This window comes from Zonotrichia leucophrys, chromosome 4 (assembly GCF_028769735.1).
Source record: "Zonotrichia leucophrys gambelii isolate GWCS_2022_RI chromosome 4, RI_Zleu_2.0, whole genome shotgun sequence".
NCBI classification, from domain to species: Eukaryota; Metazoa; Chordata; class Aves; order Passeriformes; family Passerellidae; genus Zonotrichia; species Zonotrichia leucophrys.
Window position 1 is genome coordinate 17,206,758 of NC_088173.1, and position 141,121 is coordinate 17,347,878.

Here is a 141,121-nt window from a genome sequence, read left to right on the forward strand (position 1 = left end):
GACAACAATATCTTGGCAGAATGGCCCTGTCTTGGAGCTAATCAGTTAAGGGTAATAGTACAAGCTTTTCCATAAACAAATAGATCCAACTCAAAATGGGTAGTTTGTTGTTTGTTTCACTATCTGGAAAGCAAATTATGTCAGATGAGGCATATCAATCACTACTGGTCATAAATTACTGTTGACTTTGACAAGCTGTCAGTGAAAAAAGAAAACGTCATATTTCAAAATTATTGTCTTAAGACAAAGAAAAATTCCTTCCCCCTAGCAGTAAACACAAACCCTTCAGAAGCCTCAGACAAGCATCTACATCTGAAAATGGCCAGGATGAGACCCAGTCCCACACAAATCTTGTAAAAGATGTCTATTCCATAGGAGTAAAAACAGCCCAGGTTGGAAGGGACCTTGATAGATCATCTGGTCCAAACTGCCATGGGAAAGGAAGCCTAGATGAGATTATTTAGCCATGTCCAATTACATCCTGAAAATCTTCAGTTATGAGGACAGATGATGATCACATCCCTGATAAGGCTGCCCCCAGTATCCAAGCATTTTATGAGGCATTTGTAGCATTCTGAAACTCCTCCCATTTGCCTTCATTCAATAAAAGTAGATTTAAAAACAATTCACATTTTGTAACACATTAACACACAATAGTTGTGCCTTAAAACTTTTCTGAATGCTAAGAGGAAAACTGGGGTACACTAAGCCATCTTCCTTATTGCATTCTAATGTTTATTGAGATAAGCTCCTTGCACTTAACTCATTTTTGGAGAAAATGTTTCAATGAACTGAATTTTGCCTTTCTTGTAGCTGGAAAGAAATTCTGGTTCACTGTAATGCCAGGCTCCAAACATCTCATGGTTGCCCATGTGTTTCCTGCCCACTGGTTTTGCAAGATGCTTGCACTGTATTTAGAAATTCAGAAATTCATTTTATGATAAGGTGTGCAACCTTATCATAAAGGATATTATGCCTCACAACTGCCAATATGCATGAAATAGCATTGTTATTAGCTCTGGCAACTCAACAGTTTTTCCATTTTACATTTGTTTCACCTAATGGCCTTCACTTATTCAAAGTGATTCCCACTGGTATTCAGGCATTCATAATAATGAAAAAACATTTTTCTGAAGTAATAGTCCATAATATACTACCTTTAAGAAAAAGCACTGTGAAAGAAGGGTCATGCTGGTTATACTGAAGTTTTTTTCAAAGCATACTCCTTAATCTCAGTTTTAAATACAACCATTAAATGAAACATAACCATAAAACATAACTGCTGAGATAAGTCTAAATACATTTCTAAACCCTTCCTCATCATGCTCCATGGACTACATCATTGTAATAAAAATAATCTGTCTCATTTGAATATTGAAAGAAAAATAAACACCATAGTTGAAGTCTGGACTCTTGATAAACACTGCTCAGATATTTGAAACACAATGTTCTATCTTTTTTTTACTGACATCAGGGTTCACTCCTTTCACTGCTACTGCTAATCTTTGTGAAATACTGAAACAGATTGTGAAACAAGTAAACAATTACTATTGCCTGAGCAAATAAAGATGCTTTCAAGAATCAATATGAATTAGCTTGCATTTCCTTTATACAGATTTTGTATTACTGCTTTTTCATGAATGCAGGACATAGCTTGGGGTTTTTTAGTGCAAACAGAGCTTCTGAACTATATAAAAATTTGTCTGTTACTATTGTTGCTGAATCCCATTCAAACTAAGTGGAGGTGGCAGTCATGTTTTTCCTCAGTGTGTTTTGATTTGTTGACTTATGTGTTGTCAAGGATGTCATAAAAGCTTCAACCCTTCCACCTCTATTAAAAGCTTTTGATGAACAAGATATTTTTGTGAAGACATTTTTATACAGCAAAAATATTTTGAACTTTCCTCTGGCTGAAGTATCTTGATACTAATGAAAAAAAATAGTAATAATTCCAGCAGATCAGGTCTGCTTGAAAATCCTATATATTAGTAACATCTCAGACATGGGATTTCTTTTTTGCCTCCATCATCAGGGTGGTACTCAATGAGCTGGATGGACCTCACATCTACATTCAGCTATGCCAGGAAGCAGATAAGAAAGAATTTTTACTCCCATTTTAGAGTTTGGAAAGCAAGCTATTTGGAAAAATAGGAATACTATGGATCAGATTTTGAAAATAACCATGCACATTCTCAAGGTCAGACAACATTACAATCTCCAAAGCATTTGGAGACACTTCAGTTTGTCAGAGAGTTAAAAACACAGTTCTGTATTCTTAAAACTGGTATAAGGCAGGGCCACAGAGACAAGAACAGAACTGTTGACAGCATCAGTTTCTCTCTGTAGTCCTGAAGACTGCATCCTAACCCTACTGAGGCCCAGAAAATGCACAGCAGCTTAATTTGCTTTTTGCCATTACTGCATTCCTCCTCCCTTGGTAATAGGCCTCATATTGTTAGATATCCTAATTGCTGAACTGACACACTGCATTTATAATGCAAGGCTATTTCCATTTGTATTGCAGTTTTTCATCCAACTTCCTTTCTTCCAAGGAAGAGGTCGCAAAAATTCACTATATGATTACTCATCAGCCAGAGACAATTTGAGTTTTGCACATTTATGTCTCCAGATTGAAAGTATGAATCACTCTTCTACATCATTTCTGCATATAGACCCCAGCTCTCTATCAGGAAATATGAATGAATTTAAATTTGATCCACCAGGGCCTCATCTGTTCAAAAATTTCACACTCAATATAACTGGCATATTTTTCTTCTGTGTCCCATCTCCTTAGCTGACATACAGGACCATTTCTTTAAAAAAAAATTCAAAACATAGTTTGATAACAATTCCAGCAATAAGCACCCTTACTGAGAATTAAGAATGAAAAACATAATTTATACACATTTGAAATGGCGATGATAAATTTGCCTTGTTTATTCTTCCCGTATTTCTGGAGTTGTTCAGGGTTCAAACTGAAACTTTAGTATTAAATACATACTAAGAGTACATGGCACATTCACCACAGTTTTATGATTTTAGGTGAATCTGAATTTTCTTGTCTACATCTGTGACTGAAATAGACTTGCTTCAAGTTCTGCCTCTCCTCAAGAAAAAAAAACTGAAGTGCAAAAATATACAAGAAGCATCATTCAGAATGAAGAAACTTGATACTCCAAGTTCGATTGCAAGATAACATATAAGCAGAACCAAGACATTTTTCAATGCAAGAAACTTCTTAATTCAGCAAAAACCCTCCTTTATTAATGACTCAAAGGAACACAAAGCTAGTTTGCTGATGATACTAAACTGGGAGGAGCTGTCACCTCCCTTGAAGCCAGAGAGGCCCTGCAGAGGGACCTCAAAAAATTGGAGGGCTGAGCAATCACCAATCGTATGTTTAACAAGGGAAAGTGCCCTTGGGTTGGGGCAGCCCTGGATGTACAGACAGACAGGAGAATGAGAGGCTGGAAAGCAGCGCCATGGAAAGGGACATGGGAGTCTGGGTTGACAGAAAGTTGAACCTGAGTCAGCAGTGCCCCAGCAGTCAGGAGCGTGTGACTCTCGAGGTGTCCTGTGCAGGACCAGGAGTTGGAGTTGCTGATCCTGATGGGTCCCTTCCAACACAGAGTATTCTACAATTCTGTGATTGCCAGTCTTCAATAAGGCCAAAGCTGTGAAATGCATGGGAACTTGCCATCCTGCCAACAAACACAGAACTCCACTGGTATTGTTTTTTAAATGGTAAAGGATTTTTCCTAGGAAGGTTTTTTAACTAGGCTTTTTGATGCTACAAGTACTGCAACCTGAGCATGGAAAGATACAGATTTCCACTTCCTTTTATCCCCTTATCTTCATGTCTCAAAGCATCCTCAAGGATATTGTGATTCAGAAATTTACCAAAATTAGAAATGTTTAGAAACTCTTATCTTTCAATCCATTAGCTAAATCATTAAAGCTACAGTGAAATGTAGCCTATGCAATCCCACTATTGTAACTGTGCTTTGTAAAAGCATCCTCTGAAATATGACTCAGAAAGAACAAACACCTGTTTGCTTACAGAGCAGGATGCATTTTTTTTCTCCATGGGGCAGGGCCACAGGGTCCTTCATGTGTCTGTGTCTTGCAAGCACCCACTTAAGGGCAAAGCAGATAATTTCTGAGTGCACAACACATGCATGATCTAAGTGACTGGGAGTCTCTGAGTAGAGTACCTCTTCCATTTTCCAACAGCTATCCTCTTCAAGTGCTTACATTAAGTCCCCAAAATAGTTTTCTGCACCTACTAATGGAAAACCTGTATGAGGACAATGCCTTTCTTCTCATTAAGAAAACATTTGTTTAAGTAAATCCTTGAAATAAAAATCTCAATTCTTCTGCAAGTTTATATTGCTTGACGACTTTACTACAAGTGAGGAAAGAAATGCATGTCTGTAAATTTTGTTTGCAGAGCCTGCTCTTTTCTGAAATTCTTTATCTTAGTTCATATGTTTTCTTTATTAATAAATAAAATAAAGCCTTAAGTTCCATATCAACTTTATAGCTTCACCTGAAGTAAAATTTATCTTATATTGAACTAAAAATGCAACCAAGGATGTTACATTTAATATGTGAAACATATATATGACTAAAACAGAATGGTTTTATGATTCATTATTACTTTATACTTCTCAAGAGTCTTCAGTTTTTGATTATGTTAGTTTGTGGTTGTGTCCTAGTTATGTCAAAGAAGGCACTTAAAATTCTAACATTGTCTCCACTCAATGATAACATAACACAGATAATAAAAAATAAATATTTGAAATTAAGGTACAAACATTGCCCATCATTAATTCAAGATAAGGCTTCAATATTTCTTTTGAACCATATTTAAGACAAAACCTAGTGTTGTGTTATATTTAAGCATATGCTGTACTGTATTTATGCATGTGCACACAAGTCACAAATACACATGTGATTCAGACCATGTAATAGTTAATAAAACAGAAAAGAAACAAAACACTATCTACAGCTAAGTAGTACAAGTGTCCCCTACCTACAACTTGACAATAACCAGAGCAGCATAGTCACTCCAGCCTCCTTTAAGTGTCTGGCCATCACTGTAACCTCCCACTGTTGAAGCATCTAGGAGTGTAAAGTTAGGAATTTCTGTAATTGGATCATCCAGGAACAAAATAATTGCCATGCTGGACCAGAAAGCTGGCAAAAATAAGCTGAAATAAAAACAAGCTTGCTGTTTCAGACTTTCATTATTCATTTAAATAATGTTACAAGTCAGTTCAATGTGATTCAGTTTGTTATAGACACTTTAAAGGTAAGATGCATCATGTGAATGATCAGCACATACATTTAGAAAATACTGAGCATTGAACAAAGATTTTAAAACAAAAGTTAGTAGATATAGATTAACATTTATTTCATAAAAATGAAGAATACACTGGGAACTCAATGAGTAGCTCCGAGGCAAAACCCTTTGATTGCAGTACATTTGGAGAGGAAAAGTTTCTGTAGCACTTTATATTCCAGCACATACAAGTTATAGAAGCAGCAGTTAACATTTAAATCTGAGATTTTTTTGAGACCAATTAAAAGCAAAAAAAGTATCTTTAATAGTGTTTTTGGTTAACAGCCTAACCTACAACAGCTAAAACTCCTACCAGAAAGAATATGTATGAAGCCACATCTTAAAGGGTTAAACAACATGTATTTAATAAGTGCTACTTTGCAGTCAATATCTGATAGAGCTATTACTGAAATAACTTGTTCACTGTGACACTAACATATTCTGTCTTTAAAAAAAAATCCACCTTTCTTTCCTCTGACCTTCCTCTTAAAGGATTACAATGAAGTGTATATCTGATGAAACCAAAGATGAGTTATGGGATATGGATACTTGAAGACAGATTGGCACAGATATTGGATTCACAGATCAGGTCAGGACAATCATCATCACAGCTCTACAAAGACAGCTGTTGACTTCAAACCATATCCAGTTGCATAGTTTTTGTCAGTAGATAAGAGGATTTTGAATTCAATATGTACATGCAAATGATCACTTGCACACCACATTTAATTTAAATTCCACATTTTATATAAGTCATTATAAATACATGCTCAACCAAGTTGAAACTCTAAGTATTTCATAGCATCATTTAGAGCAAAATCACCTTTAAGAATCTGACCACAAGCCAGTACTGACACCACTGAACCACTTGTGTACCCACAAGTGCACAACTTTTCACATCTACACAACTTTTAAATACCTGCAGGGATGGTGTCTTCACCATCCCTGTTCCAATGCTTGACAACCCTTTCAGAGGTGAAATTTTTTCCAAATATCCAAGCTAAAACTCCCCTAACACAATTTGAAGCCATTTCCTCTTGTCCTGTCAATAGTTACTTGGGTGAAGAGACTGACCTCCACCTTGCCACTAGTGGGATATTGAGAGAGAGAAGGTCCCCCTGAATCTCCTTTTCCCCAGACTAAACACCCCCCTCTCTTTCAGCCAGTCCTCATCAGACCTGTTCTCTCAACCTTCACCAGCTTTGCTGCCCTTTTGTGGACAGCACCTCCACGTCTTTCTTGTAGTGAGGGGCCCAGAACTGAACACAGGATTTGAGCTGTGGCCTCACCGGTGCCATGTGCAGGGGGAAAATCACTGCCACACCATCTAGTGCAATCCAGTGTATAATATTCTCAAAATGATGTTCCATATGCATTTTTCTTTAAAGCACACATGCTGAAGAACAGCCCTGCAAGTTGCACGTGCCATTTCTACAGAAGTGAGCCTCAAAAGGCAGGCAGACTTTTCCTAAAACTTAAGTTAAACAGGGTACCTAGAGAATTAAATAATTTTCATTTGTTCCCATTTTCTGATATTGAAGAACTCTCTGGGTGCAAAGTGCCTGGCACAGCTTTATCATTACTGAAACTTTATGCTTTCAACTTGCATGATATTTTCAAACTACATCCCTTTAAGTTATGAATACATGATCGACTCACCCCTTCCTCCTTTCCAGAAGAATGAGGCTAAGAAAAAAAAACTCACTAAAAGGATGTCCAAACAGTTGCATGAAGTGAATCAATAAAACAGGAGTATCTGTTTAGAATTAGTCTCTCAAAGTTTTCTAGACCCTTCCCCATATAAAGAAATTTGCCATACACAAATAAAAGCTGGACAGTGAGTTGAGAGTAGCACACCTTCAAAAAAAACCCAGTGGTCAATTATTGAAACCATCTTCTCCCACTGTCAAGGTACTGATAGGCAAAAAATTAGAGCACATCTCTGCACAGTCCATAGCTTTAGTTGTACAGTCAAATTTTAAAGGACATTATGAGTGCTTATGGAAACGTTTTTGCACTTGGCTTAGAACTAGAGTTATCAAATCAGCTTTCATCTAGAGCAAAAATCAGAAAGAAAGAAAATGCCAAACAGCTCCTAGAAATAAATCCAAAATATAGGCACAAATCCATTACTGACTTAGGAAATACTATACTAATATCAACTGATAGTCATGCTACAAGCCCTTCCCATATGGACTTCCTCTCACATCTGTGTTTCAGTGATGAACAGCACTACCTAGAGATGTATAAGTAGGAGCATTAGATTAGAGCAAAACCAAACACTATCAGTTTGTTTCAGGGGAAAAAATTCAAATGATTAAACATGATCCTTTTTGAAGGCATGACAGATACTGAAAACACGAAATAAGGAACAGGATAGTATGTTAGGAGGCAGATTGATTTGAGAATTAATCGAATGCAAATGAAACAAACAGCAATATAATAGCAACATGAGAAGTCCAATAAACATCTGTCTTTTCCCTAATAGTAGGCATTATCACACCTCAATCCAAATGATACAGTGATCCAAGCCCTTATGAACAAGTCAAAATATGTTATCAAGCACTCATTCCATATAAAAAGAAATGAATGTAAAACCAATGTAATGTAATTGATTATCATAAAAATAATATATTTTACAGTAAATTAATTAGCTGGAATAATAGGTCAATAGATGTAAAAAAAATTGTTTAAGAAAAGCTACTGAGGAAAAAGTGGGAAAAAATAGTTTGGTTTTCATTCACAACTCTGAGAATCAGTTTTGAGTAACAATGTTTATAAAGAAACAGCCAGCTACTAAACTGAACTTGTCCAGGTCTTACATTTTGGAATCACTTTCCAGATCTCCTGGAAAGAAGGATCTTCTGCAATTTATTTATGTCATACAGGAATCCAAAGGTTATTGAATGTTTACACAGCTCATAATATCCTTACCAGATTTGTGTTCTTTCTTTATCCTTATGATGCATGTGTTCTGTACAGTCAGTAGAAAGGAGCTGAACACAAACCACAGCAAGAGGAAGAGAACAATCACTGGGAGATTTTCCACTGTTTTATGTCTTTAGTATTTACTCTGTCCCTAAGTTCATATTTGTGTTTCTTACTCCCAGGACATACTGCAAAATCTGTGTACCCTCAAGATGAACAAGGAAAATGCTGTAAAGTAGGGCAGGATAAGAAAATCTGAGTATTCAGCTTCCATTCCTCTCTTTTTATGTACACTTGCTGTCACTATGGCTTTGCTGCATCTCTTCATGGCCACTGAGAAGTGCTTTCTGAAAGTAGTTTGGTTTGGGGTTTTGGTAGAGTTTTTTTACATTTTAATTTATTATACTTCAATAGAAAAAAAGGTAGTTCAGCCCAAACAGATTTCAAAAATATCTATCTAAACCCCTTCTTTAAGCACAAAAATCAACACAACCTGAAATATAAAGCATTGAGACATCCTCATTATAAGTCTACTCACCAAAGACTCACAGATTTTCAACTATATTAAAAAATAGTCTCAATAGTAAAACCCCTACTATGTTTCACACATGCAAGGAATCATATTGCTAGCATCAAAATCCATGGGAGTTAATTTGCACAGGTACAATATGCTTCTCTGTTATTTTTTTGCATGCAAAACTATCCCATGGGTGAATTCAAAAAAGCTCCACTCAAACAAAAAGAAGCAACTGAAAGTTTCACACTGGGAAAATGGCAGGCTCTGGATATTTAAGAATTGTTCTAATTTGATTACATGGAGTAATTAAATTTTAAAAAAAGAGCACTCACTAACAAGCAGGAATGGTCTCCCTTGGGGCTTGAGCCAGCAAAACACTCACAGGGCAGCTGACTCCAGCAGAACAGCTCACTTGCTTTGAGCTAAGCAGAGTTAAACGGATTGAACCCTTGATTAATTAATGGAGCATTTTATACAAAGTATGAAATTAACTTGGAAATCTTTCTGCTTTTGATTGAACTGTGAACACAGTGGTTCATAGGCATCTCTACCCTCTTTATAGACTGTTCTGATATCTGAGAGAAAATACTAAGTTCCCACTGATTCTTATTTTCTAAGAGAAATTATAAGCACATAAAGAGAAGATCAGATCTTGCTCCAAGGCAGTCAATACACCACAGACAACAGATCAGCTGCACCTCAGAGCTTCATTTCAGTGATGACTACTTTTGGAGTACAAACTTATACTGCATTTATATCCTTTCTTAGTTGTCTTCCTATAAAGTGAATATATACAGACACTTTTTGTAACTCTTTGTAAATTACTAATATTTAACAATAATTTTATATTTCGATATCAGAAAACTTGGTGGAATTTTTATGTTTATACCTGTTATTTACAGGATGAGGAGTGTTTTCATGTGACATATTATTACTCTGAAATAAAATTTACATATTACACTGAAATAACTCTTAGCATTGACTGAGATCTTACATTAAGAGTAAAACATAGACCATTTATCTGCATTTTAATTTCTGCTACTACCATAACACACCTCTCCAGATACTGGTGTCTCATATAGATTAGCACAGATCTAAAGATCATGATGGATAAAACTGCTGCCACTGGAAGTCAGAAAATCCATCTGACTTATGAGAATTAAAGTTAAAGGTAGAATGTGTTTGAGAAGAAAAAATATCTGAAGAAAAATACATGCTATCTGGTGTTTCACAATTTGATAAAAGATTGAAAGTTTATTCAACCATGAATTAGAAACAATTTATTTGTATGCACCCCAAAATTAAATGCAATGGCCAAAAATCCTATTTATTTTAATTATCCCAAGTCTTGCTTTTGAGGCAATACATTTTCAGAATGCTGTTTCAGCCTTGTGGTGAACACACACACATTTAATTTTTTAGAGAAAACTGTCTGGAAAATGCTTTCATACAGACTCCACTTTGCTTTTAGAGAGTGAAATACATTTCTAAGCCTTTCCTTGCTTGTTGAGCTACATTGAACAACTACATTTTTCTTTTTAGTGAAGTTACTCTCATATTTTAAAAATGGCCCTTCTATTTTAGGACTGTGTTCATTGAAAAACATATATATTCTATTTGTAGTTTTGTGTTTAGTAATAGGTCAAAGCCTCTGGGGTTTCACACTTGAATGAATTACATCCTGGGGAATCCTGTGTACTGAGAAAGCCAGAGTAATTAACATAATCAAACATGTCTCAGTAAAACCAGTATCTAAAACTACAGTGATGTCATATCCCATCACAACACCCTCTTTAAATGCTAGAATGTACAAACTGGCAATGTTAGTGTGGTAAGGAATACATACTTGAGGTCTTTGCTCCTTACCATTATGATATGTGTGGTTTTCAGCTGTTAGTTTGGAAGCCAGCCTTATAAGAAAGTAATGAACTCTAACTCCGTAGCTGAATATATCATTATAAAGCATTTGGGGTTTATAGGTTCACATGTTTTAGTATTGGAGCCATGGCTGACTTGAACTGAATCTCAAGGGCATCAGACTTTACCCAGTGGCTTCTGGACCAAACCCAGAATATACAACTGACCAAGCTCTAAAGACTTCATCATCTTTCAAGAAAGGTGATCAGTTTTGCTCCCTTTTTAGGTATTTCAATAATTTAATTGCTTCAAAGTAAGATTATTATTCTTCTATTCTGTATTCATCTTTTATCTGGTTCCAGACTTGCCAATTTACTACCTCTAATTATTTCAGATTTTAAATTTTTTCCTTGACTTCACAATTTCATTTGCTTCATGCAGGTGTCTGAAGACCTTTCAGTTTTTTACAAGATGAAGTTTAATCTTATATTAAAAAAGTATTCCAAGCTGTAACATTCTTGTAGTTCTTTTCATAAACATTTGAATTTTGTTGGTAGCCTTTTTACAGGATGATTAAACATACTGAACCATATTGTGTTTATGATTGGGCATACTAAAATGATAATAATAACTTCTCATGCCTACAGCTATGATTAAATTGTCTTAACAATCCAGAATAATGCTATCACACCAAAAAGCACATTAATTATTCCTTCTACCCATATATGCACTTCAGTTCCTCTGTGCCAATAACTTGAAGTAGCTACATTATCTTGCATTCAGTTGTATAAATTGTGTGTTAATAAACAGAGGTAGACTATAATATTGACCCATCCTATTTCTTGTTGTCCTAATATACAAAGTTTTTCAAGCAACCCCATTTTTGGAACAACAACAATAAAAAATATTTTAATGATTCTCATTAGGAGCATCTTCTTCCAGCAGTCTTAAACCACTTTTGCCTCACAGGCTACTGTGAACACTTGAAGTTCATTCCTGGTGAACACTTCTCAAGCTTATAAACACAAGTGATTTACTTTCATATGTACCTAAATCATGGTTGAACCAGGGATATAGTAGCTATCCAGCCTGCTGGTTAAGAGGAGAATTAGATATTGACTTTAGAATATTTTGGTAAAAACTTTTTTTCAACATACTGATGTTTTCCATTTGTAAAGAATGTACTTCAATTCACTTCTAATACTACTGAAAATAAATGAAGCAGCTCATTTACTTTTTAGTAAATATGCTGAGTTTTGTATGCGTGTGACACACTCCAGCTACCATGTTTTGAATTATGAGAAATATTACTTGATTTTTTTAATATAAATAAACAACATTAATATTTGAGATAGAAGTTCTGATTTCTGGATTCTGGTTTTAAAATAGATGTTCAAACAAATCTCATTTTTCAATCTACTGTAACTGCCAGAAGTATCAAAAGATACCATAACGATCTTCTAAAGATGGGACGCAGCCATTAGTTTAGCTTTATATAATAAGGAGGTAAGTCTACCAGTAATGATATGGAAAGACTAAAAAGGTGGCAATTAAAACAATATAGTAAAATTAAAAGAATAGGAAATATTTTATCAAAGTTTGAAGTCTACAGTAGTGTTTTGTTGAATTGGAACCTTTTATATATCAAGGTGCATTGTTTTAATTCACTCAGAAGAAAATATTTTAATATTCAACACTACCAGCAGAAAAGTTTGAAAACAGTCTCACTTAGCAGAATAAAATATTGCAACAATAAACTGGCTACCTAAAGCATAAGCAAGCATATATATTTCCCACAAGGATTTTGAGAAGCTTGAACTCTGCATATCTAAAGTATAGCCTGCATTTATAATTAATAGAACTGTTCCTATTGGAGACATGGAGAGTTCGTGATGGCAGTTTCAACTAATAGCACCTTGAAAAAATGCATATGCCTCAGTGCAAATAAATTAAATTAGAACAATTCACTGTTGAAGTACATAATGCACAAAGATAAATAGCTCCTGGAGAAGCAGCCTCACTGCATACTCATTTTGAGAGAAAAGAGAGGAATCAACTCTTCTAAATACAGAAAGAAAGTACTCCACTGGTTCTGCAGAGCACCTGCATTGACAGACTGTCCCTGAGCAAATAGAGGGATTTGTTAGTTTGCTTGCCATTGTGTTTTCAGTTGAAGGAGTAAACAAGTTTCTTTCATTATCATTGTTGACATTTAGGGCTACAGAGAGAAAAAAAACCCAAAAGGATCAACTTTTTGCAAAGTGGACCTAGAAACCTAGAGTATCCCTTCTTTTATGTAACCCCTACTAATTAAAAAAGTTCAGGGAATGGAGGAAAATTTGTTAGTGATGTTCTGGTGCATTCTTTGCCATACTCGTGATAGGTATCAACAAAGAAATCCCAACTGGCTCTAAAATGTGGGGTAGGCATTAATATTTAGTGATGCCTGCTTGTAACAACCTTGAAGAGGAGCTAAAAAAAAGAACAGCAATATTGTAAAAGTGGACAATATAAAGTAAGAACTGTGGTGAAAGTCACATGTGGGATATTTTTTGAAATAAAAAAAAAAAAAGACAATATACCTGCAGGTGGAACATGTGATTGCTTTTAAGGTTTCTAATGAAATGCCTTCTTTCTAACTCACACCTATCTTTGGATATAAGGAATGCATAAAATCCCTGTTTCATATTTCTTTCCTTCATCTCCTCTACCTGATGACCTTATAATTGGGGTTTTTTCTGTGTTAAAAGTTTTTCTCTATTTCACTTTCTCTCTTTCAATCTTCCTTTTTCTGTAATGAATGTATTATACTTCCCTCAAATTTCAGTTTCTTTCTGTTTGCTTCATGTTCTTTATTTTGTTGAACCTTTGCCTTTTTCCACATCTGCTTCCATCTTTGGCCTTCAAGTTTTCTATGGCTTTTTAATAGTTTTAATAAGAGTCTGGCATGAGATAACCCTGTGGGCTGTGCATTTGTTGGAGCTGCACAAGTATTGGGGCTGCCATCTGACTGTTAGTGTTTCCTGTTTAGTGGCTACACGGAAAAACAGCAGGCACATCATACTGAGGCAGTCGAGGAGAGGGTGATAGGCCCAGTCAGATGCTGTTCAGAAATGCAGAGCTGTGTCCTGAACTGGTCCTCCCAGATTTCTCTTTCCACTGGGTCTCCCTGGCATGACGTGGCTGTTCAAAGGACATTGTCTTTTAGATTCACAGACCAGCCCTACTTTACAATCTCATACATATTCTCCCCTTCTGCCTTTCTCCAGGTGTAGTCCTTCATGACAAATCCTTCATATTACTTTGTTGACAAACCATACAGATTACTAAAATAATTTCTCAAACAATATTTCTCAATATCAACTCATAAAGCCTTCCCCTTGCTAAGGAAAGCTGAACCTGGTTTGCCTGAAATGTTTGGCTTCTCAGACAATAAATGTAATCATGTCACTTCCCTACTGCCACCTGTACTCATAACATGGTTCTCTGTCCCCCCTGTTCTCATTAATAACTTTCTGGTTTCCCTATTAAGATGTTCTTTGCCATAATCCCTTCCACTCTCCTTCCCAGTCAAACTTTCAGACTCTTTGGGTTTCCCTATTAGCCGACCCTATAGTTCTAGATCTTCTCTCTTTTCTGAAAAGTCAAATAGAACAGGATATACTTTTTCTGTGTCAATCAGCGCTGTATTTTAAAAGAGGCTGAAATACAGAGATGGGTTTTTCACACCCCCTCAGCCATTTCCTAAGTAAAATCCTACCCCCAGACCTACAGGCAAAGCAGAAGCGCCCCTCTTTGCCCAGTCTTTTCCGAAACCCGAGGTTCAGTGAGTTCACCCGGCCTGTCTGACGGCAGCTACCCCGTGTAGGCATCGACTCGGCGGCCCGGGACCCGCGGCAGGGACGGCGCTGGGGCAGGAGTCGTTCTGAGCCCCGCCAGCCCCGGCGGAGCGTCCCCTGAGCCCGGTCCCGCCCCGCGCCCCCGCGCCGGCCGCGCTCTCGGGGGCGGCCTCAGCCGGCCCGGCCCAGCCTCCCGCCCGCCCCGCCGCCGGCCGCGCCGCGCCCCGTGCCCGGGATGCGTCCGGCGGCCGAGAGCCGGCTGCTGCCAGGAGCCGGGGGCAGCCGGGCGGGCACGGGGGCTCCCGCCGCCCCGGCGGCTGGGATCAGCTCCCGCTGGGCTGCGATGCGCAGCGGCGGGGCGGGCGCGGCGGGGCCCAGCGGGAGGGCGCCCCGGCGCTGAGGCGGGCGGCGGGCGAAGAGCGGCCGGAGCTCTCCAGGGTGCTGGGCTGCTGCCCGCCCGCGGAGCCCCTCCGATGCCTCCGACGCCGCCGCTCCCGGGCTCCGCCGCCTCTGCGAGCAGCATGGCCCGGATTCGGTACCTCCGCGCCGCTGTCTCGGGGTTTTATCTGTGGGAAGCTGCGGTCCTGCTCAGGTGAGTTGCTTTCTTTGGGGACCTAGAGGTGTCCCCCTTCCCGGGTGTCGGGCAGCTGAAGTGCCTGGGACGGGTGTGGACAGCATCCGCGGTCACCGCCTTTCCTCCCCACGAACGCCCGGCTGCCTTCGGCAGCCAGGCTGTGGGCACAGAAACTAAATGCGTGAGCTCCACGCTTCTTGAACGGCTTCATAACACTGCACTGTCCCGAATCCCATTTTGAATTTTACAAGCAGGAGGTTGTGTACTTCCTTCACTTGCTCGCAGATAGTTTCCCTCTAAGATCTGTGAATTTTATAATTGCTTTTAGCAGGAATTGTAACATCATCAATATTGAAAATTCTTAAGGTGCAAAGTGTCTATATGTAAAAGTTACGGAAGATGATCTGAGTTGGGAATATAGAGACTTCTTTATTACTGTCAGTTCTTTTCAGCAAAATGAAAATCACAGATTGCCTAAGGTCACAAGTCTTGTGCAGAAACACTAGCTGAGTGTTTCTGAGAGGATATGGTCTACAGAAGTTCCCTTAAGAGGGAAAGCATTTGCTGTGCTACTGACAGTCTACGATTTGTATTATGAAAGATGGCAACATATCCATAAATTATGACCTGAGTAGAAGACTGAGGTTCGTACGGCTTTCTCAGCCCAGCACACTCTTTTTAGGTAATATGATGTTACTGTATCAATGTAAGCTTTCTTTTAATACATAGCTCTGGAAGTGTGGTGATACCAGGCTAAAATGAACGTAGAAAGTTCATTTTAGAACTGGTATCACCACACTTCCAGAGAAAGAGACTTCACTGTCTTTTATTCACTGCTGATGCAGTTAGTCATGCTTGTTATCAACAAACATTCTAGCCCTGTATCACAATAAACAAACTATGGCATATAACATGACAGTGCCAGACTATTTTAAGAATCACATTGTTATTTAACAGACAAAAATCGAAACTTAAATTTGAAAAGAGAGTTTGGGGATTATACATGTAAGGGATTTCTAACCATGAAGTTAAGCCAGCAGCATGTATTCCCCACAATGATGGCACACTTCACAAGTGCTCACAGGTATATAGCAAATCTTTCCATTTTGAAGTTAATTTAATGTCAACATAAGTAACATAAATATTTCATAATGCAATTTTATTGTAATTGTGCCAAAAGAAAGAGATTTTAAGAAACTTGATCACATGGTATGAGATTGATACTTATGAGGAAAGAGTCAATGCATGTATATTACACTTTAAATCTTGCAGTGAGTATTTAATGTTCAGTGTAGGTGACCAAACACTTGTGTAGTGTATGCAATAAAAGCAGTACTATGCTATTTTTATTCTATTTCAATGTACTCATGGAACTTATTTCTCCTCTGCATATCATTCCATGCAAATGGTTGAATTGTTCATCCTTTATTTTAACAACGTAAAAACATTTATTCCAAAGGGGAAAAAAGCTATAAAGTCAGTTATGAAAGTCATAGAGGTATTTTTCATCACATAAATCTGTACCAATACTGAATTGTTTCCAAACATATGCAGATATCTTATGTAGCATAAATTCAAACTATTCTCTTCAACATCCGGATAACTGTGGTATTGTAATAACATTTTGCTTATAAATAGTCACTTTATGATAATGAGCATGGTTACTGTGCACATGGACTATATAGTTGGAGAAAGAGTTCAGAAAGCTGCTCGAAGTCCATGTTTATCTTCCATATCAATCTCCAGATAGAGACTGCTGGTGACTTTAGGTCTAGAAATAACACATGGGAAATCTGAGCCAGTTCAAAACACATAGGAGTCTTCTCCAAACTTTGAAAATGGAAAAAAAAGTGAAAAAAAAAATGTAAAATGTGAAAATATGTAAAATTCTCAGCTTTGCTTTCCTAGAGCCATTAATTCTATTTATTTTCCAACTTAAGCCTTGTGAAATGATTCCCATTGGAGCAAAGGGAGCAGGGAATAGTAGAATGCTGCTCCTACTCTCTGTTAGACACAGACTCCAGCCTTAGAACCTGTATAACACTTGATGGGAAGGTGGGTGTGCTATGGATTTCTAGGAGCAGTCAAAGAGGTTTATTTACTCACACACTTTGGAAGAAATGATGTTATCTTCTTTTACATTGTGCAACTTTGAAACTTTTCTGCTCTTCATTAGGAAACTAAAGGCTGTGTGAGAAAACTGAATGAAACTAACAAGAAAAGCCTTCATTACTTGTCCAACAGCCCTGAGGCTATTTAATGTTTAAATTACATGCCTGTGAAGATAGGAAGAAAAGATGGTTTTCAGTGTAAATTTGGACTGGCTATTTTAATGAGCAAAGTCTCAAGATGCATGCTTAACAAGAAGAAACTTCACCTGATTTATTTTTTTTTTAATAACTCATTCTTCATTCCACATCAAAAGATACTTCAAAGTGCAATGACTGAAACAAGATGCATATTGGTCATTATTTGGTCTAATTATTTGGTCTCTGAAAGATGTAGGAAAAAAATTAAAAGAGCAATGAAGGTGGGAAAGGGTCTAGAGAGCAAGTCTTGTGAGGAACGTCTGAGAGAGTGGGGTTATTTAATCTAGAGAAAAGGAGGCTCAGGGGGGACCTTACTGCTCTCCACAACTCCCAGAAAGGAGGGTGCAGCCAGGTAGGGATCAGCCCGTTCCCCCAGGTAACAACTGACAGGACAGGGGGAAATGGCCTCAAGCTGTGCCAGGGAAGATCCACATTGGATATCAGGAAGAATTTGTTCATGGAGAGAGTGGTCAAGCACTGGAATGGGCTGCCCAGGTGGGTGGTGGAGCCACCATCCCTGTAGGTGCTCAAGAAATGACTGGATGTGGCACTTAGAGCTGTGGTTAAGTTGAGAAGGTGGTGTTCAGTCAAAGGTTGTACTTCGTGATCTTGAGTTCTTTTCCAACCTTAATGATTTCATGATTATCCATAGTCTTTCATAGTCCTGTGCATGTTTGTACTGTTGTATCATGCAGTACAAACATGTATGATACAGTACAATACAGTGCATACACACACATATTGGTAATGTATTAATATATTTTAAACCTGAAAAACAATGGTTAAAGCACATTCGTGTGCTTTAACACAATGGTTAAAGCATTCTTCTTTATGCAATATATTTGAGGATAGAGAGAAAATCTATTATCAGACCCAAAATAAAAAAAACCTCTTACTTATTAATATTACTGCCAGTCTGAGCCTGAGTGTGATACTAAGAGAGTCCTGGTGTAAAAAAGAGGCAAAATCTAGGGAAAATAATGTAATATAGCCTTGAAATAATTGCAGTTTACTACCAAAGAAAGAAAAAAATTCTGAGATATAGTTTGAAGTTATAATAATATCTAAGACTGAGTATTCTCCTCAGTTTTCAATAAAGTAATAGTGGTAACAAAAATTCCTCTGGATTTGCCTGAATTCCAAAAGGTCATGATGAAAGCAAGACCATATTTGTAGAGTAAATGCAAAGATCAGATTTGTGAGTCAAAAACATTTACATAACAGCTCAGGAACTTTCATGGACACCAGCACTGACCTATTAGAGCTATGCTGTCGGGGACTTGAAGGTATTTGCTTTCTTTTTGGAGGATGTAATGTATCTATTTTATATGTAGACCTGTGTATGAGGAAAGAACAGGATGAAAAGGTAGATTGCATTGGGGAAATGCAAAATAGATTCTCCCTATGTGGTATTTCTTTATTTATCTACATTAGCATAGATTAAGAATCATGTTACAATTAGACTCTTGCCTCTTTCCTTGTTCTTTTCAGTACTCCATTGAACTTACATTAAAGAAAACAGTATCATAGACACAGATAATTGCTCTTAAAAAACAGATTTTTGTGGGAAAAAACCTCCATGCAACCTAACTTTGGGGCATATCTGAGTTTAAGGTTAACTGATTTTGAAATTGTTCTTGCATTTCATTGCAAATTGATTTCAGGTGAATAGCTATAAGAGGCAGAAGTCACTATCCTTTAGGCCAGTATTAGTTCCTTCAAATAATGAAAAAGAAAAAATACAACAGCTAAAAACTATTAATTCTGACATAGCATCACAAACATCTTTGAAAATTAAGATTTTCAGGTGCTTTAATGAAGCTTCAGTAGCTTATTAATATGTTAATAATTAGACCTACAATGCTACTCAAGAAATAAAAGTGTCCAAATCAAGATGTGAATAAAAGTTTGTAAAAGAAAATCTACTAAAGCAAGATGACAGCACTGAGGCACAATGCCTTTCCTTGGCAGCCCAGACTTAATATGAAAGTTAGTTTCTGTGGAATAAATCAGGTGACAGACTCCAGGTCCCATGAAAAGCACTTAGCACATCTCAGGGAGTAGCAAAGGAAGGGTAGACGAGCTGGGAGCTCAGACTTACAGCAACGCAGGAAGGAACAGGATTCTGCCATAAAAGTTTGCAGTCCCACAGCACTTGAGCAGGAGAACAGTTCAAAAGTTCAAATTGATGGGCAAAGGTGGTACTGAAGAGGTATGCCCAAGGTCAAAGCCAAAGGGTCAGGTCAGCAGGTCAGGCTCACGATGGAAATGATGAAGGTACGAGACTGGGTGAAAGCATGCTTGCACACTAGCTCGTGCAGAGACCACAAGAATCTCCCCAGCACTTCTGAGGGTGAAAAAAAAGGAAAAGCAAACACAAGTCCTCAGAGAAGAGAGGTGAAGCCCTGCTGAGGGTTCTACAAAACAAACCTCTCTGTTTCAAAGCTGTTACCAGAGCTCACACTGACTGAGCCCAGTCCAATTCCTGTGATGAAGGATCCTTCCAAAATCTAGAAGAGCATCAGTACTGTTAGGGAAGCATTGCATTTTCCTAAACTCAGACAAAAGTGACAAAAGGGGGTTTTGTGACCCCTTATTTGAATATGTAATTCAAATGCTCTTGTATATCAGCTCTACCAATTTCTCTTCTATTTCAACCATACCACTGAAGACACTGAGATCCTTTTGTACCCAACAGGTACAATTTTTACTTTACATGAGTAAAAATTTGGTTAATGCTTTAGCTATCCATTCTTTATTTCTATAAAAACGTGATGATTTTTCTAAGTGATTATCATCTTTATAATTTCAGGAAAGGATAATATATTTATATATTATGTATATATTTTTGTGTTTACAGTACTATAACCTTTAAGAAAATTAAATAATACAGAAATTTCAGTTAAAACCATGAATTTTTCAATTCTTACAGTGCTAGTGACATTTTCTTACTTTTCAACTTCTTTTAATTCATTCCTAGCCAACTGATGGTAATAACAACAGAAAGCAAGTAATATTGTGAGATAAGTGCTGTGCTTCTGTATGATGATAAATGTAATAGCTCCTCTATAATATTAGTTTTGTCCAGACATCCTAGAAATCATGACAATCAGAGAAAATAAAAATTTTTACAAGATTAGAGCTTCTTATTTTAACAGATTCAGAATACAGGCTTCAAATGACCTTACTCAGTATTATGTAATAATATGTAATAATACCTATAGGGAATTATTCCTGCAAATCAGCTTTTCTCAAGTAATGAATGATGAAGAGCCCTTTTCTGTGGTGTTGCTTCTTGTCCTCTTTACTGCTTTTCCTAATAAAGTTCATGATGTTTAGTGAAAGAATCAGTGAAGGAAGATAGGAAATAGAAGATATCACTTTCACTGATAAATAGGCATCATGAATAGGTCACGTAAAAGGCACCCTTTTGAGGATATCAACTACCAGCAAAAAGGGAACATCTCAGAGAGCAGGAAAATACACTGCAAAAAACTATGTTTAACAAGGATGCAGGACCAAAACCGAAGAATGAGAAGAGTATCAGAAAGCAGAGTAGTTTGCACCGTAAAGTCAAGAAAAAAGGAAGAGAATCTTAAAGACTATACTTTTTTCCTAGCATAATCTGTTCTTTTTTATGGCTTTTGAAGCAATATTATCCTTTCTGGCTGTCCTTTCTGCCTTTAGATAGTATGACAATGGAAGTGTAAGAAGTGACAATAAAAAGAAAGAATGAGAAAAAAACATAGATGGTATATATTTATATAGAAAAATTAATTTCATTATTATATTTCCAGTCAGATGTCTAATGAATTACTCCAACACATTATTGAATACAACAGCAAACAGGGTAACAACACCCGATCTACACTTAACTGGACTTTTCACATAATGAACAACATCAAAGAATCACAGAACCATAGAATCACAGATCACAGCATCACAGAATTAGGATGGAAAATACCTCTAAGATCATCACATCCTTTGAATGAACATCCCCATGTCAACTAGACCATGTCATTAAGTTCCACATCCAGTCTTTCATTAAACATCTGCAGGGACAGTGACTCCACAATCCAAATTTTTATACAATTTTTCCATACCAAATACCACCCTGTTACTTCTCTGGGCTTACCTCTGATGTACAAAATGAGTGGGGACAGCAGGGAGAGTAAGGGCTATTTCCAGGTAGGAACTTCCCTAAGGAAGATCAGTCCTCTTCAATATCATTATTACCAAAATTTCTTTCTGGTGACACAAAATACCAGCAAAATGCAGTTTTCAAGGGAAACAGTTTAGGAACACAGAAAAGGTAGAAAATTTCAAGAATACTCTGGTCTGACATGATCATGGTCACTAATGGGGCATTGAAATAGCTGAGCTGCACAAGTAGTGGGGTTACTGACTAATACAAATCAATGGTTAGAGGAGAAAGAATGGCAGCAGGTTATCCCGAGGCTCTTCTGGTGAAACAATAGAGTAGAACACAGGAGTACTAAATTTTCGCAAACAGCTCCTTAGGCTCAGTTAATTGCTATTAACCTGCATGGGATATTCTTACAATTAAAACTAATTAGGAAAAGCATCATAAGCAAAATCAAAACAGGTATAAAATTTAAAAAAACAAACTTTTTTTCCTCTAATAAAATTCAAGCTGTAGTTACAACTACATCACCTACTGTCTTAATATTTTTCTCTTTTTTGCATTCTCTCTTTGATATAAGATAGATATATAAAAACATTTAATCTAAAAAAGGTTATGCTGCCCATCACAGCATTGCTCAAGGCTTCATATACTATGTACAGTTTACATTAAGACTCCACTATGTCTAGAGTTCAAGTTCCTTAGAAAAAACATTCCAAATACCTTCTCCCTTTCTGAATTTTGAAAGGTAAAACGTGAACCTAATGTAATCCTAGTATCTCTGAAGATCCACAAGTACCAGAACATGCAATTTTACAGATGATTTTCTATAAAATTTGCTGTGAACAATTTTGTATGATTTTTACCAACGCTTAACTTTAATTAATTTTAATTTCACAAGTAACCACTCAGCAGCAATACCTGGCTAATGCAATTATACCAGCATGGTTCTCATAGGTTTCTTTTCTTTTCTTTTCTTTTCTTTTCTTTTCTTTTCTTTTCTTTTCTTTTCTTTTCTTTTCTTTTCTTTTCTTTTCTTTTCTTTTCTTTTCTTTTCTTTTCTTTTCTTTTCTTTTCTTTTCTTTTCTTTTCTTTTCTTTTCTTTTCTTTTCTTTTCTTTTCTTTTCTTTTCTTTTCTTTTCTTTTCTTTTCTTTTCTTTTCTTTTCTTTTCTTTTCTTTTCTTTTTTCTTTTCTTTTCTTTTCTTTTCTTTACTTTTCTTTTCAAACTATTATGATGTTACATCTTAGTGGGAGACTGCAGTTTAGGACTATTTCAGGACTGAGCTTAGGGACTTTTTTGTGAAAAGTTGGTTTCTAATGTTCTGGCATAGAGTGGGACTCAATTTCTAAAAGGATCTTGAGTTTTTGTCCTGCTAAGTCTTGTAGTTTCATAAAGGGTTCAAAACTGCACTGTCCTTTATGAGATTCAGAAATGCACAGGAGTCCATCGTCTGGGCTAGGTAGGCTAAGACATCTTCAGGGACCAAGTGAACTTGCAGGTGCGTGAGCCATATACGTGCTGAGTAAGAGTGCCCTACTAGATAAAATAAACATCACCAAGCGGTAAATTGCTGGCAAAAATAGAATAAATACCTTGAAATCAATCATGAATAAAGTGTTGACTTCGCACAGCGAAGTTGTGCCTAACTCCTGTGTTTGAGAGTAAATGTCCATTCTGTGCCTAAGTACATACATAGAACTTTTGGGAAGGGATGTGCATCTGTGGGATGTTTTCCCTGATGCTGTTGGGTCAGATCCATTGTCTCTGAGGATGTATTAGAACTAAATTCAAAGTGGCCAGATTTCAGCATCATATCTGGAATATATCACCCAAAAGACTTTTTTTTTTAAATCCATAGTGGATTTATTCCACAGTGCTTTATTCCGCTAGAAGAATTCTTTGTGGATTGTTTCTTTTCTTTCCTTTTTTATCTTTTTTTAATAAGCAGATTTATCAGAGTTTGCTTAAACTCTTAATTTGCAAGACTTAAAGTAGAATAAAATATCTTGTCACTTCCCTGAGTTCTTGTGCACTAAGAACTGATAGTCAAATGTTTTGAGCATAGTATTGCAAGTTTTTACCACACAAAATGAATATGACACGTCCCCACTTGAGACAGTAATATGTGATTACAAAAAGCACAATATAGCGGGGAACTGGAATCAAAAATACTATTTGGAAGTTTCTCCATATATGTGTTAAAATTTTACCTTTTATCTTCAAAATTTATACCCAAATTCTAACACTCTGCAAATGAGCTCTCAGAATATCCCTTTCTCTTTACCTCTTTCTGTTGTTTCTCTACACATATCTTTGGATCCAAAATTTTCACCTGCGATCAAAATGTGAGCACTTGTTCAGATTCCCTAAATAATGGTTAACAGAATGTTCTTTTTCCTCCTTCTCCTCCTCCTTTGGGAGAAAATGGATCTTGCACATAATAAAGCCTTTAACACTGTTTGGGAAGGAGGCAGCATCCTCAATGCTTTCTTGATCCAGGGAAAGGGAGAGGGGGCTCTGTCTGGACCCCTTGCTCATCTGGTGAAGGATTTGTGAGGGCAGTGGGGGATCAGCTCAGGTCATGACCCTTCCTTCCCTCAGCTTATCTGGAAGTTTTTACACAAAGTTCCTAATACTGGGATGATAATTTAAGTGCTGCCATAATGAAGGCTAAAAAAGCAAAGACTAAATGTGTATCTGAAGGGAAGTTTGAATGCCACTTTCTGTGTGTGAAAGAGAATGAGTGTAGTGGACCAGGATAATTTTGGAGGAAGCATGAAAGGCTAGCAGCACTTTTTTTTTAACCTTCACATTATTTTCTCTGACTTATTCCGTAAGGAATATGCTTCAGTGCATGCATTAGGAATACTGGGTTCTGTCATTATGTGGCATGAATTCTGTCACTCTCATCATCACCCTGAAGCTCAACTCTGTTTTTGTTAAAGAAAGTCTTATACTGATTTATTGCAGTGTTGATCCTGGATAGAATTAATAGAAAGGAAAATATTACTTAATCCACATATCTCCTGTAAATTAACACGGTTGGTTAAACATCACCATTACTGTCTCACAAAAAATTCCAAAGCTCTGAAAATATTTTCTCACTTTTTAATGCATTAAAATAAGTCTAAGTTGCAGAAAGCAAGAAAAAAAATCTCCTAATTCTTTGAGGAAGATGTTCAGTCTTTGAAAATTAGAACTTGAGACTCCAACTTCAGTTTCAATTGACATTGGAAAACTGATTGTTACTGACAAAACAGAAAGGGCACTAAACAATACTCCATCCAAGGCTGTCAACATTTCATAAAGCTACATTGAAACATATGTTTCCTTCAAACTGCATTTCATGAAAACAGTATTTTTTCAACTAGAAATATTTTGTCTTATTTGAAAACTCTAAATTATTAGTAAGAACACAGATCTACACTATAATTAGCTGACTAGTCAGAATAAACAATTTCATGAGAAGTACTTTGGGAAAAAAATACTTTATATAGTGAATTTTCAGGCTATATTCAGCTCTTCTCTAACAGAACTTTTATCAAACTTATTTTAGAGAAAAAGTCAAATCTTCAAAACAGCCATCTCATATGTTCACTCAAGATACAGGACTGCTATAACCAGAGATTCCCCAAGGCAAACAGAATATTGTATCATTGAACCGTGGTTCAGTCTTTACAAATCTGGAGTTTTAATTCAAAATCAATTTTTATCTAGTTTTGATAAACCTCAATTGTTTTATTTTAAGGTAAGATTTTCTGAGAAAATTTTTATGCATACAAAAAATTAAGAAGAAGCACAGCAAAGAACCCATGTTCAGTTTTGCTTAAGGTTTACAACCCATAAAAGTCAATTTTTAAAACAAAATATAAAAAAGGATCAGAATACATATGACATTCTAATTGGCCATTAATTATGATTGCAAAAAGATGTCTCTTCTGCAGATGTACACTTCAATGAACACTGTTCTGGTTATACTGTTAAGAGTAGAGCAACCTAATAAATGCAAAGCTGATGGGGCACTCCCATAACAGTAAAAAATCCATTAGAACTGAGAAACTCAGTGATAAACATTTCTACAATTTAAAGGACATTCTGAAATGTATTCTAAATACAGAATCAACAAAGCAGCTATACTCTGTAGAATTTTGTTTGCAGAATTCACAGGTTCTTCCTAGATCTAGGAAGAATTGCCTTGAGAAACAGCAGCTTACAGTCAAAAGTCTCACTTGCATTAATTTGCCTTTCAGCCTTGTGTTGCCTCATTGCCACCAGCTGCATTAGCATCCATTATGGTGGTGAAAGACACCAGTCAGGGGCTGAGCAAGGTCACTTGGTTAGGGGAATCATGCCTTAATCATGACAATAAATGTAATTATTCAAATCTGACAGCTTTTATAGATGAATATCTGGTGTAATAACAGAATATTCAAGAAATTATTTTACTTGGTCATTTTGCAATCTATCCATTATGCCTACAACTTTTCTGCATTATTTATTGAATACACAAATTACTCTTTATAGTGAGATAATAATGCAAGCTCAGACTTCTAGAAATAAGTGGTCTACAGATTACGTAATATTTTTTAAAATATTCCATTCCTTTTAGCCAAGTACAATCTATCAAAAAAACCCAAACCAAACCAAAACAAAGTTAACTGAATTTGAAGAAGATCTAACTATTTTTAATCAACAAATAAAGTTGTCAAAACCTAAACCCATTCTTTAGGTCCTTGGAAGAGTGAGAGATTTGTCAGAATTTGAATATTTGAAATATTCTCTGCTCCTCTTTGAGTTAGCTTTTTCCTCCCCCAAAAGTAGGCTGAATGAAATAAAAAATGGCAAGAAGCTAAGACCTGAGTTTAGATCATTTATAAAAATAGTCTATACAACAGGCTAAAAGAATATTAAATAGGTTCTTCAGGGAAAACAATGAAAAATATTCAGAACAGAGTCCTAATTTATAAAATATATTAATTCAAAAGTTGCATTGCTGAAACTGGCAACAATAAACTTGTCTTATAAAACAAGGCAAAATTGCAAAGACAACCTGCATTTTGTTTTATTCATATTTTAATGAAGATAGAAAGCCTTGCCTGTAGGATTATGAAGAATGCTGATAAATTAGTTTTCTTCTTTTACCCTAAGAGATTATTTTTCCTAAGGAAAGTCTAAAGCATTGTGCTTATATATAAGAACTAAGTCACAAACAAAAAAAATTATATAAATCTAACTTTATCTAGACTATAATATACTTGAATGATGGTCATGACAGAGCAACTTATTCAGAAGACTTTAAATCATGTTATTCTGTTTCTTTTCTCTCTGTTAAGATGAGCTGAAACATTCCACATCAATCTAAAGTTTTTTAAAACTATAGTCCATGATTTATGTACTTCATGTTAACGTGTTAAACATGTGTTTACTTCAACAAGCTGTTTTACTTCCATCACAAACATGACTAGAGGAAGATTGTAGAACTGTATTAATAAATGCAAAAAAATATGGCACCTTAAAGGTATCAGTAACATGAAAAAATGCATGTAACTATTGCCTAAACTACAGGAGCACGAAAATTTAATGTTAATTCTGTAGCTGAAACCGAAAAAAATTCAAATCTAAAAGAAAAATACTTTTCTAATAGTTGCATTGGAATTCAATCCCCTATATATTTAATATGGCTTTTATTTATAGCCACTAAAAAAATAAAGAATAAATATTTAGTAAACTTAAAATAGAAAGGGTTTTTTTGTTGCACGTAAGTATTGTTACTTTGGCTGAAAATGTGTCCTGATGCAACTCTACTTATCTCCGCAGCTGTGAAAAATCAGTAGAAAATCTAAATTTTACACAAAATATTTTAAATTTTCTTGAGGGCTTTTCCTAGAAAATACCTTTTTTAAGTCTTGGTGATACAATGCTTCTGCTCCTCTTAGTTGATGACACTCTGGCAAACATGAGTTAAGAATTCTTTGTTCTGATAAAATTATCATTATCTAAAACATTGCAGGACATGAAAATCTGCATTTTCTTTGCACAAGGAACTGTCAATTTTATGACCTACAACAAGCAAAAGAGATTGCATCTTTAATTAGCAAGAAACACATTATTGTCAGTTTTAGCAGAAGTACAATGAAATGCACTTGCAATCTCAGTCTTTGTTAACACGTTGCAAATTTAATTCTTTCTCTGTCATTTACTATCATTGGCTTTATTATATGCCACCCTCTTCCACTATTCTTTCACCATAGGAAACTTTTTTTGTCCCCCAGAATTAAATTAATTTATTCACCAATAAATCATTATTCAAATAGAGTTATTTTCATAATGGAATACAAAGGAGTTGGAAGAAAATTATCTCCTTGTATTAACCTTGGATGGTAGATAGCAACATTGTCTAATTCAGGCATCTAAACTAAGAGTTCAGTTTCCCTGAGTTCACAATACAGATAATGTAAAGAGCTTGTCTTCCAAGGATAATTCAGAGAAGGAGATGAATTTTGTATTTTGTTTTGTTTCTCAGAAGAAAGTGTTTCTGTGTGAGCTAGAATGGAGCAGCAGTGACAGATTATTTACTATGTGGCTTTCAGCACTTTCAGTACTGGGTCCATGCAGCTGTGACCCCCTGACATAGCTCCTGGCCTTCCAGAATGGCCATGGATTTTCATAAATAAATATTGCTGATGAATGGCCTCCAATCAGAAAAGTCTGTTTGTCTTGTATTTTTTATGAAGCATTTTAATTTATTTAAATTTAAAAAATAATTGCTTAAAAATTTTTATCCTGTCTTCTGAACTCCCACACCACGATATTTGCTAATCTTTAAGGTTTCAAAATTTAAAATTCTTTATTGCAGTAAACCACCGAGATTTGTACTTCTCTCCTGACACAGCTATCTCAGTCAGTTTAAACACGTTACACCTCAAAAGAATATCTGTGTCATGCCACTTAACTGAACAAATGCATTTCGGTGATAACTGATGCAAAAATTTAGAAAAACCTTAGCTTTATCCCAAAAAAGCAAAAAAAATAGTATTGTTTATGCTTTACATTACTGGATTACATTTTTTGGTGTAAAATTGAAAGCAGTTTTTGTCTTTCTAAAAAGAGCAGAGTTTATTTTTGTAGAAACAAGGAAAACACTAATTTGGATCAGCTTGAGGCCTTCAGTAATCATTCCTGTTTTATTTTATTTTTTTATTTTAAGATATCACATGCTGGAACATTCTATTGTCAAAAAGGAATTTTTGTTCAGATTTATGCACCTCTTGACTAATGTGTGCAAATTATGCTTACTATAAACTCTGATCTTGTTAGTCCTTCACCTACTTAATTCGTAGATCAGATAGTTAGAGACATTAACATTACAAAAAAAGCCATATTTTTGTACCATTACAAAAATGCTTCTGACCTCATCAAATTAAAAGCTTACTTTCCCTATTAATTCTACCAAATGTATTTGATGAAGTTCTGTATCATTCAGAAGAGGCTTTGAATGCTTTCTTCATATCACAAAATCTTATTGCTACAGTTTTCAAAATGCAAGACACCATCAGATGATCCAACACCACCAATTAGAGGATCATTTCCTTCCTAGCAGACCTCTTAAATTTCATGGTTACACTGAATATTTTTTGTTTTAAAATCTGATTAATTCTATCACCATTGCTTATAGCTATAGAAGCAAGGACACTAGTCATGAGGTTAATTCTCCTAACCATTGCTGGTGAATCAGTGAATAAGTACCACTAGAATAATTTACTGAAATGTTTTTGTGTAGCAATGTATGTGAGACGCAATTAAATGCATATTGGCTGCAGTTTTTGCTTTCCTTCTAAGGGTGTAATTAATTTCTTTGAACTTCTCTGGGAAGTATTTTCATATAAAGTGCATTAAAACATTCAGACATATCAGCTGGAGAGAATGGACCACAAACACAACATCCAGTTGCTCCAGGGGTTTGGCCACACTTGCTGTCTGAGAGAATAAGTTAAATAATGAAATGAAAGACCTACTGGACCATCACAACACACGTAGTGGCACTGTAGTACGCATTGTAAAATGAAATGCAAAACTTCAACCTCTCTGAATGACTAAAATGGATTGTGTTTGAGAAAAAATTAGTAATTTATGATCAGATGAAATTAATCCCCAGGACAAATGTGACAGTAACTTTGTGTTAATGTGTAAAAACGTTTTTTCAAGAAAAAATTCATCAGTAGTTTACCTATGGAAGGGAGAAAATGAACTTAACATATAATTCAAAGATAATTTGTATCAATTGAGTTCAAAAGTAAGTCTGTGAGACTCTGGAGACTACTCAGAGCTAATTTGGATAAATGAGCAGATTGTCCTAAATTGGACTTGGAAACATCTCTCTAGGAAGTTTCCAGGAAGGTATAATTACATCACACGATATTCTTTCTCTGCCTGTCACCTCCTTGTAGCAGCAGCAAAATGAGAAGACTCAGCAAATGGTGTAAGATGTCATTTCTTCCTTCCCTTTTGTCTATACTGTTCTTATTAAGCCCCTCTGGAGTGACACAATCTTTTTTATAGAAATGCTGATAGTACTCCATCACCATTTTTCTTCAATATTTTCAAACAAATATATGTATTTTTAAGGCTGAAACCACACACTGAAAACAATTTTTAATACCCCACCTTGAAGATGAATGGTTAAATGAAGGAAATCAGTAAAAAACAGCACTTTCTGCAGTACAAGAATGATAAGTCTCAAAGGTAGTAGGCCTGAAATTGCATTTGAAAATATGCCTTTTAAAATAAAGCACTTTCATTTGCAAAGTTTCTTTCCCTTGTTTGTGCTTTTGTAAAAATGTGCAGAGGGTTAGGATAGATAGACACAACTTACAGGTAGAACACAGTAGTTCCTCAGGAAAAAAAGAAGACATGGGAAAGCGATCTGATTATCTGATGTTTTTCAGCCTTAAATATTTTCGAGAAGGAAACATTTGTGGAAATTGTACATGCCCTTTGAAGAGTTTTTTCCTATAGTTTTCTTTTGGAGGAAGAGAAGAGAAAGATGTTGTCTCACAAACATTCCTACTTTAAATAGACAATTCAGGAGCACAGATTCACGGCCCATGCTTTATCTTATCCGTGTCCCATGCTTTATCTTGGTAGCTAAATTGCAAGCTGATAGATGAGAACTCCCATTTAAATTTTGTAGATTTTGGTGCTCTGGCTCTATAACTGTGTTAACCATACTTTTTTCAGACTTCTGTAGCAGCAAATATTTTAAAAACATAAAATAATCAATAATAATGTAAACATATTCTCGGGAGAGGATTAAAAGATAGCTGAATCCCATCACCTGCAATCACAGTCATACATGTCACACTATCCTAAGGCCTAGCTCCATCTTGAAACACACAAGGCTATATATCTCTGCTCAAAGTGTTATACTATTCCATAACTAAAATGTTTCAGTGATTGAAAGTCTTTTAATTTTGATCTAAATTTATTCCTGGCAACTTCACATGCATTTGCTTTCATGATAACGTTGTCATTTAGCTTACAATTCTTTATTCCTTGCGGGTGCATGTCATAGACAGAATATCTGCCTCTCTTTTTCCTAGTTGTGGTCAACCTCTGATTCTTTAAACTGCTTCTTGTTTATGGGCAGCTCAAGTGCACTTTCCATCCCAGAGCTCAAGTTCCTACTGTGCAAGGAGCTGATGCTCATACAACTGCTTGGTAAGTCAAATACCCAGCTGTGAAAGGAATTGAGCAAGATGAGCCAACATTACAGTGGTAACTTTCAGACCTCATTACAGCAACTGCAAGCCTGCAACCCAGCCCTTGTGTAGAAGGACCCTGAGAAGACATCATTTCACACTTGGAACAATGCCCATTGCTTCCCTTCCTTCAATCAAATCAATCAAGTGCCTTTTGACAGTCTGAAGATTTCTGCATGAGATTTGTAATGTTTAATTTGAATTTAGCCTGCTTTTCTATATATCATTCCTTTTCACCAACCTAGCCATATATGAAGAACAATACCTTATATTTTATTAAATTTTTTCATCCAGAAAGCTGTTTTGTCTTAGTTGGTTCAATCTGATCTTCTGTTATTAAATTGTGTGTTCAAATTCCCATTTGAATCTGTCCAACTCTCATTGGTTTTTCTTCTGCTTTTATTCTTTAGATAATTGTCCAGCATTTTCTGCTGTCTTGAGATATTTATACACTTCAATCAAGCTATTTTTTTTCATTCTTCTTTTTTGATAAACAAAGAAGATTAAGCTTCTAAAGTCTCTTACTTGAAGCAAATTTCCCTAGCTCTCAGGTCATGGCTTTTCAGTACCTTTCCAAATGCTTTAATGTCCTTTTAAAACTCAGATGTGGAATTTGATGCAACATCCCAGAACTGGTCTCATTAATATCGTATAAAATAATAAGTGACCTTCATGCTTCTACTCACTCTTTCAATCTTTCCACACCACTGGATAACACAGCAGCACAGTCAGAACTTCACCACAACAGCGCTGAGTTGTTTCAGGAATTCTTCATTGCTTTCTCATGTTCACAGTTCATACATCTCTTAATATCCTCGCTCTAATTGTTTTAAACTCTCCTGCTTAAATGGGCTGACTTCAGGAAAGAGGTTGTTTTCTTCATATCATCATAAGTTATGTCTCTGTCAATTCTTTTTGCATTTCTTAGTTTTAAACCATCGATCGCTTTGCATTTTCTTTTCAGATTGTAGATGGCATTGCTGAACACCATTCTTACAAGTAGCTTGCTTTCTCAAATTTAGGATGCAGCAGCTGAGAAGTTGCATCTAGTCAGGCTGCTTCTTCTCTCTAACATTTATATCCCACTTGAAATATCTTCAGCTTGACCTAACAGTTTCTGATTCAAATATGACTCTTTGTAGGTAAAGCACCTGTGAATTAGGAGAGTTTTCTATGTCAGTGATTGAAATTCCAACTTGACAGACTTCAAGACATTGATGCAAAACTCATCTGTTCTCAGATTTTCGGCAAAAAGAAGGTTAATGGACAGAATAGACCAGAGACAGGAGTAATTATAGTCCTTGTAATTCTCATTTTCTGATCTTGTCTGGTGTTGTGTGACAGCTCATTTGAAACAAAAACTGTAAGTTTTAATGGTGTGAATTTGTCTGGTCAGAAATAATTTTTCAATATATCTTTTGACATTTTCAATTTTTTTCTTGATTCTTTTCCACAACTTCAGTTAGCAAATTTCTTTTCCATTGTTTTTGAAGGCCTAATTTACATTTTAAAGATTTTCAAGAGGCATCCAGGAAACTGAAGACAAGTACTCTTCTAAGTCTGAAATTGGAAAATAGCATAAATTCTTATAACTGATAGTAATATTTGTGAATAGCTCACAGGAACAGCTCAGAATCACTACCAGGGAGACCATTCTTGTTGGGAACTTTTCCTCATAAAATATGAACAGACCAGAAGTCTGTCAGGTTATAATCTCTCTCCAATAAAATACTTTAGCAATGGGAAGCTTCTACCTCCAAAAAAGTGTACAGCTTTGTTTTTCAGTAATTAAAAGCCGCATTATGACTTTATGTTAAACACAAGTCCATTATACATTGCTGATATTAAAATTCTTGCTGATATTAAATTCCTATAATGCTTTCTGTTAGAAAATGCATGTACAAAATCTTTAAAGAACTGTGACAGGTCAGAATGAATTCCCTCTTGAGGCACGCAAAGCCATTCCTGGACTTATGCAATAGTTGTGTATCGAGGACAAAGTTATGTGCATTATTAACACTAAAAGGAGCTCAGTTCTTGGTTCACGAAAGGAGTCTACCCTCCTCTAACCCCTTAGCCAGAGGCCTAGCTTTCAGAGGCACTGTGCAATAAAACTGAAGAGCCCTTACCATGCAGAGTAAATTTTTATATTAATCTGGAAACAGAAAATCCCTTCCTAAAATCCAGTGCTTTACTTAGCTTTTACTACATTATCAAGTCTAGATCTTTTTTAACTGGACGAATATTCCACATGGCAGCTTTGACTGACGAAAGTTTTATTTTTCCAATAGTATTCTTGTAATACATATTTTCAGTAAAAGTTAAATCAAAAGGGCAGAATTCTGCAGAATTCAAACAGCTTTCTCTCATTACACCCCAAGCTTAGTAAAAGGGAAAATATTCCTTGAAGAAATATTTAGCTACAAATTACAAATTACTTTGTAGATAAAACGTGTTTATACAAATTAATTATGCTGAATGTATTCTTTTCATAAGCAGGCATTGAATTATTCAAGGTACTCTGAGACTTAAAACTGACTTATGAAAGCAAAGATTAATGATGCCATCATATGAAACAATAAATGTCACTTTGAGAAAATCCATAGTCACAGCAATTTCTATTTTTCCCAGTTAGAATTAGTTACCCTAATTTCAAATTACTTTATTCCATGGCAAAGCAAGAGCTACAAGTACCACAAAGAAAGGTTTACAAAAATTCCAGTGAAGTAAACAAAGAGCAAAGAAACAAATTCTTCCTTTCCAGCAAATGACATTCAAGCAAACAATGGGCCTTTCTATATTTGAGTTCTGGATAATTTATGTATATTAAGAATGAAAATATAGGATTGTATATCCCATAGTATAGAAATTTCATATACCTAAAGAATAGAAATATAAATTCCTTACAGAGCACTACTAGAAAGAAATCTAAGTGTTTAAGTGTATATTCTAAGGGTATACATGCAGTAACTTGCTTCTCCTGCCTTCCAAGTAGATAACACCCAACAAAGGGTTATCTGACTCTTGTATTTTATTTGCTTTATAGACATTAGTGATGTTTTACAGAAACAGTAATCACTACAAGTTGTAATAATGTGAGGAATCAGGTCCATTCAGAATGATTGATGATGAAAATTGTGGCAATAGGATAATTTCAAACTGAACTACAAAAGGAATATATTGAATACTTACTTTCTCAGAAATGGAAATACATTCTGCAGCTATGGGAAGAAATAAAAAACTAAGTTAGCTATTAAAAGAGAGTAAAGAAACATTTCTTACTGAAAGAGACACCAAAATATTGAAAACCATTTAGAAATATCCAACAGTTTAACAATTTATGAACAATTTAAGAATATACCAATCAACTTACACATAGCATAGAATAAACACTTGCTAAACAATTAACTCAAGGATAAAATTTAAACCTTCTGCTTTAATATTGCAACCAAAAGACTTCATTTCCATTTTTAATTAAAATATGAGCAAACAATAGCATTCTAGAGGTTTCTGTGTTCATACTCTGTGTGCCCAAATTTGTAACTCTCAAGCACTAATATGAAATCTTTTTTCATTTAAGATAATAAATCCAAATTTCAAACTTGAAGACAAAAATGTTAGCAGACTTTCTAAATGGAAGTTTCTATAAAACTGTAACTTTTAACATCCTGGGTAAATGAGTCTTGGAAAGAAAGAAATTACACTCTGTCTGTGCTCCACCTGGCCTATGCATGCACACATACTTGCATGAAATTTTTCCATTTTGATATTCTATCCATTGTTTAGAAGCAAAATTTAGCATGTTTTTTTTATGAGCCAGAAAATTCCTAAAGTCTTTACATTATTCCCTGTGTTTACATCTAAGCAAAAACATATTTAAGTGGTTCTAAAAGAGTGACTTGATATGGAGACAATGAATTGGGTAAGTAAAAGAGGTTTAAGTCCTTCTCTAATGGATTTTTGACTTGAATTCAGCACAAACATGCAAAGTTCTTGATCTTTTTTGAGACTCCAAAAGCCACAAATAGTTTCAATTGCACTGTGTATCAAATATTACTCAAAATTTATGTATTTTCTGACTGTTATTTTTCCAGTGTGTTGGACAGGACTCAAGAGTTGTTCCACAAAACAAATCTTTTCCTTTGGGTCCCATGGCTGATCACAGCACTCTCTTAACATGTGCAGAACACACTTTAGAATGTCAGTGGGAGTTGTGTATGCATATGAAGAGGGAGCAATAGGAGATGACATTTGACATGTGGCCCTGAGAAGAAAAGTTTGCCCTAAAACAGTTTCTTCAGTAAGTTGTTAGGGTTTTGCATTTTTTTTGGGTTTGGTTTTTGGTTTGGGCTTTTTTTTTTGGTTGGTTTGGGTCTTTTTTTGTTTGTTTGTTTGTTTGTTTGAGGTTTTTTGTTGTTTTTTGTTTTTTACCCACTTGAAGACAATGTTAAATACCACCTGCCAAGAGACTGATTTGTCTATCAACACAAAGCAAAAATTGGTGATAGTAGTACTATTCTAATAAATTCCTTAGTACTTTTTTTTCTTCTGATCCAGGCTTCTCTCACAGCACACACAGTTAAAATAGATCAGTCTCAGAATAAGCTCCACAATAGGACATCCTACATATGCTGATGACATTATTTAACTCTGTCATTGATTATTGCTGAGTGAAAGTATTATTAATCTTTAGAAGTTCTGAGGAAGAAATAACCTATAACTGCAGCATAGCAGAATAAAATGCATGTATGAAATGACAGATATAGAAAGAACTTAATGTTTTACTTTCTTTACTACTACTGTTTTTGTAGTACTATCTAGCTTGAAAGACTCTCTTAGCTTTCCTGTTTTCCCATTCTTACAAACATGAACTATGATTGACTAAATAAAATCAAAGTTTTGCTAATAAAACTTCTAACAAATTTTTGTTTGTTTGTTTATTTGTTTTTCCTTGCTGCTAGCTTGGTAGCCACAAAGGAAACAGACAGTGCAAGATCTCGTAGCATGCCAATGTCGCCATCCGATTTCCTGGATAAGCTAATGGGGAGGATGTCAGGCTATGATGCAAGGATCAGACCAAATTTCAAAGGTAATTTCACAGCTAAACTTTCAGGTTTTCAGTATGTCAGTATTACTGCTCACAAAAATGCAATTTCTGAAACAAATATGAAAACTAAGAGGTACATTCACTAAAAAAAAAAATAAATAGTTCCTTCTTTTGCATTTCTTTTGTATATGTGGCAGCTCATTTCAGTAGTAATACACTCTACACCTGCCACTTTCACAGCTGCCCAATTGCAGGCCTTCAGTAACTATACCTTATCCTTAGATTTGAGTTATCTGATATAATTTGCTAGTTTCTTGCATTTCCTGAAATGCTTACTGATGGATTCAGATTCCCGGCTTGGATTGCCATAGCATGAAACACTACAGAAAGCAAACTCTTTGGAAGATTGGCCAAATCTTCATATCTGTCTGGTTCTCAAGTGTGTTAATGACATTGACCATCAAACTGAAGACAGCTTATCTTAGTTACCAATTCTACCACGAAATTATATTCCTCTTTCTTGGGCCCCATTTGTGCCTTGAAATGCCAAAAGGACCATCTTTCCTCTTGTTCTTTTCTCTGTTCCCAGTTCTCCACTGAAATTTTAAGTTCTCAATACATGGAATTTTGTCTTGGCATGTGCCTTTTATGCACTTATCACAAAGGAGATTCAATTAAAACAAAGCAGTTTCAAAGGCTGAAACAGTTTGCAAATGGAATGACTGCACTCTCCTGACAGTCTTAGCATATTATCTAGACCCAGACACATTAGAATATTTAATGAAGGATTACACAAACTATATTTTTATATGAATGTGGAAAGTATCATACATACAAAGGCCATCCATTCTAGTCTGGGAATTCTGGGTTAATTTGACTACCCTTCTTTCTGAAAAAAAAAGGAGATCCAGTGTTATAGTGGAACCATATTTAACTATATTACTGAATTTTTAAACAAGGTATCAGTCTTTGAATTACCCAGAATATAAATAAAGTTTTGAAAGAACAAACCTATTGTGATTAAAAATTTTATTATTCTTACTTTGCTTTAGTTGCTTTTTTCTATGCCTATCTTCTTGAGTCCAAGAGATTCTCTTAGCTCTAACATTTCACATAAGCCCCATATAAGGCTTTACTCCATGTTTACTACAAAAATTTTCCTTCAAGCTGGCCGTGCTTTCTCCTCTAAGTCATCTGTCACTGCCTTTCCATCTTAATTCTTATTCAGCAAGAAATGTTATAATTTTTTGACATCTCCAAGTTCCAGAAACTTAAGTGGTTTTGACTCTAAAGCCACTGCCATGTGCTGGTTTTACCAGAATTTGCTCAGTCTGATTCATAAGGACCATGTAAGAGATTTGTCAGATTACTTCCTCATCAGCAAACCATAAACAGTTGCTTGTGTATATATAAACTTGTTACCCAGGATTTACTGCAGCTGGAAATGCTTTGCTCTTTTGTAAGTTAGTGGTGCTGATATTTCTCAGGAAATTATAAACGTGCACTGGAATTTTAAACACATCTCTATATGATTTGGGGATTGAATTTTATAGTTTGTCATGAACGGCATCCAATCACAATCTTCTGATGGGGCAACAGTGAAGAATAGGCAGATGGTTTAGAGATTACAAAATTAAATGCAGTACTTCTTGAAAGTATAATTCAAAGGATTTAGAGCTTTGTTTTGTAACTATTGAGACTTAAAGAGACAAAACCTAATTTGACGTTGTTCCTTTTCAAAAAGTGCACATTCTAAATCTTCTGGACAGCTATGCAGTTTGAACAGATCTGCCCAGAATGATTCAGACCTATCACTAAGAATAAGTATCTCCTTAAGTGACTTTCCCACTTTTTGGTTACTTTTATTACTCCTACAACAAGTGCTGGGGCTTACTGCCTTTTTAAAGGTTTTAAATTGGTGATATCTTAAAAGAAATAGGGTAAGTACTAAAAAGATAACTCAGACATTAATTTTAAATCATTTTTTGTTCCAGTAAAATTCCTATGCAGACAAGATTTTTAATTACCCCTTTTATTCATAATTAACCTTGGTCAAGAAGACAAAATTTATATTTTGTCTCTGTGGTCTGCTTTTGGATATGGAATACTGCATATGAGTTCTTGTTCAAAAAATATAATAGAGAAGACATGGTGTTTATTCAGCTATGGAATACACCAGGAAATTCAGCATCATTGTAAAAGCTTTGTTCCAGTTACATTTTTTTTTAATGTTACATTAAACCTATAGTAAAGTGATTCTCTTACTCAGTGTCCCATTGCAGATGATATCCATTCCTGCAAATATGGAAAACACTTAATTGCCTTTTAAATTTGAACATAATTATGTATCCTAGATGTAAAAAATTTAAATATCAAAGTAAAAATTTGGGCATTTATATAGGAAAATGCAAAATATTACTTGCTCTGATTGGCAAGATTTTTTCAGCAATCATTAGTTTAGAAGCTTTGAAAACCAGGACTTAATTACAAAAAAAAAAAAAAAATTGTTACATATGGTGTCCTGATCCCTTCTGGAAACTTTTATATATTTGGCCTTTTCATTATCTTCTGGCAATAAAACCTTAGTTTTTTGGAATATTAAACAGAATTTTTTTGTTTGCTTTAAATTTGCTGATTATTTTACTGATTTTATTGCCTTGTGACATACTAAGATATGGAGAAGTATTACTGCCTTTTGATCTTTGCAAAGTTGTGTATTTGCATTTTACTGCCTACTGTGTACCTTTTCCAGTGTTTTCTACTTAAGCTAGTTTTGTGTGGCAGCTTTTCATTGAATTTTTGATCCTTTTTGACTTTTTGACATCTTTCTTCCAAATATATATATATATATTAATTCGTGTGATGTATTTACATATAATAATCATCTGTATCTCTTATTTATAAAATTTCTCATTATTTCTACTAGTTTGGCTGGTACAGAGGTAAGATTTGCAGGGATAAAGTTCATGTCCCCCACCATTGTATCTGAAATCTGGGTGGGGGGTTTGGTTCAAGCTATACTTGCAGAACATGGTAGACATTTCCACTGATTACAAAATTGACACAGGTGACAGCTGACTCACAGTGAATTGTATTTCCACAATTCTGCAAAGATTTTTATAATGTCTGGATTTATATCACCTCAGCCAGTCAGTTTGTTCCTGTTCACTTGGTCTGAAATGTCTTCTACAGTGTTCATACAAAATTCCAGCAGAATGGCTCTAGTATTTGACACAGCCAGCAATTGGAGACAAATGCTGCTACAAAGACTTCATTTGGCTTTTCTGCTCTGACCTTCTTCACTTCCATGGATACTTTTATACCTTAATCATCTTCTTTCAGCTTTCAGATCTTAACAGGATTCTATTTTTAACGCCTTGTGGATAGCGATCATTGTTAGCTTTTCTGTCTCTAGTGAGTTTTAGCTCTATTTCTTTTCTGTCTCTCTTTAATCTATGTTCAACTTGCCTGAATTCCTGCGCTGGAACATGACTTCCAGCTTTTACAACTTCTCATTCGTGATTCTTTGTGACCATATTCTGGGAAGTTAATTTTTACTCTCAGCACAGTGTCTTTGAGTTAGCTCTAAAGCATTTGGAGGCTACTTTTAGCTTCTACTTTTGTGCCCCTTTTAAGTAGCTATTAACTGTTTTATTGTAATTTGAAATTAGGCATCAGCACTGTAGTGATTTAGAGCTTTTTCTTAATAAAAGCAACTATGTTGATAAAAGAAGCATATTTTAAATTATAGGGCTATTTTAAACAAGATAGCATCACATGAAATTTGAAAGGATGGCAGGTACTACAACATGGAAGTGTTTGAAAGAAAAGCTGCCTTGCAAACAAATGACTAATATGGGCAAGAAATACAATTTTCTCCCTGACAGTTTTTAGTGATTGCCTTCATTTATGGTCCCTACTTTTCCTTTTCCCCTTCATTTTTTGCAGGAGTTGAGCATGTAAAGCTTTTACTGAATTCTTAGAAGTACTGGATATACTCCACAACCCTAGATAATTAACTGTGTATCAAAGTGACTGCAAGTGCTACCTCCTTACCTGAGAATTCTGCTCCATAGGTGTAGTCTTGTGTATTGCAAAGACTGAAGTATGTGTTTAAGTGTTTTGTTAGAATTGTTGTACAGGACTTCAAAACAATTTTGCTCTCAGAAAAGAAAGCCGGATGTTCCAAGTTCTGTCCTATTGGGAGAATTTTTAATAGACATTCTGATTCTTCAAGTATTTAATGTGAATTTTATTGGTCATGTTAGATTTTGCTAGTTGCAATCCACCAGTAGTGGCAGAGGAATTTTTTTCTTCAGTGATATTAAGAAAGAGATATTACATAAAAGTTTATAAGACCAGTCTTCATATTCCAGATACAGATCTCTCATTGTTAGACTGCTTACAACTACAAAAAGAATCCAGGTTCTCCCATGCTGAAGTGCTTTATTGATATAAGAATACTGCATTGTAGGAAGGTAACAAAAAAAACCCTGGAGATGGAAAAACCTTGCTTGGTTTGGACACGGACTGAAATTTATAAGGAATAATGGAAAAATTAGCATTTTCCACAATGACATTTTTAAAGTGACTTCTGGAAAATAATTAAAACCCTTTTCCATGAAGAGGCAATTCCTTGTTCAGTTATCATAATGACTGCTCTGCCACTATTGATTCTTCAAAATGCAAGATAAGACAAAACAACAGTTGACTGAGGGCCCATGGTAACAAAGAATTCAGTTATAAATGGACTCAAACATTTTGTGAATTTAAGAGAAATGGGAATAGAATCTAAATGACTTTCCTGTAAGCTGTAGAGATAAGAGCAGCAATAATGCATTTCTTTTCCCAGTGATGACAGATAACATTGAAGGTAGAAGTTGCCTTGAGTGAAGAAAGTCACTTTCCCCTCTAATTGTTGTGAGAAGTGACATGCATTCTCACTGAAATACACATAAAATATTTTGAATATATATTTCAAATGGGATGTTGGTTTTTTATCATTTTTTGTATAGAAGCACGTGTGCAGGTTTATACTGAACTTTGTTTCTGCGGGTTTTTTTAAATTGCTAAACGTGGTCAGATAGGTAGTGTGCCTTTGACAAAAATCAAAAGAAAATTATTAGAAACCGTTCAATTTAATTGTGTGTTAAATTAGTTATGAATGTAGCATTATTTCTTCCAAAGTCAGTAAATATTGTTTACAATGGTTTATATTGAACAAACAATCAATAAGCAATAATTCTGGAACAGGGACTGGTGGGGTTTTTTTTCTCTTTTGCAGGTCCTCCAGTTAATGTCACATGCAACATATTTATAAACAGCTTTGGATCCATTGCAGAGACAACCATGGTAAGATATTTTAACTCTGCCAATGTTTGAAGTTCAAATGAAATATGTTCCATGAGCTCTACAGCTAGCTAGGGCTTCTGTTCAGCTGGAAATCAGGGAAGAAGGAAATCCACTTCTGAGAATGGAAAGTGAGAATTCCTAATTTGGCAATTGATTTTTTTTTCCTAACAAAAATTTCATCATTATACCATCACACACAAGTAAAAGTAAAGCCAAGGCTAGAAGGTTTGTTTTAATGATTTCTACCTAAGTTTTATTTGACAATTTCAATGAAATAATTATTAGATAGATATTAGTTTCAATAATGTTCCACCTTCCTAACCTCAAAAAGAGCTAATTCATTAAGCAACTTTGTTAATAGTATTTTTTAATTTCATCATGTACAGTGTATACTGAGATGAATACTTTATATTAAAAATTCTTCTTACATAGGGTTATTGCAGTGAAATAAAAGAAATTACTAAAACTTTGAACTAGTATATAAAATTTGGAATAAAAAGAAGATGGTTGCATATTTTTGTACATATACTTAAAATTTGTCTACGAAAGAAACATGATACAGTACAAAAAGATGAGATTTTAACAAAATGAGGAGAAGAGGTCAGAGGGAAAGGTAACAAAACGAGATATTGAGCTGTGAATTGATGAGAACCCTCAGGATAATCTCACTAAAAGGTGAGACATATGCTCGTAAATTAGAGTATATAATCGCTAAAATTCAGTGCGGGGAGATATTGGCATTCCTTCTCTCTACAAGCGCTTCACATTTGTTTGAAGAAAGTTAAAAATACCTCTTTGAAAACAGTTTCATAGTGATTTTGGGGCAGAGTTGGTTAAAATACAGAGAGATGACAGAACTGTGGGAGTTTGTAAGATCTAAATATACAAAATACAAAATACTCTGAAATCCCAACAATTTCAGGAGTCAGGATATGTATTTAGAATGACAGAACTGAATTCTTATAGCAAGAAAAGAAAAAAAAATCCAACCCAAACAAACAAAAACCTACCAAAAAACCCTAGTGTAACCAAGAATCAAGGGCCTGTAGTTAGGCAAATAAAAAGAAAAATTCATATAGTCTAATATTTATACCCCCTATCTTCAAGTGGTATTAACAACTGCCTGTTCTTTACCTACCTTGGAACATAGTAGTGGATGTTATTGAGATAGGGAGATGATTTTTTTTTTTTTTTTCAGATAGAAAATAACTTTAATTTGTGTTTGGGGGCCTTTCCAAATTGCAAATCCCAAACAGATTGAAAGGGCATCTAGAGAGATTTATTCAGGTTCAATCAGAGGATTAAGCAATATCCACATGATTAGAATAGCGTTCCACAGCTACTTCCTAATGTCTGGACGAGTGGATCTGGTCCAAAAGAGGAGACAGACCACAAGGTCAGTAAAGTTCAAAGACCTAGCCACTCAATTGCTATATAAAGGATATATACAAAGCTAGAGTTGTTAACACACAAAAATTGTCCTGAGTTTGGGAAGAGGACAACCAAGTTCACATCTCAATTGGATTTTCTCTCCAAAACCAGAGAATTTTAAACATTTCCTTTCAGTGCAACTTAGTTAAGTTAGTACAATATTTCTATTTTATAAGCAAACTACATTCTGCTCTGTGTTACCTCCAAAGCACATTGAAACAGTCAAGGTAGACAATGACCTGGTCTGTAACAAACAGTTCCAGGTAATGTAATGTGTTACAGAAAATACCAAACCTGCTCAGAACCACAAGGTTTTTCATTCTCTTATTTTCATGCATTTAGAAACTGGACATTTAAGTACAACCTTGACCTTCGTGATGCTTGTGTTCTGTTAATAATGTAGTCATTGACATAGCTCAAAACAGACTTCTACTTATTGTCAGCTGATGACCTCTCAGAGACTCAAACATTTCTTTGCAGAACAAATGCTTTTGTCTAGATAGGACTTTCAGTTGTGTGGTTTATTAGCTTTTCTTCTCCCTAATACTGATGGTTAACTTCTAAAAACAGGAAAATCTTTCTGCCTTTAAACGACAATGAAAGCAATCTTGCATTTCACAAACTGAATTTTTAACTACAGTTGATTCACTGCAGTTCAGTATGTCTTCAATTTTCACTATTTTATCAATTGAATTTATTGTATCCCTTAAAATTCAGGTACCTATGTCTTAACTCATTAGAACAAATTCTTAGACTCAAAAAGGACTTTTAAATTGTTGAGAAATACCTCTTTTTCCAAACTGCAAACAGAACCAGTTAAGTAAGCAACAAGTGCAAAATAAAAACTGGCCACTGATATCTTGTATTTAAAACTACCAGCTGAAAATGGGGTACATAAAGTTGTATACCAGCTTTAAAGGAGTTCAAACACATCCAGCCCTGTCCTTCCCTGTGGCTGCAATTGCCCCTGGAAGCGTGCTTCTCTGTCTGGGCCTCCCAGGGTCTCTTGCTGATGTCCAAAATCTTTGAGCTCCCTCTGCTGCCCCGGCTGTGCATAACAGAGGAAACAGGCAGAGAAACAAGGGGTTAAAAAAACCCACGTCACCAGCAAAGTAGCCCGGAGCCAATTTCACACTGCTGGGCTGAACAGCTCTCAGTAAGGACCAGGATGCGGCAGTGGGCAATGGGAAGGGCAGTGTGTGGCTCTCGGGCAAGCACATTCCCTTTATCTCACCTACACCTGCTCTAACAGCTCAGGAGAGGCAGACAAACTGAAAAAGTAGCTTTATTTGGCTTACAGATTGTCAACTCTGTAAACTGATTCTTCTTTCTTTCTTTCTTTCTTTCTTTCTTTCTTTCTTTCTTTCTTTCTTTCTTTCTTTCTTTCTTTCTTTCTTTCTTTCTTTCTTTCTTTCTTTCTTTCTTTCTTTCTTTCTTTCTTTTTCTTTCTTTCTTTCTTTCTTTCTTTCTTTCTTTCTTTCTTTCTTTCTTTCTTTCTTTCTTTCTTTCTTTCTTTCTTTCTTTCTTTCTTTCTTTCTTTCTTTCTTTCTTTCTTTCTTTCTTTCTTTCTTTCTTTCTTTCTTTCTTTCTTTCTTTCTTTCTTTCTTTCTTTCTTTCTTTCTTTCTTTCTTTCTTTCTTTTTCTTTTTCTTCCTTCCTTCCTTCCTTCCTTCCTTCCTTCCTTCCTTCCTTCCTTCCTTCCTTCCTTCCTTCCTTCCTTCCTTCCTTCCTTCCTTCCTTCCTTCCCTTCCCTCCCTCCCTCCCTCCCTCCCTCCCTAGTTTTTTCATATTCCATTCCATTTCTTTTTCTCAAAATACAGATCAGATGGTTCAGAGCAGGGAAAAGAATGCCACCTCTTTCTAGGAAGCTGAGTTGGACCTGAGTGATTTTAAGTGATCATATGAGCAGTTTCATTTATGTCATGTATGCTCTGAAGAGGCAGGCAAAAAAAGTAAATTGCATAATTGAAAACGCCCTTAAACAAACTTTTATCATTGGCACCATTTAGGATCCAGCCTCACCAATTTTTCTGTGTTATCAAACTGAATGGTAGCACTAGATCTGTGCATGTCTCAATGATATTCACAAAGTAAGAATTTCACACTCATCCTCTAGACAAGAAAAACTCCTATTGCTTCACACATATAAAGGAAAACCTAGGACCAGTGTTTCGTATTTTATATGTTGTTGTTATTCTGGGCTTTTTACACAGAAGAATTTAGAAATCTGGAAGAGTAAAAGATTAAAAAATTGTGAAAACACAGAATAAAGCTACTATTTCATTATAATGAAATTAACATGACATATTTAATACAAATTAACGTGTGAAGTTTTTCATTGGAGATAAATAGTAAACACCTAAGCACACATAATATTAAAAATCTGACAAATTGGTTGGATTGCTTGATCACATAAATTTAAATATATGTTGGCAGTACAGGAACTGTTTCCTACAGGAAAGCCGATACTTTTCTTACTGGTGCAGTGGAACTTAAATTTCATCTTTTATCACAATACCCTAAAATTTTCCTTAGATAGTTTTTCTAGCTCAAGCTGCACTCAGCTTGTATTCACACTGCATCTCCTAAAGATAAAAGATTTTTGTGATCTTTAAGAGCAGAGTCATATATATTGCTGGTGATTAACAAAACATAAGAGAAGAGATTATTCAGTCACACAAGGTCAAAATAATATCAGTGCCAACATTTTCAGCTGCAAATGTTCAGAGTCAGAATACTGAATACACAAAACAATTAGTCTACCAAAATATCTGCTTTAATTCTAGGAAATGTGACTGATAAACTTGCTCAAGGTTTTCTGGGTTTTAAAGGTTAGGTACAACACTGACCTTAATGCAGATTACAGCAATCACGGTGTGTTAATACACTTAGCATAATGCATGTGCTCAAAATGCATTGAAGGGGACACTCACAGAGAGATGTGAAGGAAAATAACAACAGTGCAGACAATTAACGCTGAATTAATTAATTTAATTATAGTCTACCACTCATAATTAATCTCAATTAACAATTGAAAGTCATGTCTCTTATTTGTCCTTACCATGTTTTTGCTCAGGGGTAGTTTTTGATTCAGCCTGAAAAGAATTTAATGTTGATAGATCTTTATAGATCTTTCTGTACTCCCCCCACTAATGAGATCATCTTGCATTTGCAAATAATATATGCTTTTAAACCACACCAACACATTTTTAAGCCAACATAATTACGGTCCTTTCATGAGCCACAGCTCTTTAATTTCTTTAGCTTCATCTTTCTTGAATAAGCATTCCTGATTTTGTTCTATCCTACCTATTCTAGGTTGTCTTTCACTAGATTGCTTGGAAGAAGAGTTCCCTTGTACACATTACAAACCTCAATGCTAAAGAGCTTCATCAAGCATTTTTCCTCAAATGAATCATTTAGGCTGATATCTCAAATACAAAGAATTGGATGCCTTTCTTTAGTGAAAATACACTGAAAAATCTGTGCAGTATATATAGCAATGTGTTAATACTGAAGTGTGAAGAAGAAACACCTATGCTTTGTATCTCAGATGAGTGAAAGCAAGGCCTCTCAATAATGGCCACTTTACATTTTCAGAATTTAAAAAAATAAAAAAAGATCTCTGTTTGACAATCAACTCCCTTCTATCATGGCACAGAAAAATGGATTGTTCTTGTGCAAGTTTGGGCATCAGATTATATAACATCCTTTAGTTTTTTCATACACTGGCCACTGCCACCCTGATCCTGGGTTACAGAGTCACAAGTAGACAGAGATTTTACAAATTCTAGTGGGTCTGCAGCTGTCCAGTTTGTTACATGTCCAGAGTAATCCAGGCAAATCCTGCTGCTGAACCTGCATTCTAAGCAGAGAGATCATATCATCCTTCTGAGATACAGCAACTATTCCTTATTATAAGGAAACTCTATAGGATGCAGCCAAAGTTTGCTTGGAAAAACACATCAGTACATATGAAAGATACAAATTAGCAAACAAATGGCATTTTTTTTTTCAGATTTAAAAAGGAATTCCTATACCCATTGATTTTCCAAGCAGAAATGGAAAGCATTTTTATGTACACTTCTGCTCTGGAACTTTTAGTAGGATAACTTTTTAGCTGGGAATTTTTGAATTCCCTGGAAATTGTAGTGGAAGATATCATGTAAAGCACTGGCTGGCTTTACAACAGTATAACAAAGTGAAGAGGGACAAGAAAATATGAGGCAAAGATATCAGAACCATGTTCTAAATGTCTCACCAAGTTGCAAGGTGTGACGTGGCATTGCATTGCAATGGTGGATCAAGGGTGATGTGTTGTACTGCGCATCACTAACAGGTGTTGAGGACTTGTTTTCAGAGAAGCTGGTTAAAAATGAGTTTCATTTGAAGCTGTGCATAGAAACACACAGAGAGTCAAGTATCTGATTTGCTGATATATCCAGAAAATCTGTCTAGACTACTACCAAATGCATACAGTATCTCATGCTTTGACTTCCTGGTCCTGGAAGAAATGTCAAATCAGGTATACAATTAACTATACCAACTTCAGGTATAAACAAGTTCTAAAAACAAAACCCATTAGTCAGAGATTGTTTCTTAGGTCTAGGGAAATGGTAGCAGCAGTAGCCTTGCTGCTTGTGCACTGGGTCACATGTTTTTTAATTCTTGTTTACATTAATGGAAGCCTAGCTTCAAATATTTTTTACCTCATTTGAAGAAAAAATGAATCCAGACCTACAGTTGACTTACTACTCTAAGCTGGAAGTAATTGTTCTGGTTTATCTAAAATAGGTAAATATTTACCAGTGCAGGTGTTATAATCAGCTCATCCAGACATACAAATGTATCCTACTTTCTGATGCATTTTAATAAGCATTCTTAAAGAATTTGCAAAACACTGTATAATATAGAAAGCTGAACAGCTCAGTTTATAGGCACAAAGCTTTCTACTTCCCCACAGCACTTACTGCAATCATTAGCTCCAGAAGACCTGAAGTGACCTCCTACATCATCAGCTCAAGCCCTTGTGCTGCATACAGTGCTGCTTTAAATACTACTCATCGCCTGTTCGAACGCTTCCTAAAACCAAAATGGCTTTTTTACAAACTTATCAAAGGTTCTTCCAGAATCGTTATCTTCTCATTCCAAGGGAGACAGCCTTTAGTTAAATTTTTATATCCTTTGTTTACCTAAAGTGATTTAATCTTCTAGCAAAGCTGGGAAACAGTTCACACCTCTTATTTCCCCTTATCTATGTTTGTTTACACTGATTCCTCTTCCTCTGACTGCTCTTTTTCACTTAAAGGGAAAACCATTACTTGTGCAGCACTGCACTATGAAATCATGTGGCATTACTCCCTTCCCTCTCAGTAACTTCTTACTTACTTCCACATTATTATATTAGTCTTCCACATTATTATATTAGTCTTTTCAATCTGTTTGAAGGTTGTAGTCAGATAGGCTGTTCCTAAAAATCTACATCCTGATACAGCAATTGCAGCATTATCCAGAAAAAGATTTGAAAATATCGAATTTGCAAGCTGAGTTCTACTCAGTGACTATTGTAGGAAATCTTAGTATCTGTGAAAATAAGATTGTGGCATCACTACATAGCTCTGTTCACATCATATGAGGTATGCTCTTAATGAAGTTTCTTATTTTGTTGCAATCATGAAAGTTTAACTCCCTTGGGTTTATGATTATGCAACATTCGTGATGATTTCTAAAATCAGAACACAGATATTAGTGTAAAAACATTATTAAAAATAGTTAAATCAAAGGAATAGGTCAAAAGTAATAGTTTTAAAAATATCTTTAGTGTAGCTGCTTCATTATATGTATTTAAGCAATGGATATTAATCTCATCATGATATATAGGGATTTTATCCTTAACTCCCATTAATGCTAATAGGAGTTAAGTCCATAAATCCCCATCCATCACTGTATGAGTGTAGCCTGTCTCCCTCAGTTTTGCATGAACTTGCAATTTACTAACTCTGTTTACAGTAACAAGAGCTGCAGTGGACTTTAGAATATTTGTTGAATGAACTTGAATTAAGAAAGTAAAGGATTTTTAGATTGTCACCTTTTTTCCTAATTTCTGTTCTTGAGTCTAATAAATATGCCCTGGAAAAGTTCTCAGTACTAACATTCTACATGACCTTGAAATTCTTGATTTGAACAAATTTCAAAGCCTCATTTTAGCATCAGTTAAAAACTCCATTCTTCCACCCTGTCTTTATTCTATTCTGAACACTTGATACTTTCTGCACTCTGGGTGTGCATATGCTGGGTGTGATTTTTTAATTACAGCAGCCAAAGTAACCACTCATCATAAAAGATCTGTATGCTCAGACTTCTATGCACCATGCCCATACTGCAAAGATATATTGTAAACCATATATTAAAAAAAAAGTTGAAACCATTTTATAATACTTTAAAATTAAACAGTAAAGTTATACAATTCATCAAAAGTGCTTGTAAGAATCTGGTTTTTATGTACCAGATTCTTTTTTTTCTATAGACAATACATAGCACATATCAATTTCTATAGACAATTGATAGCACAGCATGCTATCAATTATGGCTGCTAAAATCTAGCAGAAAGAGAAGTATTATGAGTCTGTGAATCAGACTTTAATTTCCTTTAAAAGTCAATATGATCACAGCAAGGTGTGGTATGATGTGCATTTTCTACTGACATGCCACTCCCTATGTCATTGCTGCCATTACATCAGTAGCGTAGACCTCTTCCTCCCCCCTCCAAATCCTTTTAGAGCCTAATACTAATTTAAAAAATAAAAAAAAAACCCTCATAATCTCTCAAGTAGTTTGATTTCTTTTTGCACAAAGTAACCCTTATGACTTCAGAATCTCAGACATATTATGTGGGCCTCAGCAGCAGCAGTAGCCATCTCCTTCAGCACAGAAATTGGGTTCTGTCTTCTCTCACTCCTAAGCACTTCCATTGGACCCTTTCACTAATTAACCCAGGGAGTGCTACTCTGCTGTTTAGATTCATCAGACAGGTGTCTCTAGACAGAGATCTACAGATGATTGACACTTTCTTCCCTCTATCCAAATCGCAGGTAATCCCAACTCACAGGCTTCTCTGCTCCTATGCCTCTAGTGCTCCAGCTTGCTGAGGCTTTCAAATTCTCAGCAATTTCATCCAGGGCTGAAAAGCACTGCAAAACCAACAAAAATCCCTTGTCATGATTTAACCCCAGCCAGCAAACGAGAACCACACAGCCTCTCTCTTATTCCTCCACCAATGGGATCAGGGAGAGAATTAATTGGGAGGGTAAAAGTCAGAGGACTCGTGGGCTGAGATAAAGACAGTTTAATAGGCAAAGCAAAAGCTGCACACACAAGGAAAGAAAAACAAGGAATGAATTTACTGCTTCCCATGGGCAAGCAGTAAATTTAGCCATTCCCAGGAAAGCAGGGCTCCATCACACATAGCAGTTACTTGTCAAGACAAACACAATCACTCCGAATATGCCCCTCTTCCTTCTTGCCCCTCTACCCATTTCTCACCCCTGATATATACTGAGCATGACGCCATATGGTCCTGTTGGGTATATTGCCTTGGTCAGTGGGTGTTAGCCATGCCAGCTCTCTCTTCCTATTTCCCACACATTCCCATTCTCTTCACCAGCACAGCAGCTGGAAAAACAAAACAAAACAAAAAAAGGCTTTGGCTCTGTTAAAGCATTTCTCAGCAATAACAGAAGACGTCTATTTTATCAACCTTGTGCTCAGCACATACCAAAACATAGCCCAGTAACAGCCACTGTGAAGTAAATTAACTTTACCTCAGCTCAAACAAGCTGCAGACTTCTCCAGAGTTCAGAAAGATCCCAACTTGCAAGCCTCTAGACTTAAAATTTAATTTTGCCTACAAGCAAATTTAGTCCCATATCTTTCTTTCCCAATTAAAAAAAAAATAAAGAAACAGGCAGCCACCTCCTCAAGGCATTTCTCATTGGAAACTGAGGCAGTCTGAATAAATACTAACCTCAAACTTTATTACAACCATTAAGATATTGAAGGTGAAGGATAAACAAATGTATTGAACACACATAACTGAAAAAAAGTACGTATTCATTATTTCTTGTTTACCTGTTTGTGATGATAAAACAATAATCTTTGAAAGCACTCTTGGAGAATCTGAATTTATTCCCTTGCTTTAAAAAATAAGCAGTCTTTACAGTGCCTGATCTTTCAGTCGCTAGGTTTCTCTTTCAGTTAATGGATTTCAAAACGTAAATGTATAAGAACATATGCAAGCTAATTTTTTGGCATAACAGGATTAGTTAAAGAAGATTTCTAGTCTGATTTCCATCTACAAACATTGTAAACTACAATATGCCGGATCTCTCACAATCTTCTTTTTAGTTCCTCTATCTTCTTTTAAAAGATTTAAATTGAATGAGGGTTTAGCTACTTAACTCCTGGTAGGATTGAAGGGATAGAATCCTGAAAATTTGATGTTTCTAGTCAACCATTAGTAGGTCCCTTGTTTGCAGTACATTTTTCCTTTTTTTTGTGAATGTGGCTGCTCTACAGTTTCAGAAAACTGACTATATTAAATACATAATTTGCATGTCTTGTTAATGTATATTAACATATATTTATATAAAATATATTCTAAATACAAAAATTACAACAGTTTTCATTGCATATATTGATATTTTACCCCAGCTTAGCAAAATGTAGAGAAAATGTTTTAGATTTGTGCCTGTGACTACTGTTCTGGTATTACTGTAGTATTACAAATTACAGTCTTTTAAAATAAGGATTCACTTTTCAATAAGTTACCTTTATTTGTACCCCTTGGTAGAAGTTCATCATGGACTTAGTGAAAGGCCATAAATTGTATATTTCTTCTTTCTCCCTTTCTACTCATCTAGACCCACATGTACTTGTTCACAAAGTTAATTTCTTCATGTAAGGAACAGATTAACAAATCGATACTGAATGGAGTTTGTGTCTGTTGAAGTTTTATTTAGTTGTCCAAGTGTATTCAGTGTGGCCTTAATAATCCCTAAGACTCCCTGAGTTATCTGGGAAGGTAAACATATCACAGGATTGCAGAAGATATGCATCTTTTTGAACCAGCAGCCAAAAGGCAAAATACCTTAGGGCTTTTCAAATGCCTTTGGGTAGAAAAACAAATAGTTCCCTTTCTCCTCAGTACTGGTACAGTACAAATACACATAAAATTTTATGTGTTGCCATGGTATCATTGTAAAATCACTACATCCACCCGATATTCCTAACAGAACTCTTGGAGCATTTCATGCGTATCAATAAATTTAAGGTCAACTCATATCTGATTGAATTTGTTTAAGTTAGAAATATATTCCTTCTCATAGCCCACTTGAGCAAGTGTTTAGACTACGGGAGTTAGCAGGCCCTGCTTCTGGGCTAGTTTAACTTTACCTTTTATTTTACCTTATTTAACCTATTATAGACAATGTCATATTTGTCTACCAAATAAAGGAAGGCATCAGAGAAATTTAATATGGAATTCTCAAAATTGTATTTGATCTAATTTGGTTATATTTCTCTGAGGAGATGAAACAGAGGGTGATTTCAAATGCATATTTTCAGTAAAAAATTATAAAATTATCCCATTCAGTCACTCATTGAAACAAGTTATATTCAAAGGGCTAACATAAAATTCATTAATAACAAAATGGAATATATAGTACCCAAAATTCATTTGAATAAATGAAAAATCTCAGAAAAACTTAACTTTTCACTTAGCAAGAAGTACTTTCTGCTGTAGAGCAACAACTTCTTCAGGGACACATCATTTTCTTGCAGAAAAAAACCCCAGAATCTTTGGTCAACTGAGAACATGCCAAACACCAAATGAAGACAGAGGCTTAGCGTATGTTGTTTGTTCATGTAATTGTCATGTCCTTTATCATCTAATCCCTTATTTTACTGCTTAAAAGTGCAAACATTTTAAAAGCCCCTGAGCTAAAGCTTATAAAAGCAATTACACTGAACAAGTTTCAAAATGTGATTTTAGTGCAATGCGTTATGAACACACAACTTCCATTAAATATGGGAGTAGTATATTGAATCTTTAATTAATAAATATTCTAGGACATGCAGTAGGAGCTATGACAAATATTATTATACAGTACGTCAGTAGTAAAATTATTCTCTTTAAGAATAAGCATCCTAGATATTAACTACCATTGACTTCTGATGATTATAGTGAGCACAGAAACTAAAATCCAGTATTGCTACTGATAATAAACTCAACAAAATAACACAATGCTAAAATAAACCAAACCCATCCATTTGCAATGCTTTATCCCTAAAAGGTATGGAAAGTAAGTAGATATTGTAGCACATTGTTGAATTCAACTCATTTTGAATGTTTTGTGAAAAAGACAAGGGAGTAAGTAAAGCAAAAATCAAAGAGCTCTCTCAGAAACTACTGCCTATATTATTTTTTTAGCTGTGGATTGAATGATAAAGTCTGATAGCTCTGTGCTAACAAGCATCCTGTAAATGACCCAATGCTTTATCTAAGGGAAAGACAGAACTGAAGTAGTTGCAGTAGGTTCTCATTCTTCATCATTTGTAATGGTGGCAAATGAGGTATAACTTATCCCAGCAGAAAATAAAGCAAGGAATGTTCATCTCTGCCAGCCAGAATGCTAACAGAAGCCATACCACTTCAGAATCCAAGGGAATGAAAGCAGGTGGCACACCTAGGGAGAGCACTACATGCAGAAGTGGTATATAACTGTATTTGCTGAACTCTAAATTTTAAGTGTATAAGGGAGTCTGAGAGATCTGATATTGCAGGTAGCAATGTTGAAGTACTAGTTTCAGCCAGCTCTTTGCCAAGTGACTTCTAGTTCTATTGACTTCAATATGAATATTGATGGATGGTTATTGGAGTCAAACTCTGAAAGGAATTAGGTAAAATTAAAATAAAGCTTTAACCAAACCATTCCCAGGACCCCCATTGGGATATCTACTAGTTCTGAAATGTATGGGAAACAAACAAAACCAAACTAAACCACCAAAACTTAACTTACCAAAAAGAACCCAAAACCCTAGAAATATTAAAAACATTAATACCCACCTTAAAATCTACTGCTCAGAGGAGCTGTTCACTTAAGTCCATCAACAGTCTTTTCTGAATAGCTCAATTAATTTTTAAATCTTCGTGAGATCAAGGCAAGTTAGTTGTCACATAAACCTCCCATCCATCTGGGCCATCCTACTTAATGGAGGGAGCAGGAGCACCCACAATTTGCAATGTAGACTAGGATTAGAGGAACTGAGCAGGCCTTATTGCTCATCATCAGCCTTCAAGGGCTGAAATCTAGACATCCTAATTATCCATAGTGTGTTTAGCCAAGTAACTTCAGGCACGACCAGAAAGGAAAGTTTTCCATGTGTTTGCATGTGGAACCGAATCCTTTTCCTTATACAGAAGAGTCACAGGAAGATTAGGAACAAAAATTGCAAGAAGTCATTTTCCTAAGGCACATCCATGAAGACATTGATGTCTGAGGGAGGAATCATGTGGTTCTAGAAAATTTGGACAAAGTAATTGATTACCTAATATGCAGCCACTGTACTTAAAAACAGTGAACAAATTTAAAATGGAAAGATGTTATTACCACAAATAAGGCCATCCTATCTAATTATACCAATCAAGGCAGCAATAAAAAGCATGTCAAATTGCATGTTTTTCAGATATCAAGACAGTTGTTATGGAAAATCTCAGAAGTAAAAATTAAAATTATCAATGTTTTCTTCTATGGCAGTGAAAATGAGCTTTCATTACAAGTGTCATAGTTAACTCACGAAAAAAATTTTCTACAAGAACAAAATTTGTTATAGTGTCTTATGTTTACTCTTAACAGTGTTCTTCCAAAATCTGTAAGAACTTTTTCATTTTAAAATTTGACAGTGAGTTAAAAGAAGGGAAGGAAGAATCCTTTGACTACATCATAAAAAAGACAAGTCTAGATTTCACTTAGAAGTATATATTAGGCAAAATTATTATATTTGGAATAGCAACAGAGAGAGTTCTGTAATTTATGCATGAAATTCTGAGGACTTGGTTCAAATAACAGCATATGTTCTTATGAGAATGGGTGATATTCAATGTTTAAATGAGGGGCATATTTTGGAATCTCTCAGATCAAGAAAGATTCCACATGAAGTGCATATGAAAAATGCTTTAAAGAAATAGTGATAATTAGGAAATTAATATCTTAAAGATTTTTGTGGAAAAATCTCAAAAAAGCTACAGTCTGTATGTTGTGGTGATATAGCTCTATCTGTACAAGTATAATGAAGTAGAAATCAAAATATCCTGTAAGTATTTCAGATTTTACTGTGTGCTGGAAATTATTAATCAAAATGTTAATACCAAGGTCCATAGTGGCCTGAGCCTTGGCATGGACAGCAAAGAGCAATTACCTGATCTCCAATTTTTATTTTATTGAACCTTATGAAGCAGGTGAACAGTATCCTGACCCTCTACCTTGCACTAAGGTTTTGAAGCATGGTGAAACAAGTGCAGACCCACGTCTCACTCTCGCTCTGTAGCACCAGGGTACAGCAGCTGTTCAGACAATAGCAGCCTTGAGGTTACAGATGAGGCTGTGGAAGCCACCACAACTGAAATAATGATTTCTCCCTCCCCTCAAGGGACTGTTCTGTCACAGTTATTTGAATTAGGAGTCATCCTTTCAGGCAAATAGCACATGAGAACACTGAGCCTCTTGTAGGATAGCAATTCAGGCAGTTTGATTCTGGTGTCTGTGCTTGCATCAAACAACCCTACTTGTTTAAAGTAGTTAGGCCTTGTGCTCATAATGTGTAGTTATAAACTGAGATGATGAATACTTGTCCTTCATGAAACAGCAGTCAAATAGCAGCCTCTTTCCTTTGATAGATTAGGATATGTATTTAAGTAAGTAATGAGTGGCAATGGCAGCGTTTTCAAGGGAGATAACAATGAAAAATATCTCCAGTTGCTTCAGTGAGAAGTTTAACCAGGACTTTTTTCATCTTAAAAGCTGGAAACAATTTAAACCAATAAACTTTACTCATACTGACATACAGAATAACTTAATATAATTTTGAAAGGATCACATCATTTGTTATTCTTCATTTTCCTTTTTCATTTGGCCTTCATGCTATGCATTTTTCACCTGTTCTGTCTCATACATGTGAGAAGACCTTTACTATAAAAATGATCCTGTCCATAAAGTCTTCATATTCTACTGAGAAAAGTAAAGTAAATAGACATACCTCAGGTTATATAATTTAAAATATAAAGCTTGGGTTGGGCAGAAATACAAAGTCCTGAGAGCTGTAGTGCTCCCACCCCAGTGCCCCAGGTTTAGAGCTGTTTCCTTCAGTGCAAGGATCGCACATGCTGGGAAAGGCAGCGGAGCCCTCATTGCTCCCACATCCTTCTTCCTCCTGTCCTTTTGATTTTATACAGCAAGCTGGAATGGACGCTGGTACTACATGATATTTGGGATGATATTGGGATGATATTTCATGCAAAGAAATAAGAATATTTCAGGGGTTATTATTCCCTTTTAGAAGACACCAAAATATAGTTCTGTGAGCACTGAGGCACAAGCTTGTCTAAGAATTTTGTCTTACTGTGGAAACACACAGAAAATACAGGCTTGTTTTTACATCTGTATAGTACAAATCCCTGGCTCTGGTTTTACCACATCATGGTACTAATTATAAAAACACCAACAGGTTCTCTTAAGAACTTTTTATGACTTTTGAGGCTTTCCCTACCCATGATGAAAAAGAAAATGTCTTTCAATCCTTTCCTGAAAGGAGTTGGGATGTGTTTGTGTGTGTGTTTTTAACAAATTAATTAACAGTTTATTTCTTTAAATAAAGCAGTTGATTAACAATTCCAATGCATTTAATGTTGCATGCTTCCATTTGGTCAGAGAGCCTTTTTCCTGTGCTGGAAAGAGTAATCTGAATTAATTTCATTTTTCAGGTGTAGTTTTCTAATTACCTTCTTTGTGCTAAAAATTGGTAAAGTTATGTTAACATAAAATTCTTTGCTGGAACTTTCTCTATATGATTTACAAATATTGGCAAGTATGGGCAATACTTGGTAAGCATGTTTTTAGCATATTTGGCTACACTTACTTACTCAGTCAAGCTGAGTAATTAAATTGACCAAAACAGCAGGATGCTGAAGATATGAAAAACTTTCTCATGAATAAATGTTGCACATTGAGGTTCCTGTTGTCCTTTATTATGTTTGTTGGCATGATTCTTCCCCACTACATGGCTGCATGCCCCAAGTTTCCTAAGAGAAATATCAATAAAATGCTGCATTTTTAACCAACAATTTCTACACCAATGAGGTTTTAACTAGTTAGTCTAACCTATTAAAACTAGTGTCCATAGTTTTTGGCTAAATTTTATTTCTCAACCCTGGACACCTAATTTCCCATTCTGACTAAAAAAGCCTTCTTGTTGAAATTAATTTTCATAATCTTTTTTAACCATAAAAAAGTGATTCATTTTTACTTCTGTTATATTCAGAAGTGTCATGTAAGGTCTGACATCCAGTTGCCATTTTCTCCCTGCAGCTAACCTATCTTTTTCTCTATTTTATTTTGATCTTTTTCATTAATGCAGTTCAAATAATGAGGAAAATCTTATTATGACCAATAAAAGTATAGTTCCTATGCCCTTACGTTCAGTCTCAGTTCTAAATGCAATGTAATGAGAAACTATTATTCACCTTTATTTAAAACCAAGTATTTTCAGAGTGGCAAAGTTGTAAGAAAGTGGAGCCATAAATACATTTCTGATGGGATGTATGTGCAAAATGACTTCCAGAAGTTTGAAGTCATCTTTTCTATAAAAGTCCTCTTGATTAAGACAGGAATTTCTGTAGAAATTCAGGTGACTACACCAGTAGCTAATCTAATTTATTATAAAGACATATAGGGTCTCTACCCTATTTGAAGAGAGGAGGAACATGTGCTCTCCTCAGACTGCTGTATGGCAAGCTACTGCTCACACAATAGGAAACTGAGGCACAGAAAGGCTGTGTGCTGGGTCTAAACCAAGTAAGGATTAAAGAGAGAGAAAAAATAATAATTTAACTTCCCTTACAGTGGGACAGATTCTCACTGACAGAGAGAGAGGGAATGGGAATATCCCTGCCAGGGTTTGGGCAGAAAAAGGTAACACCATAAATCTCTTTTTATGCTTCTTATTTCAAATTCAAGACAAATTTGTGATAGAGTAGGTAGATAGATAAGGTAGAGTTATATGGAATTATATGAACTGTACATGGAGGTTGGATTTCCTTATCTTAGGATGTTTTTGGATTGCCTTGAAATGCATCTTTATTCTTACCCATTGTGTCCCACTAATATAAATAGGTATCATTCTGGCATTCAGCTAAGTAATTCTTTTGTCGTCCACAGATGGACAGGGGATTACATGGCTAAGAAATGAAATAAAAGCTAAATCCCTATGCTTGATAAAGCTTTGCTTGTTTTCTCTTTTATTCAGGATTACCGAGTGAACATCTTTCTCCGTCAGAATTGGAATGATCCACGCCTTGCATACAGTGAATATCCAGATGACTCTTTAGATTTAGATCCATCCATGCTGGATTCCATTTGGAAACCTGATCTGTTCTTTGCTAATGAAAAAGGTGCCAACTTTCATGAAGTAACAACAGATAATAAGTTGTTGCGGATTTTCAAGAATGGAAATGTACTTTATTCCATCAGGTGAGTCTTTAATCTAATGGGGTTTTTTTCAGATAGAAGCTCAAAAGTATAATTAGGATTTTCTAAAACGTATATTCAGTTGCTAGTCATGCAGAACTATTATATGTGAGTTTTGTATGCAGAATTTTGTCAGCATTCATTGTTTATATTAAAATAAAAAATGATCACTCATTAGTCAGGCACACAGTAAAAGTAATAAGAAAAATTTCTTTCTCATTTTAAAGTACAGGTACTGAGCCTAGAGGAACTAGGACACTGCACAGAACAAATAATCCTGTAGTACTATAATCTGAGTTGGCCTATATACAAGTTTCAAAGTCTGTGGCCTCCAATGTCATGACAATCCAATGTTACTTTTCTCCCTTTCTGGACACTGCAGTTGCACTTCAACCTGAAAAGATGGCCTGTTTGAGGAAGTATGACATTTATAGCATAGTCATTTACTCAACTCTGAAGATGGAGAGAAAACTGGAAAGTAATTTTTTGAAAAGGTTTTAAGAAGCTGAAAGCAGTAATCATAAGTATTGACAAAATCTAATTATCCCACTTCCCACCACTTTCATTTTAATAGAGACATCAGTAGGCATTTTACCAGTGTCTTCAAAAAGCGAATCTAATGAGAAACACATTAGATGTAAGTGTGCTAATACCCCACTAGATTTGGTATTGAAGCAGTGACTCACGTAGTGTGCAAAATGTTACTCTTTTCAAAATAAATATACTATTGTCAGCTCAGTGTTTTGCTTTGCATGCTTTTATGACACTGAATTAATGGATAATTAGACTCTTTGAAGAGACGTCGGGAATCTCTAAACGCTCTGAATTCTGGAGAAAGAGAAAACTTTATGAATTGCATTAATTGTATCAGTGGCAAGAATCTCCTTCCTCCTTCCCTCCTTCCAGTGCCATTAGGCAGCACTTCTCAAAGCTTACACAAGGAGAAAAGGTTGGGTTAAAATTCTTATGAGGATTTCATATCCAAAAGGAGGTTAGTCTGCCACTCTGGGAACATAATCAATCTTCAGTGTCACAGCATGTATTCTGTCACTAGAAATAGATTCAAAGTAGATTGAAAGGATTCCTTCCCTGAATTCAAGTAGAAATAGATCTAACTCAATTATCTGAAGACTTTCTGAGTCACCTCAAGAGGCATTGGGTGTTGTTCCACTCTAATCAAATAACTCCCTGCTTTGCTCTACTCCTTCCTAGTGCACACTGTACACAGTATAGACCCCACCATTCAGCTGAAACAAGTTTGGATTGCAAATTCAATACAATTTAGAGCAAGTTCATGGCCACATGAAATGGGGTGAAAAACCCCAAATGTGAGAAATAGGATCATATTAAATTATAAAGGCAAACACCAACTGTGCCAAAAGCAGACACCAGATAGTTCCTCAGTTTCTTATGAAGCCAGAAAGTTTATGTTGCCTTGATTTAATTAAGAGTTATAACAGTTTCTAAAACAGATTTAAAGTCATATCACTGGCATCTAGTTTAGTTATGTGCATTTGAGTAAGCTGACCTTCTGATAAGGGGAGATATGCTAATTGCTATTATGCTGATATTAAAAGGAAAAAAAAAAGTTTCTAAATTTGCTTCTTTTTTCATTCCCTAATTTCTCCTCATCTCTAATTGCATTGGGACAACACAGACAAAAAAAAATAATGGAGGGTAACAGTTCCCAGCTCAATGAACACTTAATATAAAATACTAAAATATTTACTGAAGCACAAATTAAAGTCCAGGTGCCTCTGAAATTACTTGCTGTGTTACCTACTAGCCAGAATTTGCCTTTGGAACTTTTTTTAACAGCATGGGAACAGGGGATGTGTCTGACTTCCCTCTTCAGACTCTCCCCATGCAGCTCTATCACTGTCTGGCTAAACAGAAATCATAGCAATAATGAATCAAGAAGGTTTGGTCACCAACAAAAAATTAGGTAAAAGAAATATACAGCCATACTTGCCAGCTACTGCCCACTTCCCTTTAGCCCCAGTGCCAAAAATGTCAATGATACATAGGCATAGCCAGGAAGGAAAACTCATGCCTTTATCTCTTATAAATTCTTCTTTCTGATTCTTCAGAGAACTTTTACTCGAAAGATAAATTACTGTAAATAATTCATAAATTATTATAATAAATAAGAAATAAATTTTTAACTTAAAATTTAAAAATACCTCTTTGCTCATAATTTGAAAAGAATTTCACAGGAATTATTAGGACTAACACTGATGCACAGCTGCAGTTCAAAATTGCAGCCATATTTTGGTTTACCATCAATATCATCAAATGTTTGTTTAAGCCTTTGTGTTGACATTTTAAGCACTTTATTTTAGGACAGCAACACATAAAACTACTTTTCCACCATGACTGCTGGCATATGTTATGAAATTCTTGCAAATTTGTGTAATTTTTATGCTGTAGCACAAAAAGGCACACTGCTGCTGCATTCCTTTAGACTTCTCATTAAGTTAGGCCTCCCTACTGAAAAATTTAGTTTTCTGATAGTCTGCAAATTTATTTTCCATGGTGTCATACTAGGTTGAGTTAGATGGATTCAGCTAATAGAGACCTTTTTTGAGAGCTTTCTACGGAAACATGTATTCTATTTCTAATTGCTTCCTTTGTATTCGCGCATTCTTCCCGCACAGTTCTATGGCTTTTTTGGGGGTATGTTTTTAATAGTTTTTTTGTGTCCTTTCAGATTGACTTTAATACTTTCCTGTCCGATGGATCTCAAAAATTTTCCAATGGATGTGCAAACATGTATAATGCAGCTGGAAAGCTGTAAGTTTGCGTAATGTATTATCCTATACATACTTTTGCAGAGATTACAACAGCTATACAGGAGGTAGGAAAACCCCTTGTGGTGGTACAAGAACAAATTTTCAAAATGAATATTCTATTTCATCAATAGAATCTGTGAAGTATACATGATTTTGAGGAAGATTTGAACTGAAAATAGAGTTTTGTGTAAATCTGAAGTTACCATTAAACTCAGTGACAGTTTGTGCAAATATTTCTGCACATAGGGTTTCACCATAAGTCTTTCTGTGTTCACACATGCAGGAGGTAAATAATAGAGAAAGCATAAAGGGAACATAAGAATAACTTAGAGAAGTGATGGATGGGGCTTTATGTGAAATAAAATAATTATATTACAACATATAGTATATTTTACTTAAATAATTATATTACAACATATAGTATATTTTACTTATCATCTACCTTGATATCTTGTTACTTAAAAGAGGATGGAAAGTGTAAAGCAGCTATGCCATCTCAAGGCACAAACACACTCACAAAAGGAGAAATCAACTATTCTGTCTGATGCATTATATTCTCATTTTCCCTGTGATATGAAGTATTTGGGAATTGCTGCTTCCCTTAAATTGAGAAGACTTTGAAAGAGAGCTGTAGCTGAAAAACCCTCCTAATGATGCAAAGAACAAAAATAAAATGAAGTAAAGCATTCTTTGAAAGCTTTCAGCAATCTGAAGTTAGTGAAAATAAATGACAGGAGTAAAAAGTATTCATATCTAATCTAAAATATCTAGATTTACAGTTTTAGGGCCAACAAGTAAAATATTTCAAAAAAATAAAAGAATTATTCTTATAGAATGAACATATTGGATTATTTTAAATATATCATACATCAGAAACACAACAAATATAATTTTATTAACATTTTTTGGAGTTTTTTTCTTTTACTGGAACAAAGCAGCACCTAGGGGAAGGGGAGGTAATTATCTATCAGTCAGTATGTCAGAACTGTTTGTTGTATGGTGTGCTATTTATAGGCTATTGCAGGGTGAGTACAAAAGCCAGATCTATCTTTTATTACAATGGACAGATGGTAACATTATGAAGCAGCCTTTCAATATGAGGGCAGCAGCTGAATCTGACAGCAGAAATTTTCTTGACTAAAATGGAGAGATAATTATTTGCTGCAAATGTCAAGGAATTTAGGACAATATTATATACCCAGGATTTGAGCAAAACTCCACAGCCAACCTGAGCAGACAATCCTACCGATAACCTGTATAATTAATGTGACTAAACAAAAGGTTACCTACCAGGAGGCAGTTGCATCAGAGTACATGCAGATGGCAGGTCTACTCACTAAATACAATTATGCTTCAAAGAGGAAGTATCATAGTGTTTGACTGAGCAAGCAAAATGTATCATTAAAAATGCTTTGAGAAGTTTTGAAGCTTTTGCTTTAACAGCTTCATAAACTCAGCTGCATTTTTCCTCTCTTTCAGCTGTTGTGAGGACAGGTCACACAACAACTGAGCATTCTTAAACAAGCAGGCATCTGGTTTGCTTTAGAGAAACCTTGCAGGAGGCCACAGTTCCCACAAACTACACCACAGGGAACCAACATTTATTAGTTGAATGGCACTGTGGATGTTCTACTGTATTTTCCAGCAGAACATTTTTCACTGAAGTCTTGTTTTTAATCATTGAGTTCAGTGGGCGTAAATTCCCAGCTGCACATTCACACGGTAAGGAGAGGTTCTCACAAAAGAAGAGCTGAAGAAAATACAGATGAGTGCTTCAAATTCTTTATTCACAGAGAAAGATCAAATTTGATTTCATAAGGAAGTTGCAAGCCATAAAGCTTTTCCCATATTGTCTTGTCTAATTCTATTTTACCTGTAACTTCAGACATCAAAAAACAGACTATGGGAAAAAATGATGGCCTGAGGCAGAAAATGTTGCAGCATGTGGGAGCTCTGGATATGCTTACATGTCTGATAGCAGAATAACCAGTAAGGTTTGCAAGACCAAGGCAGCAGTTCCCTGAGATTATTTTGGTACAGATCCAAAACAGTTACATTTTGACCTAAGTTCCAAGATCCTAGACTTTTGAGAGCAGGAATTCACCTGTCCATAGCCAGTTTCTCTGTACAGGAAGGACAGGAAAAGAGATAAACAACTTAGAAGTGTTACAAAAAATATCTACATGCCAGGAAGAAGAGTGATCAGGTAAAAAAAAAAAAAAAAAAAAAAAGAGTAGTTTATATGAGAGTGAACTCTGATCAATTTCCAAAACTTAGGAAAGGATGAGCAGAAACACTCAAATTCCAGACTCTCTGGCTAAGAAAAGACATCTAGTTCTATTTAAAATTATAGAAGATAAAAGGAGGATGATGCATTTGGCATTTTCCCAGGCTTCACATCAAATCTCCCGAGGTAAGAACTGACATAACCCTGAGAGCCTGATTCCATCCAAGCATCTCTAATTTCTAGGCCACAGTGTCATACTCTGCTCTGGCTGTCTGCCTTGCATTTTTGGCGCACAGTGAGACAATGTAAACAGGGGGATCAAAGCAGTAACCCTAGTGGTTAATGCCTTGTCTGGGGAAGTGGAAGACATTTAGTTTCAAAACAGAAAACACAGTCCTCTCATGTCCTGAGTGAATGATCTGACCACCAGGCTACGTTATAGCCTGGTTTGCAGGAGCAAAACAGCAGTAGCTGTGCTTCCAGATGTTTCTTTTTGAAGTGGTGATCACTGCTGTTTTTTCCAAGTTGTGTAGGACATTGTACATTATGAATTTACAATGCCCATTTGTCTCACAGTTTCTGTAAACTGTGTCTGATCTTGCAAGACTTGCTTCAGAATGTGTCACTGAGAAAATTAGAATCAATCACCTATCTTTACTCAGGTTACCACTGGGTTGCAAAGACTGACAATTATAACAGACAGATTATGGGTTTTGTTTCTCCTTTAAGTAGTAATTTCTTTTAGTATTAGATACTTTCCTTCAGTATTGATATGGTTTTTCCATCACAGAAAAGTCTGAGAGAAAAAATCCTGTATAGCTTTTATTCCCAAATGATATCTTTATTTTTATCTGGCTCATGTAACGTTTTCTCCAAGGTCAGTCTGAGCAGCTGGATTTGCCCCTGGTAAAAGTACTTCATTAGATCATGAAGTGTCTGAAAAATATTTCAGTAGAAATGTCTTCTATTTTTAAAGGATTTATTTTACCAAATGATTTCTCAGCAGCTAGAATAGCTGCTTTTTTATCTTAGAAAGGGAACAAATGAAAATGCACATATGAAATAATCCCTTCTACAATTCTATGCCTTACACCAGGGCAGCCTATAGGCATGTGGGATAATTTTAGTTTTATTCTGCTTGAATAAGATACAAAGAAATGTCAACCAGATATGTATTTATTTCTGTGGCCTTTCTCCCCAGAAAGAAATGTTTTTCTTTCATATGCTAGAGCTAGTTGTCTTTCTTTTTTAAGTCTCTCTTTTACCTCACAGCATTCCTTTACTCATAAATTACAATTATAATTTTATGTGACATTTAATATCCCTGAATTTTCAAAGAATATTGAAAATACTAAGTTACAAAAGAAAAAAGATTATGAAAAGCAGCATAGGTAAGGTATAGAACACTTTCTTACTCATAATTTTAATTTGATGTTGATTTTTAAATTAAACAGTGACCCTTTTTTCCCCCCTTCTGATTTATGGGGGCTTTTCAGTCTTTCTAAGCAATCATGCTCCTGTCTTCTGGATTGTTAAAGAAAATTCCCTCTGTACTACATTATTATTTGCACAATTTCTTTCCCCCCAGTCTCTAATTTGGAGATCGTACAAGTGGAAAGATGGGTATGCAGGCTGCAGCAGTACAAGTTAATGCATTACAGAAAAGTGTAATGTGCACATTTTTCCTTTTCCCACAACAGCACAAAGACAAGATAGGAAAGATAAAATAACTGGAGCATATTTCTTATCTGCCAGGGAATTCTCAGGTCGCTACCTGAACAACAGAAATTATGGACACACTAGGCCAATGCCTGTCTGTGCCAGAAGGTGTGGAATCATACTGCTTCTCTCCTTTCCATTTCAGCAGCACAAAAATTATCAGCTGCTGAGGCAGCGATTTTTATTCTGCAGATGGGTGACTCAAACTATTGTGTCTATCTGAAGCGAGACAAGAGACACCACAACAAAGATCAGCATAGTTGTTGTCGTCAGCTCCTGACCAATGCAGGATAAAAGGGCAGTAGGAACTGCACAACTGCTGCTGACATGCAGAAACTGGAACAAAAGTGATAGCTGAACACCTATAGACTTCAGCAAGAATAATAGGTTTGAGAGATGTGCTAGAGTGCTGAGCTGAAATGTTATTTTTTTCCAAAATTCAGGCTAAGAAGAATAACCCTATAACTCTTCAGGGAGAGATTCCTTCAGAATGACTTAGAGGGCAGTGCAAGGGGCAGACACTTTTCAAAGCAGCTCAGAAGTACATTAAATAAAATCCTGCCTTCTTGGAGCTCCAACAAAAATTTAGCCTTGAAACGAATCACAGCTCATTTCTGAAGCTAATATATTTAGTGCATAATGTAGAAGAATTTGTTCTAACCTCAAGCCAAAGGCAGATTCCTTAGCTCTGTCATATCTTCCCCCTGCTACATTGCTGGGAATTTAGGGCACAATTCAAATGTCTGTCATGCTCTTAGGAGCAGCAATGTGCAGGCAGCCTGTCCTGGAGGCAAACTGATGGGATGCCCAACGGAAGAGCAGTGGAATAACACTAGTCAACATGACTCTAGTTCTTGCTTCAATTGGAGACCTAAAGAACTGATGGGTTTGGACCTGTACCTTAGTAAAAATTAAAGAAATGAGAATGGAATTTAGATAAATCACTGAGATTTAAAAAAAAATGTAGTTGAACTAAACTCTTTTGCAAAAAAGCCAGATGCTCTGCTCAGTTCTTTCACATGCTGAACATGTGTCTGTTTATTGAACATGAGGAAAAGAGTTGTGTTTTAATACACCTGTAGGTATTTTAAAATTACACAGGGGAAGCACAGCCTTCCTGTAATGAAAAAGAATGAATAGAAAAATTTACTGGATATATTAATATTCAGCTGGATCAGAAGTTTGCTCATGGCTTAGAAAGGTGTGCTAAAGGAGGATGCAAATAAAAGCAAATAAAGCAAATAAAACTGTGTCAGCAGATATGATAAAGGAATTATGTTGGAATTGCCAAAACAATGACAGTTCAAAGGTGAGGAGTCTCTAAAGGTACAGGGGAGCTGCTTGCCTTGAATAACATGTTTCTGTAATGGTATAGTCCTTGGAGTCCTTGGAAGCAGGAGAAGAGATTTAACAATTTAACACTTCAACCAAGCTTCAAACCAAACTTGTTCATTATTCACTGTTTTGTCTATGAGACAATGGGCTTTTAATGCCTACCACTGATACTGAATTAGCTAAAATAAAATCTTCCTACTTTTAGCATGCAACTGATATAAACATCTTGGTTCCAGTAAGTTCTATAGAGTAATGTGGACTGATGTGGGTTAAATGGGACTCTATGTATTTAAGGCAAGCTTTATTCCTATACTTTCAAAATTGAATGAATGAAAAGTTGATATTTGTTATTAATGGTAGCGCAAAAAATACAAAGATACAGTCTAATTCTTTCTTTCAGGAATCTCATATGAGTGTTGAAAACAACTTGTCAACACTGTTTCTGAAAAGATACTTTTTTCTGGGAAAGATGAGTCAGACCAAGAGAAAAGTTTGGTTTTTCTTTCAAGACATTTTAGATGCCCTTTATACTTAGAAATATTTGAGTAGGATCACATTGTTTTTTCCTGAAATTTTTCTGGAACCTGTAATTGAAAATGCTGAAAATTTTCACTCTAGCTAAACAACTTTCTGTGTTGTCTAAAGGCTAAAGTTACTATGTCTGTCTTGTCAACCATCTGCCAGTGTTTTTATGGATTACATCAACTAAATTCAATTTTATTTGATGTCCAGTTATTCAAAATCTTTCATCAACTATTCCAAACACAAGTCCTGAGAACTACTTTTCATCAATGCCCTGTCTCTTCCACCTTCTCCCTCTGTTAGTGTGACAGAATTTTACTTGCATTTTGTCGCACTTATCACCTGTTTCAGAAAACATAGTTTTCTAAAATAATATTTCTGCAGACCAAACCCAAGTTTCCCAATTGTTTCAGGCCTTCTTCCCTTCTAGTAAATTATAAATGTTCCCTAGTTTGTCATATTCTTCTCAGGCAGAGCTCTTAGTCTGCTATTATATGCTTCATTAGCTAATTACCTGGAATGACTTCAGGCTCCTGAAAATTACTTGTCTCTTTAAGAGAATTGTGCACAAAGGCTACAGTGTCATGCATTCACACAGTTCTTGAGTTTTCCTGAGAAATACTCTCCCTGGAAACGTTCTCCTCCTGGGATGATGTCTTTTTCGTATAATTACCAATAATTTACTGCCTGCTTTTGCATTTTAAATGTGCAAGACCTCAGACTTTGGGTTCATAGAGTATTAATGTAATCTAATCCTCCCTACAACTCCTGAGCATCACTTTTCAAACATAACAAGGTTGTTTTTTCTATCCTTTCTTTGGAGTTCCATGAGGATGCCATTTAGATTTTGTATAATTAGTAATACCTTTATAGAATCAAGTAAGAGTGAGTACTGCACAGTAGCCAGACAAAATGAAATACATTGCTAACTGCCCTCCTCTTCAGCCACAGAAGCTGGTGTTTGTCCTTTAAAACACAATTTAACAACTCTTCTTCCCTTCCCAGCCTTCATTCTTTCATGCCCTGCAAACCCAAACCCTGGTGCACTGGGTTTCAGTGATAGAAACTTTTACTAGTCTACTTGGTTTAGTTTAGGTTGGGCTGGTCCTGAAGACCATGCTAGATTATAGCCTCCATTGCTTTCAGAATTTCATGTAGAATAAAAATTTCACTTTTGCACAAGTGAGCTGCACCCTCATGTACTACCTAGTCTAGTAACTGACTGTCCTTTTTTCAACAATAAAATTTATCCACTAGGAACTCCCTAGTGGATAAACATTGTACTTCCCAGCCACTGGTAATAAAAACATCTGGTAGCAATCTATAATAGTCACCAACACCACCTCATAGTCAAAAAAGAAAAGCTTCTGGTTTGAGAGGCTAACTATCATTTTGGGTTTTTCAATTTAAGCCTTTCAATCATTTAAGCCTTTTCTTATTTAGAAATAAAATTTGAATGAAATGCCTGGGAAAGTTAACAGATCACATATTCAGAAGAAATAGGGATATTTTCCCCAATGATATCCCGTGTGAACATTTATCTGAGAGAGGGAAATAGAAGGAAAAAGTATACTTGTCTGTTGCAAAGACTGGGCCTTGATTAGTCTTAGTCTTTTGCTGTTATAGCTAATCTTATACACATGCATGAGGTATGGATAAGTGCAGGAGTCTGAATATTAAAGCTGAATGCTTATTAGTATCATTATATGTCACACTCAGTTAATATGAGAAGATTATAATCAATTGCTTTCCCATGTCTTGTTCCAGTTTGAGAGAAAAGTAATTTTTCAATTCATCTAATACTACTGCAGAATTTTGAATTCATTGTTGTCTTTGAACAATTTGCACTTAACCATTCAAACTGACATAAATCCATAAGCATAACTTTGACAATCCACATTTCACCTCAAGGAGGAAGAGATTTGAATGACTATTTTATCCTTCATGGGTTGAGGAGAAAAAGATGTTCCCAAGCACCAAAGATATTTGGATGTTTAGCTAATTTAAATGCTTTTGTTGAATCCATTAATAGACCATATAATTATAAGGATTTAAAAGAGTTTCATAAGACAACTGTTTTATCTCTTCCAATTCAATGTGGTCTAAAATGGCAGATAAAAATTTGTGATTAACAGGTACAAGCAGACTCTGTGTATTACCTCCTTTGTATAACATTTATTAAAATATTTTCATTTGATATGTGACTGCTTTTCAAAGCTTGCAGCAGACTTAGAGTTTATTTGGGTTTTTTCTTCATTTTAGTTGGATACACAATGAATGATCTCATTTTTGAGTGGCAAGAAAAGGGAGCAGTTCAAGTAGCAGAAGGTCTCACTCTGCCACAGTTTCTGCTGAAAGAAGAAAAGGATTTATGTTACTGCACCAAGCATTACAACACAGGTAATAAAGTGATTACAACTGAAAAGATATTTAACATTTTTTTTTTTATAATAAATGTCACAGTTGGGGTATATTTTAAATGTTCTCACAGGAATCAGAAGAGGGTTAAAACATACAGGTGCTTTGTGCAAGGTGATGCAGCTTTAATAACTGGCAAATAAACTGAAAGACTGAAGACTGAACAAACTTTAATTTTAGGAACCTTAAGAAAATATAGAGTTGAAATAATTCAGAAACTGTTCATTCAGGGGCTTTACTTGTTCAGTAGGTGCTGTGACCATATTTACAATGTGGGATCTGAAGAACTACTGAAATCCATGCAGTGCACTAATCACGGCCTGGCTCAGTCAGGAAAAAGGGACACAGGGCTCCCAAGCCAAGTTATCCCTGCCCTAGTTCATAGAGCAAGGGGGCAATGTGAATGAGCTGAAAGGATTCTTGGTGTGCAATGGCCAAGTGTACAAACTATTCATGAGCATGCAGCGACAGGACAAGGGTGAATGGATTCAAACGGAAAGAGAGTAGGTGTTGCTATCAGGAAGAAATTCTTTATTGTGAGGGCAGGGAGGCACTGGAACAGGGTGCCCAGAGAAGTTGTGGCTTCTCTGTTCAGGCCTCATCCCTGAAAGTGTTCAAGGCCAGGTTGGATGAGGCTCTGAGCAATCTGGTCTAGTGAAAGGCGTCCCTGCCCATGGCAGAGGGTTTGGAGATAGATGATCTTTAGGGTGTCTCAACTCAAGTCATTCTATAATTCTCTAATTCTATGATACTGAATTGAGGCCTTTGTTGAACTGAGATATTTAGCTCATCTCTGTGATTATTTGAAAAAAAGAGGGGATTAACATAAATAATATAGCTATTATGTTTTTAGTTTTAATTATGAAAAACTATTTTAATTACTGAACAATCACAAGCACAATAATCCTGAAGAGCAAAACCTAAGAATGCACAGTTTGTGTATTCTCTTTAAAAAAAGAAGCTAAAACTCCTTCATTCTAATCCATATATCTTTTAATTTTTACTCTCCAGTATGATTAAACATGTCTTAAAATTTAAGATTAGAATGATTCATTTGAATTCTGCTGAAATGTCAGGGAGAGAAAAATTGAATAAGTGGTGTTTATAAGGAAAGTCCTGCTATGATCAAAATTAAGGAGGAGTGCTTTCCAGCACTGAGTTTTATCACAACTGCAGTGCTGCCCTAAGAGAAAGGAAAGGTTCTCTCAATTTCCATTTAGAGGAGGAAGATACTGATAGAGATATTTTGAATTGTTCTCTAAAATAAATTGGAAATACTTAATATGCACTTTTTTAGTACAAATACTAATATCTGGATGATACTTGAAAACCTTCTAAAATTTGTGATACATGTCCTATACCAGAGTAATTTTTTCACTCAGACATTTCTTTGTTAATGATATTATTCCTTTTTGCCTTTCTACTATAATCCTTATGAAAATAAGAAGGTTTTATTTTCAGTATTTTCTTGTCTCCTTTGAGATATACAAGCAATTTAGCCCTTCTTTTTAGGATTCTCCTGTTTTTGTGCCATTTTAATGAGGGTCTGTAATTGCATTCTATACCCTGTTTATGATATTAACTAATGAGACATCATGGTATAGAGTATTCTTCTCTTTTTTCTAAAGTTCATTTGCATAACATGATGCATCAAAAATCTCTGAGAAATTAAGACATTGCTGTGATGCTTAGCCTCATACTGAATGGAAACCTGGTTTGAAATCTCAGAATTTCCAATGATTTCTGAACTCTCCGTGCAAAGCTGAGTTGAACTCTTACTCATTTGTCTGAGAACTTACATTATAATCATCTGAGTTTAAACCTTGTGATTTTGACTAAAATTTCATTTTTTTTCAATATTTTGAAGGCACTACATTTTTCTTCACAACCTACATTTCAAGCCTATTAATTTGGTATCAATTTTTATCTAAGGAAAAATAGGAAAATATGCTATGCCTAGGTACTTTATGTTAGGTTATGTGGGTTCAAGTTAAATGTACTGTTTTTCACTGTGGCCCTAAGCTGAGTACAGAAGCAGGAGCAACAGCTGTCATTAACTGCATGTGAGTCCTCATGATTCTGAAGATGTGGCTACAAGTGTGCTTGTGTCTGCAATTCTGTCTCATTTAGGTGAGAGGAGGGGTTTACTGCAATAAGTCTGGAGGACAGTGTGGTCAATCAGCAGCCTGTTGTATTCTGTATTGCTTTGGCCAAACTGCATTTCTGTGGCCAAACACGCTCTAATATGTGAGTGCAACCCACAGGTCTGGAAAGATGAAGCTCATGCCTGTACTGAGAAAGTAATTTGAACATTTAACTTGTCCACAAAAAAAATCAAGGCATTTGATAACACAGAAACCTTGGAAGCCTGGATGCAGTCAGAGGATGGGAATGTTAAAAGATGTCAGCAAAAAATAAAGCAATTTCACAGCTGTGGGACCTGCCTGTGATGGGCAGGGGAAAAAAATATGATGCTGATGCTGAGCAGCAGGTGGAAAGGTATGTCCTCACCAGAGGAAGCAGTCGAGTGACCTGCTCTGAGTTACAGCACTAAAATTACAGGTACAGAACTTTGTCAGGGGAAATCAGAAAGAAAAGGTGGTTTTACCCAAAAAGGACTACATTTATTGTGAGAGTCTCCTCTTCGAAATAACAGTATTTTGTTCAAACTATTTTTTTAATTCAAATCTTCAGTATGAAGCAAATTTAATCAGATTAGAGGAGTTTGGTTTCTAGGAGAATAAGAATTCCTTTTCTTTCTTTGCTACAACCAATATTATTAACTACCATTTGTAGGCTAAAACCCCATCAACATTATATTAACAACTATTTTCACTGTGTCACTTGGATATATGACCAGTACTGTGCTTTGTTAAGGCTTCTGCAATGAGATACTGCAGGCAGATATGACCTTAGGATACTCCACAAGAACCAAAATTTACAAAAAGCAGTTTTTACAACATGATGTGAAGTTTGTTTCTCTGGCCTATGACAGATTAGATAAAATGAATTCTTAAAATAATGCTAAGCAACTGCAGCTGGTATGCAGTAAGTGACCAAAGAAGAGTTTTCAAATTAAATTTAGTAACAACACAGAATGGAAAGCTCTTCTGAGACATCCTGTAAAACATAAAAAAATACCAAAATTCTCCCTGTAAAGCAAATTAGTGTGAAGCTTCAGTGTATGTCCCATCAGTGTTTCATGCTCAATTGAAAATAGTTCACTGTAACCAGAGTTCAAAAAATAAACTAAATATATGTCTAAATATAGAGACATACCAGTTTCAGCAACAGTACAGCAAAATGGTTCATCAAATCTTCTGTTCTGAAGTGGCACAGCAATATTTCTGACAATTTTCGTGTTTTGCATCCACAGGCATATCCGCAGTGACCAATTTGGAAAGTGAAGTAGAATCATAACAACCAGAAAAATCACACATGAACCATTTACATTACAAGGATAGTCTTGCTTTGCCACATTCCTATGTGACATTAATTGCTTCCCTGGGCTGTTATGCAACACTTAAATGTTATTTCAAACACATCTGCAAAAAGCCCAATATACGTTAGCATGAATTGATATATAATGGCATTGGCTAAGACACACAAATGAGTCTTGGCTTTACTCCTGCATCATGGATAATGCTTTACACCCACACTTGAGTGATGCTGCTCAGAGCTGGCATAGGTCTAATAATGCCTTTTGCATCGAAGAATTGGATGTAGTGGTCCTGGAAACGGCAGAGCTGTGATAGCAGCACTCACCACCAGATCTGATAGATTCTGTGTGTAACCATTTCTGATAATTGCAATCTGGATGAGCAGCATGTTTCCTTAGCTCCACACTTCCCATCTGACTTCCTAATACGCACATCCCAAACACAATTCTTTCTCATGATCCCATTTGTTCCCCATCATCAAAAAAGGTGCTTAACACCTGTAGATTGTGGCCCTTCTAAGTCTCACCTTCAACCAACATCGCGCCTTATATTGAGCCATCTTGTTGCCAGCTGGATGACAGTGATTAAAGAAGACATAACTTCAGTGTCTTACTCTGACAACAACTTAAAACCTTGCTTGTGTTGACAAACACCTAAACCACTCTTTCTGGGACTATAGGAATGCTTTTTAAGACAGGACTTTTTAACTCCCTCAGTTTTTGTTTTTTTTTTCCTAGAGCATTTCTCCAAAAGGAAGTTTGTACTTTTTACCCAGGAGATAGTCTATGGGTGTGAAATCTCTGAAGCTGCTCATTCCTTCACTGAAAAAGCAGAAATTATAAACACTTTGTAAATCAGAGCCTATGGCAGGCTGAGGATGTGACCATCCCTAGGCACACGAAATGGCACTGTCTGACTCCAACAAGGCACTTTTCTCAAGGGCAAAGAGGCCACAATTGTCAACCCTGCACTGCTCAAAATTTGAGCATTCTACTTGAAAGATTCATTGAATGAAAATTCATCATCTGTCCTGAAGTGGAAACATTACATCTAGATGTCTCTTTAGTTTATACTTCTCCCCTCTCTGTCCTGGCTAACGCAGTGCAGCACATGACAAGTCTTTCACATCACAAGACTTCTGTTCAGCTTGATATCTCTCAGGCTCCCAAGCCTGGGAGACCTGCTGCCAGTCCACTCCCAGCCTGTATCAGGGCAGGGGTTTACTCTGTCCTCATCACCCATCTGTGCATTTGTCTGCTGGCTTCTCCAGCCTCTGAACGTCCTGCTCAATGCAGCTCGGTTCTCCTTTCTGAGGGACATGAGAACCACAAATGCAAATTTATCAAGATGAATTTTCTTTTCCATATTTATTTTCAACTCTTTTACTGCAGTCATTATCAGCCTTACACCAATGTCAAGTTTACCACCTGCCTCAGTATTTTTTTCCTGAAAAAGCTATGTAAAGATACTTCCCTCCTGTCCGGGTATCTATGTAGTCAAAACAGGTGACAACCTCAGCACTGATTTCTCCCAATATACTGCTGATATCAACAGACTGGGACTTGAAACAAAGACTGAATGGTAGTACATTTCTAGAGGCATTTAGTGAATCTTGGCTTTAGATACATAGACAAGTGCCATGCAAATGAAAATTTGTCTAGTTCTATGTGTTAGACACTGGAAAATCATAATTTCTTTTCTGGCTGTATGAAGACAGATATGGTGTTTTATCTATTTTATGATGATGAAAACGTGAGTACTTTTACAAGCAGCTTTTATCAACAAAATATACTCAAATTGCAATTTACATTAAAGTGCAATTTGGCAAGTTTCTAGAGACTACACTTACCCAGTGCTTTTTTATTATACTGACTTCTTAGAAAGGTATGAAAATTATTTCAGCTAAGTTTACTTAGATGCAATCAGTTTTATAGGTAAAAATCTTTTGAAATAATAAGTGTTGCGTACACATAATTTATGAAGTATATTTTTTGTTTAAAAAATTTCATCACTGGAAGGCAGAGGAACAGAAAGCATTTAGCTGTATTTCATAATAAGTAAAGCAGAGCTGGTCTCAAACAAAAGTGTCACTTTTTTGAAAGAATAAAATAGGAAATGTCTTTACTGAAAAAGGTCAAATCAAGTGGACTGCTTTTCTTCTGGTGATCCTGATAATGACTCAAACAGGAGAGAAAGTAAAGGGGACAGTATTGCCTCATGGAAAAGTCAGTTTATATATATCACTCTCCTTTATCTTCTCTGTTAAAATCATCTGCTATTCTGACTGCAGTCTTGGCAACATAACATGCTGTTGCCAAGAGATGTTAATTGCAACCTTAATTTTAGCAGATGCAGAGAAAAAAGAAAACACTCAACAAAAGGCAAAAGGAAAGTGTTGGTGGTCTATGTGGTCCCTCTTATGGCAATACGGTTTATTTTCTCCCAAGACTGTCGATTTTCAACTAAGAGGTTTTTTCAGTTAGAAGATAAAATTGTTCTCAGAATTTCAACATTGACAACTTCAAACAAATCTTTTTTTTCACCAATTGACTTCGTCTGAATACACCTGGAGCCTATAGCCACACTCTCACTAAAGGCAGTGACCTTTGCCAGGGTGATTCCATCCTGTGTACTAGATAAAACATTAGGGTTTATATATGCAGGGCCTTTAATAAAAGCATTGATTAATTACATGATGAATGATTTTGTCTCAGGACAATACTTTATGAATTATCTTTATAATACTTTATAAAGGATCAAGCTTTATCTGTCTGGGCCTTTAACGCAGAGGTCTTTAAAGGGCTGGCTTTCCACTACCTAGCACACTGAAGTTCCCCAGCTCAGGAGGAGACAAAAGCCAGTATCAGTATTAAGGAAGGGCTGAAAAAATTCAGCAAAGGGAAGGTCTGTGATGGCCTGCAGTAAGATCATATTTGCAATATATATTATATGTCATGAGCTATCCTCAGTGTGGGTTGTCCTGCAACAAATATTTGTTTTGAGTAAATATTTGTCCTTGTACAGAGAGTAGACAGGAATACTGAAAGCATGGCAGTGACAACCATTTAGTAAGAACCTGTGAATCCAAGGTATTAAACTTTAGAAAGCAGTCACAGGCTAGAGATACAGTAGCCATGTTGCATCAATCTATACAAAATCAATTTCTTGAGTCCACCTAATGTTTCATTTTGGAGGCAGAGTCTTTAACTTTTGTCTTGAGAAGAAAGAACTATCATTACTTTTATCTCTATAGAGAAAAGAGTGTCAGCTGGCTTTTACAATATGTTATTTTTTCCACATAAGATGACAAAATCTGGTTTTTACATGTCTAACAATGTGAAACACAGTAGAGGTTTAGAATAACACCGAGAAGGAAATCCTCTGTCTAACGCAATTTTCAAACTCATCTTGAATTTAGGATCTCTGTCAGGATATAGGGAATAGAGGAATTGAGGTGCTTAAGAAATGGCTTTTCAGAAGACAGACAAGTGGGATAAGCTCTCTATTGTATTGAGAAATGTAAATCTAAGTCAGCCATTTAGGTTGAGCATATCTTAGCCACTGAAGTAGTCTTACTCTCCCCTTCCCCTTGCCTGCTGTCTCTCAGTTTTTTTCTCTAATTTCATGCTAAGCCTTGTCTCTAGCTGTTTTTTCAAGAGGAAAAATGAAGTGTTGTTGCAAAGGAACAGAACCAGGACAGAACATCATCATAGTTCAATTGCCCCAGGATTCTGTTAGTGAATTTCCATAGCTGGCAATATTTTGGTCGCTAGACTGGCTGCTTGATGGCTATCAGTCACTGGTAAAATCAGAATTGTATAGTCTACATCCATACTGACAGATGTGTTAGAATCAGAATATGAAAAATTTACTTCCCAGATCCAAGACACATATTCTGCAGAATAAATATTTATTCAGATTTGCTTAACTCTGTTCAATTTTGCTTAGCTTTAAAACCTCTCTATTCACCAAACATAAGTTTCTTATTTTAAGTAAATAGATTCATGTAATTTCATTAAGCTGTATAGTCTTTCAGCCACAGTTCTCTCTATATCCATAAGAGAGCCCACAGTAAATAATTTATTAGCATTATCAATGATTTACAAAGTCAGACTACCATTAACTACTATGTAAAGTAGTATCAAGGATCTTCAGCAGATAACTCTTCGTTCTGCATGGATTAACAGTTGAACTCCACATGCTTAGTTATTTTCTCATTCATTTATCCTTATTCATTTCACATTTTATTATACTATTAATTTTTAATTTTATAGTAGTTTAATAAGTGTTGCTCCTTTCTTAATTATTTCTCAGGCCCTCTATTTCCTTGACTCCAAATTCTGAAGTAGTTCTCCCTTATTAAAACTTTCTGTATAGCTTCAGAAACAGCTACTCAGCCTTCCTGGGAATCGTAACATGTTTATGACATTGTAGTGTACAGAAAGAAAATCTTTCCCCAGAAGACACCTTAAGGGCTGCTAAAAGGAGACAAATACTTTTAACTCCTACCAACTCTTACCTCTGGGACAGTTTGTGACAGATGAAACTATAAAAGAGGACTCTTTATGGCTTGAATTTACAACTTAGGCTTGATTTTTCTTGCACATCCCCCACTACTGTCAGTACCTTTTAATGACACAAGCATACTGCTGCCTGCAGAGCCCATTTTTTAAACAGCACATACCTCAATCAGAGGAGGCTATGTAGTGTGAAGATGACCTGGAGTAAAAAAACACTCTTCTTGGATTGGCCATGGAAAAAACAACAAAAATAGTGTGTGATCTAGATACTGACTCCAAAGAAAAGCAATTTATGCTTCCTGGGCAAAAGAAAAATCATATAGACTGCCTACAATTTTATTTTCCCACTACACTAATGGTTTCAGCACAGATATTCATGGAATTCTTGCCAGTTCAGCAGCTCTAACATTGTTACCAAAGAATATGGGTAAAAGATAAAAATGCACCATCACATGCATATACTCCACATGCAGAGGTGCAATGCTCTTTAAGTAAGCACTTTTGGGGCCTTTCATGCACTTAAATCCCTGGTTAGGCTAGACTTACAAACAATGTAACCTCAATTCAAGAAAAAGTATTGGTTTTGGGAAGCCCTGCATAGTTTTTCTTTCCTTGACTTTACAAAAATCCCTTTTATGGATTGTGTGCACAATTATAATTAGCTTTAATCTGAAACTATCATCAGCTCTTAATTTGTTGCTCAGCCTCAGCAAAGCCACAATACCAGAGGGGATTCCTGTCCTCCTGCTAGGCACTCTCTGGGACATTCACAGTGCATATCAAAGTAAACTGGATCTTACCTTTCATGTACTGCAAATGAATTACTAGAGCAATGCTCTTAGTTGCTTGTCTATCTCATTCCCCAGCTGAGATGACTTTATGGATATCTCTCTTCTGATCCATCAAGCATCCAGTCAAATAGATCAAACCACAGATAACCTGCTTTGAGTTAGAAATGGAACACAGGAAGAGAAAGGAGGCCCATAGCTGGATGCTGCCTCAGGTGGGAAAAAACAGCACAGCCTCTGCTGGCTGGAGCTCACATCTGCTAGAGCAAGTGTTTTCTTTTTTCACTCAGCTTTATTAGCCAGGTTTATGCAGGTGTTTCTGATTTCAGTCAAGAAGGGCAAAAGCTAACATCAACTCTTTCACACTTAGACCAGCAACTGCTGCTGGTGCAACGCTGAGACTGCCATGTGCAGCCTTTCTCCAACACTCGGTTGGAGCAGAGAGGGGTAGCTGGGCAGCCATCAGCCTTCCTGAGGAGATGCTATATATTAATTTTTCAGTGCTGTACTGGAAGAGAGGAACACAGTAGGCTTGACTAGGAAACACTGGAAGTATGCCTGGCAAGCCCATAAACTCTCTGGGTCTAAGACAAAGGCAGGACTCTAGATCACACATGTTGTGGAGCTAAACAATGGTATTTTTCTACTTTGAGACAGATTTCACTTTCTTTTCTTTTTTTCAATTTTTTGTTTGGTCTTGGTGTTACAGATTTTGAGGGCTTTCTTCCTTGACAAAAGACTAAACCAAGCAAAAAATGCTTTTGTATAATTCCTCTGACACATCAGTTCTAGTTCTGGCGTCTTCATTAGCTCCACTTTTTTTTCTCCTTCCCTATGGTTACAATATATTCCATTTGCACTTCTTTCATTTAAATTTTTTGTTTGTTTGTTTTAGGATTATGTTGCTTACAATTATTCTTCTTTTCCTCCTTAGTTCAATTGGATCTGTCAAATTTGCAATCACATAAAATAATCCATATTAGAACTACTATAGTATTTACTGTTCACTGTTTAGGACCACAGAATTTTTGTGCTGAGTGGTCTGTAATAGTTCAAGTCAACTGGAGTCCTCAGGAAAGAAACTCAGATCTCTCATCCCACGTTTCTCTGGATGGGAAAAAAACAACATACAAACAATAGCTCTTGTTTATTGACGCTTCATATATGCATATGCATATATTATGCAGTCTGGTGCTCCTTAGTTTTCCTTCCTAGTTTGTTTTGAATGGAGATTATAGGACCCTATAAGAAGAAAATATTGCATGCTGAACAATTCTTACTGATATGATGCCAAATAAAATGGCTTTGCTTAGACCTAGATTGGGCTGATGCATTTCTGTCCCTCCTCACCTTTCTGTGATGGATGAGACAGAGGCTGCTGCTGTCCAAGGCTGCTGAATTAACAGAATCAATGACACACAAAAAAAAAATCCTCATGGTAAGAACCAGTTTGAAGAATATGATTCCAACAAAGGCCAGTCAGTGCAGAACTTCTGGTTATGTGGGGTGTACCGAGCTGCTGAGTGAAACACAAGATTGCATTGGTGTCCTTTTGAAGACCATGGATGAGAAACGTAGGGCAATATCCTGGCCTTTCCTCAACTAAACACCAAAATCCCATTCACTTTTTTAAGCCAGGATTTCATCCCATGACTGGGGCAGAAATCAGTCGTGAAGCTGTGGTAGCAGATGGTTGAGCCAGGATCTGGGACACAGATTTTGGGTGTGTAGATAGGATTCAGAAAACACTGGCAATTAGGAATGGAACTAACAATTGAGCTTGCAGATATAAAACTCCTGAGATACAGAATGTAACCTTAAACATCATAACTAATGTCTTTCTAATTTTTTAGTGCCTCAGAAGAATAAAATTGTCATAAAATTCCATTCATTATGGCATCATAGAAAAATTAGTGTCCTGTTAAAAGAATTGTTATGAAAATAATGAAGTTTAGAAACATTTAATATCCCTAGAATAGAAAATATTTAAAATATAAACAGAACTTTATCTGAAGTTCATTTCTGTATGCCTAACACTATTGTCACTGCAAAAAACATAATATATTAGTATAGTATAAGCTTATAAATCCATTGCATAATTTTTTAATCTGGTAAGTATCAAATCTCTATTAATATGGAAAAAATTTGTATAAAATGGCATTTTGGTGACTAGAAATTGATTAGGAGAATATCTATCAAAAATGAGTGGAAAACATAACCAAAGAGCTTCATAACACTTAAGAAATATATAACAATATAGACTTCCTTATTAAATTTAGAATTAGGAAAAGTTTTCACTCAAAATAAGGAAGAAATCTGAGTTATGTGTATTTGTTGCTGTGAGAAACTGTTTTATGTATACACCACTTGCAGTAACAGCACTGCCTTCAGCACCATCCTTATGTGACTGATGTGGCCATTGGGCAGAATTAGAAAATCTAATGAGGCTGGATCAAGATCTGTGAAATAATCTACCGCTTGCAGGGTGGAAAAAAAATCCCAACCCCACAACAATCTGGCTAATCTAAAAATATGGATTTATGAAATTTTATAAGCTACCAATAGGATTTTTCTTCTGGTTTGAATAAGTCAGTAGAAGTTGCTTAATGTTTAGTACCTGGATAAAACTAGGTCATTTAATCTCCTTCCTAAAGCTTCCTAATCTCTGGCCTTTCTAGTCTTCAGTCAGTGTTTGAATCTTGATAATTTCTCTTATGAGCTGAAACCATTTGAATGGGGACACAGGGAGAGATTTAGCAGATTCTCCTATTGATAACCTAATGCCCAAGCTGATATCACTATATTTTCCCAATTTTTAATAAAAATAAAATTAAGTTTAAAATTGAACCAAACATAAAGGAGATATTATACAATGGAGAAGCAAGCATTTTCCTTGTGCACAGAAATATTTCCAAATCATAAGTCACAAAAAAGTGTGGTCTCACAGAGGAAATTTCATATTGTTAAAATGAATAATGTGGGTTTTTATAAGAAAATAAGAATTTCAGACCTTATCGAAGTCTTAATTTTTCAGATATTTTGCCCCTTTTCTTTCCAATAGGTACTCCTGTTATAAAGGGGACTGTCTTTATTACAAGTCACTGTGGGTAATTGAAAACATAAATATTTTTCCAGTGAACAAATACATTTGACATAGCATACATTCTTTAAGAGTGTGCACTAGAAGTTGACTGCAAAAGCATTATATTTCTCTTGAATATTTTTTCTTTGTTGTGAAAAGGGAAGTTCACATGTATTGAAGTCCGGTTCCACCTGGAGAGGCAGATGGGTTACTATCTCATCCAGATGTACATACCCAGCCTCTTGATCGTGATTCTCTCCTGGGTGTCATTTTGGATCAATATGGATGCAGCTCCAGCCAGAGTGGCTTTAGGCATAACTACGGTACTGACCATGACAACACAAAGCTCAGGCTCACGAGCCTCTCTTCCAAAGGTAGGCTAAATTTCCTTTGTTTGTATTATATTAATCATAATGTTATGTGGCAAACACTTTCATTAAACCTTATGTGTTTTAACTTTAACATCCAATAATTTCCTAAACCAGATAAATAATTTTGAAATATGTAGGGGTGTTTTGATTCTCCAATCAAATATATCCTATTTCTCCCCTGTCTCTACTATACAGCCAGCCACGTATCTAATTAATTCCATAAACCTTAACAAGTAATGAAAATGTTACTCAGTTTTGTATAAACCCTGCTTAACAAATGACAGGCTCATACTTTTCCACATCCCAGTATCTGGTGACATGCTAGAAGATATGACTGAAATTCTAAAGGCCATAGATTCTTACCATAGATTCTCAATTGTATTCCTTTCTCAAAACTTCCTAAATTATGAATTAGCTCCCTACTTACAAACACATTTACATTAAGATGTAGAAAAATGTGAACCTTAACAGCTCCAAACAATTGCACAAAGTTATTCTCAACACAACGAAAATCACTTAAAGTTTATTTCTATGATTATTTATTTTTGTTTTCTTAGTTGTAATTACTTTATATATTTTCCATTTCATTTTAAGGCTTACTCCTTGACCATCTTCATGTGCCATTGCAGCTAATAGCAATAAAATTTATACAACAAAAATAAACAAATTTCACTTCTGCATTAGTTTTAACATGCTATTTTTGTCAAATTAACTTTTTTTTTAAAGTAAAACAGATAGCCCTAACAGATTTGAGCATGCTTTGTGTCCCAAATATATGGAACTAGATGTATCTGAAGTTAGCATCAATAGATAAAACAGAATGCTCTAAAAACTCAAAAAAACACAATGTAAGAGGCTAACAGAGAGCTGCAGATTATTTTGTCACATTTTGAGGCCTGAAGTTAGCTATGTTTGCTTATATAAAAAATCTCTTGGAACTCTGCAAAGACAGAGTAGGTTCAGATCATGTCCTGCATCTTTTCTTGGCAATACAGGATTGCAATGAGCTCTGACCTGTTTCTGATTTTTAGTACTTCCACTGTGACAAATCTACAGGACTAATTTGAAACTATACATTTGATTTCCTGTGCCTGTATTAGCAAAGAATGAACCCATCAGACCTATCTCCTTTACCTACATCCTTTCTTCTACCTAATTTTTATTCCAGGAGCTTTCAGCCACATCCATTTTAATACAGGGATTCTAGCTGGTCCCACTACAAGCTGGTTTTCGCTTCCTTAGTGTCATTCACAGATCTCAGTGGGACAAACGAAGGAAGAGCATGTGTTTGAGGACTATTTCACTTGTGATGTAATGCACTATAAGGATCTGTTAATGATTTAAGCACATTTTGTAAAAGAATACATTTTTTAAACAAAAAATTATGTATAGATTGAATTGTTCTTCTTATTACTGTCTAACTTTCATGCAAAGTTTTTTTCAATAAAAGTATTGTTGGGATATGGAGATATTAATGCACTTCCTGCTGCCATGAAGTACTAAACTTCACATCTGTGGAACATTTTACCACACTCAGGCTTCTCCTATCTCCTCTCATAGGTGTCATACGTCAAAGCCATTGACATCTGGATGGCAGTGTGTCTGCTCTTTGTGTTTTCTGCCCTTCTGGAGTATGCAGCTGTGAACTTTGTGTCGAGGCAGCATAAAGAACTCCTGCGGTTCCGACGCAAGAGGAAGAAGAGCAAGGTAAAAGTAACGGTGTTCTCAGCTTTTAAAGGGTCTGACTGAGTTGTGCTGGGATACAGGGTTAATTTGGTCAGCACATTGCAGCTTGAAGTGGCAATAGAAATAAAATGGCACCACAGCATAAAATTCACTTTAGGCAGAGGGTCACTACAAGGACTATGAATTGCATAAATCCAACTTGAATTCTCGAAAGAGGGATTAAGAGGGATTTAAATGAGGCATGGGCCATGTGGGAGCCATCTGCACAATCATGAATTTCACTCTGTTGGAAGAGTTAGATTATACCTCCGTGAATGAATGTTACTGGTATTTGCAGCAGTTTTTACTACTGTGAGACTCAACACATGTTGTTTCCCCATTTTATTCTAATACTCAATTCAAAGCCTTAACAGCTGTGTTTCATGCAAATATTTTTAATACACAAAGTACTTATTCAAATAACATTATTGGTAGAAGAACAAACATTTTACTTTAAAAGGCTAGTAAATTTGGGGTTTTCTTCTGTCCAGAAACTTTGTTCTAGTTGTTCATATTAGTGGTAAGAAACTTAATTATAGTAATGGCTATTAATATTTATATTGGAGCTGGAGCTATACAGACTACCAGTAAAATAACTCACTACCAGCATGCAAAAGCCAAACAGCTAAGGTTACAAGTTTGAATTCTGAAATCTCTAGTTAAATCAAACAATAAGGAACATTTCTTACAACGTGTGACTCGTACTGCAGATTTTACAAAGTGTCAGTAGCTCTCCAGTCTACTTATTAAATGAGCATCCCCTGCCACTGATGTAATGCAGAGCCTGTCACTATCAGTCACTATCTAGAATATTACTAGTGGATGAAAGTCTGACCACAGCTAAATGATTCAGTTCAACCATCTTTCATTGCTGAAGACTTAGTCTACTGCTTACATCAGCAGGAGAAGATATTTAAGATATTTTCCCTCTTAGAAGATCTGCACTGCTGTAAAGCCTACCTAAGCAGTCTCTGTTAGTAAGACTCAGCGTTGAAAGGCAGGCCAGAGAGTCAGGTGAAAAAGACATTTTCATACATTTGCCTGTCCCTGTGTAGTGAATCCCAGACTTTTTCAGCTGCACAGAGAAACTCACGTACTGTAGACTAGAGGATGATTCAGACTGCAAGTACCTGTGTTCATTGTTTGATCCCGTGAAAAATGTTCTTTCTTCCTGCTGACAGTAGCAGGAAAAAGCACTTTTGTTACAAGGTGTTTGTTCTAGCTCTCTGAAAACTGTCCTGATGTTTGGAATGGGAAGAATGGGGTGGGGCAGACAGGAATTACTGGACAGGGGTAGGTAAATTACAAGTGAATTGTGTACCAAACAGCTGTTGTAAGTGATGTATTATGTCACTATACTTTTAGTCCATTCATCTTTCTCACCATGTATTAATTTTCTTCTGAATCTCAAGCAAATTTGCCAGTTTCAGCTTAAGTTATATCTCTCTTAAATGCAGATCAATTATTATGACTACAGGATTAGGAACTGACAGGTAGTATCTTCCTTCCTCAGAATCAAGCCAAATTTCTCTTCAGCTCCCTCTAAGCAAGATTCCAAATTCACCAGACATTCATTCAGCAATCACAGTCAATTACATTTCAGCCTAGAGGTATGTGAGAGAGGAGCCACAATATAAAAAGGACTTGTAAGAGTGAAAGGACTTTTAAAGAAAAAAGGTTTGTGCATGAATAACCACATTGGCTTAAGTGTTTTTCTGGATCATGGTATTCTTGAATTCACACTTAAAAATCCTTATTCTAATTTTACACTTTGCTAGACAGTCTTTGCTGGACTTTGCTACAGGTTCAGGTATATTGCCTGCTAAATTCTCATAAAATTACAGAGTTAGAATTAGAGACTTTAGAGTGCAATGAAGGATCAAGTACAATTTAGATACAATGAAGTATCAAGTACTTTGCTTTGATTCTGAAGGATGGAGATGTTCATTTCAATGTTTTTCTTCATAATGTACTTCAGATGAGGTTATTAAATATATTCAGGAGTATAGGGCTTTCCCTTCTCCGTGTACCTATATGTTTCACCATGAGACAAGCTTCTCAAGCTAAATTTACTTCAAAATTCTCTGTTCCTGTACAAGATTATGATTTTAGGAAAATAGTAATTTTCCAGAAAATATTAATTTAATTAAATGTTTTTGAACTCACTCTAATTCCATGTAGAGTTAGAGCTCCTGAGCAGAGTTAACCATTAAGAATGTAGCTTCTCAAACTCTAGAGACAGCTCAGCTAATATTTTCTCTCTTTCTCAATGTTTTATAAAACCTTTCCTTGCACAACAAGTGTACAGGACTTGAAACATGGAGACTTTATCTCTTAAAAAGAAATTTGGAACACATCTTAAACCCTCTGTTACACAAATAATACATGAGTTTTTCAGATTTAAAATTGCAGTTAATAACTTTCCTTCCTTACCACAAATGTTATTATTTATTCACCATAATTTATAACATGAAATGCAGGCCCTAGGATCATAACTCAAAGTAGCTTGGTTTTCCTTCTTTTGTCTTTTTCAAAGTCAGTTACTAGAGCTCAAACTTACAAAGTTTTGTATGTTTGTTATTCCTTTGGACTAGGTCAAGCAGCCACTTGCTCTCAGGGATTAGATTTTATTGACTTTGAAAACTGCCATATATTAAGAAATGTTCATTTGATCATAAAGTCAAGAGGTGAAAAGAGTTTATGTAAAAAGACTGCATTTAAAGTAAACTTCAGGGGCTTTCTTGAACATTACATCTTCTTCCTTGGCAAAGAGATAAACAATATTCTATTCAGTATTTTTGTCCAAAACTATTAGAGAAATAAAGAGGATAGGATAACTTATTATACTTTTTCATTCTGTATGCTTACCATCTTGGAATATTTTCCTAAGATCAGTTCTTTTTTACCAGGTGAAATCTAAGCATTGAATACAGATTTTTGGGTTTTTTTTTTTTTTTTGCTTGTTTGTTTTTGTTTGTTTGTTTGGGTTTTTTGCCACTGGTATTTTATCTACAAGGGTACAGCAAAACTTCTAGTGATTTGACATGTTGCAGGAGTGCAAAAAATAGATCAGTTTGGAAATGTTTCATTTCAGGTATGTGTAGGGCAGCTGAAGAATTTCCAAAGTCTATTTTCTTTGTAATTAGTAAGATATGCTTGTTGCAATAAATATTTACTTTTACCAAGTAAAAAAGGCAAAAGCCCTATGATTGAATTTCAGTGTCTTTGGGAGGTAAGTGGATCCATTTTGCTGACTTAAGTAAAGATCATTCGTACCTAATTCATCCCAGCCAAAAAAAATTCCACAAGGTCCCTTGAAATCTATTCCAATTGTTTAAAAAGATTTTTTTTTTCTAATGTGTTTTTTTGCCTGTCATAGCTTGTCTAGAAAAGACACAGAAACCAGATTGCTTCATTCCTTCATGTCACCATTTGCACATTTCCATTCCGTCTTTTCTATAAATATTCCCAGTGGATAAAATTTTTGGTTTTGATTTGCATTGGGTTTGGGGGTTTTGTTTTGTTTTGTTTTTTTCTCATTCACCTTCCCTGGAAATTCTCCTATTTAGTCCATATAATTCCTCAAAACTATGTTTGCAACATGAACAACATGAAACCTGCAGCATAACAGTTGAAAGCAGCCAAAGGATCAAGTGATCAGGTTATACAGTTGTTTACCCAAACCGGTTTACCATTTGCCTTTTAAACAACATCATAATTTTGACCCATATCATGATTGTGATCTTCCATATCTTCTGGGTCTTTTTCCAGAGAAACACCCTTCAGGGACATTGGCTTTCCAACTAATACAAAGCTGGGTATTTCTGGCTAAATGTCATACTTACTGATTCTCCTGTATTTTTCAAATGCTTTGTTCATCTCGTTGCATTCAATTTTATTTCTAAACGTATATTCAAACAAATTTTCAGGTTTTCATAGTTTGGAATATTTTTAAAATTAATTTAAATTATGGCTTATATCCTTCTGAAAACACAGAGGAGCTGGAATCTCTCTATTAAGAAGCATATGTTTGAACTCAGATAAGACCCCTGCAGTAAATTCTATTGTTATACAAATTACAGTTCTGTACAGAACTTCAACAAGACATTTTGGCATCTAGAGTTCATCTATCTTTGCCATTTTCCTTATGCTTTTTCCACTTATAGTCACTGCCTTTTTTACACACCATCTGGTTCATTTGGGCCTCCCTTCCCAGACAGAAATAGCAGCATCATGAAAGGCAATTCTTAGGTACCACTGCACCCTCTGGCCACCGTTTTTATGATTGTAAGTATGGACTTCATTCAGTGATTCCATATTACTTAAAGACAAATTTCTTTTCAGAGGCCCAACCCAGTTTGCATAGAACTAGCAAAAATTTTGAAGTTTCTGGGGTTGTGTTATAAATTCATTTACAAATGAAAGCTGTTGCAGCATAATGTGCAACCTACTCAACGCTTTTTTCCAACAAGCATCACAGTAGGTACAGGAGTTTTTTAAAGAGGGTATAATGTCTTTATGATTACACAAATGGCATAACAAATCCTGAGAACAAGGGAATTTTGATTCCCAGTTTGAGACTTCATCTGATACTTAGTATACGAGACACAGTTCTTTGACAAAAAAAACCTAGCCTATTCAGAAATATTATGTTACCACTCCTTCAGAATGAATGTTAAGTATTCATTTCCTTCTTAAAAGACAAAAGAAAAAAAAGGCAGAAAAAGAAGTCTTACCAGGATACTGAAACACACTTATGATCATTGTTTTTTCTTATTTGCATTTACATTGTATGGGCAAAATATTAACCGTGTACAGATACTGAATAATAATTTGATTTTAGGTTAGCTGTTAATTTATTTAGGTTTTGGGAATATTCAGTCTATTAGTTCTATTTTCAAAATCTAAAGATCACCATATCTTTAGAGAGGAAAATAGACATGCAAACTAAATTGTCTTTAATGGTAATCACACCTTTTTTCTTTTGTTTTCTTTTTGGTCAACCATCCATTTTGATGAAAGTATTTTGAGGGAGTTCTTGATGGAAATGAAATCAGTGAATCATTACAGCATAGCAATGGCTTGAGATGTGCAGGACGTATAGACGGGACTTTGCCTCAAATCTACAGTACAAATTTAAGGGTAAACTATTGAGAAGATGTCCCATTTGTCATAATGTGCTATCCAACCATTTACAGAGGCCCTGTCCTTTTGTCTACAATAACATCTTCCCATGTGAACTTCATATGCCTTCATTGCTACCTGTATGTGATGACGTGAAATGTTAGTAAAGGTACTGTCTTGTTAATTTCATAATCCATTTTGATCTGTTTAAATCTGGATCAAAACATAGTGCTAAAATTTTGCACTCTTTGTAGTGCAAAACAACTTAATACCACTTGTCTTTCCAAAACCGAGCAATAAAAAAGAGAGTGTTTAAATTAGCAAAGTCAAGGCTTCAAGTTAAGTTTTTGAGTTGTTACGACACCTTCCAATCAAACAGCTATGGAGTTATTTTCAGCCCTTATATACACATTATTTCTCAAGATAAATGTATTACTAAGCACACTAACTGAAAACACCATAGTCAAAAGACCACAAGACTCACAGTTTTCTTTTAATTTATAGCTAAGTATTTTGTACAAAAACACTGATACTGAAGTAAATGGATTGAAATTATTTTTGTCAGACCACCAAAGAATTCCAACTTTCCAAATAAAACTTATCTAATTTTTTTCCATTCCTTAATTACATTAATTTTAATAGAAATTATAAAATATTTAAATGTAACTGTATGAAGAACAACTTTCAAGATGCTAATTCTATAGCTGAATCAGTGATAAATGTATTCAAATCAAAGTTCATTCATAATAAGATTTTTAAAGTTTTATCAAAAATCTATAATAAATAGCTTTCTGTAGTGATAAGGCACTAAAAATGTCACAAAAGAAACAAAAGCTTCCTTATCACTTAAAAAATATTTCTATTCAGCCTATACGCAGGACTTTTTCAGGAAGATTCACTGTAAAGACTCTCAACTGGGTCATACAGGGTATTGTCCTTCAGATGATTTCTACCTCTGTAGACTCAGACACATGCATTCTGAGACATATTTCTAATCAAAAAGAGGGATTTTAGCCAAGTCAATCAATAGTAAAAAAAGGGGTGTCACTGACATAAAAAGCTAGTATTGATAACAGCAACCACATTTTTCCTGCTGTGCACAAGTACCCTCAGTTGTGAATCTGAAGCCAACCTAGTGATCTTTTTGCATTATGGATCTGCTGGAAAACTTGCAGAACCCCATTTTGAATATTCAAGCTGCTGGCCCTAAAAGGAATTCTGGTGGCTCTTGGTATGCTCCAGAAGGTCCTTTCCTGCATATCCACCAGCCCTAGCACTTGGGCATGATTTGGATGGCTCCAGCCTTTCTGCCTGTCCCAGACTCCTGCAAGGAGCTTCACACCAGTTCAAGCACAAAGAGCATTTCCAGCCAGACTGCTTACATATGAATTACAGGAGGTCTGCAACCACAAAAGTAAGGAGAGACCTGGCCTTTAAAACATTCTAGGGGATCATTCCATTCAGGTAAACCTGAAACAAAGACAACAAAGTCTTAATATATAGTGCTTGATCCTGAAATCATGCACAGCTGAAATCTGCTACTCAAAAGCATCATTATCTTATCTTACTTAGCCTGGGCAGTACATATGAAGGTATTTAAATGGCAAGTTTATAGTCAATTCTCACAGTACATGCGTTTCTAACTTAATATTTCTCTTAACTGCAACACACGACTACAACTATTATAGAATACAACTATATTAAAGATATTCTTTTCCATTCTTAGCTGACAGCAGAGGAACACTATTGCAGTAATTAAATCTCTGTTTTATCACGTCATCAAATAATGATCCTATCATTTTGTATTTCTGTTTTTCATTTTCATAGTAAAGTCAGTCAGTGATTTTTTCTCCTCCTTTTCTTTCATGTTAATTTTTCTTTTTTTTATTTTTTAAAGGCAAATTCTAACATAGATTTTAGATATAGCAATTTCAGTGACCTTTATCACTCTCACTATTTATTCAATTTACATATATGAAATATTTCAGTAGGTTGATATCTACAGCTCTGCTGGATGGTCACGCTGATGGCCAAGTATTTCACTTCAAATGTGGTAATTTATTTGCATTCTTTTGTAGCTAACATATTCAGTTAATATTGATAATAAAACTCAGATTTTTTTAAACAAAGTAATTAGCAATTATTTAATGGAACTTTTAAATTTTTAAAATTAACTCTTCATTGAAAAGTTTTTTCAGGTTTTCAAAATGTCAGACATTTTCAAAATAAAAAATTTGCAACTTTGGATTTAATTTGCGCTCATTGAGAAATTGCATTTTTATAAAGTAAGAGATTAAAGTACAACAAAAAAGTTCTAACTATTGAATCGAGATAGTAATTATTTGACTTGTTTGGGCAAGTAAATATTTTTTAGACTTATTTTAATTTCAGCTAGGAAAAGCTTTAAAATATGAAAAATTCTCCAACAAAAGAAAAACTGACAGCTCCTCAACTGTTTTTATAATAGTTATAAAAAACATTTTTCAAAATACTTATTTAAGAATTAATGTAATAATTTCTGTATTTCATAAAAGTGTAAAATCCTAAAGCAAAGAGGCTAAATTAGGCATGAAAAATAGAGATTCCTGAATTTAAAATTAGTATTGAAAAATGGTGAATGCCATCAAAATCACATAATTATTCTTGAATAGCCTACATAAAGAAGGAATACACTGGAATATATTTCAGAAGCAAATCTAGCCCTGACTTCACAGATTATGTATCATTTATTTGTCTGCATATGTGCCTTTTTTATTACTTGAGGACACCTAGATAAAGAGAAGTAAAAAAAGATGTCTCCAGGCACAAGATACATTTTTAAATTGTATGCTATGAAAATATGTGTACCTTCAAAGCATCTACCATTTCTGTGCCATGTGATTAAGAATCACTTTCTTTTACAGTTCCCTAACCCTGAATGTCTTTGCCAGTTTTCCCCTGAATTGACAAAAGAATGAGTCAGAAGAAAAATCTGGCCTTTAGCTTCCATTTCCTTTATTTTAAACTAAGACACTTTGCCTACTATTCTTTTTATTTGATGCATTCACAGGGAACAGCAGAAATTAGGCATATAGATAAGATTAATTAAATATACAGTGGCCAAATAGGCAGAATTCTCACTAATATAATGAATGCGCATACAATTAGTGATTTTATGATGAGCATCCCTAGAGGCCAGGATCCTGGGTCATAAGGCAATGTACAGACTTAATAGATGTTTTCTAAAAGAGCATAGTGAAATTTGTCCTTTTGAAGACTGCACATATTTACTGTAAATGGGGAAACTTAAACCACATCAGAAGTTGTGTGCCCAATTGCCACTAGTTTACTAGGCTTTCTCATTTCTCTAAATAGATTACAGTATCTAAACAAGCAGAAAAATTCTGCGCTTGTTAACAATCCAGCAATATTTTTGGCAGACTGATAGGGATGAAATTTCAACAAGTTAAGATAAGGCGTGGATTCAAGAAGTCGATGAGGTAATTGTGCAACTGGTATTTAGCAGCAGGTGAGATTTCTATAAACAGTAGTTTAAAAAAAAAAAAAAACACTTCTTGCTCTTTTTCTTTCTTCTCTTCTTTTTTTTCCAACAGGATGATGATACACGTGACAGTCAGTTCAGCATTACAGCATACGGAGTGGGCCCATGTGTGCCAGCAAAAGACGGAATAACACAAAAGGGGCCAAATAACCCTGTTCAACCTGTACCAAAAAGCCCTGATGAGATGAGAAAGGTATTCATTGACCGGGCCAAGAAGATAGACACAATATCCAGAGCTTGTTTCCCATTAGCCTTTCTGATTTTCAACATTTTTTATTGGGTAATCTACAAAATCATCAGGCATGAGGACATTCACCAGTAACAAGACTGAGGCTTGCAGTACATAAAGATCTGGCTGTCACACTCAGCAGGAGGCTTTTTGTTAGAAATGCACATCAGAGGAGTGATTGGAAGAGTTAAAAAAAATGAGGGGAAGAAAAAGGATCCTGCATGGCCTGCAATGACCAGCTACAGTGGATGGAAGAATGAAACCCAGAGAAGATACATCTGCTATTGCAAACTTTCCTTGTCAAACTAAATATTAACTACTTTTTCATTGAAAATCACTCTCTACTGAAGCTTTACTGCCAAGTATTTATATATATTGTTACATAGTGGTATAATTGTACAGTACTCTTTGAATAGTCCTTAAATTTTTTTAAATTCTGGTGTATTTTTAATTTTAAAAATGTTTCCCAAATACCCTAGGTGAATCCCACAGTATTACAGAATGGACTAGTGTTTGTAAGTTTTCTTTTAATTTCACAATATAATGACAAATTATGGATTGGAGAAAACAGCTTAAAGGACTTGATCTAGTCTTAAGGACAGTACTGGTGGTTTTGCAGTGAACATATTTAACAGTTTTAAGTCATTTAATTTATTCAATGTAGTTCATATTACTGTTCCCCTGGAAGGCGTACGTTGAAATAATCTCAGAACAAGTATACAGCCTAATAGTCTACACTTCATATGAGAAATATACTAAAATTTCTAAAGTATTGATTCCTGCAAAGGATTTTTTTCTTTTAATTTCCTATACTTTGATAATTTAAGCATATTCTTTAATCTTTTTTTTATATTTTAAGGAGTTTTTTTCCTCAATTCATAAAACTCATACAGCTTGTGAAATAGACAAATTACATCAAAATTTTGCAATGCTTCATTTTGATTCAATGCAAAGAGATCTTGGACTGGAATTGAAAGCAGAGTCAACCATTTCACTGAAGCATTTGGAGGATGAATACAGTTATGTTTATGCACATTCATCTCCTACATATTACATAATTCCAGGAAGTTTAATTTATGAATGTGACAAATTTTCTGACTCATTCCTTGAAGTTTGTTAATGTGACTTAGATACTGGTTAAGAAGCACTTCACAGCTTTGGAAAAACACACAGCTCTTCTAAAAGAACAAAAAAAAAAAAGACCTGGATGGTCTTTTACTTTACTGGATTTCACATTAATAAATGGGAGAACAACTATTAAAACTCTTAGATCTTCCCTGTTTGGGTTTAAATAAGCCATGTTAGTTGCTTCTTTGAATTGTAACACCATAGAACACATTTATGGCATAGTGTCCAGGCAAGAGTATTTACTTTTGTCAATCTATTGGCAAAACAAAACCATGCTATCATGTTGAAATATAACATTTAGTTATTTAGTTATTAGATACTCTAAGTCCAGTCAGTGAGGCTGCTTCTCGTTGCAAAATATTTTTATCTTGGACATGTTTAAAATTTGTGCTTCTTTGATGATCAGAATGTGTATACAAAAGCAGAATGGGCTGGAGGCGAACATCTGGTGCACTGCCAAAGGCATGGTGCATATGAAGTAACAGAAGCAATGTAACTCTGTTCTGGGGCTTGTAACATAGCAACCTTGGGTTTGGTTTGGTTTGGCTTGTTGTTGTTTTCCTCCCAGGATTACTTAGAGAGATTCTATAATAGTAGCTCTCATATTTTGTTAAATTGTGTCAGAAAGAACATATATATATATATATATATACTTCCCTTTTATTTTAAAACTATTATGGTTTTATATTTTGTTTCATTTAATAATCTAAAATTATTTCAATTCACTTTTTGCTTTCTTTTTTTTCTAATATTGTGTCTGCTTTTTTATTGGTTTCTTTATGTGCATGTTCCAAAAATCTCGTTCGCTTATGAAGGTGTGAGGGGATATCACAAATTTATGACTGATATTCACCTCTCTCAAAGTTAGGGTTAGTTATATTGTATGGAAAGAGTTGTTAACATGTGTCTGTTAACAGCAAAATCGACTGTATTTTGTTTAAGGGCTGTTTTCAAATGCACATAACATTTGGCATGTGATTCTATTTTAATACAATGGAACCAAGATCTGATCTCTCTGGAGCTGATGGTTTTGTAGACTTTTTTAATGGAATCATAACATTTACCAAGGTAACATAAGCCTCTGTAGTCCACTAACGTATTTTTCAAAAGAAATAATAACTTTAAATTAAGCTTCATTTAGATTATTCCTAAATTACTTAGTATAATGTCACACGGTACAGAAAGAGAGAAATGTCATCTGAGATGATAAGAAACTTCAAGGCACAAATGTCTGCTATTCACCACTGAAAACAGGAACAGCCCAAAACTGCCAGCAGGCATGCCAGCCCTCTGTGCAAAGCTGGAATCAACAGCTACTGACATCAGCTAAGATTACTGTGGGATGATATTTTTGCAACTGTATAATGAAGCAGCAGGAAATTATGTTAAGATGCGAGAATTGAAAGGTGCTCTGCGGTACTTACCAGACTGCAGCATTTTTGTTGCCCTCCCATCAAAGAGATGGGAAATGCAGAAAAACACTCATCACAGAGATAATGCTTGAGGTAAATGGTACTTAGCAGGCTTCCTCCTACACATAAAAAAGACCCCAATCATTTGGCAGAAGTAATAGCTACCTCACTTAACTATCACTGGGCCTGGGCTCTGCTGAGAACAAGTCCTTGGCAAGTCACACAAGAAAGCTTCTCATAAGCACAATCCCTGTGTGACAGGATAATGCAGCTTTGTCCCAAGTCATCATTCAACACAGGTGCAGACCCTGTACTTCTCAGGTCATGTTTTTGTGGACCAGCCCTATGCTTTGAAAATTAAATACTGGCACTAGAAGGACATTGTAAGACAATGAGAACAGAGACACTGCAGGATCTGGAAGAACAGCCCAGTAACAGAGCTACTGAGGAGCTGACACAGTTACCATGAGGGGAAAAAAGGGATCAAGCACCCTTAGCACTTTTCCCAGACCTGCCGTGTCTCCATAGGAACACTTGCTCAGGTGGAAGCAGTAACTGCAGGGGAAAACTATTTATATCATCTGTTGCAAAGTTTATGTTGTTTTGTGATAGTGATTTCTGCCTGCGCAGATTGACTTCCACACCATCCCCTTTCTTGATAGAAGGAGAAGCAAAACAGTAAGGTACAGGATGAAAAGTCTGGGCTGTGCATAGCAGAACAGGAGCCACAGGAAGTGAGAAAGCCCAAAGCAGAGCCTGGAACCTCTTACATGACTGTCTCTTCATTCTGCACTAAAGAGAGATGTGGCTGAACCCGTGTCCCCATGTCATCAGAAGGCAAAAAACTTCAGTACCTTGAGAGAGGAGAAGCCCCTTAGAGGTGCAGTAGAAATATTCCACTATCACTGTGCCAAACTCCTACTTAAATTGCAAACAGCAAAATTCATTTTATTTTTAAAACTAGATTAAAATATCAACACAATAGGCTCGCATGGTTAGAGGGATGTTTTTTTCTCTATAATACTGATAAACAATGTGAAGATGTGAGGGAATTAGGAATACTAATATTGTACTACTTAGAACTCAGCTATTTTAACACCAAAATAAAGTATACTTTACTTTCAAGGACTTTTGACAGCAAGCAGTATTTAAACAGGTTAGTGTAATTCAGGATGAATAGAGCATTTACTTAAGATTTAATTATTTTTCATACATTAGGTTTCTTTGGATTCCTTTTCTTATCGTTCATTCCAAAATCTGCTTTATAAAGAATCATTTGTGATGTGTGAGAGATGATTCTGTTTACTCATAGACAGAAATATTTAGGTGATTAAATGTGCACTTTATATTTAAGGAGTGAGATATTGCTTCCACTTTGTGTATAACCCCTTTCAGAACTGTAGACTGATAATGTAGATAAAGAGAGACTATAATAAACTGTACAAAACCTTATATTTTTTAACAGTAGGGAAAGATAAAAAGTCTTCCTTAACCTTAGAAAAAGAAAAAGTATTATTTTCAGCAATAATTTTATAGTAGAAGGAAATTAATTTATTTATACCATTCCCAGCCCAAGCTGACGTGATTGGTTGCAAAAGATACACTTTTCTTCCAGTTTCTACTCTCATTTGAACTATCATAGAAATTAATCTAATCCAACAGAATAGAATTTGGTTTTAAAATGTGAAACTGCTGAATGAGCTAATAATACATACAGTACCCCTGTGAGGTAGTAAAATAAATTTATCCACATCTTACTGCACAATCATGTGGTTATTTAGATGAGTGCAATATCAGATTTCAAAGCTTTTTTCCTTTTCTAAGAAGAAAAACATAAATCTCAAACCAGACTACTTGTTAGTAATAAAAAGGGATGTTCCGTTTTGGAGTGGTTACAGAAAAGGTGTCTCCAGTAATTTCTGAAGTACTATCAGTTTGGAAGGCTTGTGGAAGCAGGTTAGATGGCTAGAAGCAGTAGATTAATGCCAGAAAAAATGTTGGCTCATCCTGTCTTCTTGACATTCTTGAATATTACTGCACTTCTTCACTTTCATCCTTGTGAAATATGCAAGAAACATTTCTTATGTTTGTATTTTAATGTATGTCAGAGTGATATTAACAGATGAAATGGACTCAAGTAGCTACTGATGTTCCATGAATGTGGAATTGTGAGCTGTATAAAAAGAAATTGTGCCATAAGCTTTTGACATAAAGGTTTAACATAATATATGGTATTTTGTGTGTTAGTGATCCTGGCTTTTTAAAGGCTACAGCAAGAAAAAAATAAAAATTTATATGATAGTGTATTAATAACTTGTCTGTGAGTTTTCAAAATATTCTCCTGTGAGTTCTCTCTGACAGCAATTTCATCTCTAAGTACTTCCTTTTTTGTATAAATCTATAAATGTGTTGTGCATGGATTTTATTAGATTCCTTTTTATTGTATTACAGTATCATATTGCACTTAAACTGACATTCTCTGCAGTCAGAAGTGTTTAAAATGTGAAATTTATGGTGTCATCCATGTCATTGTAGATATTTTGTTCAAAAAAGAAAATAAACTTATCTTTTTTCAGAAACTGTGAAGTAATTTTTATTATATTTTTGGATTTAAATTAATTTAAAGTCAAAAGAGGAACAGACAACACCATTGGAAAAAAGGATTAAACCCGAAGTAGTAGTTACCATGCACTACCATTGAGTGTTTCAGGAGTGAAAGCAAGAGAGAAAAGGAGTAGAGTGCCTTTGAGCAGAATGCCTTTGATTGTTATATGGGCTCTAGCTCTGAAAAAAAACCCTTATTCTGAAACTCAGGGAATGTTATCTTGATAAATGCCTATTGAAATAAGTACAGCCACTCCAAAATTGTCCTGCTGAACTTATTATCAAAAAGGCAAAGAGTTTCACTTGCAGCAAAATAGCCTTATGAAAATTTTTATTGGTCTCTGAGCACCTCCTATGTACTCCTTGATAGAAAACTTGAAGTTAGCAGATAAGAAGTCATTTGAGAACACTCTGAGTTCTTCTAATCTGATTACAGGAGTGTTAATGCTCTTATAAAGAGCACAGTTAGTAACAGCCCTGTCTTTAGGAGACAGCTCAGATGTTTGTCACTCCCTGCCCACAAAAGGTGACATCAGTTCATGCCTCTCAATTTGCTTATCGTGTCCATGGGATGCAAAACAACAACTTTGACATGCAAATGAAGTGTTTCCATTACTAGCTGCAAGTAATTCAGTACAGCAAACCTGTAGCATGCAGCTTTATAGAATGGAAATTTCTCAAAGGAACAGTGAAATGAAACAAGAGCACCAGAGAAGCCTTAGCAGAAATCTTGAGTGAGCCTTCACAGAACCTGCAGAACTGTCAGATCTTTGCTATTTGTGACAGCTGTTGCTCCAGCAGATCTGTACCATCTTGTCTTCCCTAAAGCGAAGCATAGCTGGTACCTCTGCCCTTGTTCAGATATATTCACAAGCAACAATGTCATGCAGTTCCCAGAGCATGAAAACTGCAAATGCACCATACCAGGTGTGCAAGAAGCAATTAAAAAGGAAAGTAACAGCCAGGCAATGTGACCTAAGAATCATAGGAAAAAGAAGTAACAGATCTTAAAGAGATCAATATGTGATTTATGGCATAAATTATATGGCCCTTTCAGGACAATGATCTGGAAAAACATATCAAATATCTTCTTTTCACTATTGCATATATAGTGTCCTATTAATTTTAGAAATACCTAGATATTTTAAATTTTTTTTAAAATATTTAGTTTACCATGATCCATACAGTGGATTTTATTATGTACTATCTATATATTATCAGATCTGAGAACATACTTTTTTTTTCTGAATAAGACACAAGCTCATGAATTTAAAACCCAGGACAACAATCCTCAAAAGTCACAGACCTAGAATTACAGAGCAATTTTCCTTTTGGAAATGAATCACACTTTCTCAAAAATTTATTAACATTTCCAAAAATGAAATATTTAAACGTTTATTTCACAGAGTTATGAAGTCACAGACTGGCTGAGGTTGTGAGGGGCCTCTGGAAGTCCTCTTGCGCAAACCCCTGCTCAAGAAGGGCCACTTACAGCCCGTTGCCCATGTTTGGAGAGCTTTTGAATGCCTCCAACAATGAGGACTCCACAGCCTCTGCAGGCAGCCTGTGCCAGTGCTCAGCCCCCTCAGAGTAAAAAGTTTCCTGATATTCAAAGGGACCATCCTGTATTTTGGTTTGTGCTCATTGCTTCTGATCTTGCCACCGAGCACTGTTTAAAAGAGCCTGGCTCCATCATCTTTACATACTGCACACAAATTTTTACACGAGTTGATTAAATCCCCCAAAACTCGACACTGTAGTGCAGGTGTGGCTCTACCAGTGCTGAGCAGAAGGGAGCAATCACCTTCCTCAAGCTGCTGGCAACACTGTGAGGGCATCCAAGCCTGGCATTAAGGGTCCTTGTCACAAGGGCACGTTTCTGGCTCATGGTCCTGCTGTGAGCACACCCTGTGCAGCTGCTCATCCCTCAGCATGCACTGAGGGGTGTCACTGTCCTGGGTCAGAGCTTTGCACTTTCCCTCACAAGGCTGAAAACACTTGTAGTATTAGTTCCCATTGAAATAATCTGCATTTAAAATCTCTACTGAGGTATTGAGTTCAGCCTCAAACCCACTTATGTTTTATTTCCTCTCGTAACAAGACAAATAACACACTGACCTGCCTTGCAAACTTCTCAATGTTACTTTAGATGTGTTTGGTTATTCTCATTAGGCAGGTTCAGAAGACATTAAAGAGTTGTTTTTAAAAGTGCATGATAGAGCTGATTTTCCACCTGAATATGAGGAAGAACTTCACTGTGTGGGTGAGTGTGCAGGGTAACAGATTTTCCAGAGAGATTATGGAATATCCCTCCCAGACATATTCAAGAGCTGTCTGGACACAATCCTGTGCTATTTGCTTTAGAATGACCCTGTTTAAGCAGAGGGATTAGACCAAATGAGCCACTCTAGTCCCCTCCAACCTGACCCATTCTGCAACTCTGTATGAGGAGTAAACCTCATGTAGGGATCAGAATAAATCCACAAGTTTCTCGAGCTAGGCTTAACATAGTTAAAATAGGAGGTTACTGGACATTTTTACCAACCTCAACAACACTTCATTAGTTATACAAGAGCCAGGCGTCCCTCCCCATCCATTTCTTGCTTTGCTGCAGCGAGGGCACCGCGGTTTCTCAGGACAGCACAAATCACACCACAAGATGGCGCCCCCTCACACGGATCGCGGCGCGTTTTGGGAACACGCGTTTTGTTCAAGGACAAATACTTAGCAAAATGCATTCTTCCTGAAGATATTTCACCCACTGACAGTCATTATTAAGAAAGAAATTAATAAAATATAATTACTATTCATGCTACAAATAATAATTCATTTTGAAAGTGTTGGAAACATTTTGAGGTGATGATGCCCCAGAAACAAAATTAAACATTGAAGGTCTTTGGAGTAGGTTCCTCATGGTAAGGATGCCTTCAGAGTACAGCTGCAGCTACAAGTACAAATGCATCACTTATTAGATATGCAAAACAGCCACTCCACTTATTCCAACACGTGTTGTCATGCTGTCATAAACACAAAGAAGGAAGTATAAGAAAGTTTCAGGGTGACTTAATTGAGGCTTTCCAGTAGCTGAAGGGAACATTCCAGAAAGACAGAGACTTTTTGCAAGGGCATGAAAACGTTTTACATAGGTCAAGGGGAAGTGGATAGGAACTAGAAACTAAAAGACATTAGGTCTAGATGAGATATTAGGAAGAAATTCTTCCCTGTGAGGGTGATGAGGCATTGGAACGGGTTTCACAAAGAAGCTGTGGATGCCCCACCCATGGAAGTGCTCAAGAGCAGTTGGATGGAGCTCTGGGCAATCTGGTCTACTGGAAATTGTCCCTGCCCACAACAGAGGGGTTGGAACGAGATGATCTTTAAAGTCCCTTCCAACCTAAGCTATTCTATGATTATATGACATACATGTTTCATTGAGGAATAGATAACTTCATATTATCTCATAACTAAGATGAGATGAGCCCATACACTTCAGCAACATTAATGATGCAAATCTGTAACTCAGTTTGTCTTGTAATAGCTTGCTGTATCACCACCCTCTTGCTTTCCCAGCAGACTTCACCCCTTCACACATTCACTGAACAAATATGGAAACAGCAGTAAGAACCCTGAACTTTGATCTGAAATGATACTGAGAATGTTTTTACAGATAGATACTACAGAATAGTTGCAGACTAGAATAGATATTACATTTTACTACTAACATATTTTTGTTGTTTGTCCTTCTCAAGGGAGTACAGCATACAGTTTCTTTCATGATTTAGATGCTAATATTTAAATAGGACCATTATGAAGATTACTAATTTTTAATTTAGTACTAGTCAATAATTGATTAATTGTATGTTTAAGGTTCACATAAGTATTTATTACTTAAAATCAATGAGTATTGAAGTTGTTTCTTTTTCCCATAGGCTTTGCAGGCTCTCCCCAATGATTATTCAATGAAATACTTTACACTTTGCATTTAACTTCATTGATAATAAAAGAAGGTCAGTAAAAATAAGTCAAGAAAGGAATATCACACCTCAATAGGAAACTTTTGAATTGTGTATGACTGTGGTCAGACATAATACAGAAACAATTTCATACTACACGCAGTTTTGAGGAAAAAAAAAAGTAAAAGCACTTTCAAAAATAATCTGTCCCCTTTCCAATAGCCTCAGATTTAACTAAGGTTTATAAGTACAAAAAAAAAAGCTTGAATTTTTTTTATTGCAAATATATGAGACCGAGTAAATTTCTGAAGAGTTCTGAAGCAGAATCAAGCAGCTGCTAGATGAGGGAACAGGGAGGAGGTACAACAGGGAGGTTGTGGCAACAATTCTGTGTTCAGGCAAAGTCTTGGTACACGAAGTCCCCTTTCTGAGAGGTCCTTACATTCTGATTTCATCCTTGAGTTAATTCCTTCATTTCTTAATGACACCTCCAGAATGCTGCTGTCAATTAAAAGGCAGTACATTCCAACACCACCCTGTGACACAGGGCAAGTGCATTAAACTGGTTTGTTATCCCTGCTCACCTTCTAATTATTTCTGCCCTGTGACTGGCATCAACATTACACACAGCTACTCCACTTGTAGAACAGTTACATTGTCTTTCAGATTATTAAACCTCAAATGCTTTATTCTCACTTGACAGTACTCATGCTTATGTTCCTACTCTGGCATCCCCTGCAAGGGAAGGCATGGACTCAGATTAACATGAAAACCCCAAGCATTCTCTTGGCATAAGTGTTACTAGAAAATTTAGGTACTTAGATCCCTTCCTCACCTCTTTTCTTCATTTACTATCAAATCCAGGAAAAGTTTTTCAGTATTAGCCAGTCCAAGTTGTCTGAAGTCTTCTATAAGTATCTTTTTCACTACTCATTTTCAAAGTGTCAAACCTAGGTCTAAATCATATCTTATATTTTTTTCCTTCCTTGTATTCACCTGGGGGGCACAAATCTTTTGGGATGTCCAAAGGGGCTGCAGGACAATTACTGTAAATACACAGAAAATCCTATACATTCTCTTTTCCTGTCTGCCCTCATAATCTCTCCTGAGGCTGTACTAGCTCTCATCCAACCATATCCCACTCTCTAATACTTAGGAGATATCCACAGGGTTATTTCAGGGTACAACCAGCGTTAGCGGATCTGTGACTTTTGTAGGGTTACTTAACCTTTTTTAAATTAAAGCATAATACTTGTAACCACCAGAGCAAAATAACCTGCATGCCTCTTGGGGCATGTGCAAAACCACCCAAAACAAATTTTTTACATCGTAACTAACCAGGTTACCAGACCAATCTGAGCTTCCTGGGAAGAAACAATATCACCTCCATGGGAATGTTACAAATTATGCATGCTCATCCATATTGCCTGATACAAAACTCAGTGAAAAGGTTATTCAAATTGCATAGTTAATACTTTAAATCAGTGGGTGAGTCAGTTAATTCTGTGGTTGCAATTTTCTGAGCTTAATATCCTTGACAGAATTTTAGTGGCTGGAATTTCTGTGAATCTGTTTTGAACTAGAATTTGCTGTCAAGCCTGTTTGGGAAGTTACCAATAGCTCTGTTTTGTGACTCAAAAGCAAATGCAAAAATGTCTGAGAAACTTGATCAGGATGGTCTACCTGCTTACAAAAGGCAGTGGTTATATATCTCATTGTAGCTGGAATTTTAATCATTGTTTTTTCAAAGGAAATTGAATCACCATCTTTGACATAATCTTTCTGAAACACTTCAGCTTACTTCAGACCCTAAACAGATGTTCTGAACTCAGGGAGTTAGGCAAACTGTGAGTCCTTTCCAGTGCTTAATTGTTGTGTGCTGCAAGTTAATGAGCTATTTATTCTCTCCATAAAAATAAAGTGCAGCAGAATCTAAATTGAAACTTGAGCATCTGAACCAAACTTGAACATCTGTAAAATATACTTGCCATCATGCCTTTCTTAATTCTACTGCCATCAAATCTAGCTCTGCCTTAAGCAAAAATATTTCTACAGACCTCAAGTGTGGCTGGTTTCAATTATAATATAATATTTTAACTAGTAAAATAAACATGGAAAATATTGTCAGAGATGGTAACATAATAATCATGCAACATCCAGAAACATTATTCCAAAAAATTTATTTTCATCATACCACTTTTTGACACTTCTTTTATCCTCCAATTTATTTTTGTTGTTGTTGTTAGTTTTGTTGTTTGTTTATTTTTTTTTTTTAATTCTAGGAATAAAAACCTATGGAAACAAAGTAAATATTTTTGTTTGTGTTATTTTTATCTAGATAGTAAATAGTCAGCAGAGGTCAGAACAATGAAAGAAACACTTAAATCCCCTATCTCTAAACAACATATTTGAGTTCAGATTTAGAAAAAGATTGCTTTTTTTTTTATATTTCAAATTTTAAAGAATATTCATAGCTATCCCAAATGGGTCATGCTTTTATTCCTTTCCCACTTGAAAAACCAAATTGAAATTTTCTATATCAACATTTTAAATACGTTAAACAATAACAACTCTTGTCTTTCCCCAGACAGTAATCTTATTAAAACAGAGCAAAACTTTAGTGGAAGGAAATGGACTTCAGATTCTGCATGTACCCTCCAAACAGAGATATCACTGAACAGAGATATTTCTGACACTGCTTGAAGTCCCAACATATAAAATGCCTCCTTGGAGTTTCTGTGCTGGTAAGAACTTCCCTTTGGTCATCAGAAGCAGGGTGATGCACAGGTGATGAAACAGATTTTACTACTGTTTTACCTGCAGAGGAATAATCCCTGGATATTGTAGATTACTTATGAAATAGATCTGTCTAAATAATTAGTCTTCCTATGACTGCACAAATAAAAATTTGAAAAAAAATTCAGTCCAATGTTTATTTTTAATCAAAATAAAATTCATTTTTATGTGAAATCAACAATTTTATTGGAAACATAAGTAGGTGATAAAATATATTGAGTCAAATTCAAAATTATAACATAATATTTTCAGATATTTTGTAGGGGGCTGACCCATTGTGAATGTCAGATGCCCACCAATGCTACTCTGGCACTCTTCTCCTCAGAAGGACTGGGGAGAGAAAATGTAAGGAAAGGTTCACGGTTTAATGTAAGGACAGAGAGGTCTCCCAGCTGTTACTGCAACAGGCAAATCTCAGAGTTAACTTGGAGAAATAAACTGAACTTATTATCAATCAAACCAAAGTAGGGTAGTGAGAACTAAACCCAGATCTTGAAAACACGTCCCCACTACTCCTCCCTTCTTCCCAAGCTCAACTTCACTCTGATTTTCTCTGCCTCCTCCCTCCTGGTGAAGCAAGAGGGGAATGGGGCCTTGCAATCAGCTCATCTCACATTGTCTCTGCCAATCCTTCCTCCTCAGGAAGAAGACTCCTCAAACTCTTCATCTTCTCCCATGTGGGGTCCCTCCCATGGTAGAAAGTTCTCCATCAACTTCTCCAACATGAATCCATCCACCAGGCTGAGGGATGCACTTGAAATATTCCATAAAAAAATGTTTTGGTTAAGGAAAAAAGGTCTAGTACCAGTTATGCGATGCAAGTTTGTACGTTCAGTGTATGTGCACTGTAAGTGAACATAAAATCATAAAAGTAAAAGAGATTTCTGAGTTAATGTAGAATCAGATATGTGTGTGTGGACAGACACTTGTTAAATCTGTTTTAAAAGAACTTCCCAGCTTCTCAGCAGCTCATTATTCTTACTCTTAGAAGGTTTTTCCAAATATCTTATATAACTCCTTCTTTTTGCAACTTAGGTTATTATTTCGCATTTTATCTACAACAAACAGGGAAAGCATTACTCCCTTCCTCTTTGCTAATGGCTTATTTATTACATTCCTTCTCTACACCATATTCGTTTCTTTTTCTCTTTTGCTGCTGAAGAAAAAAAAAAAATCAAAATCACTTTATTCTTTCCTCGTAGATCATGGTTTCCAGAGTTGAAATAATTGCTGCTTCTCTCTTCTATGGGCAGTTCAGCCAACCCTCAGCCTGTTTTGGAGAGGAAAAAAAGAACTGAACAAATTATTCTAATGAAAGCCTTGCTAGTGAGGTGCAGAGGAGAGGGATTACTTTGCATGCTTTGGTTACACAGTTCTGTTTATATGTTTTCCTTTTCACAGCTGCATGCCTCTGCTAATTCATAGATTTATGAATTAGCAGAGGCTGAGCCGTACTAATCCATAGATTTTCTTTTGTGCAGAAATACTAGTAAACCTCCTACTTCGCTTATTTGAGCAAAATATTTTTCTCACTTCTCGTGAACCCTCCTTTTAAAATTCCTTCCCCAGCTTCAAAACTCTTCAAAGGTTTTAAGACTTTGTCAGTAGAGCTGCCCTCACCACTCAATTATAACAAAGTTTCCCTATCATAGCCAAGATACATATTATTCACATGCTGTAATAAGAGTGTTTCTAAGGAAGAAAGCATGAAATTTTGAGCAAATATTCATCTCAGGCCATTTCTTGCTTTCAGAAAATAAAAAACAGATTTTCCATCCTTCCCTTTTCATACATATATGCTCACAGGCACAAACCAATTTTTTATGGAGGATTCTGTCAGTGTTAGAGAGCTAATAGAATGTTCTCAGCTTACAGCTGGCACCTAAAGAGGGGGAGTTTCTGTTATTGAATGGAAAATTTTTGTGATAAATGTTAGAACAACATCTTAGGTGCAATTCCTCAAAGTGTGTTGGCTGCATGATAGAGAGAGAAAAGAAAAATGTGAAATTGCTGATTAAAACCCTGACACATTTAGGTTGTCACAGTGTTATTTACAGAAAGACATCTGGATGTAGTGAGAAGAAAAGCCTTTGAAGAAGGTGAATTCAGAAATTTGTAGTACCTCTGTGGAAAACTGTTTTTAAAGTTGTCTTTACCACCTAGAGGTATGTAATTCAATATTTAGAGTTTTATAATTGCAATGATCCAAAGTGCAATAAAATGCAGCAAAACAATTTAATATTCTTACATTTGGGTTTCCAATATTTCAAAGAATACACCCACACCTCTATTCCCTCCTTCCCGTTGCTAAGGGAAATGTGTTCAGAATCAATACTTATTTTTAATTTTTCTCTGAATCTGCCAAACTGTTCTGCATGTCAAGAATTATTAAATGGGACTGCCAGTTATTTCAGAGAGAACATGGGGAAAAAAAGACCTAGATACCCTTCCAAAATCCAGAAATGTCAGCAAATCCAAATGCTTCCCTTGATGCAATTTCAAACATCTGAAAAAACATTAGTAACCCAATGCTAAGGATTTGTCCTGAGTTATTAAAGAAATAAGAAAAGAGATCTAATTCTTAGTACATTTTGTCTCATATAGTTATTATCTGTGCAAAACATGTACGGAAGAAGACACTAATTTTAAAATTTAGAGGGAAGATGGTGAAGTATTTACTCTATCAAAAGTAAGCTTTTTGATGCAAACTGTAAACTGATTTTATATCAGGTGCCTCAGATCCACTGTTGAATATTTGTCCTCTTAAGCACCATCTAAAGAAAAGACAATAACCATTAATTTGGAATGGTGAACTGTCCTTTTGCTTCCCTCTTCTATATCAGTTGCATCTCTGATTTCTTTGTGAGAAAGGGAACATAAGGTTATGTGCCCCCTGGGAAACAAAGTAAGTAGCAATGTGTAGTAAGACACTGAGAATTTCAATATTTCAAAAAGAGTTTTTTTTCTTCACCTTAATTTTTTTTTCTGATAAGGTTCTTATCTTGTGCTTCATACTTAATGGCTGTCATGGTTTACTAAATATATTTTAAAAAGTGACAGAATGCTATTTCAGGGGTGCTATATCTGTGATGCAGAGAAATGGGTTCTATTGAAACAGGAATGAAGTCAGAATTCATTATGTAGCATAGTAGGAAGAATTCCCACCCCTTTTTTCTCCTTGGTTTGTTTATTTGTTTGCTTGTTTTCCCTAGGATCCTGGCATTGTTGTTTTTACTTACAGCTCATCCAAGAAGTTCTTTAACCTTGACACCTTGACTTTGCTCTTTTCCATGCTTGCAATGGGGTAAATTTCTACAAAAAATACAGGCTGATAGAGAAGAAGGGCTGATTGTGACTACAGTTAAGGAAACAAAATAGCTATGTGAAAATTAATTGTAACTTTACAGTGACTCCCTTCACCTTTTTTTTTTTTTTTTTTAAGCCACAAATGAAAGGAGACAATGAAAAGAGAAAAAGGGATAACTGGATAAAATTTCCATGTTATTATGAAGCTTCAATAAAATACATTACACTGAACATAGAAATTCTCTGGGTGGTTCTGCACTCCTGCCACACCAGGGCCATTAGGAAATCATAGGCATATATTTTTCCTGGTCACAAAAGCTCCTTCCAAGAACTAGATGCAATAGATTAAGTTACATTTACTAGCTGCTGCTCGGTCAATCCTGTGACTGTTTAGAAGCACATGGTACAATGCCAGATCAACATGAGCAGCGCACGTGATCCATCACAGCAGGGTCTGTAGTTCTCCAACAACGTGTGACTTGCAATTCAGTTTCACAACTTCCAAACACAGCTGTTTGGAAATGTGTAAAACAGTTTCCATAAACTTCTCAATGACCTCAATGCTAGAGAAGAAAGGAGGAGCCAACTTTCATTCAACAGTACAAAAGAGAAAGTCTTCAAATTATTCAGTAAACAAGAAAAAGGGATTTAGAGATGACTACAGAATAGCACCAAACTGTCATGCATTGCAGGAGAGAAAAAGGCAAAATGAATCATAAGAAACATAACCAGATACATTTTTGTTGCAAAAATATCCCTTTCAACAATCCTGGGACTGTTCTAAATGAATATATTCAAACACCTAAGGCAGATCCAGAAGAGTACTACTTAGATTACAAAGAAAATACTACATTTGTCTTTCAGATAAACTTAATTTTCTTAACCTGGTGCAGCAAAGTGTGGCCTTAAGGTCAGGTGTCCAGCTGGCCAAAGGGCGGCCAACACCCAGCAGCAAATGTGTGAGCACCCCTCGGCGTCAGAAGGCTTCGGGCTGTGCTCACAGCAGACGGAATCGCTGCTGGCCGACGAGAGTAAAGCGTCCGGACACTCACTGGCGACTTGTCAGATTTATTGTCAACCAGGGAGTGGCAGACACCCAGGTGTTGAATCTAACGTGTCTGCCAGTGAGTGACCTTGAACAAAGGGTGCAACAGGGTTATAAAGGGAGGAGGGATCTCAGGGAGGGGTTTACAAAGGACCAATAGGGGAAGGTAAGGGAGTGGACTTAACATAATAGGCACTGGGGAGAACCCAATAGTTACATTATAAGGGAGGGGCCCCAGAGCCACAGCCAATCATAACTCCCAGGTAGAAGAAGATTCTGGAAGCTTGGGAGGAGCGAGGAATGATTGACTGGGCCCATGGAGAAGAACAAATTCACATATGAGGAAACACAGGGGAGGGGAAATTATATAACAGAGAGGATTGACATAAACTGTGGCGGGAGTAACCAAGGCAACCAAATGACAGACAATACCATGGCGGGAAGAACTCGCGAGGGCAGAACCATTACAGAAAATGGCGGAGTGATACAGAAAATAGGGGAGTAATTAAATAAACTAACAGAACACACTACAACAATCTGGTAATAGAAATAGCAAGCATATATGACTGATTTGAAGAAAGTGAACGTATCCTTGTGATCCTGATGAGAGATAAACATCAAGAACCAAAAAAAAAAGAACTCTTTTAAGCTAAGAAAGGATGTCAGTAGGAAAAAAAGAGGTCATTAGTATTTTAGACTTTCTTCTTATAGAAGAAAGAGTCCTAACCTGTAGACCTTTCAGTATTTGGAATACACTTCTTATGAAATCAGTATAAGTACAAGCCTTCAAATAGAGAACTTTGAAGGAATATAATGTGCTTTCCTACAACAGAATGGGATTTCTCTCAGTGACTTATTTCCTTCTAGATCACTGTTTCCATTACTGCGTGAATATGTACTTGTGCACATACATACACATACATTTGCATGCAGATAAAATTTGCAATATGTAGAAAATGCATGTTATTGTACAATGCATTTTACTCATGGCAGTGTGTTTATATCCATGGCAGTATGTTTTTACCCATGGCAGTATTTGATCTGACTGCATGCATGTGAAGAGTAAATAGAGAAATGTGGAAGGTTGGCTAGGAATTAAATGTCATAACCTTTTGCCACTGAAAAGCAAACTATGTACTTTGGGTGTATAGCCCTGAGTCAGTGTTTTTATTGACATTAAATTGTTATACAATATTTTTATTTTAGATAAACACAATGACAAAGCAAGAACAAACACACTTTTCCAGGAACTATTTAGGATCGAGTGTACCTTAGTATACCCTGAAAAAACAGTGTATCTTTTAAGAGTGACTCATTTGGGCACCAGCTTTGGAGGATTGTTCAATTCCTGCTCTATCATGGACTTACAATTAGTCAGAAGAAAGCCAAGTGGGGCCTATTTTTACTATTGTTAGTTCAACCACAGTGTTGATGGAATTACTGAAATTGGGACTAAGTCACTCATTGTATTGAGTGCAGCACAGTCTTCAAGAAGGTGTGATAAAAATTAAGGCAGTCCAACTACCTACTGACAGTGAGAGAGGTGATGTCATCCCTTCCAGCCTCCTCCCTGATACCCAGATACAGAGCCCTGCCCTCTCCCTCGTATCAGCTCTGTGGCTGCCCTTCAGAAATATAATTCAGGTCATTAAGCTCACTATTTCTCTTTTATCAATAAAAACAGGGAAGGGAGAGTCAATTCTAGGTGCTCAGGACCATGGGAGACAAGGCTGTGCTTTTTAGTATAAAATATCCTTCAATTGACTGAGTCATGTGAAACTGCATTCACAAAAGGGATGACAAAACCCTATTTTTGAAGAGCAATAATGCCTTTTCCACAAATGTCTTCTAGGCAATCATTCTACCAAACATTGAGGAACAGGAAGGAGACCTAATTTTTCAAGGATTATACCAAAAAAATATCCTCATTTACATGTAGCATTAATCTTTAATTCTAAATTACTTCTGGATGGGTAAAAATTTGCATGTATTTGTGAGTGTACTGTAGGTATATAAATAAAGAATAACCCAGTCACCCATTTCATGTTTAAAAACTCATTATTAACATTTGTAGCCAAAAATACCTGTAGCATTGGTGATTAGAATATTATCCGGAATAGCAACCCAAACTATCTAAAGAAGCAACATTATTTGCTCCATAGTACTGAAGGATTTTTTGGATATTTCTAAAGGAGCAAAAGAAATTGTAGTATTTCTTGAAGGAGTTGGCAAAGGCCTTACCCAAGGCCCTTCTCAGGTTGCAATCTGTTAGGTTCAGCTGCTGAAGTCCTAAGCAGTCCTCAAATGGAGCTGGATTAGTTTGAGCAACTGGACATTGACCTGTCCACTGTGACTGAAATGATCCCAGGAAATAAAACATGAGTAGTTCCGCTAACAGAGCTGATGGAAGTGTGGTCTCTGATGAAATTTTATAATATGCTTCCAGGTTTGGACAATTCCAGCCAGCTTACTTCTTTTGTGATGTGGATCTATGCCTTAAGTCCCTCATGAGACACAGAAAAAAAAGACTCCTGGCCTGCTATCTCCAGCACACCCTGCTACTTAAACCTGAGCCACTCAATCACTACTACTGCAAGGCAGAATCTGGAAATCATCACTAAAAAAGCTGAAGTTCTTCTGTACTAAATTCTGCCATTTTTAATTGTATCTTTTTTTTTTTTTTTTACAGATACAGTGTATTTTCCACGATACTGATCATCACGTTATCTAACAGCTCCATTTGTATTTTTACACTACCTCTTTGGGTGGAAAAAAAGAATCTTTTTCTATATATGAATACAGAAATTGTGAATAAGTACCACAATAAATTATTTTTAAAATTTAAATTGAAAAAACACAATTCTCAAATTACTTAATATTAAGCCAATAGCAGCATCATGTCCCATCCTTAAGTTCTTTAGTGAAGTAATTTTAACCAAAAAAAAAAGTGGGATACACTTAATGTTTTTATTTTACTGCCTTCATCCAACTTCTCTATGCTCAGTGGTATTAGCAGGAGCAGTGCAGCCTGCTCTCAGCTACTCCCAACAGAAAAACCCAGGAACGACCAAGTTGGGACAACCTTTCTTTCTCTTCCTAAAGAATCAGCATCCACTAGCTGTGCATTTGAATAACAGTTTTTCAACAGAACATTGTAAGGTTGTGCTGATTTATTTGCATTTTTTTTTCCTATCTAACTGATAGAACAAATCCTACAACATAATATGCATATATAGCTCTGAATGACTTTATGCAAAAGCAATTCCAATGGTTTCTTTCTTCTGCTTTCCTTTTCGGTATCTTTCATATGAGTTCTTTGTCAAAGAAAAGAAATGCTTTTGTTTTCTGAAATGCTAAAATAACTAGTTATCATCAGACCCACAGATTACAGATTAAGCTATGGGTTTGTGCCTCAGCAGAAAACAGATTGCAATGAAATTTTTATGAGCATCATACCTTCCCATTTCCCTTAAACTCTCTTTCAATTCCTTAGTTATTTTTGTTGAAAGGTCCCCCATTGTGAAGGGAATTGCGTGAAAAGCACAAGTGCTGCAGTTGTACTAAGGAAATATTGTTGTGCTTTGTTATGAGTCAGACTGGATGGAGTCAAAACATATTAGTTGGTCTTAAGAAACACTGGTTGAAAAATAATCCAAATCACAGATATACATCTGCTTTTACAGAATATATAACATCTGGACTGAAATTCTTCCATCATCCAATTGAAAGTGATAAATATTCTTCTCTTTTCTTTTCTTTGTTGGATCTACTCTAAACTATGAATATATTATTTTTTAACCCTTGGAGGTTTTATAGAAAAATCTGGAAACTAATATCTGTGTAGAAATTATGATGCCTAGTCAGAATACTTTCTTTTGGTTCCTCTTTCCCACGGCATTAGTGGTAAGTTTCATGTCTTCACGCAACTTCTGAAAGCTTTCTCCCACGCTACACAAAGTCTAAAAATCAAGTTATAAACATGAGCTTCTCTATCACTGTAATTAAAGCCACTGACATGTGCTCTTCTTTCTCTTCTGGTATCTTTAGTTACACCCTCCATTTGATGCAGCTTCCTCAAACTGTAACACTAAAATGTGAATTTGTACCCCGAATAGCATCACTTTTCATATCGGCATGATAGGAGATGTTTTGGAGTGTTTTATGACAAAAAGAGAAGGATGAAATTCACTTTACAAAAAAATGCTGAATGAAAGTACCTGCACAGTTTTAGACAGCCAGATTTTTGTATGAAACAGAACTCTAAACTTTGCTTTCGCACAATCATGGCAATTGCTCTTCAGAAAAAAACAATATTGGAAAGGGGACTGCTGTGAAAGGTGAGAAAAATTGGACACCCAATGTATGGCTAAATGCCTCTCAATGTGGACGTTTTTAAAACCTGAAATAAGCTATTGTTGTTGAGTAATTCAGAATTTTTTCTTGAAGATGGAGAAAGATTTCATTCATTAGTTGTTTCCCTATTTTGTGTTGCTTGCTTCTCATTTTTCCCTGAAAAGTCTGAATGAGTTGCCTTGAGGAGCATTTTTTTAAGGCAATACATAGTCCAGGAAGTTAGTGTAAAAGAATTTTACTTTATGTCTTCATAGGAGGGTGGGGGATGGTTTCTGTGTGTTTAAGAATAATAAAATACAAACCAGAGTGAGATCACTTATCCTGAATGGTTTCCTTCTGTTTTATCATTATCTCACCAGTTTCATCCACTCCTTTGAATCAGCTTGTTATGAGAATGTTGATGCACTACTGTCTCTCATTTGATCTTGTTAACTCAAAAATATATAAATGGCAGGTTTTGGTACCACTGAGGAGCTTTTGTACCTGTCAATAGTTCATTTCACATAGTCTAGAAAAAAGAAGATCGAGAATTCTTTCATCCTGAAAATTCACCTGATGAGGTGATCAAGGAGCAAAATGTTGCACAATCTATTCTCCAAAATAGACTTGTTTTTGTGGTCTTCTGCTCAGTTAAAATAAACATATTTTAAGCCTAAAGCGATCTCCTAAATTTAGAACTCTCAGTTGTGTACATATTCTTGGGGACGTTATGAAAACAAGAAGTTCACTGTTACATGTTAAATTTGTACTCAGCAAACCTGCCAAGAGTGTTTCCAGTTGACTTATAAAAATGTCAAGCTATTGCCTTGGAAAAGAGGATATTAAAATGTTTGTTGATAATTTTGTTTCCTCTGGAAAAAATATTGAGGAGAGAACCCTTCCCTGAACAGTCACATGGTGATAGTGACCATGTGTTTCAATTCACAGTGTGTTCTAGTTAAAACATACCTGAAATTGATGAATTACCGATATGCATAACTAGCTGTGTCTTGCTTAAAGAGAGGTATGTAGGACAATAAAATCTTTGAGCCAGATACAGTGTCATATCAATTTACAGAACTCTGATCTTGGATGTACTCATCATTTTCCTGCAAAAGTCCAGTGTCATTAGGTGTACAGGTATCACAGCAAAACTCTGTCTCTGACAATTACTGTTGGAGCTTTCACTCACAAGTGTGTCATTTGTTTTCCACTAGGCCCAGTAAGGAAATCACTTAGGTGAAAATAGGTAGGACCATGTGTTATGGCTGAATATCACCTGATTATTTTGAATTGTATTGTTTACATACACCTGTGTACATATGTATTAATATATGTGTGCTTATATGATGTATGTAAAGAGTACCTTGTATATTAGCTACCTGAAATATTTGTTACTCCTACAAGACTGCAGAAGACAATAATTACTTAGCAAGAAGGCAAGAATTTTACTCTGTATTATTAGGAGACTGGAAACATATGTGGTGCTAAAGGTAGATTACCAGTATTTGACTGACATACAAAAGGTTCACTTGAAAGAAGAATTTCTGTAATATTCTCTGCCCTAACTGCAAAAGAACCTTTCTGCATCATGAGTCTATTCTTGCATCCCCTCCCTTTTAGTAGCCATAACTGGCATAGAGAGACCATATTTTCCTACTTTGTTTTGTTTTCATTCTCCCATAACAAAAACAAAGAGGAAGAAGTCATGCATTGTATTAAACAGTTATTGCAAAATGAATCATTATCTGACATACATCAGAAAAAAATATGAAATTAATTATGGCATGCTCTAGCTACAGCTTTTGGAATCTTGCCATTTGCCAAATTTAATTTCTTTTAACTTTCTTGAAAACAAGTAGAAGTCCACTCATTTTGTTTAGATACGTTTTACTATCAGTTTTCTTATCAATCTTAGCTGTTATTTATCCATATAGCATCATCAGTATTTGCTCTTTAGGATCCACAACCTTCCTACCTCAACATGAATGCATTCTCAAGTAAACAAACATACACAAAAAAAGGGAAGAAAACACTGAAACAAACAAAAATGAGGAACTTCTTGCTGAAAAGAACATTTATCAAAACCTTACCTTATAGAGTTCTCTAAGCAAAAACTTTTAAAGCCTGCATAAGACCATCTTCAAAGGTCTTGACAGCAGACTCTCTCAAACTGATGGGGGAATGGGAAGGGCCTCAAATTCCAAAATTTAGGCTATGAGCCACAAAACATTTAACTGCTGCTTAATTTGAAGCAGACAAGTAGTCCAAATGACTGTAAGCTCTGTGTGCCTGTGTCTGCCTGTTTACTTACTTACCTGCCTGCAGCCAGCAAAATCCTTTCCAAGCATGGAAGCCATTCTCATGGAGATGTGTCTTCAGTAGGAAACCAGGTGTACTGTCACCTAAGGTAACAAATGCCTAATAAATTTCTAATAAAGATAGGCAATGTGTGGCTTTCATAGAGTAGTAATTCACCACAGCAGACTGTGCTGCAGCAAAGGTCCAGTTTGGTCTCTAAATTCATGTTGAAATTCTGAACAGATTTGTCTTCATAAAGAATTTACTTCATACTAGTAATCTTATTTATCATGTGCTAGCTAAACTGAGTAATGATTTTTTTTTTTTGAGAAAACAAGATGTGTGAGAATTCATCTGTTCACTCCAGATCTAAATTACGACTCATCTGAAAACAAAGTCTAATGAATACACTGAGAATAGTCTGGCGATCTTTATCATCTTGGTGTTACAAAAGAAGGAAGTTTCCTGAGCTATTAGGATGCAAAATAACTCATAAGAACCACAGGGAGGAGGGGAGTTGACTATGTGTTGTGACCAATAGATATTGGTCCCTTGTTAAAGGCCTTCTTGGCAAAATTTGCTAATTAGACTGAACCATGTAGAAGGTTTTAAACAAAATATTTTTTTTCTTGGCAAGCAATCATAAGGTTAACATTCTTTTAAAAATCCAAGCCAGGGTTCTGGTGATTTGCTTGATTTTCCAAATGAAACATACACATGTAATGTTCCTAGAATCCTGTTTATTATGCTTTGGGGTTTTTTAGTGGAGATAATTACCTGCTTTATTACTTTAGAAAATGGTAATTTGAGAGGAGTTGTTTTTTATTGTTGTTTTGCTTTGTTTCATTTTTACATCCAGTTGCAGACCTATGCTGAATTCACAGTTTAGTAGAGACAAGATTCTTCAGTTTTGCTTTTAGGTAAAATAGATTGGGTTAGCAGCATGCCTTCAGGTGTCTCTTTTTGTTTAATATTTATTTACCTGGTAGAAAAGCTGAGGTTCCTTGTCACTGCATGCATTTTGCTTGTAGTAATTACCCTGAGGTAAAGGCTTACTTAATAATCAAAGGCAGAGTGAGGTTTTTATAACTGTGGGTTTGGAAGGTTGGTTGCATGCAGTTGGTAAGAGTGTGAAGCCTGATGCCTGCTTGGTAGTACTCTGAAATTATTACTGTTTATTAAATATTAGGAAGTTCACTTTTCCCTTCCAAGAGAATCTACATGGAACCAAGCTTATTCCTGTCTTGCTTTCAGATTTTTTTTTTCTGAAATAATGTCTCTAGATACATTCTGAGGAAAAGTTCAAAGCAATTTTGCACTTTATCCTGTACCATAGCTCCTGAACAAGAAAGCAAAGTTAGTATAAACCTAGAAGAAACAACTACACATAAAAACTCATATGCAATAATTATTAAATTGAGTTAATACAAATTTAATTAACTTAGTTAAATGACGAAGTTCATCCAGTAATTTCCAGTAAATTCACATATGTTCTTATTTATACTCCTCATTAATCACATTAATATCTTTCTTTGATGGTTTTATTTTTTGAATGTGTTTATTGCAGAGGCTGGCAGCCTGCTTGTATTTAACAGAGAATCAAATTTGGACAAATTTTTTAAGAATACCAGTGCAAATGAATTTGTTTTGATGAAGTGATTTCTGAAATTCACTAATGCAGAGACTGATTTAATATACAAGAATAAATATTAAAAAGTAATAAATAGAAAATGTAAATAAATAATGAACCAGAACTGAAGTACAGAAAGCTATGAGACCATGGGCTCTGAGAAAAATCAGTATCCCAGTATCCTGACTCTAAAAGACAAAGGAAGTAACAAAAAAAAAGTTAGTGCAGGGCAAGCACAGATTTTTTTATTATTATTATATTTTTCTATTATTATTTTCTCTAATAGTTTCCTTGTCTTAGTTGTTCTCAGTTTATCAAATTTCTTGAACTTCATGTAGTTCATCTATTTAATAACCCCTCTCAAGTACTTGCATTACATTTCCAAGCGTCTTTCCAGTTTTTTGCTTGAGCATGTGTTTATTTTCTAATAAAAAATGTTCTTTAGCAAAAAGTTCAAAATATATACAATACCACTGTATGATCAACCACCTCTTTCTGTTTTAAACCACAGCTTTATTCATTAGCTCCCTGCTCCTGTCCTGTAAAAGACAGTGAAGAGATCTCTCTGGCTTCTACACAACTACCTCCAGATACTTATAATTCTGAAGAGCTTTACCATATACCTATCCAGTAATCTCTCAGTTGAGCATCATTCAGTTTAGTCATTATTCATTCTGAAGCTGTTTTATGTCTTTGATCATCCTTGTTACTCCTTGAACTTTTTTGATTTCTGCTGTGGGCTTATATTCTGCTGAACTGAGATAAGGAAAAAATCACAGAATTCTAGGAGAACATGAAGCATATATTTACAAAGTGGCATAAACATTTATTTGGCATGTGCTCTTGCTTCCTTTTGTAACAATTCTTAACATTCCTTTTTGTCCACTGCTGAATGTTAAGTCAGTGTTTTGACAGAGCTATTTATCATAGCACTGGTTCACTTATGAGGAGCAAAGTTGCAGATTGCCAGGTCTGATGTAAAGCTAGGATTTTCTTTCCTCATGTACATCTTGTTATATATATCTAAAATAAATATTAGCTTCCTCTTCATTACATAGTCACATCAATTTCTAAGATCCTTTAGCTGTCTTTAAGTGCTCTAATGAATAATATTATGTGAAAACTGTTTCACCCACTGAGAATATAATTTTCCAATAATTTATAAATATGTTGATAAGCCAAGATTCTTATCCAAGATGCTGGGGAATGCAATGGAACTACAGTGGTAATCTCTCTCTCTCTCTTGTAATGAAAACGTATAAATTCTGTTTTGATTATCTTTGTTAACCAGAGTTTTATCAATGGGACCTTCTCTCTAATTTCATGATAATTTAGTCTCCTTAAAAGTCTTTGGGCAAATATGCGACAAGTCTTTGGAGAGGTAAACTAGCAGTCAGACTACCTTTAGCCACATGTCTGTTGAGCCCTTTGAAAATCTTCAAGAGGTTTACAATGCAGGACTTTACTAAAGCTATACCGAATCCTCCCAAAGGATTGCAGTTACTCATGTTTCTACTCTCAATTAATTTAATCCACATTAAGATTGTGATCCCTTAGATAATGAAATGTTTCAGTGTTTTGTTTAATTGAGTCATCTTTTAAACAGCATGAAGCTATCTAAATGTGCTACATCTTTTCAAGAATGTCCTGTGCTCTAGTATGGACAGGCTTTGTGATTCTTTTACAACTACATGAAATAGAAGGGTATAAGTGCACCCCCCAACTCCTAAGCTATCACAAAATCTTATACTGTAGTGCTGATGATTTACAATGACTCATTCCTAATAGCTAAGATTCTGTTAGAAATTGGAAGCAGCTCTCATACAAACAGATACTTAGTCTGGAGACTAAAGCATGGTGTTTTGCAAGAGAATTTTTCATCATCCTTTGGGCTCATTCCGAATTCCTGAGTAGCCAATAGCAAGAGAACCTTGTATTAGAAGTGACACCATTTGGGTTAAAACAATAAGAGGTTATTTTATCATAAACTACATAGATAGATAGATAGATAGATAGATAGATAGATAGATAGATAGATAGACAGATAGATGACAAAAAAATTAAAGAAATAATATAAGACAAAACAAAACATGAACAAACTTAAAAGCAATATTAATAAAACACATTAGACAACTGTCAGTAATTTCCAGTCTAACTTCCTGGCAATTTTGCAGAGAAGTAGAGATATTTGGACCACTCCTCAAACAGCTCAAGGCTCCAGGAAACAATATAGTGCTAAGTAATTTAAAAGCTTTGCTTTAATATTCATAGAAGCAAGGATTCTCAAAGTTCATAATAGCTTTTCGTTGTGTGTAATGGTTATGAATATGCTTTGATTCTGATAAAGTCTTCAAAGTACTTACAGACTATCAATTTTTACTCATACAAAAAAAGAAAGCACCATGAATTTTTTAATATAGCTGAGGTGAGTGTCAAGAAATTATGTATTTGGAAATACCAAAAGATATGTAGTCAGGGTGGAGCAGGATAAAGGAATAGGAGACTTTAGAAAAGACCGTATCTTCCAAGACATAGGCACAGAAATAGAAATCTTGTCCCATCTGTACAATTCTGTCATTTCAAAGGATCCTAGAGAATTTCACAAAATTTGAGACTCAGCAGTTACCTCTAAAGTATCTTTTTATTTCAGACCAAAAGCGGCCTCATGAAGGAAGTCCCTCAGTTGCCTTCAATCACTAAATACTGGTTTGCATTACAGGGCAGAATCAGAGTGCATGAATTGATACACTTTTGGGTGACACTGTTTTACAGTGCAGGACCTCACTTCCACATAACACTTCAGCTGATAACAGATATTCACTTCACGCAAGCCCAGAGCTAACCTGAAGTAATCTCTACCACTGCAAATGCGTTGCATGGATGTCCTCAACAGCTTGCTACCAGCTAAGGCAGATACAGCCAGAATAAGAGAGACGTCAGTAGCTCAGTCAGGGGAACAGTGAGTGAGATATTGATGTGTGCTACAGCGCCCAAGTACAGTTTTGCTCAGCCTTCAGAGTAACATGTTGGAAAATTTTTAAAATTGAATTGTTATGATTCCATGTGCAGACTAGAATTAAGTTTAGCTTATGGTAATACTTAAAAGGTATGCATGGAATTTACTCTGCTTAAACCCAAAACAGATTAATGCTGAGCAGGAAAAGTAGTTGAGTGTGTGCAGCAGATGTGTTTTCCACATTTTGATAATCAAGAATGATACTTGACCTGAAGTTAAGTTTTCCTCAGTTCAACTTTTGAATTAGATGCCTGGTGGTAATAAATACCACCTACTTTGGTGCTACACCTGTAGGACATGGCAGTTCCAAACTGAGTCACGTGAGCACCATTTAAGGTCAAGTCTTCAGCTCTTCGTCTCTTATGACAGAGAAACCATATGATCTTAAACACATTGTTGAATTTTAAGGCATCCAGCACACATACACACACACATATACACACACACACACGCACAAAATAAACCCAGATTGTACTTACTTTTCAAGTCTTTGTAGGTGTGCAAATATGCCAGCAGAGTACATATATCAGTCAGTCACTATTATCATTATCATATATCAGTCAGTTACTATCATCACTCTTTGCATGAGACAGATTCAGAATTGTACCCAAGTATCTCATAAACCACTGTAATTGCCAAAATGAGCATAATAAAAAAGATCTATAATTTTGTCACAGCTAAAAAAGTCATAATTTATCTTAATCCCAGACAGTTTAACAGGTTTTTGCTAAGCATTATTCCATTTGTTCATGAACAGATGTTCAGCACAGACTATTTGGTGAAAACATATTTACTCTACTTGACACACAAAAAGGACCAATATTGGCAAGTCTGTTTAAAGGAGGAATCCTCTAGACTGTGGAACTCCTAAGGCAGCTGCAAGATAGATAACATCTAGCTGTTGGAACAAGGGCAATGAGGAAATTGTTTCAACAAAGCAACAGTGAAACATATGGAGTTATTACAGACATCCACGTAATGACTGGGACAGGATAATTACAATGTCAATCAAGGTGGAACATGATCAGAAACAGATGAAAGGGAAGGCAAAGATCCAAGTAGAAAATATTAATTTCATTCAAGTGAAGACTAAAAGATGGTAAATACAAAAGGAATTTAGACAGATGACAGCAAAGTTGAGGACTTCAGCAGAAGCAAAAATTAACATTTTATAGTACAGGAAGCTGTGCAAGATTCTGCAGATAATTAGAGTAACCACAGAGGGTACCCAAGGGAAGTCTGTTTGCTGAGACAACAGGATAACTTGGCAGTGGCTGGAGAAACGTGATGAAGCTCTAGAGCAACTAGATAGAGAGTTCTATTATGTGAATCCTAGCTGTCCAACAAATGGACATAAATTTACAGCTTTAACTCTCCTATTGTCTGACTTTCCAAACATCGCATTGCTTTTCAGGTGCTCTATACCTTTCTAGACTAATCTCTCTAACCCAAACATCACTTCAGCATGTAAAGATAGCTTGGAAATTTCTACAGAACAAGTAAAGTGAACTCTGATTGAAGCAGAATGAAATTTTATAGAAACTGAGAAGGGAAACCTGGCTGCCATATTTTCCAGTAGGAACAACAGCACACAAAGCTTCAACAGCAGAAAATTGAACAGATGAAACACAGTGGTGTTTTGTTGTTACATTACCATGAGTCACATCTAATGGAGTACTGTACAGGATGTTAAAATCATAATAATAATTCAACAAAAACTGGTCAGATGAGAAAATCCAATGCTTCTTGAGATGAAAGCACAATACAGATGGTTTTGGAGAGGACTGCATAACTGAAAATCTCTTTGCAAGTAGGACATGAAGAATGACTTTTTCTCTGTAACATACACTTCTGTGATTCACAAGGTCTCAGTAAATTTGCAGTAGAATATTAAGGGTGCAAAGAAGGTACTATGACAAAAGAAGCAGTCAAATTGTTTAGACCACAAAATTAAAAGGCCTGCATGATAGTCTTAGGCAGGTATTCACAACTAGACTAAGCTGGTGATAAAAACCGAGCTCAGATGAGTTAAGTGTTAGCAATCTCTAACCTACACTGGTATTATCAGCAGATTATCACAAGTATGCCTCAGGCCTAATGATGAGGACATTATTTGTCTGAGGCATTTGTAATGGGAAATGGCAGAGGGAGTGTATTGTGATACTATCTTTTCAATTAGTCACAAATAATTATCAGAAAACTTCTATTAGCAAGAGGTCTCTTATGTGAGGCTCCAAATCTGTGAGACTGACATATCAACATAAGCCATTGTCAACCAAAATCTCATTAGGTCACAGAGTCTGAATTATCATGTTCTTGGTATCACTGCATATATGGTGGTGCAACAGTTAGGAAGAGAAATCAGAAAGTATGGAAACCAGTAGATCACATTCTAATGTGATGATGAATCTCATGAAGGAGAATTACAAAATCCACAGGACATACTAAGGAGGAATTCATGACAGGTGGAATGACAGGAGGTGTAAATCAAAAGCAATCCACAGCAATAATCATCCAAGCCTAACATGTAAAGTGACATTACAGTGAAGAGCAGTTCCTGTGCATGATTGTCACTTAGGATCAGAAAAGCAAGAAATTAGTTGTGCCCTGCCTTCACAATTACTTCTGGCAGTGAAAGAACAGTGTTTTAAATATGATAAGCATATTATCTCTTTTCTGTGTGTTCTAGTTAGCAAAGATTTGGGGTTTATTTTGTAGAAACACAGATTTGACATAGCTGCTTTGTAATTGAACTCATAATAGGGAGAAAGAAGATAGCTGTACTTTATTTCTTCAAGTTTGGGATTTAAGAATAAAAAAGAAGGAAGAGAAGAAGAAGGAGAGAGAAAAGAATAGAAGAAAGAGAGAGAGAGAAAGAAAGTAAAAGAGAGAAAAAGAAGAAGAGAAGAGAAGAAGGAGAGAAGAGAGAGAGAAGAGAAGAGAAGAATAGAGAGAGAAGAGAAGAAAGAGAAGAGAAGAGAAGAGGTATAAGCACTCTTTCCCATTTCAGGAAACAAGCTGCTTCCTTGGGCTTACTGAAATCTGGAAATTTTGCATGCCAAAAGAACACCTTTTTATCAAACATTGAAAGAAAATTTGTGATTTGTGTGCTTAATGCAGTAGTGTATTTTACCTGAGCCAACCCATCTGAAATAGGTTTAATTTTTCCATCTCAGACAAAATTGTAACACTAACTAGAATTTTCTTTAAAATATATTATATACAGAAATAATATGGATCTTTAATGAGATGTGATAGTTTCCTACCATAAAAATTCATATGATTTTCTGTTAGTAAGCTAAGAGGCAAAGTGGAATGCTAATGTTTATGCTGTGTTTCCACTTTTTCATTCTGTCACAGCTGTCTTAGACTAAACAAAACAGTTCTATTTAAAAGCAACAGACTGTACAGTTACTTCAAGGAATTAACAGAGCTTCTAGAATATTTGCTTTTAAGAGACTAATGGGAGATAGCAATATTAAATAAACATACTGAAAGACAAATATACACACTATCTAAATAAAAAAACAAGTTAGAAGAATAGTTTGGCTGTATATTTATTTAAACATGCATACAAATCTGAGGTTAACTATTTAAAATAATAAGTATCCCCATTATTTTATTGTCCTACATATTGTTTTATTTCCTTTCCATTTCCACATATTATTCATATGGAATAAGGGCATACTATTTGTACATCTAAAGTTCTTCTTCAGTGACACAAATTTAATAAATCACAACATGAGACATAAATATATTTTTAACCACTGAAGTGAACTGAAGGTCTATACCTTGAAGTAAAACTCTCAAACACCACATTGACTTTATTGACGTTTCAAAAAATATATTCAGGAAAAGTAGTGAAATGCGTTGATTTGATTTGTATTTAGTTGGTGCCAATTCTATAACCTGTATTAGCAAGAAATTATACACAGGGATCAACAGATATCTTCTTCAATAGTGTTTCAATGGTCACCTTTCTTGGGAGGATCATGACCACTCCAACATCTAGTAAATTACTTCTGATGTATCTGGAGTACAGGAAATTCAATCTTATCTAACAATGAATCACAGCAAATTCCAAGAAAAACTACTTATATCAATTAACTTAGGCAATTGTGTAACAATTCACAGCTTTTTAATCTCTTTTTGAAATATTTTCTGTCCTCATATCATATATCAAAATATTTCCCTGCAAGTTCATCTCCGTGTTTTAACTCCATACCTGTTTATGCCTCATTGTGTATTCTGTAGATGTTTAGATCATGCTCCTGTATTTTCTTCATTATCATCATTATTATGCATAAAGCTAAATTAGTTACAGATCAGCATACCCTTATGACAAGGGTGTTCAGATAAAATGAATGCAAATTATGGCTTTGTATATGTGTGTGTGTATATATATTCTCAAAGCACTTCAATTTACAAGTAAACATTATATGACTAGGTTCCATTGAATTGAAGCTGCTTACCTACACATGTTTAAGCACATGTCTAAATATTTACAAGATTTGATATTTAGAAGATTTCTTTTTTAAGAGGAATAGCTTTGTATACTACTGCATATTAAGATTCCTTAGTTGCCTCTGGGGCAAAAGAGCTGTGACCTGTCATAGTTTTCTAGTTTGTAAATGAGAATTATTTCAAAGTTATTTGAGATTTGGAGATAAAAGAAGCAATGAAGTCCCCTGATAGTCTCATAGTACTTTTGGATATGTAATAGTTGTTCTAGAAAAGTTTAAAATACAAACAAAAGTTTTGCTTCAGGATTTATGATATCACATGAATTTTAAAAGTTGTAATCCTGTGAAAAATATTCATCCATAAGAACTCAAGCCAAGTTCTGCCTAAAGAAACAAAAATCTGGAATCTTTTTATTGAAGTCAATGGATATGTTCCATATTTAAATGGCTGCAAGTAAGAGCAGAGTTTGGCTTCACATTTTAGTCACAGTCAGAAATTTTTAAGAGTAGGATATTTGGAAAATTATTTTTATATAGTTTTCCCCTGGAAGGAAATATGTATAGCTTTTTATATTTTTTCAGCTGGAAAAAATATGACTTTTTATTTCAACCCTTGCAAAAGGAGGATGATACTTTTGCCACATAGGACGAACACAACACAAGACTGAGTCATGGTTACAGTATGCTGGGTGTGGCTACAAAAGAAAGAAATATTCCTTACCTTGACAATATTTGTTTTTTGTGGAGGAGGTGAGGATGGGGCAAATATGGGTGATTTTATCAGTGAAAGGGTGTGTTCCCAGCAAATTAGTATGGGTATTAGCTGGGTATGCCAGCTGAGTAGGATTCTCTATGAACTTTTGGTACCAGAATATAGTAGCAAAGACAACAAATAGTCTAATAAGGAATCACAGCAAATCTTGAAGTTATAGGAAAACCCTTACACTAAGTTTGAAAGTGCCTAAAGCATCTGAGGGATGGATACAGTTTTCCAAACAACAAAAGTTTTTCCAGGTTCCGGCTATTGGGCACGAGGACAGGTAGATCACACACTGTTACCATATTTGTCCATCTATGACTTCCAGATTACCCACTAAATCCATTGCAGTTCAGCAGCTATCTGGATTATTTAACGCAGATTGTTTATGTCTTAATATCATATGTAAAATGTTAGAGCAGATCATTTTTCCTGTTGCCTTTGGTCTGCAACAGCCTGCTGCTTTTCCTGCGTGGACTCCACTGGCCCATGTTTTCATCTAGTCTTCCTCTTCCACTTCAACCTCCCTGCCGTCATACCCACCCCTCCTGTCATCTTGCAGAAGTTACCTAAATGTGAGGGTCATCTGAGCACTTCTTTTCAGAGATCAGAACTTTAAAAAGGCATGGATTACTAAGTGCAAATATTTACTGAGGAAAATAACACTCTCTGCTGTGCACGTGAAGACATTCTTTCCTCCTTCACACTCGATTTCTGTGTGTCAGATGAGAGCCTCAGGATCCCCCTCAGCATCCCTCAGAACTGGGACTGTCAGCCAGGCATTGGGAAGGGCCTGGAGGCAGGGAGGCAGCCCAAATCCCAAACCCACAGAAGTTCACATGTGTGGCTGTGACAATGGCTCAGGCTGGGCCTGTGACCAGCCCAAGGTGGCTCCCGAGGCCCTGCTGTGGGCCCCCTGAAGCCACCACGTCACCTGGTGGGACAGGACTGTGTGCGGTGGCATGTGGGATCCACAGAAATTGGAACATTCTGGACACATAGGCAGGGGTGAGACTCCCCCAAAGAGGGGAATCATGATGAGCTCAAGAACCTTTCTTATATTTAGCCCCAGTGTCCAAGGGGCTGAGAAAAGGTGAAGGCCCCTGGCCAGATAATATACAAACACAGCCCTTCACCAGGAAAGCAGCATTGGACAGGGATGGATAATCTCCAAAAGCATATGGAAGTAACAAGTAAGTTACAAGAAGTGTCTCCTACCTTTACTGCAATTCCTTTTCCTTTTTTTCCCCTGTTAGCGATAGTCCCATTCCTTATTCTTTTTGCAACATCCACATCGGGCTGACAATGTGGGAGCCATTTCACACAGTCTCAGAGAAGTTCCAGCAGCAGGTAATCCACTTGATGGTGACTCCTTAGGCTCTGGGTTTTGGGGTTTTTTTTTTGTCTAAATATCACCACTGATCTGTCTAACCTACTCTAAACAGAAAAATTACTGATACTAAGATTATTGAGAAACCAAAAGGTGTTTGATATATCTTGTGTCAGTACATTATGCACCAATAATATAATCTGACGGTACATTATGCACCAATCTGCCTTTTAAATGTTTGCTCGAAATAGGGAGCTACTAAGCAGCCCTTTAAATGTTGTCTCAGGCCTGAAGAAGGCTTTTTTCTCTGTGTCAGGGCTTACTAGATGGCATGTTTGCTGAGATGATACCCAGAGCATAGGGCAGGTGCTGGAGGTACAGCTTGTTCTTCCAGATCTCAGGGGAGAACAGGAAGCTATTAAAAGTTTGTGTCTCTAACATTTCCCTTATTAGCACACTTGTTCTATATTTGTTTTGTATTCACCTCTGCCAGCAAACACCTTTAAGCATAACCTCTAGCAATAAATTATCTTATGAACCAGGATACCTGGGATGGACTTTGAAGTGGAAGCCTACTTTTTATTGAGTTAAACAAAGACAATTTTCAACCTATAATGAACATGTCCCAGAGAAATATCTGCATGCAAGAGTTTAGTCCTGATGCCTTTCAGCTGAAATTCTATAATTTAGTTCTCCTATGAAGATTCTCACTTCCCATGTGAGGAAGTGTAATGGCATATGCCAGGGAAGCTCAAGCTAATATGACTTTGAGTCTCCCTTATTTTCTTTAAGCACTTGTATCCAAAAAACACTGGCAGGCCACAAGCAACCCCTCAGAGTTCTTCCCCATATCTTGTAACAGAACTGCAAATATTCAATACTCTTCTTACTCTTTCTTATTGCTGCTAAGTCTTTTTAAGGTTGGACACACACAGATGGTCAAAAGACAGACAAAATATTATCTATGAGTCAATCTGAAAATTTTCTTCTGGAGACCAATAATTGCTTTACAGGAATCCTGTTCACAGACTATTCAATGGCACATTAAAGAACAGAACATAACAAGCACCAAAATATGTGCCAGGTATTTCACCTACTGTTCAATCAAGGGAACAGTAATTAGTCTGGACAAATTGATCCCCCTTCAGACTGTGTTTACCTCAAGTTCCATTGGATTTCTTTCCTAACCCGAATATCCTTTCTTGTTCCATTTTAGAAGCATAGTTCTCCTTTCATCATTGAAGTGCTACTAAACTCTGTTACAAAAAAAAAATTACTAAGGCCTCAATGATATGCAAATTTTAAAAAGCTGGTAACTAAAAGGCTTTTAGTTTCTTCTATAAAATAATTTTATTTTCTTTTATCTAACTATACTTCTCTCAACAGACTTTATAGGTTTTTATGCCAGATGTTTGTTCCTATACCTATATTCCCCATGACAGTGAAGATATTTTAGATAGTCTTCAATAGCTGTATATATTTTTTTCTTCAGTAAAATGCTGGTAATGGAACAGAGGCTTTACCTGCAAGGAAAATATTACAGCATATGACTGCAAAAGGTCATATCAGTCTTACGATACATAAAAAACCAGGTGCCTTTAAGTTCATAACCCCTAATGTTGTGTTGCAATAAAACTAGGGCTAGACTCTAAATCTTTCATTACTGACAGCCAAAAGTAAATAATCTATTGTAAATGATGTAATTTTCAAAGCCCCTTTACTTTCTCTTTGCAATGTCATAACAAAACTTATGGCAGCTTTTATAGCTGACACCTCAAAATCCCTGTTGGCAAAATACTTTGCTGTTTAAGAAAAATGTGTTTGTTATCTATATAAAACAATGAAATCCTGGTTTCCAGTGAACCCATGGTCAGGTCATCCACAGATTAATGGTCTTTAAGCCTAGAAAGTACTATCATGACCATTTATTATGACCAAGTACACACAGCAGACCAGATCAGCAAGTAAATTCTGCATCAAGTCAGGAACTTTCTCTTGAATTGAACTATATCACAATACAGAAGAACTGAACTTCTAGCAACTAAATTTAAAGAAATTAATGGAAGCATGATCTGGGAATACATGGTGGAAAGAGAGCTTGGAAGAGAGCCTTTACACTTGAGTCCATGTTAATAAAACCTTCAGAGTCATTTGCCAAACCAAATTTAAACAGAAAACCACTGGTGCTTCTAGAGAAATACACCTATGGAGCCATGCTTTCGGCTTCTGGACTACACATTCTCACTCAGAGATGGGTGTTAGCCTCATCTACAGGTGTACATCAGTCATCCTGCAGGATGGCTGTGACTGCTTGAAGACCACCCAATAAATACTTAGTGATATTCTTCTAACATCCAATCCAAGATTTTTTCCAGGGTCAGTCTATATGCTTTTGTTCTTGTGCCAGCATTGTTCTTTAACTTAAACAGATCTGTTCCCTCATGGTGTTTGTCCTTGAGGAGAGCAATCTTAGCCCTTCTCAGACTTCCTTTTGCAAAGTTAAATAAATCACACCCTTCCACTCTCTTTTATTGATTAGGTTCTCCTTTCCTGAAGACCCTTGAAGTCTTCTCTGCAAATGAACTAATTTCAGTTTAAATTTTTGCATATCTGTGACAGGAGTTTTAACTACTCCTGCTCATTGCAGCACTATTGTCCTGCTCACTGGCTCCCCTGGGATTCTCCTGGAGGGGAATATTTCAGTCTCATTTGCCTTTTTTCATGGCTCCATCCCTTGAGCAATTTACACCCATGACATGACCATCAAAACTGCTTTATTGTACTCTCCTTTAACTACTTACCACCAGGATGATGTAATCTTACAGCAAATATCTTTGTTATCAGCCCCCAAATCATGTGTTCATAACTGTGCTTAATCTTCATAGAGATGACGTTCTGAACCAAATCTCTCCTGAGCAGATCAAACAGTAGCAAGAGACATGCACGCATGGCTAAGAACAGTTGAAGGCATAGCATGGAATGAAATTGCTAAACCTTCTTATTTAACCACAATGGGATTGAGCTTAATGCTTCCACATACAATAATAAGCATTTAGAAAGAGAGAAAAGCCAAACTTGGCAGTATCCAAGTACAGAGAAATATAAACAAATATTGTAAATAAATACACAGTGGCTAGATTCTTTTTTTCTGGTAATTTTTTTTAAGTTTGGTACGGTTTTTGTTAAACAACTAAGCACTGAATACAATGCACTTACTAAAAATTCTGCATGATTTCATACCTCAGAAAAAAGGAAAGAGCAAAAAGAAACACAATTTTTACTTCCCAAAATTTGAACACATACATAGCAAGCTGACTTGCCTCAAAACTTGCTGACTATTTCTATCTCCTGCCTCTTAAATGAACTTTCTTTAATGGTGGAAGGTTTTCTCTACCTACCCTTGCAAACAATAGTATTCCAGTGAAATGGGAATCTAGGTGCCTATTTCTATAGTGAATGTCCCAATGGCCAGTGTTACTCCTCTTCCAGTTTTTAGTGCCTCACTCTTTTCTTTCTGCAGCTTGCATAAGATGGACTGTAGCAGGAATAGTTGAGAGCCATTCCACACCCAGGAAGTTAGAATGCTCTTTCAGGAGGTAAAAGACATTATTTCAAATCTCAAAAATTCCTCATAGAACATGCCAGACTCTATATTCAACTAATTATCCCAAGCTCCTGGCAAAAGGAAAGGTTACTGGATTTGTGAACACACTGCCTCTTTTTGCTTTTCTGAAAAAAACTGGAAAGCATTCCTTTTTAACAAATGGTTTTGCTAAGAAGTGGGGAATGAAAGGATCAAGCTTATTTCAGTACAGCAAATAACAAAATATATCCATTTACTAGAAAATATGTTTTTCTTTTAATTGTCTGGCTAAAGCCAAATCAGAGAACATATTTTTTGCTCCCTTTTCCATATCTTTAGTCATTGCAATGTCCTGCAGCTGCATATTTTGACACTTTGACAGATGCTTCCAGATCTGCCCAATGGCTGAGAAATTACTCTCTTACTTGGAAGCAAAGTCTGAGGCATGGGAACACATAATGCTTTTTAAAGGGGAACTGGACTACGCTTTCCCTTACTTTTTAGATTGTTATGTGTATGAAAGGGAAAGAACCATTATCCTCTGCCTTGTTTCTTACATCAAAATGCACTGGGGAATATACTGACCGTTTGATCTGATTCTTTATGGAATTTTGTTATTATGCTATTACGTATTGTGGAGCTGTGCCTCAGGCGATGACTTCAGTTCTTACTAAAACTGCAGATGATCAGCTGGAATTTGCGCAACAACACCGATTTCAAAACAAGACTGTGTTTGCTTGTGCATTCAAGCAAATTTAAGGGCAAAATATACCCCACATGAGGATGAGGGCTTTTGAGTTTATATTAGAAGTTTACACTTTAGTGTCACAGATCAAGTCGTAGATCTTTGCTTCATTTTCTTCACATCACTGAAGAAGCAATCTGCATTTACAATACCACACCTTCTATTCAGTGTGGATTTTTGTGCAAAATGGCCATTTTGTTCAGAAACGCCACATCGATGCATCTGACTTCCTTAAAACACAACCTTTCAGTCCATTTGCTTGTGTTCTGGTATGCCTTCAATTCAAAAGATACCTTCTGGCTTCAGGCATCCCCCAAAGAAATACACTCCTAACTTCCTCAAAGAGGATCAGTACTTTCTTTTTTGAAAGGTTTTTTTATGAACATTTACTCAAGCATCAAGACCTTTGTTTTCAATTTTAGACAGTTTAGTTCCTGTTATTTTCTCTAAAGTTCTGCAAGGTCTTGAAGGTTATCTGTCTTTTGTTCTAGCTGAGAAAATATGCTTTAGTAAGTAGTTTCAGCTAGACATCTAAAGCTGAAGTCAGTTCTGCCTGTTTTAAGAACATGGGGTATTTATATTTTTTTAATTCAAATACATTGCATGTTAGTTCTGAATCCTCAACAGATTAATGCTATCCTGTCAAAGTAGTGACTAAATTTGCATTAAAATAAATTCTAAATTCTGTAGAAAATGTTTCACAAGACTAATCTTCTGAGACCATATCATTCATATGATTTGTATAAGGTTAGTGTAAGCATGAAGAATTGCTTTCAATTCCACCATCCAGAAATGAATTTGTAGTTAGTTTTCAATGATAATTTGGTTTATTCAGTATCTCTGAAATATTTTCATAATTGTTTATAAAACTGTTATTTTCTTTTTCACAGTTAAGGGGTGAATATACTTTGACTTGACAGCATACAATTTTATGCTGCAGTCCGTACAGTAGCATATGTAATTTTATTAAAGTACAGTAGTTTATGTGATTTTATCAAAGTCAGAAAAAGTGTTATTATGTTAAAAGATTTAGAGGAACACATCTATTTAGGCCATTTCAATGGTTCCATCCTCAGGATTAAGAAGAGGGATATGCTACTCAAGATATAACCAAAAAAGTTTAATAAGGGTTTTGAGGACAAATTTAAAGGCTGATTCAGTCTGATGAGGACGTTGCCTTGAACAGAGATAGATTTCAGTAATGTCTGTCAGGCTTTTCGGGACTTCTTTTTCCTTTGCATTGTTGCTTCCTGATGAAAGAAAGGAAGTTACAATTGATGCATCGGTATCCTGGCTCCTGAATGCACAGAAATACCAGTTTACTGGAAGAGCAAATAATATTTTGAGGTTTAAAACATCATCATCCACCTCAAAAATAGGTTTTAAAGAACTTCTAATCATTTTTGCTGCCTGTGAAGTTTAATTATCATGTTCCAAAAACTCAGCAGAAACTTCTAGGATTGCTCATTCATAATGGTGTGCTTTTCCATAGACACCATTGGGAGCATTTTATTCTTCACCTGTTAGAAAGTGCACCACCTGGTAAACTGCTCTTTTTTGGGTGTGTCCTCCTTACCATATGTTTTTATTTGTGTGATACATGAGGCAGGGCCATCCTACAGATACTTGTGGACAAGGTAGATAATGAGTTGTACTCTGCCAATATCCCCTCTGTAGAGAAGAGCTCTTCCCATGGCACTACAGAGCCTGGAGAATGCCCTTTTTAGGACAACCAGGACCCTATCAGTGAAGACAGGAGCAGCAACAATGCATATAATGTTTCTGATACTCCCTAGAGGAAAGCAAAACTGTGGTCAGCATCTACACACGTTACCTGGTGGAGTTCGTGGCTCCAGGGTGTTTGCAATGATATTTTTGCTGCCTCTGAAAAGACTTGCTGAAGTGTGTTGAGCCATGCTGCTGGAATGAACTGATGAAATCATGAGAAGCAACAGTTAAATGTTATATTGACATTGCCAGCAGACAAAGTGCTTGACTCCCTTTCACCTCAAGTAACCTTCTAGGGAATACTTTTTTCTGATTGTTTTTAATTTGTTTTGTCATGCCCAATGTCCCCAGCCTTTTCAGATCACAGTCGAAACATCTTCATGGCCATCAAAAGGCCTCTCAATATTTTTGGGTAAAAATATTACAAATGGAGACGACCTCTATCAAGTAATATGTCACCTCATCTCCTAATCAGGGGTGTATCTAGCCTGGTGCTGTGAAAAAACACAATATATTTTCTGTAATTGAAAGTTGATCACAATTACAGGTTTAATTCACAATCTCTGGGAAAAGAGATGATTTGAGATTTGAGACTTTGAAGAAGATTTCTCAGGTGATCCTAGGCTGATTACAGAGGGCCTTCTTCCACATCATTAACATTCTCAAAGTGAAGGGCTGTACCTCTACGTCAGTTTGGCTTAGGTGATTCACAATCACTGATTCTTGGGATTCATGTTGCAAAACTTGCAGATTAACTGTTCCACTTAGCAATGTTCCAGAAGTAGAGGATTTTTTTTCTGCTTCTCCTTCTGAAATAAAGGTCAGAGGAATGCTGTGAACAGCCTGTACTGCCTTTCCTAGAACCATAAATACAATCGGTGGCTTTGGGAATTGTGAAATTGCCAAATCAAGTGAAAATATTGCATTATCAGAGGTAGTTCCCTTTCTTTCTTGGGACTAGGGAAATTAGTAAATCCCCATCCTTCTTTTCATCATTCAAATGGTATACTTATGTATGCAATCAATCTGTTTTTCTAAAGAATCATTTACAGACTTCTCCTCCTGCTCCTCTGGGCAGTCCTTTCCCTTCACCACTGAAAAAAGACAGTTTCAATTGGAAAATCTTACAACTATGACAAGGGGCAGGCTTCAAGTGTTATTGCAGTTTCACAGAACTACAGAATAGGTAAGGGACCACTGGAGGTCCTCCAGGAGCCTCCCAGCTCAAGCATGATCCTCTAGAGCATGTTACTCAAAATTGTGTCCAAACAGATTTTGAATATCTCCAAGGAGACTTCACAACATCACAGGGCAATTTGTTCCAGTGCTGAGTAACCTTAACAGCAAAGAAATTCTTCCTCATGTTCATGTGAAAAGCTGTGTTCCAGTGTCTCCCTGTGGCCTCTTGTCCTACTGCCTGGCACCACCAAGGGACTGGTTCTTGACACCCTCCATTCAGACACTTACTACATTGATAAGATCCCCTCTCAGTCTCCTCCTCTCCAAGCTGAGCCAGGTGTATCTTCAGAATGTGCACACAAAGTCAACAGACACATGCAAAAACATGCAAGAGAAGTAGAACTTCCTGAAGTCAAATCAGAATGAAACAGTAAAACCACCATGATCCAAATAGGCAACATATTTTTCAATTAGCTTGAACATGCTACTGGAAATTTTTCTGAAGCCGATACAAATTATGTGACTTTGGTTTACCAGTATTTACTGTGGAAAAAATGCTACTCATGGAAAATTTGGACCAATTTTAGTGAAAACTACTTGCAAAGTGCAGAGAAGATTCATAAAACTTCAGAGATCTGATCTTCAAAGTATTCTTTCACTGATTGCAAAATCTATTCTTTATTCAGTGGTGATAAAAAGGTGTTAACATTTAGGAACAAGCTGAGGAGCTAAAATCCTGCTAAAGACATGTGAGTGAATAGTCACATGAATGTACTTGTGCTGCAAAGAATCTATATAGCAGCTATTAGCATATAGTCACTACAGCTAAATTACACACTAGTAATAAATTCATTAAGTAAATGAAAATGAAAAACACTCTCATGTGCCAGAGGCAACATTTTTTTTTAAATCTCCCATCTTTCAAATACAATTATACCATCTTCCTGGAGTCATCCTGAAGCAATAATTCATTTCATACTCGTTGGCTGTAAACATCCTGGTATGACACAAAAATATTTAAATCCTTTTTTATTTATTACCTTATATTGTTCCATGGCGAGGATGCCTTTAGAATGAGTTGCTCTGAGGTGAGAGAGCACCAGACTTAATCTAGAATTATTTCACCATGGATTAAGAACTAATCATTTATGTGGTCTCAAACATTTCATGCTACCATGAACTCATTAACCCATTGTCTCCACCTATGTATATGTATGACACAAGTACACATGCACCTATGTGTCACCTCAGCATAATTCTTGGATCTCAGGATTGTAAAGGCTGTCAAGAAGATATGACAGTTTTTACGTCTCAGAGAAACTAATTTATTTACAGGAAAACTCCACTTGTTGCATGGGGAAGACTTGGGTTTCATGGTTATGTACATGGTTACATTTTCACTGTTGCTCCAGAAAATCTAGGTTTCTTGAATGCTCTATGTCAAATGTACCTGTGGGTATCTAATACTCCTTAAAGCATATAAAATTATGGTTAAGCAACAGAATCCTTGCCACTATTGTCACTAAAATGAGGTAAAATATGAGTCACAGAATACAGTGCACCTCAAAGATATAGTTCAATGATTTAGCTTTGAGCCATAAATATGTTGAGGAATGAATAAGAATTATTCAGTGAATAATTCTTAGGGAACAGAAGATGGTCATAATAGCCACTGCTCAAAAGTTGGTCTATTTTCTTTCTTTATTAGCACACATAGTCTGTGATGTACCTTCTCTTGGGACGGATCTAAAGGGAAAAAAATCATGGTGTAAATCTGCATTGTTATTGACTGTTGCTTATTTGACAGTGACTGTACTAAAAAGAGTCCATAAACAAGAAAACTAATTTGCTAAGATTTGAATATGAATTTGACATTTTCTGACATGTCTGTATAGTCTAGTTTCCTAAGCATTTTGACATAATTTGTGAATCTATTTTTCTTTGGAATTTTGGAAGAAACAGATGTTTAGTTGCAACCTCCCTGTCACAGGATACTCCTTCTGTATTTCACATTTATGGTATACTAAATTGAAGTTACCACATACTGTGTGTTTATTTACTCTTCTCATTTTCTCTCTCTCTCTTGAGTTCTATTTTTCTTATTTTACTTTAATTCTGATTACATATGCCTTTCATAATCACAGAATTGAAAATTCATTTAGATTTGGTGACCAAAAATTGCTTTCTGATGCCAGAAAAAACAAAGAGAACAGCTGTCTCAACGCGGGTTGTTACTCAGCTGTATTTATTTACCTGATTTTCTGCAAAATTATTCCTTTTTAAATACTAGTCACAAATAGTTAATGTTAAGATAAATTACAGCTCCTGCTGATACAACTTCTAGGTTTAATGACCAGAAACTTTCTCATGTAAGAATCTGACAGACTCAAAGATCTTTCTGCTTTACTTCTCTATTATTTTTTTCTTTAAGACTAATTTTACAGTATCTAGATGCAAAAATTCAAAAATTAATCCACAGTTGCAATAAAATTAATTTTCTGTTGGAATTTTCCATTTCTATTTGGAGTTAATGATTGCAGGATTTTTTTAAGCCCACAGGGTGAGACAGGATTCTTTGCAAGAAATTACATTGTCTAGAATTTAAATTAATCATGTTGGTATTCAAATAAACAAATAACATAAATATCTCACATTAGCCTGGATGTTTCTGCAGCTACATACAATGATCACTTAGTTTAAAATACACAGGCATACTTCAGGAACCACTGAAGGACTCCTTAAATAGCCCTAGTTTCAAAAAAAGGGTATTCCCTCACACCAAAATCAGTACCACCATATGGCCTCACAGCCTTATGGTAAAACACTTTCTAGGGAGCTCCTTCATTTTGTGGAAAACCTTGAACCCCTTAGCTCCATATTCTATGTGAATACTTTAACTGTTTAAGTATTCCACAAAACAGAAGACAGATCACCCTTACCATCTCTTATTTTAAGGTTTTAAAAGTGGTGAAAAGATCCATATTTTGATTGAAGTCAGTGTGAAGCTGCACAGGTAAATACATGGGCAGAAAATACCCACTTTTTCAGACTAATAAATGCTTTGAGTTTCAAACAGCTACCACTCCTAATCCTAGCAAGATGGCAGTCACTGAAAATGATGGAATTTTTTGCATTAGAGAAGTTTTGCCATGAAAAATACAGTCCCTTACATGGTTCATCAGCACTTTTGAGAATCACAGTCTTGGATTTAGAAGCTCGAACCATCTACAGATCCACTTTTGGCACTATAATAGTTTCGTGGATCTTGGCCTGAAACCCTCTGAGTCTTGATTTGAACAAGAACTATGAAAAACTGTAGCAATCTGCTATGGGAAAGCTTTGACTCTGCTTTTGATTCCCAAGCTACCTGCATGCCATTAGCTATTGGTGCTAGCAGTGCTGTACCAGCTGCCGTGAGGACTGCCTCCTCACTAATGCTACTGGCTGAGAGATGTAGGGCAAAAGGCTAGTATAGACACATCTCTGATTGTTTAGGCTGATTATTTGTTCTCAGAGCAATAGAAGGAAACTATGCAATGAATTTGTGCAATGAATTAAGCGTTAAGCAAAGTGTTTTCCCAGTTACTGATAATTTTGCAAAGTTTGCTGATTTCTTCAGCTGTCATTCTCTTTTGAGTTTGCTACTGTGCTAATTAACCTGTGTCAATTCTGCTTGATTAGTCATAGACCTAAGTGAATCAGCATAAAATAATTCATGTGTGTCTTAGCTCCATTGGATTACATTTAGTCACGCAATATTTGATTAGTCTTCGTTCTTAGATTCAGATTCCTAGCGTATGATTTTGAATTTGTACATATTACTCTCTAAATTTTTGGACATCTTTGCTGATTGTTGAGACATCCTGCCTTGAACTTTATCTGCTCCAGATGCCAGATGTGGTTAGTAACTTTGAGCTAGAGCCCAGAAACTTAAAAAAAAAAAAAGAAAAAAAAAGAGCCAAAACAGATATGGAAAAAAAGCCTACAGTGGTGCCAAGATCCACCCTCACTTTTCATGCACAGAAGGTACACTGAAAACTTTGAGTAAACAAATGCTCCATCTACACACTTAATGCTGTGAAAACATGACCTTAGCAAAATTGCAAAAAGGAAACCAGAAGGCTTCAGCCTAGCAGTAGACTTTGTACTTACTAGAGCCCTCTGATTCAACATATATAGACTTTAATTGTGTCTTATTCCCGGGAAGCCCCTATGTGACTGACTTGAAGATAACATATTTCTACCTTACAGAAGATATGCCTGAATTAAATAAACAACCATATTTACTTGTAAAATCAAAAAGTACAAAATAAAATAAATAAATATCTTTAGGAATCTATTGATAATAACAAGCATGATAATAAGAGTTATGGTACTATTATTACTCTTCTTTATGAAGAATACTCTCTTTTTACAGAATTTAAGTCAGGTAATTGGCTTTACAGAGGCACAGAATATTTTAAAGCATATTTTCAATGTCTTGTACCTCTATAATTTCTAAAAATTACACATGTATGAAAGTCTGTTAAAACTAATGTCATTCTTTTCCTTCATTCCCTATAAAATACTGGGTTTGTGTTGTTTAAAGCCATATGATAAACTCTATGGTTAAATTGTCTTTAGGCTGTGGAATCTGATCATATCAGATTCTTATAAGAACCACTAAATACCTGCAACTTGCCTGAAATTTATTTAGAATCACACAGAAACTAGACTTATGGACTTGGTCTTAATCTCATGAAATCCAGGAGGAGAAAAAAAAAAACACCCTTACTGTACAAGTGTAAAAATATCACACATTGAAATTTCTTTTTTCTCATTTAAACAAGTACAATTTTTAAAGGTGTGGAATCAGATTAGTCCATCAAAATGCTCTTTGAGATGAACATACATATGCCTTTCTTGGCACTGATCTCTGTCAGTTCCATGTAAAGTCACCTATGCCAGAAAAGAAAACATAAACTCACTCTATAAATACACCAGCTTGTACCAGTTTAGGTATTTCACAATGGGCTAATTTCTCTTTCAAACAGAAATAAATGAAATGGAAAACCAGCCTATTTCCTAGATATGGAAAGATATGCAAGCTATGCATATTTGTATAAACACACACAAATATACATTGATTATTGGGTGCATATTGATATAGAGAGGACAGAATGAAATACACCTGAATTAGATTCTAAAAAAAAATCAAGCATTCTTCAAAGATAATGCTCTATCTGTAAAAAATGTTCTGAAAAAAAATGTGTGGAATAGATTTAGGTAACTTTATAAACATTACCGTACTGTCACAATATCAAAACCAGAATTCTACTCATTCTGAACATAGATCCACATATTCTAAAATCCTGTCTTTGACAGTCACCAGAACATATGAATACATACATGTGTGTGTATATATATATTTATGTTATAATCTACCACATTTTGCTGTCTCACCTTCAGTGATGGTCATTTTGGGTATAAGGGCACGGGAGCACACCATTTCCAAATGCTGGAAGTCAAGGCAGAAGACCCAGTTGGCTGAACAGAAATCTTCTCTGGAAATAAGGCAAAAAATGAAGGCATATGCACAGTGGAAGCAAGGTCAGGTGACATAGCTAGAATAGAGAGATGCTGCTTGCCATTGTAGAGAGAAAATTCATGTGGCCAAAACTCAAGCACAGTTGAAGCTGGCCAGAAATGTGGGGGGCAATAAGAAGAGTTTTTTTCAAATCCATTAAAGGAAATAGGCAGTGTAGAAATAACATCAGCCTGTTTCAGGGACAGGATGGTCACCTCACAAACCCAGACATAGACAAGGCGAAGGTGTTTAACACATTCTTTGCCTCTACCTTCAACATGGATGATGGAACAAGAGGATCTGAGCTGGAGGACCACGACTGCAAGGGTGATCAAATTCCAGTCAACCCTGAAATTGCGTGGGATCTGCTGCTCCAGCTGGATCCCTGCATATCTATTGGTCTGATGGGATTCAGCCAAGAATATTCAAAGAGCTGGCTGATGTCGTTGCAAAACCTATCTTGATGATTTTGAGCATTCTTGGGAATTCAGAGAGGTCCCAGCTGGTGACCATTGTTGTAGTTTTTAAGAAGGTCTAGAAGGAGGACCCCCGAAACAACAGGTGTGTCAGTCTCACTTCAGTGCCTGGGAAAGTTGTGGAGAGGATTATTCTGGGAGGTAATGAAAAACACCTGAAAGACAATGCAGTTATTGCTTCAGCCTGAGAAAAAGAAACTCAGGGGAGAGTCTCACTTCCCCTCACACTTCCTCCTGAGGGGCAGGTACTGATCTCTTCTTTTGATGACCAGTGGCAGGACCCAAGGGAATGGCCTGAATCTGGGCCAGGGGAGGGTTGAGTTGGATATTAGAAAAAGATTCTTCACCCAGAGGGTGGCTGGGCACAACTGGAACAGGCTCCCCAGGGAAGTGGACAGAGCACCAAGCTTGACAGAGTTCAGAAGTGCTCAAGAAGTGTTTGGACAATATTCTTGGGCACACTGTGTGACTCTTGGGAATAGAGCTGTTCAGAGCTGTGAGTTAGATTTGATGATCCTTGTGGGTCCCTACATAGTCAGCTTATTATGTGATTCTGTAAATTTCATTGATAATTTTTTGAACTTGTTTAAAATGATATGACATCCTATGGCAACGGACAGTCTAAACACATTGTGCATGCTATAGTGATTCTGACACCACTAGCATGTCTTTTAAATAGCGAAGTATTATTTTTTAGTTATACACTGATGTTGAGGAGCCAAATGAACAGATAACCAAAGCACAAGGCTTATTCATAATGTCATGTTTAATTCATACTCACAAGCTCTTAGCAGCCCGGCAGAAATGTTTCCCATTTAAATCACACACCTCATTCTCTCAATGAACTGTACCAAAAACCTATGTATAGAAGTCCTCAGCTGAGTTATCTGAGTCAACCAGCTGGGACCATTGCTTCACTTGGAGATGGTTGAACAATGGTCATTACCTGTAGACTAATACATGAGAGAGAGACAGAGAGACAGAGAGACAGAGACAGAGACAGAGAGAGATAGATAGATAGATAGATATGCATTATAGAT

The 141,121-nt window shown here is 35.8% G+C and overlaps 1 protein-coding gene across 2 annotated transcripts; it reads left to right on the forward strand.

Moving 5' to 3' along the window:
• Window positions 1–14,702: 14,702 nt before the first annotated feature.
• Window positions 14,703–97,839, forward strand: GLRA3 (glycine receptor alpha 3). 2 transcript variants are annotated; one of them, XM_064710640.1, is made up of 10 exons: window positions 14,703–15,077; window positions 36,234–36,361; window positions 41,604–41,671; window positions 58,678–58,901; window positions 61,609–61,691; window positions 69,756–69,893; window positions 81,901–82,115; window positions 83,673–83,819; window positions 88,860–88,979; window positions 92,555–97,839. In XM_064710640.1, the coding sequence occupies exons 1-10, from the start codon at window positions 14,959–14,961 to the stop codon at window positions 92,822–92,824; spliced, it is 1,512 nt and encodes a 503-aa protein (XP_064566710.1). In that variant the 5' UTR covers window positions 14,703–14,958; the 3' UTR covers window positions 92,825–97,839. The 2 variants fall into 2 exon arrangements, with proteins under 2 accessions (XP_064566710.1, XP_064566711.1); XM_064710641.1 differs by lacking the exon at window positions 88,860–88,979 and having other exon boundaries at window positions 14,706–15,077.
• The last annotated feature ends 43,282 nt before the right edge of the window (window positions 97,840–141,121 follow it).

Coding starts and splice junctions, on each gene's coding strand:
- GLRA3 (XM_064710640.1), top strand. CDS start 14,959: ATGCCTCCGACGCCGCCGCTCCCGGGCTCCGCCGCCTCTGCGAGCAGC. Junction 15,078..36,233: donor GAAGCTGCGGTCCTGCTCAG/GTGAGTTGCTTT, acceptor CCTTGCTGCTAG/CTTGGTAGCCACAAAGGAAA. Junction 41,672..58,677: donor CCATTGCAGAGACAACCATG/GTAAGATATTTT, acceptor TCTTTTATTCAG/GATTACCGAGTGAACATCTT.